The following is a 144,179-nucleotide window of genomic DNA, read 5'->3' as shown; positions in this document are numbered from 1 at the left end:
TGATAAAAAGCGACTTGAACCTACACCCCTATTTAATTCAATGTAATGAATTGGATTACATCCGAATATAACTCTATATCAGATTTCAAATAGTGGTTTTAATCCAAAACACTTTTGAATATGTAAATCTAAATCGATATCAGAAACAAAGCTTAAGTTTAGACAAAAGGTTTGAACAAATTCATTTGATTTTTGCCATATTATTAAGAACCCAAAGAATTTAGATTAGTGAATATGAGTTTATTTAGTGAGATTTGACAAAAAAATTATATATTCAACCTGAATATGGATTTTATATAATGATTCTAGGTTTTGATATGACTCCAAATCCAAACAAGATGCTTCAATTTATGGAGTCAAAATTGTTTCTAATCCAAATCCAACGTCTGACCATTGTTTGGGATTTGTTTTACCTAATTACAAATGAATATCAAACAACATGAAAGAGAGAAGTGAATGTTTTTTGGTAACTACCCACTAGCGGTGAATGCCTTTTGGTAACTACTCACCGGAATCCCTTCAAAGTAAGGGTTATAAATACCTCCTCTAAGAAAAGAGAGGAAAGAGGGTAAAAGTGAGGATGTGTAACCTCTTAATCCCAACCTAAATTCACTATTCTCCACATTCGTTCTCCCAAGCATCCTTAAAAAAAATTTGTAGTTCAACTCAAATAATTGTCTCTAACCCCTGATACTCTCCTCCCAAACACAGCGTAATTTGTAATTTACTCTCAGACATGAAAACATAGACTATCGCTATGCATTTTAGAAACTTCGAGCCTATGGAAGTTTGATGCTCCCATTAAATTCTTCGTGCTAAATCATGGATTGTTCCTGATTCGGCTGAACTCCATGGAGGAGACAACTCGGATCCTTCACGGTAGGCCGTGGAAGGGCAGGACACTCTTTAGTTGTGCATCAATGGACCCTTAGCATGGATTGATCATGCATATATTTTAGGGATATTTCAGATAAAAATATGCATAATTTCATGAGAAAATGATTTAAAAACCCAATTTTATGTTAGTTTCGAGTAAAAGTGTTAAAATGATTTAAAAATAGAAATTGCTTGAAAATTAGTGTTGTTTTTCAATTTAATGAATATTTTAATGTTTGTCATTAATGTAGCATTGTGAGTTTCTAAAAATAAAATAAAAATTAGTGTTAAAATAGAGTTAGTCTAGTTTTGTTTAAAAACAAAAGTCAAAATGAGGCATTTTGTAAATAACTTTTTAGAAAGTATTTTTTTTAGAATTTCAAATATTTCAAAATGACCATCCGATGGCTTTAAAAAATCAACAAAGGGATTTTTTCAAATTGTCTTTCCACTTTGCCAGAACCCTCTCTTCTTCCCCTTCCTCTCCACCTCTCCTTACCTCTTCTTCCCCTTCTCCCTATTTCTCTCTTCTTCCCTTTTTCCGGTGGAGCTAATCAATCCGGTGATGGCTTGAGGATGGAAGGCCACCTCTCCTCTAACCCCTAAAGTTACGGTAAGTTCTTCTTCTTCCTCTTATTCTCTTCTCCTTTCTTCTTCTCCTCTTTTCTTCTCTTTTAGTCTCTTTCAATTTGTATTATAGGAATAGTTAATTTGATTTTCTGTTTAATATAGTGTAGTTTTCTGTTTTGATTCATTGTTTAGTTTCAATTTTTTTTACTTCTGGATTTTCCAGTTAAAAATTACATTTCCTATTTTGAAATTTCTGTTTTGCATTTTCTTTTATCATTTCTTAATTTTGTTTTTTTCTTTTATGTCATAGTTAAATAGTTCATTTCAGATATTAGTTAATATAGTTTGCAATTCAGTCATGGAAATTTAAAAAAAAACAAAAAAAAAATAGCTTAAAAGATTCATCTGTGATAATCTGATCTGAATGTCGTTTTAATCTGATAATATGATTTGAATTTTATTTTAATCTGATTTGAAGTTGTCGATAGTCTGATTTGAAATTTTGGTTTACCGTGATCTGAATCTGTCGCCGAATTTCATATATTTTCGCAAGTATTAGAGCATCCAGATCATCTGGATCTGGATCGATTCTTGTTCATGTTTTTTTTGGTTCACCTGAATCTAGATCATCTGCAAGACACCAAAAATTACAATGATAAATGTGAATCTTGATCTGCCATAATATCTATTCGGCAGATTCATTCCGGTGGATTTCAATTTGAGAATCCGGAAAATTCACAGTCCAGTGAATATATCTGATGCGGTGTTCATTTTTGGTGGATTTTGATCTGACGTTGTGCCTGTTTTTCCGGTGAACGATTCTGTTGAGTGGAATTCCAGTGAGAATCAATGATGCTGATATTTTCAATCAACGATTAGAATCGTGAATAGTTACCATTTTCGGTGATTACTGTTCATCACATCTCTGATTAAATTGATAGTTGCTTCAAGTTTTGATTAATTTCTGTTGCAATTTCGGTTGAATTCTAGTGTATCTGTCTAACTCCGACGTGTATTTGAATTGCTGAAATCCCTCTTTCTCTATCGTGAGGACGAATCAGCTCCTCTGCAGGAGTGTCTCCAGCTCGGGTTTCTTGCTTCAGTATAATTGTGATTTTTTTTTTTTGTGAATCCTCTATCACGAGTTGTGTTTGAATCCGGTTAATGTTGATCTGAATCACAACATCTTCCGGTGAATGCTCTGTTTAATTCAAGTGAATGTTGTTGCTTACTGTTTCTGACAAATTTTTTCTGGTTGTGCTTTTCACTGATCTCTGGTGAAAATTCGATTTCTGGCAATGATTGTTTCCAAAGCAAATCGATATCCATCAGAAATTTGAATCCGACATCTGAATTATGAACAGCTGAATCGTGAACAATTGGATCCATTGGCAATCTGGGTTGTATTTTTTTCCTTTCCTAATTCATCGACAATCTCGCCGTGCTCGTTATTGTTTCCGACTAAATTTCATCTGAGCCATGTTTTTTTACTGAAATCAGGCAATCTGAGCTGTGCTTTTTACTGTTTTTCGGTGAAATTTAATCTGAGCTCCAGATTTTTACTGATATTAACTGGATCAGATTTGAGTTTTGCTGAATGTTAATTGGATTTCTACTGTTCATTTTATTGTGTACTGTTGAATGTAATTGAATGTTAACTGTGTGTTAATCATGGAATTTCACTAATTTTTTTATTGTTTTGAGTGATAGAGTTAGTTGTTTAGTCAAGTGACTAGTTAGATGTTAGTCTATCAAATTGTTAGGGATTAGTAGAATAATTTTGTTTGAAGCAGTTAAGTAACATGTAATTGTTAGATTAGCTGATTAGTTAAGTAAGTGGTTAGTTCATTAACTGTTAGATATTAGTTAATTGAGTAGTATTAGTTGTGAGTTAATGAAATTGTTAGTTAATTAGGTTGTTAATTAGTAATTAGTTAGTCAAATTTAATTAGAATTCATTTTCAAGTGTAATAAGTCATTTAGATTTCTTGCATAATTTCCTTCATATTTTAGCATTTAGTTAGTTTAGTATAATTTCTACTTTTATCTCGTGTACTGCTCGTGTTCTTTTGACTTGTGCAGGATAGCACAGAAGTGGATCTCAAGCGCACACGTGACACGAAGTACGAAGATAGAAGATTTTTTTTCTTTTATTTTAGAATTTAGGCATTTAATTGGGTTTGTAAATATTGCCTTTTACGCCCTCTGCGAAGGGTATTCATTTGTTGTAATAGTTAGTTGTTCTTATTTTTCTAGCATATTTTATATTTTACATTTTGGCAATAAAGAATAGTTTAGATTTGTGTACTTGAATACGAAATATTCTCGTTCTCTGAGTTCGACCCGGTCTCATCCACTAGTGAGAACCGGTTTTTATTATTTGATGTCTAGTTTTCACATGTTCTTCATTTAAAAATCTTTTTAAAACTACAACATATTTCAAAATAGACCTCATGCATATAAAACACCAAGCTTCTAATCATGTGCCTCTTTGGACCTGCTTGTCGAGTTTCTGTCTAATGCTAAACAAAAGATGTTTTCAAGAGAATCTCAGTGTTCTTATAGGGACAATTTCTTGAAGTATGTTATTTATCTATGAATAGAGAATCAAGTTCTGTCCAAGACTTACTACTTCCCAAACAAATCCTCCTGTACGTGAGATTTTCATCTCATACGGCTTTGCCATTCCCTCCTGCTTTGGGTTGTTCTGTGCAAGTTGTGGCTCTAGTCGGTTCCTTGTTTGTTTTCAAGATTGGCTCATCAAAGAAAAGGTGAGTGAAACTGGAACGCACCGAACCAGTCAAACCGGTTTGCATCGCTTGAACATGACTCATTTGTGATTGATTCGGCAGAACTTGAACCATTGAAGTATCCAGTGAATTTAAGCTAGGTGCAAGACAACTCCGTGAAGGTTGAAACCCATCCCGTGGAACAACATATCTGTGATGCTCAGATGGTTGAACCATTCTCCCTCTTCGATAGAGAATACATTTTAGCTGAAACAAAGGAAAATCGGCCAATAGTCTCACCGACCAGCAGCCATCCCAGCCACTCTGAGGGTTATGCAGAAGCAGGGTAACTGCTCCCCACTACGATCGATTCTAGTGGTGGCCCACGTAGCACCCCAATTGAAGAGTGTGGACCAGTCAAGGTTAAACAGCGTCTAGGTTGGAGTTTAGGGCCCACCAAAGTTGACCTCCCCTCCCACATCAGATGGAACATCGACTCTCCCAGTTAATCGGGGGACTACAATAGAGTTTACATGTGCTACCAAGGAACCAATAATGTGTTGTCAGTATCGGTATCGGTCTGAATTGTTGGGCTGTCGATTCAGTTGTATCAACTCATACCGATATTCAGCTGTATCGGCCGATACAGATATTGTATCAGCTAAAAAATAATAAAAAACTATTTCATGTCAATCATAAAGTGACACATGTTAAAACAATTTAAAAATAATATTAAATAATATTTTTTAATATTTTTTATATTTATTAAAAATGAGTTGAATCTGTCTTGAATGCATCAAAATTCTGTCGATATGATATGTATCTACAGATACAGGCCAATACGCATCGATACTGATTAACATTGCAACAAACGCTATGAACCTGCCCCCTGACGACGCTGTTTCCTCGACCATGTCCCTTTCCAATGAACCGGCCAAAGCTCGCTAACGATACAAAGCCTAATTATGACAAAATACAAGAATACCCCTATAAAGAATGAAATGTACATGTTCAAAGTAAGAGGGGTAGCACACAAAATAGTCATACATATATTACATCAATCTTAACAAGAACCACCACTTGAGCTCACCAGTAATCTCTGCAAGAGCACAGGCCATCCATGAAATGATGAAACCTACTGGCATCTCGAACGATGATTTCCCTCCTAACGATCTTAGAAATGCATTTGATAGCAAGATGGCAATCATGGCAAACACAGAGGTTCTTCATAACCCTGATTGGAGAATCAACCAGCACATTTAGAAGCCCAAACACAATTGCAAGCTTCTCACTGTGGTGTGCCAGGCAGAATTCCTTCTCTTCAATGTCCATATCATGCAAAACTGAACTTGTATCAGGCACATACCCAGATGCCTTCATCTCAACCATTAAATTCTTCATACATTCATCAATCTCCCTCCATTGAGGATTCGTTCTATCCCCCATACAAAACCGATAAACTTGGTTCTTCATTTCCAGCCAACTTATTCCAGGCTCTTTCTTCACATTTGATTCCCTCATGGCATTCCTAACTTTGGTAACATCCTCCCATCTATTTTCAGCTGCATGAATGTTTGAAAGCAAAACATATGGAGCAGAATCTTGAGGATCCAACTGAAGAACAACCTCTGCAACCCGTTTTCCGACCTCTGTATTCCTATGAATCTTATATGCAGATAATAAAGTCTTCCAAATGACTGTATCAGCTTTTACAGGCATCGATCGAATCAATGTCTCAGACTCATCCAAATCACTCGATCGGCCAAGAAGATCAACCATACAAGTGTAGTGTTCCAATTTTGGCACCAACCCATACTTCTCCTTCATCAATTTAAAGTACTCCTGCGCTTCCACCTTTAGTCCACTGTGGCTACGGTCATAGAGGAGATTGAAGAAAGTTACGGCATTCGGCTTCATCCCTTCCTTCTCCATCTTATTAAACAGCTCAATTGCATCTATTCCACGTCCATGGAATCCAAATGCAGCAATCATCGAGCTCCACAGAACCACATCAGCATCCACAAACCCATAAAACGATTTGATCGAATCGTCCAAACACCCACATTTTGAATACATGTTGACTAGTGAACTTCTCACCGATACAACCAAATTTGCACCAACCTTGATCACGTGGGCATGAACCTGCCGTCCTTGCCCAAGTGTTGCAAGCTCAGAACAAGAACTGATAACACTCAATAAGGTGACACAGTCAGGTTTGAACCCTTTACCCCTCATCCAATTGTTGTGTTCCAACACTTTCTCAGCATACCCACTCTGTGCTCGTCCTGCTATGACTGTGTTGCAGAAAACAACATTCTGCACAGGCATCTCTTCAACAACCAACTCTCCCCCATAAACATATCCGTGTTTGATGTACATATTGGCGAGCAATCTCCCAACGCAAACATCCCATTGAAATATGGATTTAATCAAAACAACATGAATCTGCTCCCCCTGCCTCAGCTCTAGCAGTTCAGCGCACCCTTTAGGAACGCTTCCATGAGTGAGCTGATCAGACATGATACCCATCTTCAGCATTGTCACAAAAAGCCATAACGCTTCTTCTTGATGCTCATACTTCACCAGCCCGGTGACCATCACGTTCCAAGATGCCGAATTTCTCTCAGGCATTTCATTGAAAACTTCTTGTGCAAGATCCAAGTTGTCGTTCTGCACGTACGCACCTAACATTATATTGAAAGACATGATATTTGGACGAGGCATAACATCGAACAATTCGCACGCCTGTTGTATTCCACCGCATTTGGAGTACATATTGAGAAGATGATTGCTGAGAAATCGATCGGAGGAGAGGCCCCTCGTGATTATAAGGGAGTGCAATTGCATTCCCTCCGAGAGGGACTGATTGGGCACGCACCTTTGAAGGAGGTGAGAAACCAACCTCGGGTCTGCCCAAAGCTCAATGAATTCTTCTCTACTCTTGATGGATTTGGGGGGGGTTCGAGTGGAGAGGGAGCGACCAAGGAGGGTGTTAGGATTCTTGCATTTGGAGAGAAGGCTCCGCACCATCAAAGGAAGTTTACCGGCCACTGCCAAATAAGAGAAACACAGAGAGAGGTTGTTGGAATTATGTGGCCATAAGTACAAAAGTATATAAAAGTTGAAAGGACATGACTGTTGAGGAAAATCAACGTAACAGTCAAAAGACACAGGTGAATGGTTGTGTCTTCTAAGTCTGTGCTTGATTAACGTTCGATTTGCAGTTTGCACAGTCGTGTCTGCACCAAATCCTCATTTTGCACAATTATCAAACAGAGAAATTAGCGAAGAGCTAAGTTAATTAACCTTTTTTAGGCATTATGCCAAACAGGACCGTCCACTGTAGCTTTCTTTTTACTGCCTCCTTTACGCATTTTGAATAACATATAGTATGCAGGTTTTCCTGAACACGGTGTATCTCATCTTTGAGGCTTGTTTTAGAACCCTCATAAGCAAACATGTAGTGTGCAGAAAGGACTCTGCACACTAAACCCTCGATGAGAATAAAGGAGAGGGGATATACCTATTGGAAAGAAGCCCTGTTTTCTGACTTTGATAATCAGAAAACCCCGTCGACTGTTTAAGAGAGAGAGAAAGAGATAGAGAACGCACAATATGGAAAGAGAGGAAAGAGCATCGTGGTGGTTGGTGTCGTCAGTCACCACAATTTCATTGCTCAAATCCCTCTTAGTTTTGGTACCAACAAGCAAAATCTACACTATAAATTTTGCTCTGCACATAAGAGGAAGAGAGTGAGCAAACAAAAGGAAAAGGAAAAAAGCATCTATAAGCAAAGACTCTTGGGCGGATGTAAGAGAGAGATTTTTCATTTAACATAAAGATTAGGCTTTTCCGGCAAGAATCTGACTAGAGACAGCCCGAATCTGCATCATATACTCGTCGTGATATTACACTATTTGAAGTTGTGTCGGTGTTGCCATAAGACCGGCTGTTTTCGTCAGTGTGATAAGTGGTTCCAACGATGACTCAGTAAAATCACAGGAGAGCCGCCGGCCGAGTTCCACCATTATCGGGTAGCCAAGCCGGAGAAGGAAAAAGGAAGAAGAAGGGTCGAGAAGAGAGAGACCCTTTTTCGTTCTTTTCGTTTAAAACTTCAAAGAGGTCCTTTTTGTGACAATCTCAGTAATAAACTATGATAATTACATCTCAGTGATTAATATTCTAATTATTTCATAAAAGGCTTTGTCATTATAAAGCGGGGTTTTCTTTTTCTAAAAATTCCAGAAAGATATCAGAAATAGCAGAACAAGTGTCTTATTTATTAAAATAGCAGAACAGGTTTCAGCTTACCTGATTTACAGAGCAATCCAATAGCCCTTTCTTAGAAATACAGAAAAGAGGTCGGATTGTTCTCAAAGCCTCAAAAAGGAGAATTCTTTTTTATTGAATAACATGTTTAATCATTACAATTGCATGCTACTACTTGCTATTGTGATGAATCTCATGTTTAAACTTGTTTATTATTATTTGTTACATATTTTTTTATATTTACATGGAGAACGCACCCGGATCATAGGCCTAGCCGCGCTGGCTTTGTCTGCCGTACTTATGGTCATTGTTCTAACAACCTAAAATTTTGTGGAATTACTCCTTGTCCCCAAGTTTGGGTGAGATGACACCCACGGGATTTGAAGCTAGATGGCCTGCCTAGCAGCCTAAGCCCCATCTCACTACCGCAAACCCCTTTGGGCTATTTGACACCATCAAGTGTGATGGAATAGAAAAATAAAACTCTCAAAGAGCATATCAAATTGATTTTTATTAAATGACTTGGGTTTTGTCTTAAGACATAATACATGATTTTGATACGTGATATTTTACTTTGCATATATTAATAAATAGATATACCCGAGAAAAGATGGAGCTGAATTTAGTTTAGCTTTGGTATAAAGATAGTCATCTATAAATAATGATAAATAATCATCACAAATCACGTTTCCTATCATTTTTTAAAGGCTTTGTACGTAAGTGTTGTGGTCAATGAGTGATTATTAAATTAATATGATGATTGATTTTAAGCAATGAGGCATGTTTGAAATTTTAAAATATGTTTATTTCATTTAATGTTTTAATTGATACACAATGGATCCATGGATTTTTAAAACTTTAATTTCTTACCTATATATAAGTGAAGATGTGTTTTACAAGGACAAAAGCACTATTTGCAGAAAATGAAAAGGTCATGAAAAAGTCATAAGAGACCCGACTAATTTATACATATTAACTGATAAAATTCACCATGATGAGACTGAAAATATAATTCTTGAGATGTTATGTTGAGAAATTCTTGGTAAATTTAAGGGAGGGAGGGAGGGAGGGGTAGTGTGCCCTTTAAAAAGAGAAGAAAGTCAAGTCTTTTGGAATTTAGACATTTCAAAGTAGTAGAACAACAAGTTTGCCATTAAAAAAAAAAAAAGGAACTGTGAGAGAGAGGTGTGTAATATAAAAGTAACTGGATAAGTACACCCATCCCGATGTCTCAAACAAATATTGGTGGACCCATGGGTTTGGGTTGGGTCCAAAATATAGACTCAGTGAAAACGGGTCATGTCTTGGGTATTGTAAATGAACACCCAAACTCAATCTGATTATGTAGCCAAACCCAAATGGTTTGCCGTATTTTAAAACCGATCTGACCTGAACCTGACCCCATTATGTATCCATACCTGCTTAGTACTCGACCCAACTATATAGCTTAACCGACTTGTAGCTAAACCTGCTTCATACTCAATCCATCTGATAATTTGTACTATATATTCAATTAAACATTTATAGATCTTGATAAATTTACAATTAATATGCATTGCATTTTTTTTATACAACAACGCCTTCATCCCAAACAATTGGGGTCGGCGATATGAACCAAAAAGAAAATCATTTTGTGTCCTCCACATGAATTCTTCTCCTCCAATCATTTCTATCCAATGTCATGTCCTCGGTGAGGTTCAAAGCATTCATATCTTTTCTTATCATCTCCATCCAAGTCTTCTTAGGCCTACCCCGACCTCTTTTGGCTAATATATTTTTCCATTTCTCCATCCTTCTAACCGGAGCATCATTAGGCCTTCGCCGAATATGCCCAAACCATCATAAATGATTCTCACTCATCTTATTTTCAATGGATGCAACACCTACCTTCTTACGTATTTTCTCGTTCTGAATCTTATCTTTTAGTGTCTTTTCACACATACATCGAAGCATACGCATCTCAGTTACACTCTTTTTTTTTAATATGATGTCTCTTGGCAGCCCAACATTCTGTACCATATAGTAAAGCGGGTCTAATTGTCCCCTTCAACCGCAATGGCATTCTACGATCGCACAACACTCCAGTTGCACTTTTCCATTTCATCCACCCAACCTTAATCTTATGATTTACATCTCCATCAATTTCTCCATTCTTTTGAATGATAGATCCCAAATATTTGAAACAATCATCCACCAGTATTTCTTGCTCACCAAGCTTCACTACACTCTCCTCACTACTTCGTTGCTTACTAAACCGACATTCCATATATTCTGTCTTACTCTTACTCAACGTAAAACCTCTTGCTTCCAAAGTTTGCCTCCATAATTCTAACTTAGCATTAACCCCAACTCTAGACTCATCAATGAAAACAATATCATCAGCAAATAACATATACCACAACACATTTTCTTCAATTGATCTCGTAAGTTCATCTATCACTATAGCAAAAAAGAAAAGGGCTTAATGCAGATCCTTGATGCAACCCAACCGTTATAGGAAAATTGTTTGTCACCCCTCCACAAGTGCGGACATTGGTTACTACTCCTTCGTACATATCTTTAATTATATTAATGTACTTGAGAGAGATACCTTTCTGCATCATTGTCCACCAGAGAACATCCCTAGGTACTCTATCGTATGTCTTCTCCAAATCAATAAAAACCATATGCAAATCTTTGTTTCTCTCTCTATATCTCTCAATAAGTTGTCTAAGAAGATGTATAGATTCCATAGTTGATCTTCTAGGCATAAAACCAAATTGATTCTCCGATATCATGGCAACCTTCCTCAACCTATACTCAATCACCCTCTCTCAAAGTTTCATAGTATGACTCATGAGTTTTATGACACGATAGTTTGTGCAATCTTGTATATCACCCTTATTCTTATAGAGAGGCACCAAAGTACTCTTCCTCCACTCATTAGGCATCTTATTTGTAGGACAAATCTTGTTAAAAAGATTTGCCAACCATACTAAATCTTTCTCACTCAAGCATTTCCAAGCCTCGATAGGTATACCATCCGGGCCAACTGCCTTTTTGGATTGCATTTTCTTCCAAGCCTCTGCAATTTCTTGCTTTTGAATCTTGCGCATGAAGTCACGATTCATCTCATGAAAAGAAATGGAGAAGTCTTCAAGATCCTGGGCATGCCTTCCATTAAATAGCTTATCAAAATAATATTTTCATCTCTCCTTAATCTCCTCATCTTTAACTAAAACCCTTTGCATTTCATCTTTGATACATCTAGTCATACCCAGATCCCTCGATTTTATATCTCTCATCTTTGCAAGCCTATAAATATCCTTTTCGCCCACCTTAGTATCCAACTTGTCATAGACCTCCTTATATACCTTATCCCTCGTGTTTCGAATTACTTTTTTAGCTTCCTTCTTTGCTACTATATACTTCTCCAAATTCTCATTATCACGACTCTTAGATTTCTATAACACTCTCTTTTAACCTTAATGGCTAATTTAACATCTTCATTCCACCATAATGTATTCTTACCTAGCGGTGCACCGCCTTTAGACTCACCCAAAACCTCATTCACCACCTTTCGCATGCAACCCGTTATCTTATTCCACATTGATTCTGCATCCTTCTCGAGACACCAATTAGCTTCCTTAGCTACTTGTTCTACAAACATTCCTTGTTTAGTTCCTTTCAGTGCCCACCACTTAATTTTAAGATCTATCATATGTCTATCCTTTTTGTGGTATTTTCTAATTTTAAGATCTAAAATTAAGACTCTATGATGTGTAGCTACACTTTCTCCCGATATAACCTTACAATCGATGCAACAACCCCTATCTCTCTTTCTGAGTAGAAAAAAATCTATCTGACTCTTATTAACCCCACTTTTAAATGTTACTAGGTGAGACTCCCTCTTCCTAAACCACGTGTTGGCTAAGATCAAATCATAGGACAAACCAAAATCTAGAATCCTTTAATTCATTTATTCATACTTCCTATTGCCCTTTTGTCAACTTATCAGATTGTAGTTAATCCCAAAATAATACTGGAAAACTCATTGAATTTGATACATTTTGAATATGATATATTATTGGTTTTTTGTTTCAACGTAAAATGTTTGTTAATACCCAACCCCAAAAAAATGGGTCGATTAAAGGCTCAACCCAGTTATACCCAAACCCATTAGCCCATATGGGTCCACAGCTTCTAGTTATACCAGAACCCAAACCCAAACTTGAATTAGATTGGATCGGGTTTGGATCTTTTAGACTTGATTTAAAAATGGATCTGATAAAAAGCAACCTGAACCTACACCCCTATTTAATTCAATGTAATTTAATTTAAAAAATTATATGTTTTCAATATACGTAACACATTCTATTTTTGAATAAAAATCAACCAATGCCAAATAAATTCATATTTCCATTCTTTGGACACATAACAAACCTGTCATTTAGAAAAAACTTATAAAGAGCCAAATTTGTAGCCTCAACTGCCCTTGCTTATGCTTTTATAAGATTTAAGTTAGTTGGTAAGCTTTTGATTTTTTTTTTTACTCAAAGAAACCGCACCAGGACCAGAGAGCTAGCCGCACTGGCTCAGCCTACTATACTAATAAGCTTTTGATTTGTTATCATACAATTTTAATAAATAGCTGATTTCATTAGCCCATATGGGTCCACTGTTTCTACTTATACCGGAACCCAAACCCAAACTTGAATTAAATTGGATCAGGTTTGGATCTTTTAGACCTGATTCAAAATCTGATCTGATAAAAAGCGACCTGAACCTACACCCCTATTTAATTCAATGTAATTTAATTTAAAAAATTGCATGGTTTCAATGTAAGTAATACATTCTATTTTTGGAAAAAAAATCAACCAAAGACAAACAAATTTATCTTTCAACACATAACAAACCTGTCATTTAGAGAAAACTTATAAAGAGCCAAATTTGTAGCCTCAACAGACCTTGTTCATGCTTTTATAAGATTTAGGTTAGTTAATATGCTTTTGATTTTTTTTTTACTCAAAGAAACTGCCCCAGGAGCAGAGACCTGGCGGCGCTGGCTCAGCCTACCATACTAATAAGCTTTTAATTTGTTAGCATACAATTTTAATAATTATCTGATTTCATTATTTTGTTATTTGCAAATAATTATAAGTCTAGAATACCAATCTTATGAAGACCTCAACTGAAACCCAAACCGAGAATACGGAAACCTGTTAATTCATATGGGTCTACTTTTTTCAGACATACCCAGATCTGAACCTGAACCAAAATGGGTCTATTAAAAACTCAAACCGAATATACCCAACCTGATACATACCCGAACCTGTTAACCCAAAGTTTATAGGTGTACCCGAACCCGTTAACCCAATGTTTATAGGTGTACCCAAACCCAAATGAGATTGGGTCGGGTCTTAATATTAAACCCGATTCAAAATTGAGTCTGATAAGACCCAAGCCGAACCCGACCGGTTACACCCCTAGTTTTCAGCAGGACTGGCTCTGGATCGGGCTGGCCCAATGTCCTCGAAGATTGGCTTAAAAGAAAGCAACTGTATTAATAATTCAAGAACCTTGCTCAAGGGCCCAAAGGAACAGGTCATGACATCACCTGAGACCAAAGGCAACTTTGATTGTTTTGTGTCTCAGGTGATAAAAATAGAGGGGCCAAAACTGAATGGCTGTAAGGGGGGATCACCAATAATCTAATTTGGAGAATCTCTGCCATCCAAAAAAAAAAAACTACAAACTCCGATAATCGATCACGGTGACTTCATCTTCCGGGGCATCAAGATCTTGGTAACTGCATCAAAGAGAAGAGAAATGGGTTAATACTCTTTTTCTTTTCTGTTTTGATAGGCAAGCTGGGGTTAGTCCGACCCCCACCCGTTAAAAAACCATACCATTGGGATTTGAACTTGCAAAGTCCCAACACAAGGTGAAGTGCACTCACTGGTACTACCAGACAACCGGAGCCACCGTTGGTGGGTTATACTCTTTCTGTTTAAAAGATCATAAAATTACCAACGGGGCTCCGCTTCTGGTAGGAGCAGTTGGTGCACGTCACCTTGTGTTGGGACGTTGCAACTTAGAATCCCAATGGTATAGTTGTATAACTGGCAGGGGTCTGCCTAACCCCAGCTTTTTCCGTCAAAAAAAAAAAGATAAAATTTTCCAAGACTGAGAAGCCAATCGATCAAAGCGGGAAAGTTTAACACCAAACTAGAAGGAACAGGTAATTTTTCTGCATTAAAGGCACCCTACTCACCTCCTGATGCGTCGAGGATCCTGCCTGAAAGCTGGAGGGACAGAAATAATGGGAGCTGGACCAACAGCAGAGGGCCCTGGACGCCCCTTCCTAGCTCGTGGACCACCATTTCCTTCGTAAGGACCTGGACCACTTTGATCTCGCAACATCCGCATAGCAACATCGGGTGGGGCAGGAACAAACGGACCAAGGGGTCTGCAAAAGTGTCCCATACATATACATTAGATTGGCATGACAAACAAACTTTGGATACTCCTCACAAACAGAATTGCAAAAGTAGAAACAGCAAGCATACCCAGCACCCGGTACTGGCATTAAGATAGATGGTGGGGGCGGCATATCAGAATTAAAGGGCGGTGCACCACGCATCCCAGGGCTTCCGTAAGCATCATACCGTGGAGAATCAGGATTTCCCCCTTCTGGTCCACCAGACCGATAATCACGAGATGGCGAGTTCTCAGCTCTGTCATACCTTTCTCTTCCACTAACCCTATCAGCCCTGTCATGTTCCTTCCGACTGCCACGATCATCTCTTGGACGGGCCATCCCATCTGAACCAGGCTTCCGTCTTTGTGGCTTGTCTTTCTGCAAAAGCAGGGACATACAGGCAAAACAAAATCATAACTTGCAAAGGAGAGCTGAAAGTGTTTATTGCAATAAATTGAATGAAATCCACAAGCAAAATATACAAAGAACAAAAATGGAGAGTAGAAGCACAAGTTGAAAAAATTTACATGTTAAAGTTCCTAGGTCAGAACAAAACAAATTAACATCAGTAGATGATCGAAGTGTTGATTTCAAGTAAATTAATCATGCTAAACACATCTGCACAGTCATAATTTCAAAGAACACCGAACATTCAATAAAATAATTTATTTAGCACCGTGCCATATTTAGCATAGCACGGATGTATTACCCATATATATATACACACACACACTTTTTACCACAAAAGCAATGTACAAATGCATGAAAAAACTAAATAGTATGGAATAAAATGAAGTAATACAATCCACACCTTAATGTCATTAGTTACTAATACAAGGTGCTAAAGCATTATTTTAGCATGTGTTTCTCACAAAACATGTCACCAAGTTCCATTACAATCTTCCTATATGACTCATTAAAGATGAAAATCAGTGATCAATTGTTTGCAATATTCAATTAATTGTATTCCTTTATACCTTTTTGTATCCTATCTCAGGCAAGAGGAAAATGTCAATTGTAAAATTTCTAGATATATTCACCACGATCAAAGACTTGGAACTAGAATACGGAAGTTCAACACTCAAGGTTCATTAAGAAGTCTACAAATCCATCAAACATTGGAATTTGGAAAGGCACATGTATGACAATGGTGAGCTACTGAGCTGGCATATTCACAAGATGAGGCCACCAATGCCAGGTAAGTGCAAAAATGCATAAGGCTGAGAACTGCCCTTTTTCAGAAGCAACAAAGGATCATCGTTGATTACTTTGATCAGAACATGCATGTGCACAAACTGCCAATATCCATATTATATGGACATGAAAAATGTGCTAAAAGTGTAAAGTATGTCAAATTGTGAACAACAAGATAATATTCATCATAAGTCCTACCAGTGCAGGTTGTTGAAGAACAGGTGCGCCACCAGGTGCATCTGGATCACTGCAATGCCAAACACAATCACCCTTCAGTCTCCTAAAACTTGGCAATGGATCTTTATTCTTTACAGATAACACTACATGAGGTAAAACAGCAACTTACTTCATGTAGTTCTGAAAATAGAGATCCTCTCGAACTTTAGAAGTGAGTTCCATTGCAAGCTCAGGGTGCTTCAATTTTAGATGCTTGTGCACAAACTCTGCAGCATGGAAGAGTTTGGTGCAGCCTTTGGCTCCACATCCATATTTCCACCCATATTTCTCATCTCTGATTTTTCTGATCAAAGGATCCAAGGCTTCGATAGTAGCAGCATCAATCTTATCTTTTGCTGTCATTATTTCCAATGGATCCTGCCCTTGTAATCTTCCTTGCCAGAAAGTGTCAAGCTTCTTTTCCCACTCTATCCCTGATGATGCATTTGTTCCATTATAGCTTTTACTCTCTGCTCTTACATGTCGCAGGCCCTTAGGCTCACTAGTTTCAGTCATACCATAGTAATCCAAACTGTGGACTCTCCACAGATAAGTAAGAAGGGTATCCAATAGCTCGACACCTTCTAAGCCCTTGACTGTTGATAGACCACGTATAATTACAATAGGTCCCATGGATCCACCATGAGATTTTTCAACCTCCAGCTTGTCCTGATCCACGCTACTAAGGACATTGTCTTTGATTCCTTTTTCAGCATCGAGCTTCCGTACAAGTGACTGTGATTGTTCAACATCAGCTTGAATTCTTCTTGGTTCAGCACTAACTGGATGTGCCTTCGGGGCAGCTGAAAGAAGCTCATTTTCTTTGACAGAACCTCTACCATGGCGCCTTCTTTTGCCAGTGGCATCTGCTTCATCTTCTGAATTTGGCTCACTTGCAGGTCCAGATTTATTTGATAAAGCAGTGACACCTGGACCACTGATACAATAACAACAGAATGTCAGAAAAGGTAGGAATGCAGTAATTCACCTGAAAACTGAAAAACCCAGCAACAAATTAGATGTCTTACATGTCCGCTGTTCCACTCGTCAAATCCAACAAAAAATCCTTTGCAATAACCCTTGCACTTTCATTTCTCCTGATAACAAAAGATGAAACACTTTCAGAACTAGACCATGCTAAAAAAAATTGACACATTTTGTCATACCGCAGACATTGTTCCTAAAACAAAGCAGTGCAAGAATATAAGAAGAAAAGCTGACCTTTCAATAACAGTGAGTAAGTTTGTTGGATGATATTTGTCTCTCAACCTACATTTTGACAAAACAATAAACATAAGAATGCAGAATGCATACAACGAACAAAATGCTACTCCGGTGCATGAAGAAGTACCATTCTTCATCCTTGTGAGCATCAAAAAATGAGCCCTTTTGAGTTGAGATATACTCTGACCGGTATTCTTCATACCTAGTTGATGACAATAAATCTTTAAATCAATATTGTTATAGCAGAATTAGAAAATAATCATAATAATAATAACAAAGGTTATTGCAGTATTCCATATAAGCAAAATGTAATAAACGGCTCAATACCTCCTCTCTGCTTCAGCAGGTAGGATATCATCTTCAAGCTCTTGGATGAACTGCTTATAAGACATCAAACCTTCCCTGATAATGGCATTAAATTAACATCACATGCTATAGAAACAAATTTGCAATCCAAAATGCATAAAAAGACCTATCTCTACTAAGTGAACCAGCATAAATACGATCTTGACCTTTCCCAATAGACAATAAGGGGAACAAGATCCTATCAATACATCATCAAGCTACCAAGCATAACCAACCTAATAAATCTGAAGAACATGAAAACACAGGGCTTCAGATATGAGGGGAAAAGGGAAAAAAAACTCATCTTCAATCACAAAAAAATATTACAAAAAGAAACTTTACCTCACACTAAACAAGCTCTAAAGAAGCACAACAGATTCTTCTTAGAAATTGTATCATGTATTGCTTGCCTTATTGTAATTCTCAATCCATAAACCATTAAAGCATGTTCCATGTGGTACACAAGCCAAACTTCATTACTAATTTTAAACATACAAGAAGCACAATGAATTCAATAATGGCTGCATGCAACATAGAAACCATATGCAGAGATTCCATCAGTCAACTGAATTATAAGTGGAAAACGAGCAACAGATACTATGCCAGGTGGAAATTTAACTTAAACTGGCTGATAATGTGTTTGGTGGATCATATGCTACAGTGAGATTCAGACGGTATTTTTTGGCATTCCTATAATAACCGAAAAACCTCCTCAAGTCACTAGTGTTTGACTGCCAAGACAGACTTTCATGTGAGCTGCCAGCCTTTTCCCTTCATGTTGCTAAAACTCATGAGCTGGTATTTGGAAATTGGCAGCAAAAGGTCATCTTTCCAACAAATGCCACAGTTTTTAGAATTAGCAATCATAAAAGAGTAGTGAATATATTCTCATCTATGTTACCGCGGCATGTCATTTTAGCTGTCATACCCATGGCGACACGGGTACAGGTACCAGGTGCAGTGCAGGTACGCTTGGTACCTGAACCTCAGGAAAAAAACAAAAAACAACCCCCCCCAACCTCCTCGAAACCATCAACTCTCTCTGGTCTCGCTCTCCCCCCTCTCTCTCTCATCTTCCCCCTCTTTGTCTCCCTCTCTCTCGATTCCCCTCTCTGTCTCCCTCTCTCTTGTCTTCCCCGACAGAGAGGGGAATCAAGAGAAAGAGGGAGACAAAGGGGGAACACGATAGCCAAAGGGGGGAAGCGAGACCAGGGAAAGAGAGAGAGAGAGGGAGGGGGAAAACGAGAGCCAAAGATAGGGGGGAGAGCGAGAGAGTACCTCCCCTCTTCTTCTTCTTCGTTGCGCTGCAACAAACAAAGAGCTTAGTTGTCAAAAGTTGTGCCTAGGCTCCGCCTAGGTTGGATAGGCGTAGGGACATCACCTAGGCTTATGGGTCTAAGCTGTAGGGCCTTTTTTTATCTAGGTTGTGCCTAGGCTGTCCCCACCTAAGCCGTAGGGACATAGTTGTCATGTTTTTTTTAAGTTTTTTTGTCTCTTTTATTTCTTTTTTTCTTTTTCTTCCTCCCGCCCCAAAAGCTTTCTTTTTTTATTCTCTCCTTTAATCCCTCCACTTAGTTGTCAAAGGGAGAGCCTAGGCGGCCTTGGCGAGGTAGTCGCTCGGTCTGATGCGCAATTGCACACACATATATGTTTTCTGAATAAATGTATATAATTATATATATTAACATATCATAAACATATATTATAAATTTACAATATTATGTGTTTATATTATATATAATTATATATATACGCATATTTGTACTTAATTCATATATAATCTATAAGCGTAGGAGTTATCTATTTGACTGCTTTTATGTAATATAATTGTTTTACAGTGTTTGACAACATGTTATTATTTGTCTATTGCTTATTGTTGATTGATTTTATGTTGTATACATGTTTGTTATTAATGTTAGTAGTTTGTTTACATATTTTGTATTTTTTTTAAATTTTTTATTTGAGATACCGCCTAGACCTCACCTAGTCTTTTTCGCGGTTCACCGCCTAGGCTCCGACTAGCGCCTTTGACAACTAAGACAGAGAGAGAGAAGGAAAACTGGAGAGAGAAGGGGGGAAGGGTCACGCTTTTCCCTTTTTTATAACTTGGTTAAACCAAGTTGGTTTCGTTGACCCAGTTTGGACAAATTCAAACCTGGTCAACGAAGCTAAAAAAGATCTTTAAAAAACAACTCTCTCTCTCTCTCTCTCTCTCTCTCTCTCTCTCTCTCTCTCTCTCTCTCTCTCTCTCTCTCTATATATATATATATATATATATATATAGAGAGAGAGAGAGAGAGAGAGAGAGAGAATCATGTCCATGTACCCTCATTTTTTGAAATTGCCGTGGTGTACCCTCCGTACCCAGGTGACATGGATTCTCATATGGTTCTAGTAACACTGCCTAATAATTTTCTTAGTTTTTATATCATTAATAAAGTGCATTGTGTTGGTTTAACAAGTGTTATAACTTATAATAGTATGTCCAGCAGCTCCAGCATATAAGATACCTACACAACAAGCCTAGAAAGTGCATCCTGTTCTAGGGTGAAAACAAACTCAATACATAGGCCTTACTATGATGACCAGGCCTAAGTCTATAAGCCCAGTGTACCAAGCCTGGGCCCGAGCAATTAGAAAAAGACATAGTTATGTTGCAATTTATTTTTAGTAACCTTTATCCCACAATGCAGAGTAAAATATACTCATCCTCTATAATTCAAGAGATCCTACCCTCATGTACCTGGTTTTCTGTGCACCTGGCAACATGCAACCTGCAACCCATGAACCAAAGGCCCAGCCTACCACAATGTGGTCTGACAGACTTTATGGGCCAGACCAATTCAAGGTTAGGTTATGCCTGTCAGGGCCATTTACTTAACAGGATGGACCATTGAGAACCTCTGCCCAGCCTGCCCAATACCCTGTCTGCTTGCAACATAGAAATGGGCAATTTAACTTAGGCATGGCCAATTATTCTTAAAGATGGGACATGTATGTAGACATGGGAAAGATATTAATGATCTAATACTGAGCCATTTATAGAAGATAAGTAAAAGCTAGTACTACACCTATGAAAAGGCATTCAACGAGCTTTGTAATTAATCTCAGGTTTAGATCATCAAGTGAGATACTAAAATCAGAGAAGGAACAGAGTTGCAAATCAGCTCGGAATACAGATAACCTGTCAGGCCCATAACTGAAATACCTAAAGCCTAAACATGCCTCAATACCCAGCTTAAGACCATCAAAAAACAAGCCCCAACTAAAAAGGGCCCAAGTACTAAAACAGTTGGAGATCCCCTGTTGAGCAATATTTTTTTATGCATTCCTATCCTGGAACAATGCTAGCCATCAGAACATGCTGAATCTTCCAGACACCACATTAAATTTTATGGAAGATTCGAAGTGTTGGCATTATGATTATAAATTAGACTGGTCATATGTTCAGGGATTTGGGAGAATTCACTGTGAATCAGAAACCAAAAAACAAAAAATAGAAGTTATGATAGGCGCTGATGGGTTGAAGCCAGAAATCCTAAGATAGACAAATTCCAATGAAGACACTATGATTTTTAGACAAGAAAAGTCAATTACAGAAAACCATATAGTTCAAAGGCAAATGGACCAACAACATGCTTAAAATTGTTGATTTTCTTGAAATTTGAATAATACACTGAGAGCTGAAAAAAAAAGGAAAACAAAAATGAGAAAAGAAAAAAGATACTCATAGAGGGTCAAACAAGAACATGCAATAGTTTATCAAAATGTGGAAACGTTAAAATTCTCAATGATGTCCTGAGATGTCCAAAGATGAATATAAAATTTGTGCAGGCAGTCCTGAATCTGAAAGAAAACACACATAACCAGACATGCAAATTGTGAAGATTGAACTGGATCCAGGTGATGATGCATTGGATCCACAACACACCAGCCCACACGTTGAGATGGGCCCACATGCTATGAAGGAAAGTTCCAATATCAAGAATTGTTATCTTGGTGATTGCACAAGACAAGGAAACCTTGGTCACAAGACAACAAATGAGAAGGAAGGAAAAGAAAATTATTCAATAAAAAAGAATGAAAGAAAGCTTCACTCATCCTACAAGACTATTAATAGAAATATTTTCAATTATCCTTGTAATCAAGAGCAGTCTAACCTAAGTAGGAAACTCTTGTATCCAGCAAGTTTGCAAAATTCTATACATGTTGAAAACTTGAAATTATAAACAAGGGAGGACAAATCCTCTCTATCGTGTGATTGAGAGAGAGAGGTTCTATAGTGGACGTAGAACACGTTGAACCAAACCACACTAAATCATGTGCATTTGTGTGTGTGATTTGCATTTTTTCACAAATTAACTATAATTCTGAAAGAAAACACATACATAACCAGGGCACAAGTCAGCCCCAAGGGGTTTGGTGCAATGGAGGGGGCCGTGGGCACTAGACAGGTGTTTAGGGTTCCATTCCCATGAGTGTCAAACCCTTACATTAATGAGGGCAAGGGATAAGCCATTGCTCAGCCAAATCCAGGTGACTCCCTCGGGGCAAGGGGTGTGACACAGGTTTACACCATCGGGAAAGCAACCATAAGTACGGTAGGCTTAGCCAGCACGACTAGGTCTCTGATGCTGAGGGTGGTTTCCCCCATCCTTCATGGACAAAAAAAACAGGGCACAAGTCAAGTTTATGAATGCCTCAAGTGAAGTTTTCATCCAAGCATGAAATTAACTATAATTCAGAGCACCCAGTGAATTTGACAAAAATAAAGACTATGATACAAAAGATATAGTCTAAGAAATGAAACAGATAAAGAAATATTATGATGAGAATGGGAGAAAAATGTTGCAAGTTGGACCAGCACATATTATGCATTACATTGGAGAACAAGGGAATCCAAACCTCTGTGTAGCACCCATAATGTTTGAGCCATCACCAAAGTGTGAATCAGACCCATCTACATAAAAGTAATTCAAAATAAAAAAATGTTTACATCAACAACAAAAACCATTATCAACATTACCAGCTCAAGAAAATCAACCCATGTATTTGCAAATTTTGGATACAGCAATCCAATTTGAACAATCATCAACATGGTTAAATATTGGTTATACTATCTTGATAACCTGATCGATCTGCATGCCGTCCATGAGCCCTTTCATCATGATACCTGGGTCTTCCTCCCACTGCACCTCTATCATAACCTCCCATATAATCATAGCCAAACCTGCAATGAAATTCAAGATATAAATTTGTGAAAAAGGAAAAAAGGAGTATGCCATGATATGTATCCTTGATGCTGGATACAAAACACAGTCACTGTCCCATCCATTACAATAACAACCAGAAGGCAGAATTCACCATTCACTGAAAGTAGTGTACAGTTTATTCAAAAAATAGCAAAAAACACAGTTCTTAAACAGTGCTTAGAATGCATGAAGTGACTAAGCAAGTTGATCTAGCCATAGAAGAATTTGATTATTGCAGTTTTTAGCTGCTGCATTCAAAACCTCTTGCCACCACAAGATTCTTTAAATAGGGATAGGCCATTTAAGTTGACATGAAAAGGCAATTCTGAGTACAGCACCATCATGTGAAAACTATTCCATAGATAGGCGATAATTAGGTGATGATAAAGAAAACATTAGTGGACACCTTAGTAAAAGAATCTTCTCTAAACTTTCAAAGAATTAGGTTACAATGACAGCCATGGAAAACTATCCCGTCTTTACAGGTAAACCAACATCTACCAATTACACATACCCCTATGCATCAGAAGTTGGCGAACACTCTACTTCCCTCAAAAAGAGTATAATACCATTTTTTCCTGTGATGTCCTGTCCTTCAACTTGTTTGGTCCATGCAATTTGATGAAAACACCCCAAGCTAACTCAGAAAAAAATAATAAAAAAAGTAAAACATCCCAAGCCAGTTATGTGAAACCCTCCATAAGTACAAGCAGCGTCTTCGATCATTATAGTTCACAAATTGTATAAGCCATCACTCGAACAAGGCCTTTGCACTAAAACTGGCAAAAATGTTTTCTTTCTTCTTCTGGTTATTCCAAGTAACCAGGTCACTGCTAGCAATAAAACTAGCAGCAAGACCATGAATACCTATATAAAAGTAACAATTTGTACAGCCTATACATAGAAATTTAGATAGATGGAAGTAGAAACTTGTCAACAAAGCACCGATCCTTGTCTCTACGTCAATTCATTTCCCTACATATAATGACATCCTTTCATCTACATTATTTCCTATTTACTTCTTTATTTTTCTCTTGACAGGAGACATGGGTATGCCAAATGCCTACTTAGGTGCAGATAGACCATTGCCAAGGATTACTCTATTTCTTGCAACTTGTTTGTCTTTTCTTCTCAGGATGTTTGTTGTTTCTTTGGCAATTCTTAAATTATCGGTCCCTGCATTTCCATTTCCTAAGCCTTTTAACTTACCACAAAGAAACTATGCATCACTAAAAATGAACTCAATAGTAGCATTTACAATTGTAACTCGACATATAACCTGAAGATAACCCATTTTCTCTTTTTTTTTTCTCAACAGTTTGCTCCTCCACAAGAAAAAGGCTATCGTTCTAATTGGATCCTCATAGAACAAGTGCAATGCTTCAAAGTGCTTATTCCTCTGTGCTGCCAGAATTTTTTTTTAGTCAGTGGGAGACAAAGATGAATGGTGGATACCAACAGGATTGGAAACTGCATGTTGCAGAATCTTAAGCTATTTTTTAAAGTGTAAGCCATCACATATTTCAATCAAATGCTTCGATTCAATTGGGCTAGAGATAACATCAGTAGGTTCGTCCACAAACCACGTCAAACATGGAACGCGTTATTATTAAAAAAAAGTAAAATGGGGGTGGCATAATTCCACTGCCTAGTTTTATATCTTATACGTTTCTAACTTGCAAAAACAGGATCAATAAACAAAAGGAAATCAGAGGAACATCACTTCCGACCTATCCGCCTGCGCAATTAATCTATAGAGGCATTGATTGCCATGAAATCATGAATAAATAATCAATCAAACAGAAGAATTCGATAAAAATCTTACCTCCGGTCATCGGCACCAAAACCTCCCCTAGGGCTACTCCGACGATGATCGTATCCATCATCCCTCCGCGTGCGCTTAAACGGCGGAGAGGAATGGCGAGAAGGAGAGTGCCACCGCTCCCGTGAGGGGTACGGCGGAGAGCTGGGACTGCTGCGCCGCCTGTACTCCCGCTCCCGGTCCCTCGTCGAGGCACCGGCAGCCGCCGACGGCGACCGGCACCGCTCGTAGTGATCGCCTCGCCTGTTAGGGAGGCGGTCGTCCCGCTCATCCCTTCTCTCCCTGGAGTCCCTATCCCTCTTCCTCGGCGGCTCTTCCGAAGTTTTCTCCCTCCGCTTCGGCTGCTGCTCCCGCGACTGATCTAGGGTTTCCGGAGGCATATCCATTACCTCCGCCATTGAAGCAACTTCTACAGAATATCTGGACGCGCAGCAACAGTTTACAAATCCGGTAATAAGACGAAAATCGGAGATCGAAAGGAGAGAAATCGATGAGGGGAATGAAGCCTAAAGCCCGACGTTGCGGGTGCCCTACTTCGGTCGAAATGATAAGAACGCTTCCTTCGCTAGGGTTTCGGATGCCTTCCCTCCTCTTCTTCTTCTTCTTCTTCTTCTTCTCTCTCTCTCTCTCTGAGAGGGCGAAGGCGCCGAAGCGAACGAGTGATCACTGATCGCTCGAGCACACACCCAAAATGACATAAATGGTCTTTTAGGTTCGGGTCGGATGTAGAGAGTATTGAATCTGATACAAACGGATCTGAACTAATCGGAATTCGGATACGGGTTTGGAGAAGCCATTTGAATTTTGGATGCACTTTTACATGTATTTGGGTTAGGGGTATCAATGGGTCGGGTTTACCCAGACCCAACCCGTACCAAACTCTATAAGGTGAGGGTTTCTTTTGTAGTGGGTCCATTAGATCTAGGTCCGGACTCAGTACCAACATCTCAAATCAGGTCTAGGTCTGGTTCTACCTGGGTCCAAACCAAACCCACCCATTGACACCCCTAATTTGGATTAAGATAGACGAATTTGGATTCAGGATTAGCTTCATATGTAAAACCCTACAAATGAACCTGATCCATTTAACTGATCGGAGTTGGAAACTTTAATCGAATCCGGGAAATGGTAATTGGGTGGTGGGATATGCCAACCAAACATGATCAGTGAGTTGACATTCCTACCAGGGATGTAAACGGGCCGAACTCCGGTCCAATCTAGGCATTATAGAGTCTAACCTAATTGAATTCATATTCAAATTTGGAGTCTGATTGAATCAGATAAAATGAATCTGGATTTGATTAGCTTAAAACCCGATATTTATACTTAGTTGGATTCAAGGTTTGATGCATAACTCAATGTTGAACATGAATCTGATTGTTAATCTGATCCCAAATTTCGCTACCAAAACTGACTAATCAGATTCTAATTCATGTCAAATATCTGGTTACATCCGACCCATTGACATCCCTAATCCCTACTCCATTAAATCCTATACGTAGGATGGTATCCGTCTCCAGATTTTGTAGTTATGCTGCAAATGGTGTTAGAGTACCTTTTCCACAAATACATTGGGGCCCAATTATCGGTGTGTATTGGCCAATACTCATCGTATGGGTTGAAAATTGATACATCTTCACCCTTTAATAGGTTATTTTTAATAAGTGCAAAAAAACACTAAACAATAAATGTATTTTCATTACTGTAAAATTAATTTTAATTGTTTTAACATGTGTCATGTTATGATTGACATTTAATATTTTTTTATTATGAAAAATGGTCATATTGTATGACAAAAAAGACACGTTTTTTGAAATGCCTTAAAATTTTCAAATATGTTTGTTGTCCAAAATCATAAATATTGTTAATTTTATTATATTTTTAGCCCTTGCACCTATCATTTTCGGTGTGAATTTTCTTCATATGTGATGTTTTGAGGTTCGAGTTTAAACAAAATATATAGTTTTTTTATTTGCAGTTATTACATTTTTTATACAAAGTAACTCAGGTATTTGTGTAATTTGTCGATTCGAGTTTGAAAAAAATCACATATTTTTATGTGCATTTCTGAATTTTTTTATATAAAGTAACTTAAGTATTTTTGAGGTTCAAGCTTAAAAATAATAATAATATTTTTTTATGTAAAGTTATTACATATTTTATACGAAGTAACTCAGGTATTTGTGTTGTTTATCAGTTCAAGTTTTAAAAAATCACATATATTTTATGCAAAGAAACTTAGGTATTTGTGATGTTTGTAGGTTCGAGTTTATAAGAAAGTTCAACAAACAAATCTGGATTAAGTATTTTCATAAGAATCTTCAATGCCCTAGGAGGACACGCACAAGGAGATAAGGCCGGTCGATTGACTTTAGCTATTCAATGCCCTAACCAAAAGTAGGGTTGAGCCTCTTGCAACTTTACAATTTCATTTACGAAATATTTTATAATTTATGAAGTTTTTATGGAGCTTCCCTTGGCCTATAAAAAGAGGCTCTCATTGTTACCATAAAACAATAAATAGAAATGATTGGAATGTTTGTCGCTCACTCTAGTTAAATGTCACTTGTATTCCAGTTTGTTAAGAGGATGAAGGGCAAGCCCCCGTACGTTGGAGTGAAGACCGGTAGTCAAATACTACGAGTGATGCCCTTGTGACGTGTTTGTTGCCAACTTTGAGCTTGCGTCGATAAGTTTAGGAGAAGTTAAACTTGCGTTGTCCTGTGACCCTTCTCATACACAATCTGATTTTCACAATGTATTAGAGTGGATGCTCCCCTAATTTTTAGAGCAAGTTGGTTTAAACCGCATAGACGATACTCTCCCTCTTTTTGCCCGAGAGTTATTAGCAATTGTTGTGATCAATCAACGTATACAAGTTAGTTTTTTTTTAGTAGTAATACAACAGAAACAAAAGGTTGCGCTTAAAGAATCGTCTTTGACAAATTTTCTCCATTTTCTCATGAGGCGATATATGGTACATGCATATTATATTTGAATGAGTACACTTATGAAAGAACAAACAAACGAACTTGCAAACTTCACACTTACATCACTTGCCATCCAAGCGTCTTCGTCAAAATCAAATTCTTTTTTCTCTGTGTTAGTCTCTTGCATATCCTATACCTCGGGCATAACAACTAGCGTTGAGGGTGAGGCTTTGTAGGGTTGACGTCTGCGATGTCTCTATTTTCCTTGAATTGTCTTTATACTCATTGCGAACTACCTAAGATATATATACAACACATATGACATTTGAGTTCATTAATAAATACTCCATAAATATAAAGAAACAAAATTTATTAAAGAAAAAACTAACGAATACAAGTGACACAACAAACTAAAGAATAAACATATGATTTAATGTGCTTTTGCCTATTGTGGCCAAGCTCACCATATATACTACACTTGTATGGCACATCCTTGTTTGTTATCCATATTTTATTCTTAGAGCACCCTAGTTTAGGACCCACGTTTGGTGATAATAGGGGAATAGGTTTCGGATAAGCGACGTGTGGCACATCATCCACCATCAGCATGAATGAATAGTTATTATATGCAACGTGGCACGAGTCAACAATGTACCACTTGTCGCAATATTCATCTGGTTGTTTGCTTTTGTACAAAATGCACGTGATCGCATGTTTGCACAGAATCCCGCTAACTTCTCACTCTCTATAACTGCACTCTTGACTCTCGAGATTAACATCGTAACCAATATCTCGATCGCGGGCTTCATATTGACGCTTGAGGCAATGCACTACTTGCACATGTACTTTTTGTGCATCTTTCTTACCTTTCTCAAGCTTTTCTTTTACGTTGAGCACCACAATAATTTCTGACATGTTTTACCCATCAATCCTTCTTTGCTCATAAAGTTTCTCAACATGAGATAAAACTTTTTTTATAAGAAGAATCAGGGGCTTGTCACATATTATGAGAATATACGCATTGAAGCTCTCCGCTATATTATAGGTTAAGCAATTATACCTCTTAGTTGAAAACTCATGGTTAGCCCAATGTTTGTTTGCAACATCTTTTATGACATATGTGTATATGTCTTTACGTTGGTTGTTGATCTTGTCAAGAAAGTATGTACATTAAGCTGTCATGGTTGCTCTGGCTCCCCTCCACCAAAGTGGTACAAGTGATTGACCAAAAATAATTTTAAAGTTGTTCGTGAACTGCTTCATGCAATATTCAACATGACAATTAGGTCATACGAGGTGGACAACATATTGCAGCCCAAGGTACCTATATGAGATGACTTTCAACCGTTGTTTAGCTCTAGGGTTCTCAACATTGTAGCGATCCAATTGTCGTTTTACCTGTGACAAAAACCATGCCCATAAATCCTTCAACTATCTATCGACAACTGCAAATGCAAATCAAAAATATCTAACTGTAAGGATCAATATTATGTGCCAACAATAATATACTATGTTTTTTTCTTTTTAAGAAGGTGTCGTCTAGCAGAAGAACTGTACAATATCCTTTAATAAACTTATCAATGTATGGACAAAAAGATAGGAGCATATACATAAGTCGATTTCAAGTATCGGTCTCAATGACCACCCTCGATCCTCAGTTAATCATCTTTAAGTGATGGCAATATGCGGGAAGCAACCGAAAGAAGTTTTCAAATGAACCATATATCTCCACTTTACCTACTTTCCATCTACGCCATGCTTGTTTATAACTAAGTTCCACACCTTCCTTGCAACTTATGCCATTCATGTTTTCTCTCGGAGTCATCTTCGAATTATTGTGTAACCGTCTGTGAATAACACATGAAACTCACTTGGAAGACACATTTTTTGCTACTATATTGCCCAATGATCCATCACATGTATGCTCGTTTTGATACTTATTCACTTAAAGGAATGGTGCTCCTCGCACCTTTGTAATGTGGATTCTCCAGGTGCAACAATCTTATTCTTCAGGTTCTTTTGTGTGCATACAATATTTACTCTATTGTTGTAGCTCTTCTTGAATTTTATTTTATAGTTGTTATTGATCACATGATCTTTCAGAAATTTATGACAATGATCGATATCATTAAACCTTTTGCCGATAGCAACCTTAGATCGTTGAACTTTGTTAATGGCCACTAAAATTATTCGCAATTGTCAAGTCTTTCCTTACGTAGTTGTTCATACAACTGAGATACCTCGACATCAAAAATTGTCAATTGCTCTTCCACGAAAGAGAACCCATCCATAGAGAACCTAATAAACCCTATACATTAAAGTACAAACCTAAAATATTTATAAAACCCAACAAATGCTCGCAAAATCCACACAACATACCAACATTTGAGCTTTTGAGAGGTCATATGTGCATTATTGTTGAGATACAAATCACTAGGTGCCCAAGTGGCTCCACATCCTTTTTAGTGATCATTTTATACACCCTTAATTGTTCATGAAAGTTCTTCGTTGTTTGCAGGTTCAACATTTATATTCTTAATCGATTCGAGCAACTGCATGTTGTTCACTTGTATAACATTACTATTGCTTATTATTTGAGATAATTGCATGTTTGGTTCATCAACATCATTAATTGCTTGCGACAATTTGATGTTCAGTAATATATTAACCTCAATAGATTGTTCTATATCTCTTTCAATTGCTTATTGTTGTACTATGCGAACCAGTAAGTAAACACCATCACTAAATGACATCCATTCTATATCATTGTCATAAAAAATATCTACCCAACTTGGTTCATCAACTATGAACAACAAATATGTATACTGAAGGCTGATTAACTCTTATCTCAATCTTGTTGTTCGAGACAACCTAACTACTAATTCATTAAAGCTAATGTTTTTGGGGATCATTAAAGATCTACAACTACAATAATTAGCAACACGATAATGCACTTTAAGAGATACTGAAGTTATCTTAACTGCCTATACCAATTGCATAGAATATATAATGTCTATTGAGAACACAATACATACAACAACCACTCTGCAAAGCCAACTATTCCCATTGACACCTTGTGCATGACCAACACAAGCCCTATTATACATATATAGAAAAATAAGAAATTTTATAATAATAGACAAGCATCTTCAAAGAAGTAAAAATATTAATTTTTTATGCGATAAAGCAGCTTCAAAGAAAATACATATCTTCAAAACAAACATATTATATTATTTCAGAAAAAAACCCTAAACTATATGTGCGGCGAGGATTTTGGGGTCCACAGGTTGAAGATTACAAAGAACTCACTTTTTAATCTAACAAGAGTCCATGAAAGAATGTCATACCATCATCGAAATCACAAGAAAAGTCGATAAACTCAAAAATTATGTGAAGGGAATTTTTGGGACCACAAAAAACCCTAGATTTTGTTCTTAAAAAGAAGCAAAATTTTTGAGATGTTGGTGCCAGGTAGAAAATAACCATTAGCAAAAATAACTCGGATCAATACCCGGTACCAGCATCTTAAACGTAAAAAAGGGCACGCAATTTAAATTTTAAAGGACATTCGTAGATTTTTATGTGACATTATATTTTTTTATGTGAAGTAACTCAAGTATTTGCGTAGTTTCTCAGTTTGAGTTAAAATAAAATTTCATAGTTTTTTAATGCGAATTTAAGATTTTTTTATGCAAAGTAACTCAGGTATTTGCGATGTTTAGAGGTTTGAGTTTAAAAGATAGTTTGCTTGCATATATTTTATATGACGTTACTACAATTTTATGCGATGTAACTCAAGTATTTGAGAGGTTTGTTGGTTCGAGTTAAAAAAATTCTAGATTTTTTATGCAATGTTATTACATTTTTTATACGAGGTAACTAAATTATTTGCAATGTTTGTCATATGGAGTTAAAAAAAAAACTGCAAATTTTTTATGTGAGGTAACTCAAGTATTTGCAATGTTTATTGGTTCAAGTTAAAAAAGATCATAATTTTTATGCGACATTATTATATTTTTTATGCGAGGTAACTCAAGTATTTACGAAGTTTGTCTATTTGAGTTAAAAAAAATCATTGTTTTTTTATGCAACATTATTATATTTTTTATGCGAGGTAACTCAATTATTTATGATGTTTGTCGGTTCGAGTAAAAAAAATCATAGATTTTTTATGCGATGTTATTATATTTTTTATGCGAAGTAACTCAAGTATTTGCAATGTTTGTTGATTTGAGTTATTTTTTTTTTTACAGTTTTTTTTATGAGAATTTAGGAATTTTTATTCAAAGTAACTCAAGTATTTAAGATGTTTGTCGGTTTTACTGATTTTATGCGAATTTGATAATTTTTTAATACACGATAACTTAGGTATTTGCGAGGGTGGAGTTTCTAGTGGAGATAGAGAAAATTCGCCTATAGAGGAAATTCACATCGAAGATGATAGGTGCGAAGGCTAAAAAGGTCATAAAAATAATAATAAATTTTTTATTTTGGATAACAGACGAATTCGACAAATTTGAAGGTATTTAAGGAAATATGTCATTTTTGTCGTATAATATGGATATTTTTCTTTTCTATTATTTTATGACCCATAAGGAATGATTTACTTAAGTATGGGTATCGGCTGATACAAGTGAATCAGTGGCCCAACAATTCAGGGTCGATACCCATACTGACAACATTGCTTCAAACAAATTTTTTGGATATGTTGGCTAAGAGTTGATCAAAACAAGGCTCGGGGCCTTTCACTATGCTTCTTTTGGTCAGAAGTAGGGGTGTCAACGGGTCAATTTGGTTCGGACCCAGTGGAAGCAGACTTTGACCCAATTTTTTGGTCGAACCAAGGTCTAATTGGGTCCACTATAAGAAAAATCATACCCGAACCCGATAAAAATTACATAAACTAGGTCCAGACCATACCTGGTAAAATAAAATTTTTATCATTTTTAGATTGAAAAATTTATGAGTCTTAATGGAAACTCAATTGGGGCCCGAATCTGATATAAAATTTCATAAACCATACCAGGATCCATGTATTAATCGAAACATTCGGGTCTTCTTATTTATCACCATACCCCGGATCCTATAAGGTTTGGTCGTGGTAGTGTTCAAGTAAGTCAGACCCGTTGACACCCCTAGCTAAAAGACATCCTTTTTTATAGTGTCATTTATATGTACAAATCGTCATCTTCTATCATGATTTCAAAACCCAATCCATTTGCATCTCTAGCATGATTTCATATCACATGAGATAGAATCACAAACCAAACCCGACTCCATCCATTAATGGGATATTTATAAATCCAACCTTTGTTGAATTGAATCTATGTTGGTAGGCCTAGACCCGAACTTTACCAGGTCTAGTCGGTAAGGCCGGACCCATCCACAGCTCAGTCTGGTTCTTATTAAAGAGCCATTCGGGACTGAGTTGGGCATACCAACCTGACCCGAAACCTTAATCCAGAAAAGGGAAATGGTATCCTCACTAGATGTGTCAACGAGCCTGGTTTACCCAGACCTGACCCGAAAGAAACCCTATATGGTTCGAGTATGATGATAAATAATAAGACTCGATTAAGACCCGGGTTCAGACCCAAAGGTCCGATTAATACATTGACCCGAGTATAGTTTGTGAAATTTTATGCCAGATTCGGACCTGACCGAAGTTTCGATTAAGACCCACAAATTTTCAATGTAAAGATGATAAAAAATATGGTTTTACCGGATATGGTTTCTGGTTTGGTTCATGTAGTTCTTATCATATCCGGGTATAGTTTTTCTGATAGTAGACCCGATTAAACTCGAGTCCGGACATGATACTATACCCGTAAATCTGATCCAAGTCTGGCTGCACCTGTGTCCGAACCAAACCCGACTTCTTGACACCCCTAATCCTCATTCCCACCGCGTTAGACCCCGGCGCCTATAAAAGTCGAAGTCAGAGAGAGAGAGAGAGAGAGAGAGAGAGAAGGTCGAGAATGGCCAGCAAGCCTTCTCCTTCCAAATCCCCGAAGAAGGCCAACCTTAACGATCCTCACGCCATCAAGCACCTCCTCGATGAAACCGTCTCGGAGGTATCCTAATCGCGTCGTCTTTTTTTGTTTTTTGTTTTTCGTCAAAGTTTCGTTTTCTAGGGTTTTATTTACGTGCCAGTAGATCGTCATTTTCCTTTCAATCCCTTTACCGATCAAGATTTCTCTTTGCGAGATTTATGGTTTGGTGTGATTCTGTGGTTCTACAGATCATCTAGGGCGCGATTTTGCGCTAAATTTAGGGTTAAACTAAGAAATTCCGGTTTGGAATATTTGTAGATCGTGACGGGCCAAGGGTACGCCGAGGACGTGACCCTCAGCAACATCAGGTTGTTCATCGGCGTGATCATCATAGCCATTGCCCTCGCCGCACAGTTCTACCCCAAAAAGTTCCCCGCCAATCGAGATTTTCTCATCGTTTGCATCGTATTATATCCTTTTTCTGTTGTTGTTGTTGTCCTCTTTTTTCGTTTTTTCCCTATTGTGTACATTTAGCGATAGATCGGTTGAAAATTAGGTGTTGTTGTGCTTGACTCTGGCAAGTATGTGATCTTCAACGGGCTGTTGCAGCTGATCATTTACACCAAGGAGAAAAACGCGATTCTTTTTACTTATCCACCTGCGGTAAGTGTTTCGTTTTGTTTTATGTAAGAGTGCTTTTGTTATCTGCAATCTGTATTGTATGTGACCGGTGAATTGTTGCACCATGTACTGTCCTTTCATGTTTTGGAAATGGATGGTTCTGATGCCTTTAATTTTTTGTGGTTATATGTACGTGAGGGTGCTATTTTTTTTTGTTTTTATTTTAATTTTTTTACTTAATGGTTGTGCGATATTAGCGTGGCCTCTTAGACTTCTCGGTTCAATCAGCGAATAGGGACTGATAGCTTGCTTGGTTGTTTGGGAATGGACAAGTAACTTTACATTTCATCCCCAACAGATATATTGAGTGAACGGTGCCAGTCTGCACACTTATACTGTCATCAGTATTACTGGGAGATGAGATCGTTGCTACAGATGTGCGGGAAATCCTATTAAATACAAGGAGTTTGTCTCTCTTCTATCTTGCTTGTTTTTTGGTCCGCAGATGCTGGAGTTTGGCTCTCTTGAGAGACCAGATCCATTTTGGTTAGTGTGTAGACTCATAATTGTTCTTCATGAGAGAGTTATTTGGAATATTATGAAGTTTCTTGTCTGTAATATGCACATGGTAATCACACATATCTTAAAATATTTAGAAACTAAAACTTATTAAGAAAAATCCAAAAGGTAACAGCAAAACGTTCTTCAAAAATACGTGCACAATGTACAAGAGCGAAAGCATGTCACTGTGTTGTTTTGTGGCCCCTAGACACCGGACCCATTTTGATGTGCCTCTGTGACATAGGTCACAAGACAAGTACTCGGTGACCGATCAGTACTTAGCACAATTACCACCTCTGCCTCTAAATAGAGATACCTGGGAGGTAATTGGTTGATGGGGCTTCTTTCTGGTGGAACCCTTTTCTATGTGAGAATTGAGTTACTGGGCTGCTTGTTTCCTAGGCAAAGTTTTGTGCTGATGTTTATGAAGGTAATGGAGGAATTGGCTAGAGGTAAGGACTTTACATTTTTCATCGTTTTTGCCTTTTTGTGCTGCCATCAGTCAAGGAGTTCATGTCAGTTTACTATCTTTTCCCATTATTCCATGTAGAGACATCATGTTGCGGGTCTTATTTGTCATGAAAATGTGAGGCTGGATAATGATGAATTTGTTTTAATATAGAAGTCAAAATAGTGAATGGTAACAGCTAGGCCCTTTTTGAATGACATATTTGAAAAGTTAGTTTTGTGTAAAAATGATTGTCATAACTTACATTTGTTAAACAACTCATTCTAGCATGATTATTGTATTGGTGTTTGGATGACAGTTTACTTTTTTTTTTAAAATTAAATAACCTCTCTCTCTCTCTCTCTTTCATCCTTGGCTATCACAGTTTATTGCCATCATGATCAGTATATACCTTTGTGATAATGATCATAATCAATGTGAACATCATAAATTATGCCACAGTCATCATCGTCAATGCCTTCATGACCTTGCTAATGATGGACACCATCATCACTATTTTTATCACCGTCACAATCATTACTACTATTTATTCTTTGTATCATTATTGTCAATACCATTTTCTCTTATCATACCATCACAAGCATCCTCTACTGTTTCTTTTTTATCCCCGTAGCAATTACCATGATCTTAATTTTCATCATCTCCTACTCTTCATCACCACTACCATTGTCTTCATTGTTATTATTTCTATCATCTCTTTCTCCTCTTTTTTTTTTTTACCGCCACCATTACCTTCACTGTTTTGATCATCATATCATTGTGATAATGATGATGACCATCATCAAACACATATGAAAATCACAATTTTTACCACCATGATTATTAGTCAACACCATTGCTGCTATTAGTGCTACTTGTGTCATCAATTCAACACCATCAATCATCATTTAGCATCACAACTAGGTCCATTACCACCACCTCCACAACCACTTCTCAAATTCTTTTTATCAACTGTAAAAACAAGCCATTTTGTTTTCCGACATTCAGCCTGACCCATAAGATCTAATTGGTAGGTGTGGGATTGGATGGGGAAGCTTTTTGATTGGTTTTGGTGGGTTTGTGATAGCTAACTGCCCTGGGGATGATATTGGTAGGCTTGGAGCATCTGAATTATGTAAGCATAGACTATAGTCACCAAAAGTTTCTTAGAACCTTGTAAATCTCTTTATAAGAATCTCTCTTTGAAAGTATTAATCTATATACTTTTTTAAAATTTATGGTCTCGAATTGCTTCTTTTATATTTACTTGTGTACTTTTTAAAAAAAAATGTTGATTATATTACATTTCAACTTTCAACTTTTATTTATTACTAAATGTTTTCAGTCATAATAAATTAATAATTTTGAATTGCTTCTCAAGAATGTGCATTTTAAGATGATGTGTATGCTTTATTGCTTAGGTTTGCCTTGCCTTCATGTTCTAGTTTTGTAAAACTCTTGTATTGTACCACGCACGACCATGTCATCTTCCATATACCCGTCTTTGTGTCTATGGGGCAGTGTATAGGTTATTGATGCATAACAGATTATGTGATAGTTGTATGAGCAATTGAAAGAGCTTGTCTTAGTGGTGGCTTTGACTTGTAACAAACGTGAGAACTTATTTCTGTCCATTTGTCTAAGGTCTATGACTTTTAGTAGGAGATAAAAGTGATATTGGGTTATTCGTGTTTGAAGCAGAAACCGGAAGATATTGGTTTTGTGGCTGTTTGAGATTAGACATGTCTTCTACTACTTGATTAATGGTCTATATATTGTTTCCTTTGTTCCTGTTTGTAGTTTTCAGCTTGGTTGCAGGTTGTTGATATTGGGATTTATTATTTTTGGAAAAAGTCTCTAGCTATTTTAGTACTGAGTAGCTCAAAGACAGATTCATCTAAGATTTATTTACTGTATTTATAATAAAGGTCAAAAAGAGCTTGGTGTATTGTCCTAGTTTGTGTATGCATCTTTCTTGTAACCTCACGGTTGTCAACCTTTCAGAATATTTCTTAGCATGGAACTCCATGGTGTAATAATTGTGTTCAACTTCACAATAACGTTAATGAAGTGAAGCTCAATCATAATAGTGGATAAAGAAGACAGTGGAAAGCTTGGAAAAGTTTTTGTGCATGATTATGAAACCCAAATGGAGGGTGTTAAAGAAAGGCCCTTGATTTTCTTTTTGGCTTCGTGAGATGTCTATTAAGACAATATTGATAGAAGATAAAACTTAGCATGTAGAGGACCGATGCAGCATAAAAAAAGGCACTAGCTCACAGATCTTGGCATCCCAATAGTATTGTCTCAGAACAAAAGAAAACCGGGTACATGAGGGTAGGATCAATACAAGCCTAGGAGAGGGGCTTAATGCAATCATGGAGAAGGGACTGAATGTAAGTCTGAATATTGTATATAAAATAAAGCTGGTTGGCGAGCTTCAGATGGAGAATAACAAAGAACTGTCTGCACCTATCAACAGATTAATAACGGATGTTTATGTTGGCATGGCACAATTGTCAGACAAAATAAAAAATATTCAACAAACTATTATGAGTATTGCAGAAGACATAAAGGAGTTGGTAGATAGCCACTTCAAGAATATACAAATGGCACAATTAAACGCAAGCCTGGAGCAGGGGTTGATTGTTAGCCTGAGGCAGGAGCTCAATGCAAGCTTGGATCAAGGGTTCATTGCAAGCTTAAAACAGGAGCTCAATGCAAGAGGAGGAGGGGCACAATGCAAGACTGGACTGGGAGTGCAACTCAGCATAGAAGAACACACACAATAACAACATGATGCTCTTTGTAAGTTGCTTGTAGGGAACAATCTTAATGCCTTTGAAGGTAAACTCTTTGTTTTTGCAGTCAAGGTTAAGACAATCATGCAATATAAGAAGATTGAAGAGAGGAATGTCTAAGACCTCATAGGTCAGGTTTTAAATTTAAATCCAGATATCGAACTGAACATTGGGGCAACAATCAAGAAAATAAGAAAAGGTTTTGATGTAATAAACTGTCAAGGGATCCTACCCTCATGTACCTGGTTTTCTTTTGTTCTGAAGCTCGCCAACCAGCTTTGTTCTTATTATAAATTGGACTGGTCATATGTTCAGGGATTTGGGAGAATTAACCGTGAATTAGAAACCAAAGAACAAAAAACCAATTACATGAGAAAACAACTTCAGATCCATGTTTTGCACCTTTTGCATCCATGCCCAGGAGATGCATCCAACAAGTCCAGGACATGTAGTTTTGCATCTCAATCAAAAAATCCAAATCTGATGGATAATCAGATCCAGTTGCATGTAAATATATCCCATCGGCTAATCGAATCCAAAATTGGCATTACCTTTTTCCATCCAACTCTGAATCTGAATCCCCATCTAATTTGGCTAGATCCAATTAGTTGGATTCAGTAATGCGTAGATTGGAACCAAGTCCAACCCCTTTATATTCCTAGCAGCAATGATGTTCTTAAAAAAGATTGTGTTTTGTTTCCAACGCAATTTCAGATGTATGAAGAATTGAAACATGGACTACTGTGTGACCACAAATAGCTTGGACATCAACGTCCTTATCTCATTAAATAGTAACAGTGTCATGAGCTCAGGTATCCTTCACAAAGATGGGAAATTTTGCAATAAATGCAATCCGATTGGCTCCAAAAGTGAAACAAGATTGCAGTTGAATAGGAGGATAGTACTAAAAGACATATTTTCTTTGAGGATAGCTTTACTAATTTGGGTCTTTTTTATGAAAAATAAATAAAAAAACAACAATCCAACTTGGCCATTGGGTGTTACTTTCTCAGTAGATCAGCCAACCTTATCACGACGAGTGAACCCTCAAAGAGTTACCAATATTTCTCAACATGTCCTAGAGATGAATCTGAATCTGCTATGAAAACTTCTTGAAAATGCAAGTTACGGTTTTGTTCAAAGTTTGTGCAGCTATTCATTCCCAAGAAATCTATTTCTCAAAAAAGCCAACCTCGAGAGGACCCCACACCAGGATTTGCTATGCTGTTTATTGCATCAAAACCTTCTTGTATTTTTTTATTGTTGCCCCAATGCTCCGTTCATTGTTTTTATTTAAATTTAAAACCAGACTTATGAGATCTTCAACATTCTTCTCTACAATTTTTTATATATTGCACGATCATTTGAACCTTGGTTGCAGAAGCAAAGAGTTCACCTTCCAAGGTGCTAGGGTTATTCCCTAGAGGCAACTCATAAAGCGCATCATATTGTTGTGTGTGTGTTCTGTGCTGGTTTGTATCCCTACTCCTGGTCTTGCACTGTACCCCTCCTCCAAACTTGCATTAAGCTCCTGCTTCTGTCTTGAAGGTTGTTGATATTATGATTTATTATTTTTTGAAAGGTCTCTATCTATTTTAGTACTGAGTAGCTCAAAGACAGATTCATCTGAGATTTATTTACTGTATTTATAATAAAGGCTGAAAAGGGCATGGTGTCTTGCCCTAGTTTGTGTATCCATCTTTGTTGTAACCTCGAGGTCATCAACCTTTCAGAATAATTCTTAGCATGGAAGACCAATGTGTAATAGTTTTGTTGAGCTTCACACTGATGGTAAGGAAAGTGAAGCTTCCATTCTTAAGTTCAATCACAACAGTGGATAAAGAAAGATTGTGGAAGGCTTGGAAAAGTTTTTGTGCATGATTATGAAACCCAGATGTAGGGTGTTGAAGGAAGGCAATTGATAATCCTTTTGGCTTCATGAAATGTATGTTAAAACAATATTAATAAAAGGCAAAACCTAGCATGTATGGGGCCGATTCAACATAAGCACTGGCTGACAGATCCAGGCATTCCAATAATACTGTTTCAGAACAGAAACATCTTAATTTCCCTGAAGTTTACTTGTATGAGAAGAAAAGTCAGACTGTGATATGTTCCATGGAATCCCTTGTGTTTCACTGCCCCATTGATATCCTTCTTGCTCATCCTTCCTACATAGAAATCTTGTGGCTGCTATTTTCCATCAGAATTTGGGGAGAGAATGAAACTTGAGTAGCAGTGTTTTTTTTATTTGCTCTGGCTCATTAATACAAATGATATAAATCCACGTGCGTTTCTTCTAGAAACTGCAAATTCCAGAGATGTACTTGTTTAGAAAGTGAATATTGATACCGAAAGTGCAACAAAAGAGTTGCTGAGAAAAAGTGCACAATTCTAGCGACTACTATGGATTTTCAGCCTCTTTTTGATATCATATTTAAACAACAGATGACCTTGAGATTCTGTTCTGTTCATTAACATTGATTATGCTTTTTTTCTGTACTTGGGATGTTTTGATGTGTTTGGCATTCCAATAACTCGGTGCATTATATGCAAAATTAATTTTAAGGCAATGGTCATGTTTTTCATGCCTAATTTTATGCTCAGGGATCTTTCAACAGCACCGGCTTAGTAATCTCCTCCAAGTTGCCAAGATTTTCTGATATGTATACATTGACAGTAGCCAGTTCAGATCCCAAATCTGTTTCTGCTCATGCCTCGGTCCATCTCACCAAGAGTGTGACTCAATGGTATGCCTTTTCTCCTCCTTGCGTGTGCTTCTGCGCTCACGTGTGTCGTCACTGAATCGGTGAGACGTGTCGCAGGTTCACCAGAGACGGGGTTCTAGTGGAAGGCTACTTCTGGAAAGATGTGGTGGATCTGATTAATGATTACACAAACGATGGTCGAAAGACCAAGTGATTTCAAGCATCCAGAAGACCGCTCTTACCTGATTTATAGCTTCATTTTTATGGGTGCCAAAATGATGACCGGCTTTGTGGAACCTTTTCTTATTTTTAGGAGTACATTTTGCTAGGTAGAGAAGAAAAAGATCTTGGGGGTCCACTTCATTTTTTTTTTCTGGATGTAGATTTTATTGGATAGACTTTTAAGGCTAGCTAAGCATATTTTCCTTCCAGATGTTACACTTCTCTTTCTGCTAAGATTATCAGTTTGCTTTGCCTCCCCTATCATGCATAGGTGCGCTTCTGTTTGGATGTGAGGTTCGTTTTAAATGGGTATAGGTAAGAACAGGTCGTGGTGTTCACTGATGCGGGTTTCTTAGCAATTTGGATTTAACTTCTAGTTCTCTCTGTGTGTGTGTGTGTGTGTGTGTGTGGCACACATGCACCTGTTTGATTGTGTTTTGTTATCCTTTTTGTTCTTATTTTCTTATCCTGTTCATCAAATAAAAGCTAGTGATAAGGGAGATCTTGTTGTTGCATCAATGTGTTGCTCTAAGATATGCTGGCTTAGATGAGGAATGTGGGAGTGGTAACATTATGCAGATTCTAGATGCAGAATGTTTTTTTTTTTCATTTAATAGATTATCGACTGGTGTGGCAAGTGCTAAAATCAGCATCTTCTTATGGATAACCCGGTTGTCTCAGGGCTCTCTGCTTTTAAGTGTTTTCCCTATTGATGTAGCAGCTTCCTTCTATGTTGTTTCTCCCTGGGAAGCAGATCAGGTGATGCTGAAAATGAGCGTTTTTGCTCATGCTGACATCGTGGCCATCCGATTTGCATTTTAAAAAGCTCAAAAGTCAACAAAACCACGTGGCATTCATCCAAAATGCAAACAAACGGCCACGATGTCCGCATGAGCAAAAACGCTCATTTTCAGCATGACCTGATCTGCTTCCTTCTCCCTGTGGTTCAAAGATGCTGAGTTAGGCCACTGTTGAGAGATCATGTCTTCTACGGTTAGTGTGACAACTCTGGGTGATGAAGTTATTGGGGATGTTAAGATCTTTTTTTACTCGGAGAAACTGCTCCAGGTGCAGAGACCTAGCTGCGCTGGCGCAGCCTGCCGTACTTACGGTCTCTGTCATTGTCAACCTAAAACTCCGAGGGGTATTCCCTTGACCCCAGGGAGTTGCCAAGCTTCGGCTTACAGGGGGGTGATGCTCATGGGATTTGAACCTAGACTGCCCATCGTCTAGGCCCCCATCCCACTAGGGGTCTGGGAATGTTACGATGTTGCTGGTGCATATGTACAAAATACTCACAAATATCTAAGGTATCTGGAAATCATTGTTATAACAAAATTCTTCTATATGCAAATTAATGGGGTTGCACTAAAACCTTATGTTTTTAGGATTTTTTTTTTCTTTCGCTGATGTCACACACCGCTTTCCTTTCCAACGATAAGGAAAAGTGATGCAAAATGAAAAATGTGTAAGGATTTTCCGACCCTTCCAAATGAAAGAGGTTTTTACAGAGTTTTTTTTTAAAAGTACAATTTTTGATAGGAAACATTCTTCCATAAAATATTTTCTACCAAGAGAACTTATTTTTACACTCCATCACCACTTGCCTCACCTCCAGCAAATTTTTTCATATTTTGTCAGTTTGTTTTTCTCATGCTACACAAACAAGTGAGAAATTTTCTTTTAAAAACTTCTTATAGGCAAAACTTTCTTTCCTTGTAAGAGTTTTTCTTACTTCCAAACTAGCCCTAAGAGAATTTTTTGCCACGAAAAAAGTGGGAGAACAAACATATACTACTAAATATGGAAAGATGAGCGTATCCATGACTTGTAAGGGGTATCGGTAGATTCTTTGTACTGTTCTGGGTTGGTCTAACCCCAGTTTGCCTATAAAATAAGGAAAAGAAAAGGGATCTTTTATTCAATAATTTTCAAGCTTGCTCCTTAATATCAATAGCCATCCGATTAGATTCTGACAACCAAACATATGATGACATCACTATTCACAAAAATGGATACGAAGAACAATAATAATATAAGAATATTTCATTGCTTATTAACAAACTTTGTTTCTTGCCTATAAAAAGAAACTTTGTTTCTTGGCAAAAAGATTTCATTCATGTCAATAAAAGAAATTATAGAATCGTACCGGAAATTATGATAATCCCATCAGCAGAATCCAGAGGTTCATAATATTAACTTCAATACAAGAAGTATGCTGTACACATACGCATTCTTCACATAACTTCTGATAACATGAGACTGAAAGCCAACATGTACAGGAACTTGCTATCAGACTTGCCATGGACATGAAATAATATACATAATAACCAAATTTACAATCCACAGCTACTAATACAATTATTTCATTTAATGTACAGAAATGCATCTACTGATCCATCCTCCTGCTCAATAACCCACTTCACAGCCCTATCTTGATGATCCTCTGCAACTTTGAGCACATCTCTGCTAGTTTTTTTTACCACCGATAACTTAAATTTTGAGTTGAGGCACTTTTTTAATATCAATTAGCCAAGAGTAGACAAGTCTGTGTAGAAGAAACATGATACTTCAAAAAGACCAATGAAAGCAGTTGATTTATTATTCGGTCTGTGGCTTGAGAAACAGTAGTGACCTGATCTTGAGAAATGGCACTTGGAAGTCAGAGCACGATAGTTTGCTAGTCATAGTACTGCCTCTAGCATCAAAAGTTTAACGGAAGGCTGGAGTGCTGGATCGGCGAAACAAAGTGCAGATCATAAAATCATGCTACTACTGTTATCCAGAGTCAGTAGGCGGAGGAAGAAGATTCTGATTGCTGCCTTTTACGAACAATGCCAATTCTGCAGGGGAAACGACCAACTTTAACCACTGTTCTAGTTCTTCACCTTCCACCTTTTCATTTTCTGCTTACATCAGAAAATATCATAAGATTAGAATGCAACAACGCTGAACTCAAAGTCATACACATACTTTCATTGTATTTAGCTCATAATAACTCTGTTAAAATAAACATTCCAGCAGTTAACCATTGCAGGAACAATTCCATAAACAGATAAATATCAATGTTGTGCAAGAGACGGAGCTTCAACTACAGCAATTAAATTTTATATCAATTCACAAAGCAGAAATATTAACCCATTGACGATCATAATAAGAGCCTCCCAAGCATGTGACAGCGTGACTCTCTTAAAAGCTTTGAATTAGATGCAAGTGTTAACATATAAAGCTGGAAACATGGTCGTATCCATGTCTACTCACGCACTCGTACACATAAATTCACAAAATGAATGGGATGCGCCAGGAGGTTGATCCAGAGCAAAATAGACTAAGCAATAACATGTCAGATACGGTACAATAATTAAATAAAATAACAGGTAGCAAAACCTGGTACTTAATTAACAAAAATGAGAAAAGAATGCTCCTAAAACAGTAACATGGTAATGGTACAGTATTTGGCAAGATATTAAAATGTTAATACCAGGAAAGGAGGCTAAAGCAGACTCTGCCAATGGAAGAAATATTTAACAAACAGTGAAAAAGGATGGAGGTTCCACCACTACAAAGGATAAGACCAAGATTTTAAGTGATGCTTTGATTAAAAATGAGCTACTAATTGGAGTATACAGTAAAGCCGAAGAGATGATTAAAAGACGGAGGCAAGAGAATCCACACATGCAGATATTACACATGGTGTCTGTAGCATCTCTGGCAAAGAGAAGCCTTCGAATTGTGGGTGCAATGTGTAAGACCGCCTATAGAAGGCTCTTATTGGCTCAAGCTGCTTCGTCAATATATTATAAATCAATATGGATTAGAAAGATATTGCCGATTTCACCCTCTCACCAAAAATGAAAGGATGATATTTCTTTTCATAAAAAATGGTTGTAATTATGTTGAAGTAAATACACAACTTATTATCACAAGAAATTGCCTTGCCGAGATATAGCCAAGACTGAGATGAAAACAGAATTTAGAAAGCACTTAAACCAAGGAAAGTTTGGCTTTGATCTTATGTATAGCATACACCTATAAGAGGTTTGGGTTTTAGAGCTGATAAATGTAGTTAAACCACTTTGCAACTTGAGGCACCAAAACATTGTGGGAATCACACTGCTTCAGTTAAGCATAACTGCATAAACCATATCGACTTGGGACCTGTAGCATGATGTTCAGGAACAACTGCTATGAAGTATGTGCATGGTATAGGTTATAAATCTGCATTCTGGAAGATGTTTTGTTTTGTCACTGGAAGATTAATGGAAAAGGCAGAACTTGAACGACATCCAAGATGAGCAGCTTAAGCATCAAGATTGATCAAAGAATTGCTACAAAAGTATATTCAAAATTCAATTAAAAAGTCAATTTTTTTTTTACCTTCTAATTAGGGCACGGAGCCCCTCAAATAAGCAGCGTGCATCAAGACTTGAATTCATTAAACAATTGCTTCAAAAGTACCGAAAATTTAAAGACAGCTTTTTTACCTTCAAGTTGGGCACCAAGCCCCTCCACAACAGTAGGATTAGCACGCACAACAGAGAGTGCAACCTCCAGTGCAGATTGCAAAAGTGCTTTCACTTCTTTTTGAACAAGATCTACCAAATGTCCCTGCAAAGTTCAACCTCTAGATTAGCCTTGTCAGATTGAATGCCCGAACAATGCATATACAGGATGCTGTAGCAATTGAACCTGATCCCTTGTCCAAGGAGCAGCTCCTCCAGCATCATCAAGGCCACCACCAGATAACGTTGCCAGTGAAACTGGACCTATTGTCTGGTTTAGACCATATTCTGCTACTGCTTTATATGCCATGTCTGTTGCCCGTTTTATGTCATCAAGTGCACCTGTGGAGACACGACCCGAGTAAGCAACTTCTTCTGCTGCACGACCTCCAAGAAGAATAACTAAGCGGCCACGTAGCTCATCAATGAAGAGCAAGTAACGGTCTTCACTGGGAGGAGTGTAAGTGAAACCTAATGCCCCCCCTGATCTAGGCAATATGCTCAATTTCTGATAACAAATAAGCAGTGAAAGCAAACAAAGTCTCAGATTTTGAAAACAAAAGTTCAATAGAGAAATGAGTGGGGAATGAAAACAGAAAACAGTATGATTTTGGAGAAGCTGAATCAGAGAGAGAAAAATATCAAAACAGATTTCTATGAAAACATACTGGTACTTGTTGCTTACCTCTACACGAGGCTGTCCTGGGAGCAGATTTGCAACAGCGGTACCCACAACAGCGTGGCCAGCTTCATGTCTTGCAACAACACCTTTCTCATTTCCTTGCAATTTTGCATGTTTCTTCTCTATTCCCTTTAAAAAATCAATTCACAATGAGCCTATTTATACAAAAGGAAAGTTACATTCAAGTGAAATACACTAAGATATCAAAATTGAAATGCTGAAGTCTGGAAGTTTTTGTTTGTCATATCCTACAACTCTGCATAACATGTTTGAGACATGCCTAGTTGTATGGGTTCATCCTTGAGATGTACAAACAAGTCAAGAAATGTTTCTGATATTCAATTGCATTTGCACTTTAAAGTCCATTCCAATTAACTTCAATCGTGAACTGGCCAACATCATCAGCGTCAACTAGTTATAAAGCCATCAATACCTTCTGATTTATTATACAATGATAGTGAACAGGGATAAACACTAAATAAAAGATCCAGATATAAAACAGCCTAGATGTTTGAATATATTTATATTGCAATGACAAAACTGATCTTACAAAATGTGACCTCCGTGGTTAACCTGAGACACTGGTTAGGAATACGGAGAATTGAAAATTATGAAATACTTTTCCTGTTGGAGTATATTATCCCATTAAGGGTGAATCAGCACAAAATCCAAAAATAATAATAATCACAAAAGAATTGCAGAAGAAAAGATGAACTAAGTTAATACAAAACTGCAGTGTGCCATAACTGATGAGAAATAATAAAATGAAAAATAACTTACAGCTATTGAACGTTCTACAGCTTTAATGAAATCTATTTTCTCCACAACAACTTTATTTAGTCGTCCAGCCAATAAGGCAGCCTCATTGACCAAGTTTGCAAGATCTGCCCTGCAAGAAGGCCAAATTTTGCAAAGTTTAAAATCCTACTAGGCATATTTCCTTCAAAAGGAAGAACAACAATTAAAAATCAAAATAGAACCACAGACCCAGTGAAGCCAGTGGTTGCCACAGCAATTTCACTTAAATCGACATCATCACCCAAAGGAAGTTCATTTTTACTAACATGAACTTTTAAAATGGTCTCTCTGCCAAATTTGTCAGGAGTTTCCACCTAGACAAGAGTGGATGTTATAAGAAACAGTTCACAATGCAGAGAGGTAAGTACACAGAAAATATTTCATGAGTGAACAAGCTACAAAAAATACCAAAACCACACGGTCAAATCTTCCAGGACGTCGAAGGGCAGGGTCCAAGACATCAGATCGATTTGTTGCTCCAAGAACAATAACAGCAGAGTTGCTATCAAATCCATCCATTTCCTGAATGCATCAACACAAAGACATTATTTGAAGAATCAACTGTTTGTTTAATGTAGTGCCAAAATTGAAGTTTTTCAATTGATTCTCACTGTTAACAATTGGTTCAATGTTTGCTCGCGCTCATCATTACTAACAATACGGAATCGACCATCGCGACTCTTAGCCACTGCATCAATCTGCAGAAAGATATAAAGTAAATAAATCCTCAACAAGGGAATTTCCCATTAAAAGAAATTAACTGCTGGAGGTCAGTTGCTACCTCATCTATGAAAATAATTGATGGTGCCTCTTTCTTTGCTCTTGCGAAAAGATCTCTCACACGAGATGCACCCATGCCAACATACAGTTCTACAAATTCACTTGCAGAACAACTGAAAAAGGGAACTTCAGCTTCACCAGCTACAGCTTTTGCCAGTAAAGTCTTACCTGTTCCAGGGAGGCCTACCTGCAATGGTAATTACGTGTATCCTAAAGAATTCCCAAAAAATTGTGGAGATGCATCGAGTCAAATTGAACTAGGCCTCTTCCCCCCCCCCCCCCCCTAGGATGAAAGGATACTCACCAACAGAACCCCACGAGGAGGTCGGGCACCTAACCGTGTATACCTGTCTGGATTCCTCAAGAATTCCTGGCAACATCAGTTTAAGAAACTGGTTTCAGCTGCCAGAGTCAACTTCACACTATAAATTATTAGCAATAAATGAACAAAAAAGCCACATTCACAAGTCGAAAAAAAGGAGACTGAAGGAGAGAACTTGCAAAGGATGCAGGAGTACTCAGGGGTGAGATTTTTAGCTGAACAAACCATAGTTTTAAAACTCAGTGACTTGTCACTCGGCTCGTCCTTGGTTGACTCGTGACTTGGCCTGGTCGCGTTAACTTTATATTTTATATACAATATGTAAGTATATGTATATACTATGTATATTTTATAGTATGTTACCAATATATTGTATATAATATGCATTATATGATATTTTTTATAATGTATTTAATGTATAATTTTATTAATATATGTATAATCATATATTTATATTATATTTCATATAATATATGTAATTATATACAAACTATAATATATATGTATAAATATGTATGACTCGGCCGAGTCATGGGCTGACTTGGACAGGTCAGGACAAAACTTGGATGACTTGGCCGACTTTTGTAAATTTCTGGGTCATTCACTGGGTTGACCCAGTAAATGACCAGGTCAACTGAGTTGACTCGGCAAGTTTTTAAACCATGGAGCAAACACTTCTCATGCACAGTTTCCCTCCAAAGTCTTATGACCAAACCCCCCCAAATCACCTATCGTTTCACTATATTTTGATTTTTCACAGCATTATAATTTTAGGCCTAGAATATTATCACGCCTACCACAATCTCCTCAAGTTCCTCCTTTGCTTCATCAACTCCAGCAACATCCGCAAATGTGACCACATCCCCTTGGTCAGACACTTTTGCTCCACCAGAACCCCCAGCTTTACGAATTCTTAACTGGCCAGCTGTCTGCTACAAGAGTGCAGATTCTGCATTAGAAAACTACATTTTGCAAAATTACCTTTTAAATTGCAAAGAAATTATTAGGATTTCCATAAATACCTGAGAAAAGTTCATTGGGAAACGGCGAAGGAGGCCTGCAAGTAAAGCAACATAGAAAACAGCAATCTGCAAAGCAAAGACAAAATTTAGAATGCAGAAAACACATGAATTTTTGTGAAAGGCTTAAGACTCAAGGCAAGTAAAGATAGTTCGTGAACTTCAAAAGCTATTCATGGACAGCAGGTAATGCTTATGAATGTGGTCTTCCATAAGACACCCTAAAACTATAAAAGCTACCAAAAAAAATGTGAAAAAAGTTACCAGTTATCACATGAGCATTCTTGCAAGAAGCATAGGACAACTGAAATCAGGAAGTTGGGATTGTATGAATAACAACAAGTTCAACATGAAATATAAACGGAGGAGATAACGATTTCCACACTCAATTTGTTCCTTCAACCATGACTCTTCACTTCAAACAACCAATTGTGTGACTCTCTATGTTAGTTGCTTATAGTGAGAGTGTTGCGTTCTAGGTGGGCCTAGGTTAGATTTAGGGCTTAGGTGGGTTTGATTAGGTCTAGGTTTAGTCAAAGTCAAAATCGGGTAAGCAGAGTAGGCTGGTTCCTATGTCACACGGACTCGGCTCCAAGGTCGCCGCACCCGCGTCGACACGCACCGACACGGGTGCGGCTCGGACTCGGTCAACCCGACCCTGGGTGTGGTCAACGCACCCAGGGTCATTTTGGTCCATTTTTTGGAAATTTTTTTTTTTTTTTGAATTTTTTTTTATTTTCTGGGCTACAGCTGTAAGGAAAAAAACCCATCACAACTAAAAAACCTGTACACTTTCAAGTTTTAAGTACAGAATGGGCACAACTCAAGTTTTTGTGGTTTTTTCCTGTATGAAGAAAGTGAATTATTACAGTGTATGAAGAAAGTGCCCAAAAGTGAATTATTCCTGTATGAAGAAAGTGTACAGAATGCCTTCACAACTCATCACCTGTCCCCTAATGGGCACAACTTTGACCGAGTCTTATATATATATATATATATATATTTTTTTTAATATATATATAGCCGAGTCCCCGTGTCCAAAATTTTTGAAATTGCGCCGCACCCGTGTCGCACCCGCACCCGCACCCGCACCCGCACCCATGTGACATAGGCTGGTTCTAACAGGTTTCGGTAGAAAAATTGGCATGCCCAAATGATGTTGAGAAAAAATCTCAAATTTGGAGAGAATATTCTAGACACCTTAGGGAAAGTATGGACCAATTTTTAGTGTCAGACGAGATAAGAACATGTTGGTACGGTTTCTGGAATGGGATGGACAAACAGGACAAGGTCAGACTGGATTTCGGGATCAGACGCACCCTGTTTGTAAAATTGATATCTCAGAACTAAGATATGATAAAATCACGATTTTTGGAGGGTTCAAACTATATATCCTAAAGAAGCTTGGGGTCCAAATTTAAGACTCAGGGGGTTCACGGTTTGGGTTGGGTGATTTTTGAAAGTTAGGCTAATTTCAGGGTTTATCAATTATCAGGTCTAGGGAGGATTGGGTCACGCAGGCTCAGGTAAGGATTACGGTCCAAATTTGAAAGAAATTGATCGAGGGTTTCTTAGGTTACATAAGGACGTGTGTTAGGGTCTGATATAGGTTCTAGGGCTCAGAGATATCAAGCTGGGTAGTGAAAGAGGCTGGTGAGGTGGAAAGGGCTAAACTACGTGTTTTCCAGAATCGATAGAGTGTAATTTTGGTGTTTCGGGTCTTGAACAACTTAGGCATCTTTAGGGAAGGTTATAAACTAGTCATAAGATATGATAGAAGTTCAAAGTGTGGTATAAATACATGAGATACATTCGTAAGAAAGGCTAATCAACAGAACCACGATCGAAATGACTTCTGCGTAGAATTCTATGGTAGAAATCGCTCTACAATGAAGATACAAGTACGAGAAGGGCTGGGGCTCTTGGAAAGGTTAAAGGACCAATCTAGAAAGACCTGACTTCACGTGAATCACAGAAAAAGAGAGAGAAAAGTGCGGGATGAGAGAGAGAAGGAGAGAAAAAGAGACATCTAGAAAGAAAGTAGCATCTAGAGGGAGAGTGTGAGAGAAATCAATTCATCAATCAATCCATAATTCAAAAGGGTTCTCCAAACCAGGGTTACCAGAAGCGTTTTAAGACTCGGGGAAGCGCAAAATGTGGCGCTTCCGAAACACGCTCATAAGCGCCAATTTTTTAAGGGGAAGACCACTTTCCCTAAATGGGAAGCTCGCTTCCCCCTCATTTCCTATTTTTTCCTATTTTCTTTCTGTTTTTTATTTTTCGCTTTCCCTCGCTTCCTGGCACGCTTCTGGTTCGCTTCTCTTCTCGCTTTCGAGATGATTTCTGGTTCACCTCTAAGTTGTTTCGCACTTTCCACTTCTTAAAATTTTAGAAGTGCCTCACTTTCTGCTTCTGCTTCTCGAATTACTTTCTGCTCTCACTTTCCCGACTGGCAACTATGCTCGAGACCTTTATTTATATAATGAAGGTTTGGAGTAAAATCCTAATCCAACAACTAATCCATAAGCCATAAAAAAGTATTACTGTGAAACAAGAACTAGACTAGAGAGAGGATTCTAGAGTCCTATCTCTAACATGACTCAACACAAGACTAAAGTCATAAAATCATAAAAGACAATTAAGCAAGCCTAATTGAACTCTAGACATGCATGAGAAGTGAGAAACATTTTAGATGAGGGAGGATGCCCCCATTGTGGGCCCCACTGGCTTGCTTTCCTTTCTTATGGTGTCGACACATGTCACATGTTAGAAATACCATATCAACTCCAGAAAGTATGTATGACGTTGACACTTGTCTCGTGTAGGAACCACTCCTGATCCACCACCTAAGCTGCTGTATCAGAATGTGTGTCTCCCAACTGAGGTGCTGGATTTGGATCCGCTCTTAGGTCTGGAGCTTTAATTGGATTTGAGTTAAGAACAATTGTTGGACCTTGATCCATCCAGACCCGACCCACTTCTTTAAAATTAAATGGATCAAATACTAACATCCAAACCCAATGATCCATTACATCCCCTTCATTAGAGCCAAAAATTGAAACATTAAATCTAACTAAAATCCAAAGAACGCCAAAGTAAATTGGGGCCGATTCACATTCACAATAATTTTAATCAACACGAAGGAGATCCAAGGCTACACCTCACACACCATAGAATAGTTTCTTTGAAGGTTTGAAACCATTCCAATAGAAGAGGCATAATAATAATTTGCAGAAGAAACAAAATCAGCAAAATTGATCTTTTTTCTTCTCCATGATTTTCCCCTTAACCAATTATTTGAATTCCTCTTACAAATTTCCATTAAAAGTTTCTCCAATATAAAAGTTTGTAAACTTTGTCAACGAAATACTCACCATTGACATCAAAATTTGTTACCCTTATCATTGATCATGAAGTTCTTTAAGGCATATGCTATTTAACCGTGCTTTGCTATGACAGAAATTCCCAACTTCAGACCAACAGTGAGCAGTTTAGCAGCTTCGCCAAACAACTGACATTGAATCCAGACTAACAGGCATAAACTTTAAAAGCAGAAACAAATATTTTTTTGGGTCTATCTATCATGCATTTCATTATTAAGCAGAGATCAGATTAAGAACAATAGCTGCGCAGCAAACAAAAAAAGAGAATTCAATCAAGCCAAGAAAACTAAGAAAACTCAACATACCAACAAGATTAAAATAAGGCTGAATTAAGACCTTATCAATTTCGTTTGAAACCGATAGCATAGCCGCAATTTCGTTTGGAACACAAAAAAATCACGACCTTATCAATCAATAACGTTATAAAAACCGCTACAAAAGCCCTCACCATTGCAGAATTCAGGAATCCACCCGATCGCTTATCAGGCGAGCCGAATTCCACCTCGTTCTCCAGCATCTTGTCGTACGGCGTTTTGATGTCAGTAGGCCGAGTGGTCGTGTACACGATGCGCTTCGTCGGCGATACCATCTTAACCAACGCCTCAGTGTCCCTGACCCTGCTATCGACGTCTCCCTCCGGGGTTGCTACTTCAGACTTCAAACGGAACATGATATGCGCACCGTCCACCTCCACCTTCTGCACCTGGTTATTGTTGATCCTGCTAAGGAATTCACTGAACGGGACGGTCATATACGACGTTGGAACCCGCGGCTCCGACCCCGGGAGAGGGATCCCGAGACGGAGCAACCTCATAATGAACATGACGATCCCCAACTGCAAGAGAAAGATACCGATCTCCTGCGCCTGAATCAACGGCCGCCACTCCCATCTCCTTCTCCGCCACCACCCGCTCCGCCCCTGCTTTTCCCGCTGCGATGAAGTCACCGGTTTTTTTATGCCGCCGTCGCCCTTGCCGTCGCTGCTGCCGCCGGAGGCCGGAGCCTTCTTCAACCCGAGCTTCCCGTCGTTCTTCTCGCCAGCAGCGGCGGTTTTCGAGTCGCCGTCCTTCTCGCACGGCCCACCGTTCGCACGGGCGCTCATCCCGCCCCTCCATCTTGGGCCCTTCAGGAGCCCGCCCCAGACGTCGAAGCCGTCTCCAGCCCTGGAAACTCTAAGGGAAACCGGGGAGGACAAGCACCCGAAATTCCGCAGGAAACTCGCCGGAATCTGAATTCTCCGCGCCGGAGGGAGGGTCCTCGACCGGTTGAGCCCCGAGGAAAACCCTAATTTCCTGAATTGCTTCGCCCAAGAGCTCGGATTCGCGGATTGCACGGATCCGATGGTCGACATTAATCGGAGAAACTCGGGTTTTTCTCCGAAAACGAACAAATTAAATAACTATAAATCGAAATAAATAGAAAAAAAAAAGGAGAAGGAGAGGAGGAGGAAGATGAAGAAGCGAGACGACTCGGGTTTGTCCGTTTCTGTGTGGACTGGTTCGGATTTATCGTTTGGAGGTCGACGTCGGCTTTATCCGTTAATACTTGGCAACTCCGTGAGCAACGAAATGACGAAAATAGCCCCCTTTGTTTTTTCGGTATTGCCATTGGTATTAGTAATGGTTGGTGTGAAAATGGCGATAAAAAAACGTTAAAATAATGAATACCTGAATTAAAATGTTTTGAATTTAAAAAGAGGGTTATTTTGAGGATTGTGGTTGTTGTGAAATGGGGAAAAAGAAAACATTAGAATAAGTAAAAAGTGAATTAAAATGTTTTAGAATTTTTAAATCTCTCTCTCTCTCTCTCTATCTATATATATATATATACGTTTGTTAGAAGGGATTGTACCTACAATGTAATTGTTTTAACACAATCTAACCTGATTGATGTGTTCAACGTGCTCGATTTAGTAGGAATCGACTCTTGAATTATATTTTTTCAAAAAAACTTTATGGCCAATGTTTTTTTTATCTTCAAAAAAACCTTTATATAGGTTGTTTTCCTGCAGCACAAAATTCATAGGTTCCAATAAACAAAACCTATAGATCACATCTATGGTGTAAGATGTGAGACAAAAAAAACAAGGGGGCTTGCACATACAAATGACTGTAGCAAACTTAGACCTTATATATCTATATAAATACATATAGAGAATATAGAGAGTAATGGGTAGCTGTATATATAAATACATATAGAGAGTAATGGGTAGCTGTTAAAATGATAGGTTCTAAATAATTTTTTCAGGGTTTTTTCGTTTTATTTTTAAATTCTGACCATACAGATGTGATCCATGAAATTGATTTTATAGGAATCAACTCCCGGCAAATGAGTGCTTTTTCATAAGGTTCAAAAAATAAACAGTCCAAAATCTTTGTAAAATTTTAGGCTCTAAATATCATTTTTGTCATCGAAAATACATGATCCAAGTGTGGATTTCTCGGAAATAGACCATGCCCAACACATTTATGGGGTTGGAACTACAAAAAACACACCAAAAGGGTAGAAAAACCTATTTAGCACATATCAATTTTGCACCTACTCATCTCTCTCTCTCTCTCTATATATATATATATATATATATATATATATCACAAATCTAGATCTCAAGAAATTATCAGCAAGAAAATATCTTGAGGTATTTTGAATAAAAATCGAGTTTTCTAAAATAAATCAGAATTATATTTGTGTGAATAATATAAAAAAACTTTAGGGAAAGTGCTTCTTTTACATTGATATTGGGTTAAAATTGCAATATTCTCAAAATATGTTATGTTTGAAAAATATCATGTCATCCCACCCGGGTAGGAGGTGCGGATAGTTTTTATTGTTCTTTTTCTTTTCATTTTGTTTTGTGAAATTTGATCTTGCAGATGTGATCTAAGCGGCTTTCTTGTAGGAACCAACTTTTATTATCACATCTGAGCAAGCTTTTATAAAGCTTCAATAATCAATGGCTCAAAAGTTTTATAAATTTTAAAGATCATATATCACATTTTTCATTGGAAAAACACAATCCAACAGTACATTCTTAGCAATTGAATCATCCTAAACACACCTGTGAGGTCTGCACTGCAAAACTTAGCAATATTGAAAATCAGAAATATTCACACTGTAGGGATGATAGGAGAAACCAATTCCTCTTGATCCTAAAGTTGAAAGTTGTGTCATCCATATCCACACCTATGATTACTTACTTGAAAGTTGTGTCATCCATATCCACACCTATGATTACTTACTTGAATCATTCCTTTATGCACACCAAAGTTTAAATAGACCTTTTAATTTTTAATGTCACATCATATTTTATTTCCTGTATACATTTAACAATGTTATCCTTAATTCCCAAAACAAACTCTATATCTAGCTAAGCGTGAGAACCTTTATTATGCTGAGGAAGGGATTGGGTCAAAGGTGCTTATAACAACACTGTCAAGGGTTATCTGGATGTAGATAATCTATGAGATAAATGAAACAACATCCAATCACCATGAGTTTTTTTTGTTGGTCCAACTTGTCCAAGACCTATGTGGATACGAGTCACTGGTTCCCTCCCTCCCATGTTAAAAACATAAGCACCACCTAGCGGTGTCAACTGGTTGGGTTTGGTTCAGACCCAGGTGGAACCAGACTTGGATCAGATTTTTGGGTATGGTATGGGGTCCAGACTCAGGTCTAATAGAGTCTACTACAAGAAAAACTATACCCGAACCCGACAAAAACTACATGAACCAAACCCGGTAAAACCATATTTTTTATTATTTTTACATTGAAAATTTGTGGGTCTTAATCGAGACTCAGGTCAGGTCCAGGTCTGGTATAAAATTTCACAAACTATACTCGGGTTCATGTATTAATCGGACCTTCAGGTCAGAACCCAGGTCTTCTTCAAGTCGGGTCTGGGTTAACCAAGCCCATTGACACCCCTATCCCCACCAAACCAGTTGGTTCCCATGTGTCAAACATGCAATGGCACACCTGCAGAGAACAGTCAGTCCACACTCAGGTGCATGCATCCTGTGAATCAAACACACCTTATTGAACCTATGTAAATGGTTCATCACAAACATGGACAACTCTACAAAGTTTTATGTTGTCCATACGAAACATAAACAACTAGATCATGGTTGTTTGGGTGTTGTTCATGGCAGGGATGGCAGTGGACGGGGGAACGGGGCTCCCCCCGCCTCACCCCGTTTGGACCGAGGACAAAGGACATGAAACGGGAATGGAGGTTAAAATCAAAACCCGTGTGCAGATGGACTTACGCTTTCCCCTGCCCCCGTCCCCATCCCCGATCCTTCTTTAGGTATGACAGTGGACAATTTGGACTGGGGATGGAGAACATGAAATGGGGATGGAGAAGTTGTCCCCCGCCCGGCTCGAATGCCATCCCTAGGCATGAATGAAGATGTCATATCAAGTGCAATCACATTGCACAATTTAAGTGTTTAAGTCTTTCTATCTTTAAAATAAGCGTTAGTGGGGCCCAAAAAAAGACAAAGAGCATATACAATCATACTAAAGTGTGCAATGTGGTTGCACTTGATCTATCATTGTGGATGAATGACATCCAAGTAGGGATGGCAGTGGGGTGGGGCAGGGGACAAGGTCTCCACCCCCGCCCGGCCTCAAGATTAGAACCTCCATCCCCGACGGGGATGGATTTTAACCTCCACCCCCGCCTTCATCCCCGTTTCATGTCCTCCATCCCCGGTTCAAATGGGGATGAGGCGGGCGGGGCAGGGATATTGCAGGGAAAAGTGATGGGGGACAGGTCGGAGCGGGGATGAGGCGGGGAAAAGTGTATGTCCATCCCCGAACGGGGATGGATTTTAACCTTCGTCCCCGCCTCCATCCCCGTTTCATACCCTTCATCCCCGGTCCAAATGGGGCGAGGCGGGGCTCCGCTTTCCCCCGGTCCACTGCCATTGCTACATCCAAGACACCCTTGACAGTTTGTTGGTAGGGGCACCCTTGACCCGCGTTAGAGATCATGAAGACTACCGTATGAATAAGGGCGCTACAAGAGGACCCTATGATAAAACCAATGAAGACTCCCACTGAATAATCAGCAAGACCATCTCAGCTTGGAGTCTTACCATCTTGAAGAGTCCTGCAAGAAAAAGGAGAAAAATCAATAAGACTCTAGAATTATCAGAGGTGATAATCATGTATATCTCCTACGAAAAGTGAGACTCTACTATGTACTTAAAGGAGGAGTAGTCTCCTTCAACAACAGTTGGTCGTGTCACCTCCAGGTTACATACTCTGGATTAGGAATTTACTTTTCATATTGGGTTATGAACTTCAAAGGTTTGATCTTTGATCCATCAATGTAACCTTGCAAATCATATGAAATTAACAAAGGCAAGCCCATAGATCATAGTTATCAGTCATGAGTTTGGTGCTCAAGAAATACTGAAATCGTATCATGATGAGAGACTTGAACACAAAATCTATGTTAGTGGCTTTGGCTCTGATACCATTTAAAGATATCAGACTTGCCAAACCATACAAAAAATAAAAATTTAACGTGGTTCGATCACAAGGATCTACAATCATGATTTGGATCTTCTTTCAATCTCTAAAAAATCAAGCATTCAAGAGATAAAGGGCCACTATTATTTATAGAGCAAGGTTACATGTTTTGAACAAGAGCCATCCTCCCTCCTTTTAGGTACATAGCAAAGTCTCACTTCTTGTAAAAGATATACACGATTAGCACTTATAATTTTAGAGTCTTCTTAATTTTTCTGCTTCTTTCTTGCATGACTCTCCAAGGTGGTAGGACTCTTAGCTGAGATGGTGGACTTGCTCATACTGTAAGAGTCTTCATCGATTTCATCATGAGGTCTGAGGGAATTCATTGCATGCTTTTTACTGCCAACTCATTTTTTGTGAGTTATAACCAAAGTTTCATGGTTTGCCATTCTTGATGTTGACTTTAGTCTTTCTTAAGGCTTAAAGATTGACATTAGTAGAATAAAATTCACATATACACGCATGTATAATTACCAATATTAATTTAGTTAAACTTTTCAAAACACCCAAAGTAGCAGCCTTTTAAAATTAATATTGTACTTTTTAAAGACACATTAGGTCTTTTGTTTATTGAGCCAAACACAAGCTTCAATATGAAGACAAAACTTTTTTGGGTTTCTTGTCATAAAGTAATTGACTGTTTATTATAGTGATTGCTTTTGATGATGATTTACTTATTTTGATTAGTTGAACACTCGTTGATTAGTTGAAATGAGGTTAGGGTTTAGTTTTAGTTTTTTAGTTGACGATGATTTGCTTATCTAATGTTTTTTAGTTTTACTTAAATAAAATATATATTTTTAATATCAAAAAAGTATTTCCTATGCCATCAGTGTGTCCTATGTTTCATTTTTTTTTCAACTTTTGAGTCAAATCCGCGTCACTTGTCTTCATGTCTTTGTGATATAGATCCATGGCGACTGGAGTGATCCAATTTTATCAATCTCACAAGTTCTATATGCCGTTTATATACAATATAGACAAGAGTTTTTTTATATATATATATTTACACAAAGAAGCCACGCCAAGATTAGAAACCTAATTGCATTGGCTTTGCCTGTCGTACTTACAATCATTGTAAAGTCCACATTTTTATGAAAATAGTAAGTGGTTATCTCAATATTTTTTTGAATATTTGATTGACAGTTAATTATCGATGAGATTTTTTTTATCAAGTTATTTAAGATTTACAAGCTTTTAAACATCTTTGGATTTGGATCTCGATGGGGCATCCATGAGGATCGATCCCCATGAAATTCAGTTCAAAATGTGCATATGGGATGCCCAGAATCCTCTGGATCTCCTAGTTAAATGAGTTTGGATCCATAGAAGAGATATAAATTATTAAAAACATTGGGTCTAGATTTGGATCAGCATGGATAAATCGATTCTAAGCATGCTAAATTATAAATATGCAGTATATATATATAACTAGTCATAGATCCATATTAAGGATCTTATAATTGGACTGGATCCACTGGACGGACCCAATCCACTTTAACGTAGAAATAAATAGATACATAAATATATATAAGTATATTTATATATTTAAAAGTGTATATATAGGAATATAAATAAGTATATATAGCTATTTGAATCCAAGATCCAAATAAGGCCCAAGGTGGGTCACATTTAAAAATAACATAAGGGTTGGGTCCATTTGGACCCAACTCAACTAATAAAACCATACTATTTTAATGTTTAAAACATCATGAATTGGAGTTGGATATGAAATGTACCCAACCAAATCCATAAGTATGCTTTGAAATTAGACATTAGAATAAGGGTTGGGTTTGCACATATATATATATATATATATATATATATATATATATATATATATATATATATATATATATATATAATTGATTGAGTTAGATCCAAATAGATCCCACCCAATCTAACCAAAACCCCAATCAAAAGTTTTTGTTTAAAAGTGTTTAAACACTTTGTATTGAGGTTGGATTCAAATGGATCAAACCCAAATCCAAAACGTATTCACCCCACTACTAGTCAATGGCTAATCCCCCCCCCCCCCCCCCCCCCGCACACACACACACACATTGTTTCTTTTTCAATCATGACCCTCTCTCTCTCTCTCTCTCTCTTGGCTCATTTTTTTTTGTGAGCCACCATCGTCGGTGGTGCTCCCTGCCACCTCCTCCCCCATCTACCTGCACTTCTCTCTCCACTAAGTGCTCAACCTCGATCAAGCACCAGATGAGGCCACTTCCTCCCCTGCTTCTTCTCTCCTGTGTTCCTTCTTCTTCTCTTACTCTTTCGGCACCCAGTGCCACCTACTACAGTCGAAGCTCCTCTTCCTCTCTAGCTCATGGCGGTGCATCCAGCAGTGCCATTTTCTTGCTTACTTTCTTGTATTTTTTGGCAAACCACGATAACAACAGTTATCGTGCTTTCCTCCCCCTTCTGCCAGAAATAAGTTAGGCTAGAGTCCTGTCTGTGTTGCCTTCTTCTTCCTCTATTTTTTGGTGAACCAATGATTGCAACAACTGCTACTGCTGCTCCCAACCATGCCACCATACATCCAACGTGCTCCTTGGTCGGTGAGACCGAGCTCAACTTGAGCCCTCCTATCGACCTCCTCTAAACTTGGGGGTTGGTCGGAGGCCAACTGACCCCCTCTACTGCTTGTTGAAGCTTGGCTCAGGCCCCAGCTGAGTCGTGCTCCCTTGACTGTTTTTGTAAAACCTGTAAAATTTTGATAATTATCAAAATAAATAAATGTTAAAATTCTTTAAAATAAATACGATAATATGATATGGATTTGATCCAAATGGATCTCAAATCTGAACAGGATCAAATAGATCCAGTATTTGGATTCAGATACAACGAACGAGTTTGGATTCTGGATGGATCCAGAACCTAATTAGAATCCGATTGGATCTTAATGGATCCAAATATGGTCGAATTGCAATCAAGATCTGAAAATCTAGTTAGAGAGTTCAGAAGATCTAAAATATAATTCTATTCAACTCATATTTGAGATTCATCAAAAATCAATTCGTATATAAATAAATTAACAAAGACCAATAATGCAACAGGAGGTGAAGTGGTGTTATGGCAAGAGGTATTGCCTAGTTATGAGGCAATCTAAGTTCGAATCTCATTGATCACATACACAAATTTTAGCAAGAGGACGTGGCTTTTTGTCAAAAATGCCTAACGTCCATAAAGATTTAAGTAAATTAAGTAGGATATAAATTGCAATGAAATAGAAAGTAGTGCACTGGTGGGGTTTGTTGCCCCTTAAGGAGAGCTCAGACTCAAATCCCTTGGTGCGCCAGGGCGACTTTTGCTAAAACCAACATTTTTAAATTAGGTTTTTGAAATTCAAAATGAGCCATAAATTAGGTATTTAAGAGAGCATTAAAACCAAACAGTGCGATTTTTTTTAGAAGGAAGGCTGGGTGGGTAGCCAAGGTTGTAAACCCAACCGTCTGGAATGGAAAAGGCCATTCCATGGGTTTTTTCAAAATAGGAAGTTCTATTCCATAATGGGCCTCCCATGAGTTTTAATAGAATGGGAGTTTCAAGACCTCAATAATGAGGTGGGTTACAAAGGGAAAGAAAAAAAAATGGAAGCCAAGGTAGGGTTTACAAAAAACTAGTTTATTTGGGGGAATCCTTCCCTTTCTCTCTCAATTTCCCCTCTCAGTCGTGTGACCCTCTTCCTCCCTTCTCCTTCATGTTTTTTTTCCTCACCTCCATTATTTTCGGTGAAGAGCTTGCATGAGACTATCCAACGCACGTGAGAAGAATACGCACGTTTCCCTCCGGACTTCATATCTTCAACAAGGTAAGGGCATTCTACTTTATGTGTATGCCCTGTGACATGGAGCACATGTATCCGACAAACCATCTGTATATATGTATGAAAATACATATATCCAGTTGTGTGATTTAGGCATGGAAAATGTGAGATCTAGTAGGTACTCTGACTTAATGTGTGTGTATGATTGTAGGTCGTGCATATCAAATTTTTGTTCATGCTATAAGTTTCTGAAATTCAGTATTTTTAATCAGCCATGTTTATTGTTTTTGCCATATTGTGAATTTCCGAAACTTGCATTTCGATCAACCATATTATCTTTTGACATAAAAATAGAATTTGTGTTTATCGATGTTTCCTCTATTGTGAAAATTTGGAATCTTTATTTGAACTGCTATGACAATGATTGTTATAAAACATTTATTCAGTGGTTACCTATTTTTCTCATATGGTAGGTTGTGATTTTCATTTTGTCAGCTCATATTATTGCCTGGAAAAAAATAATTAAATTGGTAAGTTCCTTGAGAATGATAGGCGATATCATTCTTCAGAGGAATATGCATGCACTTAGAAACGATTTATGTGTGTAAACATAGGCGTTCTGGTGAAAGGAAATTTCCATATGGTTTGGACACCTATGTGAATGTCAAAGGAAAAAGAAAAAGAAAAAGAAAAGAGAAACCAGATTTACTTGAAATGTTTTTTTCATTGAGAGTGTAAGACGAGTTTTTCAGAATCTGGATTTTCTGTGAAATGGTCCAACCAGTGTTGGTTGGGTCACACAGAAAAGGTGTAAACATCCGATTATTTGTTTTTAGCATAATCGATTTATGAAATGGGTTTATATAGAAACAGAAAAAAAATGTCATAATTTGTGAATGGAGGCTAATTCTGAATTGGTTTCAAATGCCTATTTGCAATAAGCAAGTTAGGCCAATGTATTTTATATATAAAAAAATGATACATGTGTCAAAGATTTGAAATTTGTGATTTAAGTAATTGTTTATGAAAAGTGTCATGACAAAATTCGGTAAATTAAAACCTATATGCCGTGTTAATCTAGTAAGCCAGTTTGATTTAAAAAAAAAATAAAGGTTTGATTTATGTTTTGAATATATTATAAGTCCTAATAAAAATCAACATCATTAGTCTTGCTTATGTGTTTTTAAATATGTGGGTTTAGAAAATAAAACTATAAACTAAACTAAAATACTTATGGATGACCGACTGAGCTTGTCAACACCCAGTCAGCTGCCTGTACCATGACACCGCCACTGTCACACCTTGTCGCTCACAAGAGACTCGTGTTGCTATGCTAAACAGTGGCAACATTGACTGAACACTACGTGGGTGTTGCTGATGGTAGGCACTGCGAGAGCACCGTGTGTGCACAAGATTGGTAGGTATTGTCAGTGCAGGTCTCCTTAGGGTGAGATGTTGTAGGTTTAAAAACCTAGTGGTATAGTTAATAATAGGTGGGGGATCGCCTAACCCCCGTGTACCTTTCAATAAAAGAAAAAGAAAAAGAAAAAGAAAGAAAGAAAGTAAAAACTTACCTATAAATGTTCGGTTTGCCGATGCCATAGTCGACACTCCCTACTCATAGTGGAAAAAATGTGACTAGTCGACTGAGGCTATTTTGCCATGAATTCAGGTGGTTCGGTATAGTCTTTGTTGATGCAGTTGCAAGGCTTTTAGAGGCTTTCCTATGCCTAGTTGTAGCTACAACGGAATTGATACATGTCAATGGCTTGTTGCAACCCGACTGTAGTCGCAAGAGTATAGGTAAATGTACGTATATATATTAAATCCTTTTTAGAGAGACCAAGGTTTGATGCAACCTTTTAAATGGTAAATGCTTGAATTCACAAAACCACAATTTTATACATATTATCGTTTTATTCGATAATTTAAAGATATATAGAAATTCAGATGTTTTTGACTATCATCGTTTACACATATACACTTTTGCAAAAGTTGCATATTTCACCATTCATTCTCCTAAAATGAATGTTTCTCTCATTTCTGAGTTTGTGAAATATAGAAAAATGACATTTTCACATGTTACTTTCCCTTGAAATAATATATGTATTACATTGGAAGTTCACTACGATGCACATACTCACAGTAGGTCTGAAACTCACTAAGGTAGAGATACTTTGGTTATGACACACCTCACTGCAGTGCACATGTTTAAACAACCTAATGATTTTATTATCTACTTAAGAAAAGAATGTTACGTATTGATGAATATAACAAATGAATGAGATAGCAATGATGTAATCATATTGTATATGGTTTTGTATGTGGCCTATTGTTAAATGCATGTATTTGTTATAACTGCTCATTTGAGGAAAACTACAGTAGCATGGTGGTACAATATTGAAGCTATACATACAAAACTCTTGTGGTGCCATGTGGGCACTTATGATGCGAATCAATTGCATGGTGTTTGCATGCAAATGATTATTTTCATGTCCATTATCAATTTGTATATGCATGTTTTGCAACAATTAGCTAAATAAAGGGCATATGACATGCCATGATCAGGTTAAAGCTTAAAACTGAGCTTGCAGCTTCACAAAATTCTTATAGTGCCATACGAGCACTTATGAAATGTTAAAATTGGGATATGCCATGTGGTAGTATAACGAGTGGGGTACGATATGTATACCCTAGCTCAGAAATAAAAGCTAAGATAATGCACATACAAGTACTTGACTCGGGTTCAAATCATAATTATGAAAAACTATATTGGTGCCTATTGCATGCTAAGTTGAGAGATGTGCATGAACTGAGGTCACCCCGAGTGTGGGTTGGTTTTTTTGTAAATCTCTTATAGTGCAATGACTCACACTAGAAAATAAACAAAATATAATATATGCACATATAACTTAAATATGAGATTCTGGGTATACTTGAAAGACGATATATGTTACTAGTTTTCTCGGGATTCTGGGTATACCTGACAATGGTATATGTTACCAATTTTCCAAGGTTCTGGGTATACCTGAAAGACAGTGTATGTTACCAGACTCATGGTCTACCTTAGAGAGGGTAGATGGTACAAGCTCCGTGGGACAATTTTGTTTTGTCAGAGCGAGACGTCTCACCCGGTACCCAGTCCTTAGAGTTAGGGGGTCAGGACTACCAATGCGTCCTAGGTGGTAGATCGAAGTCTTCTGCAAAAGTTACAGGGTGCATCCTAAGTCTACTCCTAGCCACTAGGGAGTACTATCTCGATCACAGACCGTCCCCTTTGGATATTCGTACGGCTAGTCATACAGGGAATTAATTGAAAAGGCATAACAAACCCCCATGTGGTCTCGGTCCGCTACAATGTCGAATGCCTGTGCATACCCACAAGGTAATTAACAAGAGAAAATATAAAGTTAGTACACTTCTGAAAGTCTTTGAGTATTCGCATAATGCTTGATGTTGCAATTGTTAGAATATGATTATGGTTCACTCATGCGATGCATAACTTATAAATGTTTTCCTTTACATGTAAAAATGCGCTAATCTAAATGTGATTTATTCATATGATGTATCATTCATTGATATCTTTCTTTTATGTAATGGATCATGAAATGCTTGAATTTAGTGAACTGTACATTCAACACTGGTTTAAATGTTTGTTATTTCTTATATAAATGTGCAACACATATACTTATACACATGACACTGAGCACACTCATCTAGATAATATGCTTCTTACTCAGATGGGGTAGTCTGACCCCTTCTGAATTAATATTTCCAGGCAAAAGATAAAGAGGGGCAATTGCGGTCGTCGCTGCGGACAGTGCTATGAGACCATATCTTCTGCGGATGTCTTGAGGAGTTCTGACTTTAATAAATTCATTAAGTTTGTAATTTATGACTTATAGAGGCAAGAGTTTAATTCTCCTAATGACATTGAGTCTGGGCTATCACTTGTAACCCGCCCAAATATTGACTGCTAAATTAATAAAACATTTCTGCAGTGGTTTTAAAAAAAAATTTATTCCAAAATTTTCAAGTTAAATATTTGGGGCGTTACAGTCTTTCCTTGTTTTCTTGGTGAGTCAATTCGGCTCAACCGAACTAAGCTTGACTAAACCGAGCCCAATTTTGTTAAGCCCCCAGCCAAGTCATTTTGCCTTGAGTTGAATCAAGTCAAAGCTTGGTTTAAATTTAATCGAGGCTAACTCGGTTCAATTCAAGCTGACTTTGGCTCGATTCAAAACTCCAACTAGGCTCGGCTCGGTTACACCAAGTCGAGCCAGCTCAATTCGTCTCTACCAAGTGGAGCCCAACTCAGTTTATTTCTAATCGAGCGACCTTAGTTCAAAACTAACTGAGTCAAGCTCGGTTCGATATCATCCGAGCCAATTCGGTTCGTTCTTAATCGAGCCAACTTGGTTTAACAAAAATCGAGTTCGGCTCGGCTCAACCTAACTGAGTCTGTCTTGGTTCTGCCTAATCAAGCCCAACTCGGTCCTGTCAACTCAAACTTGGTTCGGGTTTGACCCTGATGCTGCCATAGTTGCCACCTCTATTAAAAAGATATATTTTAACCACCTTCTCTTGCCGGAGTTTCGCAAACCTGCTTGAGTGCTACAAACACGCACATTCTCATATATCTGACATAAATATATAGGCACGAGCAAGCTGTCACCTATGTTCAGATTCATCGAAGGATCATACATTTTTTGAAGTAGAAAAAATACATGCGATAACTATATTTGTACGAACATGATATATGTATTATGTATATATAAATATGCATATATATACATACATACATACATACATATATATATGTATGATTTATTTATGTACAATTTTTTGTGCGATTGAATATTTAAATTATGCACATATTTATTTACGATGGCATTTATTCACACACTGCTTTATTTAAATTATGTGTGCGTGCATATATTTATGTATGCAGTTTTGTATACACTTGTTTTATTTAAATTACACGCGCATTGATTTATGATGGCATTTATGTACACACTACTTTATTTAAATTACGCATGCATCTATTTACGTACGTTTGCTTTATTTAAATTATGTGCACATTTATTTATAATGACATTTATGCAGACACTACTTTATTTCAATTACACACTCATCTACTTATGTACGCAGTTTTACGTACACTTGCTTTATTAAATTATACATGATTCACTTATATACACACTTTAGTGTGTGTACACATGCTTTAATTTACTTTTCAAAAGCTTGTGTGCGCGATTCTATGTCTACATGCATCAGATATTTCAAATGCCAGACTTTACAAAACATTAACCCTACATGGTTCAAACTTTAAAAATTCAAAAAGAATAAGTTTGATATTTCATAAATGCGCAACTGAGTCTATTTTTGAATAAGCAAACGAGGGACTTCGATTACGTGAACTTCAATCGTATATATATCAAGTTTCCCAAACTACATCTTGGAACAACTTACATTCACCTCAACTTGAGGTTCAAGAAATCTTTTTTGACAACGATGGCTTCCTAAGAATTCCTATGTTGATTTTCAAATACAAAAGTGCATTCTTTTCGAAAATTGGGTTGATTATCATCGTTGTTGTATTATAAGACATGCAAAACATGCCCGTACACTGTTGAATGAGTCGAAGTTTATGGCAAAGCTCGCTGTGCAATAATACACCATACTATAAACGAGTTGAGGTTTATAGCAAACCTCGAGGTGCAACAATGCTCTGTATTACGTAAAATCATATGCATGCAAAAATCTGAGATCACCTTCAGAGTCAAGATGCACGATTGATTTCAAGATCAAAGCATAGTGAATGAGTTATAATAATAATAAATATGAGAACTTACCCAGAAATACCTACCTGAGTGAAGCATATATAAATATGGTAAATTTTCTTAATAATAAAGGACCTAATAACCCATTCACACACAATGCCTATTCGAAGAGGATAACAGGTACATGCACCAATAAACAAGTTGTTAATAACTATGCTCCATGAATAACAATGACTCAGCGTCATCAGTTATTAGAGTTAGGAGACATGTCTACAAATTATTGTTTTAAGTGTTTAATCTCATAACTTCTGTAGAAGTTTGGATGCATCCTCATTTATCGTAGCCTCTAAGAAATTCTTTCTCGATAGTTATATCATTAACTTTAGAGCAGATTCAACTAATCATTAAAGGTATCAACTTATATGAAATAACAAACCCCCAAATGATCTCAGTCTGTCTCTATAAATTCATCCTGTGAGTACCTATAAGTAGGGTAATATCAAAACAAATTTCTCATATTCACAGTGTTAATCAAAATGAAAACAATGTCATGCTTATAAATTTGCAGATCGTTCATCCGCATATGTTTGATATTATTGATTGTGAGTAATATATAGGATAAGAATTACTGTTTGTCATACATATACTAGTTCTGTACAACTATGCAATATTGTTGTACCTATCAGGTTTTCATGAGTCTAAACATTTTTATGGGATTTAGGTAATGAGTAAACAACTGTTACAGGCGATGACGTGATGACACAACAATGTTAATAATCTACAATATTTGTTTATTTACTCTTAAGCACATTTTGGTGTTTTGTATATGGACTTTTTGTATAAAATTATTTTAATTTAAATTTTTGGTTTGAATCGTTATGAGTTTGAATAATTGCATGAAAATGCAAACCCAAATCCGAGACATTTAGGGACCCAATTCATTTATTAAATATTTTGCTTATAACCCGCTTAGGATTTGCTAACTTGATATTTTCGAACAAATATTCTGCTGTAATGTTGTTTTAACTTTGAAAAATAATTAATTACAAAATTTTAATTTTTTTTCTAAATTATAAAAGTTAAAACTTTTGCGGCGTTACAATCACTGTCATGACAACATAAAACTCTATGAGCTTACTCCTTGCCCCTGGGAAAACAAGGGCTTTAAAAAATATATAAACAATTGACCATGGAGTTCCTGCTTGGGGCTGTCTGTGGATTAGATACAATCAGATGCGAACCTGAATGTAAAATACGATCCACACATTTGAATCTTAATTGGTTCAAAGTCAAGTTCAATCATGCAAGGTTGAATTTGGATCCAAAATACTGGATCTTGTTAGAAAAAGGATTAGAAATATACAAATGCAATTAGATTGGACCTTGATATGTATTCAAAATAATAGATCCAACCTAACATACCAATCTGAATATGAACGGAATCCAAAATTATACGAGTATCCAAGACCAACAACCCCAGTGCACGTTCAAATGTTATTTTAAGGAATCCAATTAAAGGTGTCAACAAGTCCGGTATGATCCTTTCTGAACCCGGGATCTGGTAGGGTTAGGGTTTGGTAACGAAGGAAGGGGTCCAATTTACTATTTGGATCTGAACATGAGGTCTGGTTAGCATATGGACCTGGATATGGTTTGTGAAATATCATACCAAACCAAGGTCCGATTGAAGTTCTGATCAAGACCCACATTTTTTTCAAGGTAAAAAATGTTAAAAATAGTAATTTTCTGGACATGAATAGGGTATGGTTTGTACAATCCTTATCGGACCTGAGCATGTTTTTTCTTATAAAAGATCCGGTTGGACCTGGGTCCAGACTTTAAACTTGTGCCAGCAGCTCATAGTCGGTCTGAGTCCAGGCCCACCCACTTCTACAAGAGGTCAGACTTTGATTGGCAATCGTAGTTCTGATTAAAATCCACAAATTTTTCAAGGTGAAAAACATAAAAGTTAGCATTTTACTGGACATGAACGGGTCTGGTTTGCATAATCCTTATAAGATCTGGGTATGGTTTTTCCATAAAAGATCCGATCGGACCGGGGTCTAGACTTATACCAGCAGCTCATAGTCGGATTTGGGTCCAAGTCCACCAACTTCTGTTGGAGGTCTGACCCAATTTCAATCTAAAACGTGTTAGAATCGGTTAGGATATTCAATTATATCCGATCCGTTGTCTATGTAGGGGTGTCAATGGGTCGGGTTTGAGCTGGACCTCAACTGTACCGAACCCTATAGGGTCAGGGTTTGGTGATAAATAAGAAGTCCCAATTAGAATCTGAGTCGGACCCAAAGGGTCCAATTAATATATGGAGCCCGGTATGGTTTGGAAAATTTCGTACCAGACCCAAGTTTGACCCATGTTCCGTTAAGATCCATAAATTTTCAAAGTAAAAATGATAAAAAATTATTATTTTACCGGGTATGGTGATTAAACCAGAATCCAGACTCGGTACCATCATCTCAAATCGGGTTTGGGTCTGGTTCCACCTGAGTTCGAACCAAAACCGACCTGTTGTCACCCTTATATCTATGTCACAAAGGAGGACACGTGACACACATTCGACGCACTTCAATTTTTTTTTTAAAACAGGACACATGATTTTTGAAAGATTTTATTCAATAAAAATTGTTTTCTTATTAAAATAATTCTTTAAAACCTTACAAAAACACTGAAATATTAGCGGTATGTGTTGGTGTCCGTGTCTGCGTGTTGAGCGTGCCGATCGTGTCATAAGAGACACGATATTAATGACGTGTCCCTGTGACGAAATAGTTTACCGTCCCCTCCTTCCTACGTTGGTGGAAGAAAGCATAGCGTTATCCGTTCTACGCCGCTCATCTCGCCCAGACATTCCAGCTGTTGATCATCGGCATCGAAACGTGTCACCCTGATAGGTACGGGGCACGCTCCTGTCCCCCACCGTCAATCTGCCGTCCAATCGCCATCTGCTTACGTCGACGCGAGGGTGACGTGGACGGACGCGAGCGGACTTTAAGATGTGGCTCATAAAATGGAGAGGGGTCCGGTCGGTCCTATCTATATACAGCGCCCCCTGGCTGAGCTTCCCTCGTGCGATCTCTGGGGGGTTCTGAAGGAGGCGTTAGGGTTTATCTGCGAAATCGGAGTGCTCTCCGTCCCGGTGTCAGATTTTAGGGTTTCTGTATCGGTTTCCTCGTCGTCGTCTTCTCGGTTCTCTTGGTGCTGGCTTGGATCTCCGCTAGCTTCGCGTGTGAGTGTACCGTCTGAATTTTGTGGCCGATCTTGGGATTCTTTGGTGAATTAGGGATGGGGCCATCTGGGAAAGAAGATAGTGCAAGGTCCGATGGTTCTGATGGTTCCGATCGCGAGAATAAGATCCCGGAACGGCGAAATCTTTCTACCGATGTATCTTTGTGGAATTCAAATGGTGAGTCGGACTGCAGTAACTGCCGATCTTCGGGAAGTTCGTCTTCTGAACTGAGTGTAAACCTGAATTTGGGATCTGTTGGGGCGCGGGATGAGCCTTTGATCAATGCCGAGGTTCAGGATGGTCGGATTCTGGGAAATTCTTCTACTGGCTCTCTTGGTGAAGAGGATTGTGGATCCGGAGATTCAGCTTCTAGTTCTTATGCAATTCCAGATAATTCATCATCACCAGATTCTGCTTTGAACTCGAGAACAGCTTCCTGCCTTTCTTCTACGGTATCTTCTGTTGAGAGAAGTGGTTCAAGTGCAGGTTTATGTAGAGATCTTGGACTTTCAGAGAGGCTTGCGAGTATTCTTTGTAATCCTAGTGAAGGAGATTTGTTGTTCCGGCAGGACAGCAGTGGAAACAAAATACTACAGTGGCTCCAAGCTTTGGATCAGCAGACGATAGGTGGTTGCCGAGCAGACGAGAGGTTGAAGCCTTTGTTTAAGCTGAACGTTTCCGGCGGTGTGGTGGAGGATCACCTCCTCGCTCATCTTAGACAGGTCTGTCAACTTCCTGTTTGTGTCTATGATTTTGCTTGTTATGCTGCACTAAACGTCTTAGAAATACCTTCCATGTTTGGAAGGTGCTGTATATGGATTTTGGTTATCTTTACCTTATAGCTTGTCTGCAATTTTTCTTGGCCATAATATAACCGATGATAGGGTCTTTCTTTAAGTGTTCTGTGCATAAACGTATGGTAGATGCTTGTATAAATGAGAGACCGTGGAGTGAAATAGTTGGTAACAAATTGTCCCTGTCTTTTTTTTTTCCCACGTTAGGCCCAAGTTCAGCGAAATGTGTTACAGTGGGCATGTAAATATCGATATGGGTGTGGATTGTGTCACAGACTGGCTGATCCTGAGGTGATATTTGAATACTGATAGGCTTGGGTCGATTTTTAGCATTTACTCAGTGGATGGTAATTCATACCTATGAACTACATTCACTTGGTGTTGTGGATTGAATTTAGGTGTTGGTGTGGAGCTTGAACCACATATCATGACGACTAAGCAATTTGTGTGCATTAGTTGACATATTCTGGTTGATCAAGCTTGAAAAGAAGGGCAGTGCTACTGATATACACCAAAGGACGGATCATGAAAATTGGAGAAAGTCTTTGTTCAGAGTATCCGTGTCAAGAATTCTTGGGGCTTTATGTCTTGAATCGAAACTAGACATGGTTTCGACTGTTCATTACACATGACAGTTTAAGTTTAGTGTAGATGATTAAGAATTTTCATAATGCAATGCATGACATCTGGATGCAACCATGAAAATAGAAATAGTTATTTCTGCATGAACGGAATTTCGGACCATGTGACATGGGGCTTGACTAGTGCTTCTTGGCCATACCCTCTGAGTTTGGAACGTGCACTTACTGTTTTCCTCTATGGTTTAATAAATATCTATACATCATCTAGTGACATCAATTGTTTAATTTCAAGTAGTTATTTCTGGAGGCTTTACAAGAGATGCTTAAGGCCTTTTCTCTGCACAAATGTGGTTTTCCCATAACACAATATCGAGATTCATTTGTGTACTCATTTTAGTGTCAGCATCTAATCCAGAATCAAATTAGTATTTTGCAAATGAATTCCTCATTTGTCTTGTCACTATGTGAAGCTTACTCACATGGATTACCTCGAACAATGTCTGGTCAAAATGGTGGATTTACCTTAGTGTCTTGAGATCTTAAGAGGGCAAAAATATTTTATCTAAGTTTCTTTGCCGTGGTCTCAGGGAAGCCATCTGTAAGTTGCAAAATCTTGCAGATTTTGGAAGTGCGCATGTTTGTTTCAATCTTGTAGAAATTCTTCTTCAACATGTTAGCCAGTTGGTTAGTATCAGCAATATTTACCAGATTATGTTTCTGCATGAAAATTAATGTAGTTAAGATAACAGTTTGGGTTCATTGACATATGAAAGAAACCACTTGGTGCTGTTTTATGATGTTGTTGGGAAAATATGCTCTAATCTTAGCAATACCCATAGCTCTGATAACAACACTCATAGGCAACATGAGTGTATCATGTGGGCAGGAATAATCACCAAATACTGCATCTCCTTTGGTAAAGGTACTACTGCTATGTGCATCAAATAGGCATGGTACATGTTTCCAGTTGTCCATTATGTCTCTGCATTGCATATGCAGTGAATAATGAAATGGGTTGGGATAACCATGATTGTTAAGCATTTCGCATATTGCTTTCCAGGCAATTTCTTCTTTTCTAGTTAGCCAATATTATGTTATTATTGTCTAACATCTTGTCTTTGCAATTTACAACAGCATTTTAAGGCTGCAGAAGTGGGTATGTTGGCACGGTGCTTGTGTGTTCCTCTTGCATCCATTCGTGCTGGAAAAGTTGTCAAGCAAGGGCCTCTTTTGTGCCCAACTGCTAGAAGGTACTTTACTTTCTACAGATGTTTATTGTTTATTGGTGGTGATGAGGGGCATGTTTGCTTGGCCCTCAATGTGAATCAGAATCTCGCAATTGCGAGGTTCCAATTCACACAAGATTTGCACACTCCAAGCAAAATGTGTGTAAATGAATCAAATTCAATTCATATACACATAAGGTGTGTGATTTCAATTCACGTTTGTGACCCTGTGAATTGGAATCACATTCACAGTTGCATCATTTACACATTTCAAAGGGGAAGCAAACATGCCCGAGATTTTCTGTGGCAGTTTCAATTGCACTTTACATCTGCTTAGTTATGGAGACCTTCAGTGTCCATATTGATGAACATGCATTCCTTTTTGTTCTTTTCCTTTTTCTTCTCCTTTTTGCATGAATTTGACGTTTTTCTCCTACACATGCTGTTTTTTGCCAGCACATGTTAGGCTATTTATGCTTTTATTCCATGTGATTTTTTTGGCTGTTCTGTTCTGTTATTTTTGGTCAGATCCATTGTAAAAAGGCATTTTCTGTTTCTATTGCCAATTGTGGATTGGTATATATTGTTGTGAAACTTAATCCTGTGATTTAATTGATGTCAAGGTTGTTGAATTGTATATCTGTTTTTCTCGAATTCAATGATCTGTAGATAGTAGATGCCATCAATCATATTTCTTTAGAGAGGACTTTTAGACTGAAGGTCTATGGTATACCTTTTGAAATTGATTTTTTGCAAGTGTGGTGGTACATAAACCATTGAAATAGTTACACAAACTGATTTTATTGCTCATTTTCACCAGTATTGTGATGAACACATTAGTATTGAGGATTATTGACAAACTGTTGATGTAAAAAATTGTAAATAAATCTGTACGTACTTAAATGTTTCATGTAGAAAACGTCTAGAAATTTGGATCAGGAAATGATTGGTCAAGCCTATCACTTCTTATCATTCCCTTTGGTAATACTAGTTGGTTTTCATTCCTGAAAATGAAGCTCTATGAAAGAAAAGTATATAATGAAACCTTGTTGTAGATGTTATTTAACAAGATCAATTATATCATGCTAAAATGTATACAAATGTTGCATATCATATGATAATGGTAGAGTTGGTTCCCTGGAGTTGAAAGATCGACTTGTTTATTGATACTGATATCCAGTGCTTGATTTTCCTTCTTGTGATCTGGAGTTGAAAGATCAACGATACACCCGACGCGATACGAGTGTGTATCGTATCGCAAAACACAAAAGTAACATACATATCATTCCGTATTTTATGATACGGTATGATATGTACAACCATGGTAAATTGTTTAATAGTTGAGAAAATGGACCTGGCCCCTAATGACCTCATGCGACTATGTGAGGGGCTGCGGGCTGGATATGTAGCTTCTCTTTGTAGGGGATAAAAGGATTACAATAGTTGTATAATCTTAATCCAAACCAGTGATTCCTATTCTAGTGTACATTTTTATCTTAATTCAAACAATCTAAGGTTATTCCAAATGTACATTTCATTAAATAAACTGCATAAGAATGTATCTCAAGAAAGCTATGGAGACAGAACTGGTCCAAGTCCCAACAGGAAAAACAATGTTCCGCTGTGGGCTTTGCCCATTCAACGGGTCATACTGATGTCCCTTCAATGTAGGTCATTGTGTATTACATAGATGCCAACAAGTGCAGTCAACTGATAAAGCTACACTACAGATGTACCTGAGGCTGTTCATTCGATGTAAATATTTGCTTCATGATCCTATGTTTTATATTAGATAAAGATCATGTAACTTGTAATTACTGGTTGTCAATGCTGATGTTCTTCCTAATCTCCCAGCTAAAATACGACGCACTTCATTCATCATTGGTACTGCATACACGTTAATGTGATTCATGTGCTTTCCAGCCATAGTTCGGTTATCAAGTCTCATTTATTTGATTGGTTACCTGGAAATTTGACATATAGTATTTTAAGTTCGGCTTGTTGCAGATGACATCTTTGAAGTACTTGTGTGCTAACTCAGTAGTTATTATTATTTTGTTAAATAACAACTTCCTGAAATTTGTCTGACTGGTGAGTTCTTTCCTTTGTAGTTGTAGGCTTGTGTAGCATAAATTTACTTCTCATTTTAAATTATTAAGAATTATAGCAATATTTGGTGGGGTGAAGAGCCGACTCTGGAATTATGAAGCCAGTTCCTTGATCACCTGAGTGTTGTTCAATGATTTTTCTTAGTTTCTGGTAGTATATCCTTCGTTGCTTTTTATTGTAAATTATGTATATCTCATGAGTGATATGCACATAAGTGCTTTTGCAATTGAAGTGTCAAATGCTGGTTTCCTGCGTAATGTGCCCTTTCTAGATTGGAACTGTGTGCCCCAATTTGAGTTTATCGCTAAATTCAACGTGGCTGGATAGTATGTCCTGTATCCAACATTTTTATACTATAAGTTGCAGGATTATATTCTTCAGCTTATTAGTGGTGGCACTGTTCATATCTCCAAATAAAGCTATTTTTCATTTGTAGGTATGGGCGTCTGTGATGTCTGTTATGATCTGTGAGTTAAGGGAAAGCAAAGGTAGTTTCTTTCAAGTCTCTGTAGTTCATGGTTTTATTGTTACTGTCCATCCCATATTTCTGGTGCCATTTACTGTTATCGTTTTCCTTCCTTACCCCCTATTTTTGGCAGTTCATAACTCTACATTGTATCCCATGTATTTAATGAAGGCAGCAGTATGTTTGGTGTGGTTTCGTGCCATCAATGTAGATAAAAGAATTACAGCTTATGTTTAAACTTTAAATTGTACTGATGTACTTCCTAGTTCGACAAGTTCTTTTCTTATGCACTATATAATGCAGTTGACTTGTTTTATATAATTATGCTGTTTATTTTCTATGATTGTGGTTGTTAGTATACAGTTTTTAGAATGGATCAGTGCTCTTGAGATCCTACCTAATCCATAATGAATGTTGCAATTACTGTTATGACTTTGTTGCAGGCAGTCTAATCTAAGATTTATGCTATTGTTTTTTGTTGTATCTCAATAATGTTGACGTCTTATTTTTCTGGTGGTCACAGATGATAATAACCTAGAAGTCATATCTTTGTTTTTCTTTGTCCTGGTTGAAAGACGGTTGGGATTATTCAATAGATGTACTAGGATCAAAATGCTATATTTCAGTGGTGGAGAAATTTAGAAGCTTTGAGCCCCCTTCTGGGATTTTGGTAAGATGTATCTTAATTGGTCACTAATTCTGACCATCACCTATAAGGCTATGCAATTCCATCTTCATCGTTGTCTGTGCCATGAAGAAAATAGTTCACCTGATTGGAAAACATACACCTGTCAGTACATTAACGTTGTGCACACCACTCCCCTTTAGTTCGGACCCAGGTGGAACCAGACTTGGACCAGATTTTCAGGTATGGTATCTGGTCCAGACCTGAGTCTAATCAGGTCTACTATAAGAGAAACCATACATGCACCCGATAAGAACTACATGAACCAGACCCGAACCATACCCGGTAAAATAATATTTTTTTATCATTTTTACATTAAAACATTATGGGTCTTAATCGGAACTCGGGTTGTCTAGTATAAAATTTCACAAACTATACCCGGATCCATGTATTAATCATACTTTCGGGTCCAAACCCGGGTCTTAATCATGTCTTCTTATTTGTCATCATTCCCAGACCCTATAGGTTTTGGTCGGGGTCGGATCTGGGTAAACCAGAACCGTTGACACCCCTACTCCCATTGTCCATCACTTTGCAGGGGTGTGATTCACCTGCATCATCAACTCTGCCACTACCCAAAATCTAAGAGAGGCAAAAAATTGCACTGTTTCATCGAAAGCTGTGTTATTTTCCACACGTGCAAGTGCATGCATATGCCCCTTTCAGTAGAATAGATCTATAAGGAGCATAGAAGCGGAGAGTCTGAAATGGTTTGGGAAGAAGCTATGTCTGTGTATGAAAATGAGTTAACTTCATAGTGCATCACTGTCAAAGCAAATTTAAATTGAAAGCCAAATAAAAGTAGGTGATTCAGGTTCATTGAAAGTTTTCAATGAACCAATAATGTTCTTCCAACTTCTGAACCAATCCTTTTTGGCTGACATAGCACTTTAATTGTCTCTCCAAACCTATGTCACATGGGTGCCGGTGCCGGTAAGGGTGCGACACAGGTATGGGTGCGGAGCAATTTAAAAAATTGTGGACACGGGGACACGGCTATATATATATATCATATATATATATATATAACAATAATAAGATTGTAAATTGGACACGGGGACCTCGATACTGTCTTGGATCCGGGTCTGGATCTGGACCCGACCTGAGTTCAAATTAATTTTCAGAAATGGACAAAAATAGACTTGGTCAAATTTGACCAAGTCCAAAATGTGGGCGGATTCAGCCCGGTGCATTGACTGAGTCCGACACTTAGTTGACCGTATCCGAAACCGCACCCGTGTCTGCACCTGTGTCGAGGCAGGCGTGTCGATGCGGATGCGTCGACCTTTTAGCTGAGTCCGTGTGACTTAGCTCCAAACAAAAGTTCAAATAATTATCTGAAAGGACTTTTTTTTCCTTTGGCCATAGAGGCACATTCTTTTAGAGGTATTAGACATGGTCAACATCATGTTGCTAATTTGATCTTTTTTAACCTTGATCCTTTAATTTGTGGTTACTTGTCTTTTAAAACTGTATTTTATTATATGCATTTTAATATCAGCTTAAATGTGTTGTTTAAGTTTCATTAAACTTAATATATTTTTTTTTTCAAGAATTTGCACCTTAAGATGATATTCATGCTTTCTTACATTAGATTAAGAATTTTGAATGCACACACCCAAAAAGCAGAAAGCAACCAAAACTGTAAGTTTGTTGTGGATATGAAACAAGAGAGTCGATGGGTATGACAGAATGATCCACTATTATTTACATTCCTTGATAAAAGTTAGAACTGGGACAGAAATGACAACAATTGCATATTTTTTTAATTGAAGTCTTTTTCCCAGAACATTTGGAAAAATGAAAAAGAAGGCAATACTTTAATGTTGAAATGTGCTGCTTGTATTTTAAGTGGGTTATCTATAAATTGTGAAGGCCCTTGGTTAAATGTTTAGACGTGAATGTGTTCTGATTGACACATCGCCAGTTGTAGTCCCTTTTTTCATAGATTTCCTGTAGTTTTGTATTCCAGGTTGATGCCATGATGAACTTTTTAACGCTTGTAAATATGGTGTACCAGTGGCATATAGAGATCTTAAATAGTAATACATAGAGCTCATAAACATTTTAGCTTCAGCAATAACCTAAACTGTTTATCTTCATTGATTGATGTATCATATATTAAAATATCAGTCTACTGGTAGTAGAGAACGGATAAAAACATCTGTCTTAAGCGCTATACTGCAGGTTGAGAATTGCATATAATAATGTTGTTTCAAGTCGTGTAAGTTACATACTGAGTGTCCAGTTCACATACTTCATCCTTGAGTTCTCTACTTTCCTGACATGTAGTAGAAGAGTGTGTTTATTTGAAAGAGTTTATAGTGATGCGGTTGCTGTGTGTTCTTATCAGATACACAGTGGTTGCATAGCATAAACTTTCTTTTCTTCCTGAAACTCATCTTTTTTTTTGTCCATATTGTAAAATGTTCTTTATACCTGCTACCATCATTACATGTTCTTTTACTTTGGGATAAATCGTTGATAGTTACGGCTGTTTCTCATAATCGAACTTGTGCATGAATTTCTAGTCTTTCTTTTCATAGGCACGTTCATCAGTCTTCAACTTTATCCAAGTAAAACTTATCATGTTTGTAGTTGATTTGTAAGCGGTTGTTGTTTCTTTTCTGCAGGGGACATTTGAAGCTAACACTCTTGCCTTCATCCGATTTTCGTCTTTCATTTTTTGGAGATGATGGTTGTGAAGAGAGGCTGGCGTTATTCAGTTCATATGACGAAAGCTTCTCGATAACAATTGAAGGAATCCCAGCTGACACTTCCAGCAGATCATTTTTTATTAAGGTTCCCGATAAAGCCATCTCATATTACTGGCTATCAGAGAAATCCATGGCCACTGGGACTGAGCTCCTTGAGAAGGTTTGTTCCTATGATCTTGCTTTTTACTTTGTGACTGAAAAAGGAGTTGGCTATCTTTTAATTTTTTCTGTTCTTTTTATGTGTTTTCTTTGGATGGCAGATGAAGGATCTACTACAGAGGAAACCTTCTTTATCTCAGCTGACTGGGATCAGTGAGTCGCGATTGGACTCCCTTGGTGGATATCTTCGTTCTTATCTTCTCCGTTCCACAGCCACCTCACATGCAACTCTAAGTACAAGTTCCTCAGCCCCACTGGTATCAGATTCTTCGTGCCAAGTTGGGACTACACCCCCATCTGCAAAGCACCCATCACGTTCTAGACCCACTGTCTCTCAAACTTCAAAGGTGCACTCACTCTATCAAGGGAGTTTAAGTCCTAGAACAAACACATTCAAGGAAGGATTCTCCAGGACCCTATCCTCATCCAGAATTGGGTGTTCTTTTAGGGATAAGGCAAGGCGATGTGGGGAGGCCCAGTGTAGCCTCTTGGGGAATGATGCTCAGCTAGCATCTTCTACTCCTGCATTAGGCTATATCCACCCTCTTGCATCTAATATTGATGGTGAAAATGATAGACAAAGGGACAGCCTGGAAACCACGATAACTTGCAGCAGCCAATGCTTGCCTGTACTGAACCCGGTATCTGATTCATTATGCTCATCCATGATCTCTGTCGTAAACCCATTGTTGCCTCGTCGGCTTTCTTTGCCTGAGGTTCGGCCCTTTAACTCATCTCCCTACTATTGTTGGTGTCCTCCGTTTACATCTACCCTTCAGTACACTGGAGCACCTCCACATTTACCATCATCCGTCATTGATCCTTCTGCACTACTACCACCTTTGTCATCCATTTTATCTTCTGGGAACCCGAACATGCTTTTGCCATCAAGTGACCCATTTGACATAGGCAGCAAGCTGGAATTCCCAGAGTTCCTTTCGGACCCACTGGTTCGGATGCCACTTCCTGTTTCCCCATTCATTCCCGTGCCAAGTTCTCGGCAGATACCTGCGTTTACATCATTCATTTCCGACCCCATTGTGCATATTCCAGTTATCGATGTCTGCTCTTCAGGCCAGGTCTACCTTGTAAGTGCGGGGCCATCAATATCAACCACCATTTCTCCGTTGCTTCCCACCCTTGTCAATAATAAGCTCATTCCAGATGCTGAATCGGAGGTGGAGAAGGGCGCTAGGGAAACTCTCAGGATGCTCATTAGTTCATCACAGACCGTGCCAGAGTTCTTGACAGACATGGATAAAAACCTTCTATGCATTCATGTAAGGGACAATATATATATATATATATATATATATATATATATATATTTTAGTATTTAATTATCACATTATACTCTTGCTATCTAACTTTTAGATTGGACAGGACAAGAAGCAGGGGGCATTGGTTTGTGGAAGCCGGGGACTCTACAGTGGTTGTGGTGATGTTGATGCTTTGCCAGCATGTGGTGCCCCTGCAAGATTTGGTGGTTTACATCCAGAAGCATCTCGCAGTAGTAGCGATGGGAGTGGGAACAATGGCTCAAGAAAGTGCGCTGACAATGGGCTTCAAGATGAAACTGAGCGTTGCAATACTGAAACGTTGCAATAACGATGATGAACCCACAGCCTCAGAGTCAGAATGGAGGAAGATTCAGATGAAGAATTGTTGTACTCCATTGTCGTTGTAGGTAACAAATCAGTGTTTGGTATAATTGAAAAAACAATTCAGTGATCCTGATACCGGTGCTGCAATCTGTTTGGCAGTTCTGGAATGCCGTCCATTTTGTCGAAATTCCCCAGATTTTGATGTCATTGCAATTTGTTGTAAAAGAAACTCTGTATATTTTTGTAAGCTGATACGATGTCACGAGTGTTATTGGGGTAGTTTTCCAAGGTGATGGACTAGAAGTTTGTCCAAGTTGTTGAGTGACTTGAATGTATGCTTATTGTGCCTACCGAGCTTGGATAGAGGTTTTCAGATTGTTTTTTCAAAAATCTGACCCTACGGATGTGTTTTGCCTGATCAATTTGCTCTAAAATCATACTTGGATCATATTTTTTTAAGAAAAAAAATGATTTTTTTAAGAAAAAAAATGATTTTTTTAAGTATTGAATATTTTTAAAAATGGTAGACCATTGATTTTTTGAATCTTATAAAAAACCAACTTGGTGTTGGAATCATGAATCTATCCAAAAGTGTATTCCCACAAAAATCCGCCCTGGTCAAATTTTAAATAAAACAGAAACAATCTTTTCAAACCTTGATAGGCACGCTGTTGCTGCAAAAAGGCCCAAGACACCTGCCTACCACTCTTTCTCTCATATATATATAGGGTAGGTGCTTGAAGAACATGCTTGATTGGTTTTTTGATGCTTTTACTAAGAATCCATACCTGGATCATGTGTTTTAAATGAAAAATGATGTTTGGAGCCTAAAAAATTTACAAAGATTTTGCATTGTTGATCTTTCAAACCTTATAAAAACCCATTCATGTGTCGGAACACTTCAAGAGCAAATCTTTATAAAATCAAATACATAGATCACATTTGTATGGTCAAAATTTAAAAATAAAATGAAAAAAAAGGGCTGAAAACCCCATCAAGCTTGTTCCTCGAGCACCTAGCGTTTAAGCATCTAGTCACTATATATATATATATATATGCTAAATGAGTTTTTCAGGTTTTTGTTGTTTTACTTTTAAATTTCAATCGTACAAATGTGATCTATATACTTTATTTTATAGAGATCATTCTGACACATGAGTGTGCTTTTATAACGTCCAAAAAATCAATTATCCATAATCTTGATCAAATTTTAAGGCCTACAATATCATTTTTTTTATCGAAAACACATGAACCAAATGTGAAAGTATTGACCAACACTGGGGTGGGGTGGGGTGAATAGTGCTTTTAAAATTCGTCTTTGGAATTTGAAAGATTTTGAATTCTGCAAAGCAATCACATACAAAGAACTTGGTTTGGTCCTCTAGACCTACATCCAGTCTTCAAGCAAAACCCGTTTGAGATTTTCACTGTGTCACCACAAGATCAAACAGACCAAAACCGGTCTCACTTTCAGCAACAACCCTGCTGAAAGCAAACTTCTCCTTTAAATCAAGGAAACTCTGTCCTTTTACCGAAAAATTGAAATAAACAACTTAAATTTAGCCTATAAGCCTTTCTTATGAATGTAAATGAAATAAAATAGGTTTGCAGAGGCTTCTAAGGCTTCAAAAATACTCAACTCATGATTTTATTGGCTCACAAAAGAAATTGGAGTGAAGAACTTGAGTGAAAAGACTTAGTGAGTGAGAAAATGAATGCTTGAAAGAATAGGAGTGAAAAACACAAAATTCGATGTTTCAATTCAATTTTTTTTTATGTGTAATACAAGTGAGATATACAATCAAAGTAATGCTCTTACAATAATCTAAGAATTTAAAGAGATTTATACTTGCACGAAATCTTCAATCAATTCTTTAATATAGAACTTGTAAACTTCTTCAATTCTTTTCTTCTTTCTTTATTGCTATAGCTGAAATCTAGTTGTTTATAATCAAAATATCGTACTTGAATTATCGTGTACAACTTCCTTGTCTTAACAATCTTCCTCTTTTTTATGATGACAAACTAGTTACAAATAAAACATTGATAAACAAATAAAATAATTTACTCCCCTTATCAATATGCTGTCAAAACATAAAAAGTTTCATATCAAATAACATATATCACATATGCATATTGTTCTCCATGTATCACACATTGTTTACATGCATATTGTTCTTCCCCTTTGTCATGATAAAAAATAGTAGACGGAGTAATAGTATCAAAAAGATACATGCAGATACAAGTTCAAAAATATTACAAACAAAAAAATGTTATCATAACAATCAAAGTTCAAGAAAAGTGTTGCTTTAACATCTCCTTGAGTTCAGCTATATCAGACTGAATAGATGAAAGTTGTTGACTAACATCCTCACAAAATGTGAAACAAAAATTTTCAAGTAAAACAAAAATTTCAAAAAAAATTATAAGTCTAATAATGAGCAAATACCAAGTTTTCTTCTAATTCTCATAAAATCTTCATTTTTGAGTGGTTTAGTAAAAATGTCAGCATGTTATGCATTTGTGGGTATAATATTCAAAAAAATATCACCTTTTAAAATATGATCTCGTAAAAAATGATGTCTCACCTCATTATGCTTAGTTTGTGAGTGCTGAACAAGATTTTTCAAAAGATTTATAGCACTAGTGTTATCTCAATAAATAGTTGTTGTGGAGTAATTCAAACCAAAATCTCTTAAGGTTTGCTTCATCCATAATACTTGTGTACATGCTAAACTAGTTGCTATATATTCTGCTTCAGTTGTTGAGAGTGATACCGAATTTTGTTTTTTACTAAACCAAGAGACTAATGAATGTCCTAAAAAGTGACAAGTTCTACTAGCACTCTTACGATCAGATTTGCTTTCAGCAAAATCTGCATCAATATATGAAACTAAATCGAAGGAAGATGACTTCGGGTAAAACAATCCAAAGTCTGAAGTATCTTTCAAGTATCAAAGAATTTATTTTACAACAATTAAGTGTGATTCTTTTGGATTAGCTTGAAATCTAGCACACATACATGCACTAAACATTATATTAGGCCGACTAGCAGTTAAATATAATAGAGATTTGATCATACCTCTATAGAGCTTAGTATTTACAGTTTTACCGTTTTCATCTCTGTCAATAAAGGTAGTTGTGCTCATAGGATTTATTCTTGATTTAGATGAGTCAATGCCAAATCTTTTAAGAAGTTCTTTTGTATACTTGGCATGGTTGATGAAGATTCCTTCTTCAGTTTACTTTATTTGAAGTCCAAGAAAGTAGTTCAATTCGCCCATCAAACTCATTTCAAACTCTTCCTGCATAGCTTTAGCAAAATCTTTGCAAAGAAAATCATTAATAGAATCAAATATTATACCATCAACATAAATTTACACAATAAGAACATCTGAATTTAGATTTTTAATAAATAGAGTGGAGTCTACCCGATCGATGGAAAAACCAGATAGTTCTTGAAAACTTTATAGTCTCTCATACCATGCTCTTGGTGCTTGTTTGAGTCCATACAAAGCTCTTTTTAATTTGTAGACTCTTTTTGGGTATTTCTCATCTTTAAAGCCTAGTGGTTGTTCTACATAAACTTCTTCATTGATGTATCTATTCAAAAATGCACTCTCAACATCAATTTGGTACAACTTAAAATTTATGTAGCTAGCAAAAACAAACATCATTTGAATTGACTCCAATCAAGCCACATGAGCAAAGGTTTCATCAAAATCTATGCCTTCCTCTTGGTTATAGCCTTGTGCTACTAGCCTTGCTTTTTTTTTGAATGACTTCGTCATTCTCGTCCAACTTGTTCTGGAAGACCCATCTCTTTTAAATTACAAGATGCTCCTTTGGTCTATCAACTAGATCCCATACATCGTTCTGAGTGAACTGGTTAAGTTCTTAAGACGTGGCCAAAAGCCAAAATTCATCATCACAAGCTTCATTGACATTCTTTGGTTCTAATTTTGATATGAAAGCAATATTTGTAATATATTCTTCCAACTGGCTTCTAGTTTGAACACCACTCTTTATTTCTTCAATAATCTGCTCATGTGGATGATTACGAAGTTCTTTTCAAACCGGTGGAAGATTTTTAGAAATGTTTTCTTGTAAAGTGCTTTCTATCAAAGGTTCTCTTTGAGGTATGACTTATTCTCCTTCGCTTAGAGGTACAACCCGCTCACCATTCTCATCAAATACAATATATAAAGACTCTTTAATGCAACAAGTTCTTTTATTAAAAACACTGTAAGCTTTGCTTCTAGAAGAATATCAAAGAAATATTTCTTCATCTAATTTTGAATCAAACTTCTTAAGATTATCTTTGACATTTAACAAGAAGCATTTGCTACCAAAAGTTTTGAAATATGAGATCTTTGATATACAATCATAATACAATTCAAAACAGGTTTTATGTAAAAATAGTCGAATTAGAACATGATTTAAAACATAACATGCTGTATTTACTGCTTCAGCCCATAAGTATTTTGGTAAATTTTTATCTTGAAGCATAGTTTTAGCATATTCTTGCAATGTTCTATTCTTTCTTTCAACAACTCCATTTTGGGAAGCTGCTCTAGAAAAAACAAAGTTGTGAGATATTTCATGTAAATCACAGAACATTAGAAACGATTCATTTTCAAATTCTCCTTCATGATCACTATGAATAGTAATAATAGAGGTAGATTTTTCATTTGTAATTCTTCTACAAAGTTTAAAAAATTCAAAAAAAATATCATTTTTGTTTTTCAAAAAAACACTTAATTAAAACAAGAATAATCATCTACTATGACAAAAACATATTTACTACCATTCAAACTTTGAATTCTTAACGGTCCAAAAAGATCTAAATGTAAAAGTTTAAGATGACGCTTTGTTGAAATTATATCTTTTGCTTTGAAAGAACTCTTGATTTGTTTACCCATTTGGCAGGCATCACATAAGTGATTCTTTTTATATGATATTCTAAGTAGGCCTCTAACAAGATCTTTCTTGGATAACTTAGAAATTAATTTGAAGTTAACATGTCCAAGTCTCTTGTGCATAACTATTGAATTTCATTTGAAGCAATAAGACATTTTTCATTAAGGGTGGGTAACTCATCAAGATAAAGTTCATACACATTGTTCTTTCTCTTTTTCTTCAAACATGATCTTTTTATAACAAGAATCAGAAATCAAACATAAATTATGTTAAAAAGAAATGAGAAAACCTTTGTCACATAATTGACTAATAGATAATAAATTATGCATTAATCCATATACTAAAAGAATATTTTCTATCAAAGAAAATTTTGGATTACCAATATTACCAATACCGATTACTTTTCCCTTACTATTGTCACCAAAGATGACAGTTCCTCCATCCTTACTTTAAAGGGTGAAAAATAACACTGGTCTTCCAGTCATATGTTTGGAACAACCGCTGTTCAAGATCCACTTGCTCCTTATTTTGTGTACCTACAACAAAATTGAAACACAAAATATTTGGCCCTTTTTTATTTTCGGGTCCATAAGAGTTAGTCTTAGGAACCCAAATCCATTTGTATATTGGTTTCCTTTGAAAATAATCACTCTTTGTTTCATAAAATATTTTAGCATTTCTAGAATTATAGAAAGAAGCATGATAAGATGGATAAACATGTTTAGGCTTATATGCATTGGAAGTACCATGATGATGTATGTTTCTACCATGATATGCCTGACTAGAAAACTGAGTTCTTTAAACCAATGATTTTGAGTTTTGACTTTGATGATTCTTTACTACATAGTTTGGTCTATTTTGAGTATCAAAAAAACTATATCCCAATCCAATTTTGTTAACCAAGCATCTTTGAGAACCAATAAGTTTTTCTTGATTTTCTTGACCATTAGTGAACTTAGTCACTATAGATAAAAGATCATTTGATTTTTCTTTCAAACTAGATATCTCTTCTTGTAAAGTATTGATTCTAATGCCAATTTCTTTTATCTTAGATGCTTGAGAAAAGTTTTTCTTCTTGAGATCTTTCATCTCTTGAAGTAACACTTTATTTTTAGAGTCAAGAGTCAAATTTTCTACTTCCAACTCTTTTTTTTTAGAATTTAGACTCTTAAATTTAGCATATAATTCATTAAAAGCTTCTAATAACTCATGATAATCAAATTGACTTATCAATTCTTTTTGTGTTACAAAACACATGTTGGCGACTTCTTTATTTGATTCTTCGTCGGAAGAAGAGTCACTTTCATTCAAATTTGCTTGAAATGCCTTTTTCTTCTTTAATTGGTCCTTAGGCTTGACTTTGAGAAGATGGCAATCTCTTTTGATATATCCAGCCTTTTTTGCAGTTAAAACACTTAACTTTATCAGAGTTTGATGGTTCAGTTTTCTTCACCTTTCTTTGAAATCTTTCTTTTTTGATGAATCTTTTGAATTGCCTAGTGATAAGAGCAATATCTTCATCCTCATCTGAATCTATAAAATCTGAAGTGATCTTAAATGCAAGAGATTTTTTCTTTAGTTTTCTTCTTGTTTATCTTAAAGTTGAACTTTATATGCCATCAAATTACCAACCAAGTCTTCAAGAGAATAGGTGTTCAAATCATTGGCTTCTTCTATTGCTGTAGTCTTTTTCTCCCATTCTGGAGTTAAGCACCTCAAGACTTTTCTAACAAAATCCACTTATGAACAATCTTTCCCAAGGGATTTGAGTGTATTTGCAATGTCAGTCATTCTTGTTATTATTTCAGAAATTGACTCATTTTGCTTCATTTTAAATAATTCAAATTTATTAACTAAAGAAGCAATTTTAGATTCCTTGACCTTTGATATACCCTCATCAGTCACAAGAAAAGTATGTCAAATTTCATTTGCAGAGAAACATTGAGAGATTCAATTGAACTCTATCTTGTCAACGGCACAATATAGAGCATTCATAGCCTTGGCATTGAGTGGAGCAGTTTTCTTTGCTTTATCAGTCTATATACTGAAATCTGTTGATGGTGCTTGATACTTTTTAAAAATGACACTCCAAATTTCAAGATCTATGGGTTGTAGGAATATTATCGTTCTTACTTTTCAGTATCCATAGTTTGTTTCGTAAAAGAGAGGAGGACGAACTGAGGATCATCCTTCTTTGTGCTGAGAAAACGATGTTGTTGCTAGATGATGGTAAAATCAAAAGATAACAAAATTTGCTCTGATACCAAATGAAAGTACTGTAGAATCGATGCAACTAGCACTAAGGGTGGTGGTGGTGAATAATATTTTTAAACTTTATTTTTGGAATTTGAAAGATTTTGAATTCTGCAAAGCAATCACACACAAAGAACACAAAGATTTTATCCTGGTTTGGTCCTCCAGACCTACATTCAGTCCTCAAGCAAAACCCGTTTAAGATTTTCACTATCAAACTTGTGTCACTACAAGATCAAACAGACCAAAATTGATCCCACTTTCAGCAATAACCCTACTGAAAGCGAACTTCTCCTTTAAAACAAAGAGACTCTATCATTTTATAGAAAAATTGAAATAAACAACTTACAATCAGCCTATGAGACTTTCTTATAAATGCAAAGGAAGTGAAATAAGTTTATAGAGGCTTCTAAGGCTTCAAAAATACTCAACTCACAATTTTACTGACTTACAAAATATAATGGAGTGAAGAACTTGAGTGATAAAAGAATGCTTGAAAGAATAGGAGTGAAAAACACAGAATTCAATGTTTCAATTTATTTATTTTAGGTGTAATGCAAGTGAGATATGCAATCAAAGTAAGACTCTTACAAGAATCTAAAAATTTAAAAAGATTTACACTTGCACGGAATCTTCAATCAATTCTTCAATGTAGAACTTGTAAACTTCTTCAACTCTTTTCTTCTTTCTTTATTCCCATAGCTGAAATCCAATTGTTTCAGTTGTTCATCATCAAAATATCATACTTGAATTATCATGTACAACTTTCTTGTCTTAACAAAATGTAGATTCATCGTAAATTGACCATGCCCAACACATTTATGGAGTCAAAATTAGGAAAAAACACTGAAAGAGCATAAAAACCCATTTAACATGTTTCATTTAGTATATTTCAATTAGATTTTACCCATTGCTATATATATTGCATTCCTTAGTCCTCATTTTTAGTTAGGTTTTGTTAGGTGTCTTCAAAAAATTATAGTTTTAAGTATTTTTTCTCATGTCTATATGATCTATAGGTTTTGTTTAATGGGAACCCGCTTTTGGATTGTTGAAATCTTACTTGTATACAAGTTTTCTGATGATCCAAAGTCAATGACTATGACGGTACCAATTTTTTCTATACTCATAAAATCATTTTTTTCATTGAAACAATGTGATCTAAAAGTCGATTCCCACTAAATCAACCATGCTAAATACATTTAACGGTTCAGATATATCATAAAACACTTAAAACCTATAAAGCAAAATGCCACAAAAAGAGAAATGAGGCCTTCTCGTATATATATAGGGTAACTAAAATATGTTTACAAACCAAATATGTTTATTGGTATGAACCAACATTTTCATAGGCTATTTTTACTCTTTTTCAAAAATTTCACCATAGGGATGTGATTTAGATGCTTGGTTCTATAGAAATAGACTCTTGGATCATCCAATTATGATGTATAATAATGATCTTTTAAGGTTGGAAATCAAAGACTTAAATTTTTTATAAAAATTCAAGCATAAAAAATAATATTTTTTGATCTTATTATGATGATCTAGCAATTGATTCCTAGCAAATGGACCACGTCGAATGCATCTTCAGGGTTATATTTGAAAAAAAAACTATGAAAATCTTGATTCATGCCAACAAACATATTTGGTTGGTAAACATATTCCAGATTCCCTATATATATATATATATATATATATATATATATATATATATATATATATATATAGCTGGTCAGCTCTTACGTAGCTACCAGTGCAAACACAATGGCCGTCCATCACAGCCTTGATGGACGACAAAAAAAAAGCGAAAAAGATGCTAAAACACATTTTTTGTGTGTGTTTACACCCATTAGTGATGGTAAAAATACTGTTACTAAAAGCCCAATCAGTATTTTGACGGTCGCTAAAGGCTCTAAAACGCAAAAAAGCACATTTTAGCATATTTTTTGTATTTTTTGGCCGTCCATCAGCAAAATCCCAGAGGTAGATGTGCACCTAAGGGGAGAGAGAGAGAGAGAGAGAGAGAGAGAGAGAGAGAGAGAGAGAGAGAGAGAGATGGGTACATGCTAAATCAAACATGCTAAATGAGTTTTTATGCTCTTTTGGTGTTTTTTGCTGTTTCCATCCCATAAATGTGTTGGGCATGATCGATTTTTGAAGAATCCACACCTGGATCATGTGTTTTCGATGAAAAAAGTTCGGAGCCTAAAAAAATTTACAAAGATTTTGGACGGTTGATTTTTCAAATGTTATAAAGACCCACCCATGTGTCAGACTGGAACACTTCTAGAACTGATCCCTATAAAATCAAGTGAATAAATCACATCTGTACGGTCCGAATTTAAAAATAAACACAAAAAAACCTTAACACTCATTTATCTCATATATATGGTTTTGTGCCTTAATACTATACCATATGGTGGTACACACTCTTCTCTTGTTTGCATGGATCTGACCACCAAATGTTAAATCTAATTGTACATATGTGCTTAGCATCACTTATTTGTTATGTTAGAAGGTTTTATCATATCTAATACACTAAGATTTTATTTTTGATTTGGTGAAAAATAATGGCTCAAAATCCATGATGATAACGGTGGTTTAAAAAACAGTATAAAACATCATGTTTGAATCAACTAAACATGATCCAAAAGATAAGACTTTGGTTTTGGAGCTTAAATCTATGTAAATCAAGTGTGTATCACAGGAAGTTATGGTGGTATGGTACCCCAATATAAGCACCATGATGCCATATTAACTTGGTTAACACAGGCTACTTGAACTATGTTTATGAGGCTTATCCAAAAAACTATGCTTATGACAGTGTTAAGCTTGCTTAGTTTTTAATTTCAATCCCTGAGTATTTTGTTTATTGGGCAAAAACAAAAAGGGTAACATTTTAATGATTTTTTTTTAAATGCTCCTAAATTTTTGACAACAATTAAGAACACACTTCAGTTTTTGATATCGTCAAATGGACACTTTAATTTATGCTAAATTTAAAACCCAATTCTATCAATTTAACTTGCCGAAGTTGAGATAATTGGATAAAGTTATTGATTCACCCTCAAAAACACTATTTTTTTTGAAAAGTTTTGGTGATAATAAATTATCACATCTAAGTTTTGACGGACTCCCACCGCTGATCGTGCGCGCGATCATGGTGATTTTTTTTGCTGAAATGGCTTTTAGCTGCGGTTGTCACTGCTACTAATGGCCTTACAGTTACTGAGAGGCCTTTAGCATCAGTAAAGACCGCCGTTAAAAGCTCTTTCAGTGAAACAAAAAACACATGATTTGTGCATCTGACGTTGTTCGATGTTTAGGCCATCCAACACTACTCCCTTCCTTCTTTTTTTTCATGATTTTACATTATATTCATCTGTTGTGTGTGTGTGTGCGCGCACACGCAATAGGAAACTAGAATCATCAAACACTAGATCTCTTATCCTCAATGAGATTGTAGAATCTCAAATTCTAGATCACCTCTGAACTGAGACATGAGAAATCAAGCTTCCCATAATTGGAAAGAGTGTGCTCTTGGCTAATAGGCTAGAAAACTAGTGATGTAAATAGGTCGGATTTGGTTCATATGTAGCCCATACTAAATGTGACTAGTCGGATTCAGAGTCGGATTTGGATTCGAATGGAGAAAGGTTAGCACCGAATCTGACTAATTACATGTATTCGGATTTGGATATCCGTTGGAATCAAATATCCATCAGATTCAGTTCTAAAATCCTAAACTGAATTCAACTCCAATCAAACTGATTCGATTCCCTTTACTGAATCCAACTAATTAGAGTCAGATTAAGGCACCAGACATGGGGAAACCGGGAGAGGGGTTCAATCTTTGCATTAGTTTCCAGTCATAGCAATATACTAGTCATTTTTATGCAGTGGCGCCTAATGGTTAGCATGCAGCTCCACTACTGCTGACCATCCATCCCAATATTTCTCGAGATAGGGACTGCACTCATCTTTAGAAATGCCAAGATGGATGGCCGTTAAGCAGGTCGCTGCAGGCCCACCATGCAGCCACGCTGCATATAATGTGAAGTCTTTTGGTATTTGATGTTGGTAGGCAGGAAATTGGGTTAGTTCTAAAAGTTACATAATGATAGTATCTTACTACCTTATTCATCTTAGGCATAAGTTGGAAAGAAGGATTCATCACAAGAATAGATTCCCTCTATCCCCATCATTTTTTTATCTTGCCCATTGTGTTCTCATGGATAACCTGATCCTTAATCAACTAAAAAAAAGTCTAATGCAACATCTTATCGTGTTGCCATGATTAGGGCTGCACAACTAACCCAGCTAGCTCGAGCTCGAGCTCGACCCGTTTAAGTTTGGCTCAAACTTGTCTAAGAAAATAAAATAATCGAGCTTAAGCCGGATATGAAGCTTGTTTCATATAAACAACCTTGAACAAGCAATCGAGTTTGGTTAAGCTCTTTTAGCTCAATTAAGCTCGATATATGTAGTTATATGAGGCATGAGTATTTATATAAGTATATATTTTTTATTTTTTTATTTTTACTCGAAGTGACCTCCCTAGGTGGAGAGACCTAGCCGCTCTGGCTCAGCTTGCAATACTAATGGTTTCTGTCCATGTCGGCGTAAAACTCCGAAGGCTTAATCCTCAACCCCATTGAGTAGCCAAGGTAGCACCCATGAGATTTGAACCTAGACTGCCTGTCAAACTGTTTAGGCCTCATCCCACTTTGCAAAACCCCTTGGGTCTTAAATATTGGTACCTTAATGGTGTTAACTAAAAAAAAAACAATAAAAATATTGGTACCTCAATGGTGGAGATGTTTGGCCTTTTCCTTGGTGGAGGTGAGTTTGAATCCCACTATGTCATATTCTTTTCAATTTTTTTTAAAAGAAAGTTGTTCAACTCTAGCCGAGTTAAGCTTAGCTCAAACACAACTTGAGCTGGTTATGCACAAAGAGTGCTCAAGCTCAACTAAAACTTGTATCGAGCTTGAACTCTGCTGGTATGTGACCTTGGCTATGATGAAGAAAAAAACTGTGACATTTGGGGATGACAGTGGAAAGGGGCGGGGTGGGGGACAAGGTCTCCACTCCTGCCCCTTAAAATTCTGGCCTCCATTCCCGCCTCCATCCCTTCACGGGTTTTGATTTTAACCTTCATTTTCTCCTTCATCCTCGTTTCATGTCCTCCATCCCCGGTCTAAACAGAGTGGGCCCTGTTTCTCCTCGGTCCACATGGAGATCGGGGACTAGGCGGGGCAGAGAAAAGTGTAAGTCCATCCCAGCTTCCATCCTTACACGGGTTTTGATTTTAACCTCCATCCCTGGTCCATTGCCATCACTAGTGACATTAATAAAAAAGGATTTTTGGGTTATTGATTTTTCACATGATATCCATGTGACAAATATTGGGGTACTTGAGGACATGGGATGTGGCTTCATGCATGTACATGATTTTTTTTTGTATTTTTAATCAATAAAAATAATTTTTAATAATTTAATATAAAAATATTTTTATTAAAATATTATTAAAAACAATAAAATTTTTTAAAAAATAATGGCCACACAAATTAGTGTAGCGTGTCCTCGAGGTGCGTGTGGGCAAAATGGCAAGCCCCTTCGATTGTCATGATTTATATAACTCTTTGACATAATTTAAAATGCATATAACATTTGAATTTTTTCGCAAAATGAAACACTAAGTTTTGTCTATGCTGATCAATTTATAATTTTGAAATTAACTAGGTAAATGAAAAGATTTGAACCCTGCATTTAAATTTTACTCGGCGTAGAGACTTAGCTGTGCTGACTCAGCCTGCCGTACTTACGGTATTTGTCCATGTCATTGTAAAACCCCAGGGACTTACCCCTCGGCCTTAAAGAGTCACCAAGCTTTGGCTTACACAAGGGGTGACACCTATGGGATTCAAACTAAGGGTGGACAACCGGCCCAACATCGATGGGTCAAGCCGACCTGCCCGCAGGTTTGGGCCATGATTTTAGGCCCGGGCGTGGGCCGGGCTCAGGCCGGCACAATGGGCCTGAGTTATTTATTATTTTTTTAATAACATAAATTGTATAAAAATTAACTATTACAAAGTAACTTGAATAACTATTATTATTTACCTAATTAATTGTATGAAAACCTGCTTTTTGTTAATTATTACTAATTATCTAATTAGTTGTACTAATTAAAGAATTAGTTGCATGAAAACTTGCTATTCTATCGTTGACCCATAATTTCAGTCAAGCATTTATGCATTTTAAGATTGGGCCACACCAGACCTAGCCAGCTTCACATTGGCCCGTTGGGCTGGGCCATGGGCTTCTCTTCAAACTTGAACCCATTAAAAACCGGGCCAAAAACCCAGCCCATTAGTAAATGGGCCGGCCCGATCGGCCTGGTCCATTAGAGGGCCAGGCTGGCCCGATGACCGCCCCTAATTTGAATCTAGACTGCCCATCAAACGGTCTAGGCCCCCATCCCAAATCCCTTGGGTGCCTGACATGAAATGACCATGGTTTGAAACACAAGACAACATACTTAGCCGCAAGTTCAAACTATCTAGTGGACAAGAAAGACATCAAGGGTTTTACCAACCAGAGGCAAGTAAACTAATGGTTGGTGATTGGGGTGTTTTTCTTTGGCTTAAACCAATCCTTTAAAAAAAAATGTCAATTTTTTTTTTTTGATATTTACACTTAGAAACTGCCTCTAAGATCAAAGACCCAACCCTCTAGCTCTGTCAGCTTCCATTGGCTTACCTCTTGCCTCCAAAAAAATACCTTATGCTCCGGCTTGTGGACACCCATGAAATTTGAACATACACATTTTGCCTAGCCGCTTAGGCCCCATCCCCCCTTTGGGGCAACTGTCAAACAATTATGATGCACTTTTGGTCTTATATATACACCCAAGTTTGTCAAACAATTTGAATGCACTTTTGGTCTTATATATATAGGCCCAAGTTGTTGATTTGATATGTTTCTTCCTCACCTTTTAGTTTTAATTTTGCTGCTTTCACTTATCCCTAACATGTGTTGATATTTGGATTATCATCCTACTCATACTTAGGGGTGTCAACGGGTTGGGTTTGGTTCAGACCCAAGTAGAACCAGACTTGGATCCAATTTTCGAGTATGGTATCGAGTCTACTATAAAAAAAATCATACCCAGACCGGATAAGAATTACATGAATCACACTCGGTAAAACCATATATTTTTTTTATCATTTTTACATTGAAAAATTATGGGTCTTAATAAAAAATCAGGTTGGGTCCAGGCAAAAATAAAAAATGGTGTGATAGTTGGGGGTTCGGGGCAGCGCCCCCGATTTATTTATTTTTGAGATAAAATAAAAAATGGCTACAATTATTAATAAAAATCTATTTCATATGGACAAATCAAACTATTTGCTGCAGTCAGGGCTGGGCTAAAAAAATGGATAAAAATCTATTTCATATGGAATCAGGGCTGGGCTAGGACTGGGCTTTTAAAAAAAATATTTTTTTTAACTGTTTCGGGAGGCACCCCCTCCCCCCCCCCCCACAGCTCCGCCTTTGGGTCCAGATCTGGTATACAATTTTACAAACTACACCTGGGTCCATGTATTAATCCAAACTTCGGGTTTGGACTTGAGTCTTCTTATTTGTCACCATACCCAGACCCTATAGAGTTTGGTTTGGGTCGGGTCAAGTTGACACCCTACCCATACTACAACTAATTGGCTCATCTTATGAAAAGGGGAATTCAAAATTTGAAAAAAAAAGTAATTCATAAACTTTTAAAGGTCCTACTAAAAATATGACTATAAATATGATGCCAAAACTCTGTATGAGTATCCTCAATTGACTATAATAAAGTTTAGGTTCACTTTTCAAAAATTTCAAAACATAAGTAAATTTTTAAATCATGCTGAAGATTTTATAATAAAAAAAGTGACAAGGGATCAAATGCCAAGCTTCTTTATTCTCAAACCAATCTTTGCCATTTTTGAAGCAGGGAAAATTTGACAAAATTTTACCAAGCAAATACAAATTTTCTTTATCATAGGAAATTTTTTAAAATGTTTCTTTTTATAATAAGGAACCCCTCGCATAAGCAATAAACCCCCCCCCCCCCCAGTAGGGCCCACGACCATCTTGCCTTACGTGGCCCACCTTTGAAAGATAGAGAAACACTTGTGCACCAGTAGGGTTTGATCCGATGCCTTCGTCTTAGTGGGGCAAATATAGTATTTTAAATTAGGGTGGGAACTTACACAAGTGAAAAAAAAAACTACTAACAAACTATACTAACAATACAACAACAACAACTACGCCTTCATCCCAAAACAATTGGGGTCGGCGATATGAACCAAAAAAGAAAATCATTCTGGGTCTTCCACATGAATCCTTCTCCTCCAATCATTTCTATCCAATGCCATGTTCTCAGTGAGGTTCAAAGCATTCATATCCTTTCCTATCACCTCCATCCATGTCTTTCTAGGCCTACCCCGACCACTTTTAACTAATATATTTTCCCATTTCTCCATCCTTCTAACTGGAGCATCATTAGGCCTTCGCCGAATATGTCCAAACCACCGCAAACGATTGGACATTGGGTGATTCTGGTTCTATCTCCGCTTGGTCCCAATTTCCATTCCCCCTTCCTTTCTTAATAAGGAGGTGAGGTTTGGGGTCGGAGGGACGGGGCAGAGCGCTCCATTGTTCACTGCATCTTTCTAGTACAAGTCTATCTTTTTCGTGGTTTCGGTTTTGTTTTAGTATGGTCCAGATCGTCGGAGCCCGGAGCCTAGCACCTTTTCATAGAGAGTGTTGCCTACGAGCGAAGTGGACTACGAAAGCTGCGAAGCGAGTTTGCGAGACCAGTAGTGGCGAGCGAAGTGGACTACGCGAGCTGCGAAGCGAGGATCTTCAAGACTACCACTTCTGCTACGACGCCTACAAGTGCTTTTCTTTCCTGTCTTGTCTGTTCACGCCCCTTTTTTTGAGAGTTCCGTCTGTGAAAACGGACAACCAATGTTCTTTTTCCTTTCAATGTCTTTGAACTTTCAAGTCATCCCTTTCCTTTCTTTTTGTCTGTGAAATAGTTGCATATAACATGTCAGAACAGGAGCAACGAAAAGGAACCTTATGTAAGGTCATAAGGTCATAAGGTCAGACCCCTTTTTTTAGTCTTTGTTGACACTAAAAAATCACGACCTCTTTTAACTATACTAACAATATGTTTTTAAAAAACTAAATCAAAACCCTCATCTTATAAATTATGTATTTATGTTAATTGATAAAAAAACACTAACATTCTAACAAAAACAAATCACACTTCATGCCTAATGGTAATTAGATAAAACATAAAAAACCCTAAAACCATAAACTAAACATTTATATCATTAAAAAAAATCAAAACCTTAATTACTATAAATATTATAAATTATTTGATTATGCTATTTGATGAAAAAACCCTAATTTTCTAACCAAAATCACATCACGAATATTCATGGCTAATAATAATTAAAAAACACAAAAGCCCTAAAATCATAAACTAAACATTTATGTCATTCTAAAAAAATTCAAAACATAACCATAATTCAAATATCATAAATTATACATTCATGACGGATTAATAAAAACCTCTAATATTCTAACCTCCTCCAACCCGGTCAACAGTTGTCGGTTTGGTCAATTTGATGGACTGGGCCGGCCTGTTGGGATCCCTATCTTTGTGTGGCATTGTGATGTAAATCAGGGGGCTGATTCTCGAAGAAATCTAACCAAACTAGGAATTATCTAGGAAAAACATGAAATAAATAAGAAAACAGCAAGGAATTGAAGAAAATTATTGAAAAATAAAAACAAAATTGTAAAAAATTAACTCAAAGCAGAAAATGAATCAAATAAATCAGAAATTAATAAATTTCAGGAATCCAACTCTAATCTCTTAAACCCTTAAAATTTTCCTCTATTTATAGATAAGAAATATCGAATCTTCATAGACTCAACTTTCAATATTGAATAAGCCTACACAAGACAAATTTTAAAATCTATTTAACTTCTTGTTGAATATGAATTTATTATTTGAACTCAATATCCAAATACAAACTAGACAAAATCTAAATGTAAAAATGTATTCTAAAGGACCCTTGGGAACCCGGTTCTTTTGCTCTGCTCTTGCATCAAATTGGTTTTTGACACATGAAGTAATTTGTAAAAAAGTAAACCCCGGTCTGAGGGTATCCGGTATCTTCTAAAAATAAGGGGCGCCTAAGAGTTTAATAACATTTTAAGGGGGTTATAGAAAATTTCCTTCCTTTATTTTTCTGCGATCAGGGACGGAAGGATGTTCGGTGGTTCCTATCGTTTAGGGACATGTGACGGTGAGGAAGCATCCATCGACCCCTCCGTCGTCGTCGATTTTGATTTTGTTCTTGGTATGATGTGACTCATCGCCGTTGATTTCTCCTTTTTTTTTTTAGTTTTTTGGGTATTTTTCATGTGTGCTTAACGGTGACCGTCGGATGTAGGAATTTAAGGGCGATCGGCAGGGATAGTGAAGGCCGGAGATCCGCGAGATGCGGTGGAGCGACGGGAGATCCGGCGGTTTTGAGGGCGGGCTCGGCCGGCAGAGGACGTTGAGGTGGCCGATGGAGGATCGGTGCTCGTGGTGCTCTCCGGCGCAGGAGTGAACTCTCGCCGTTTGGTACGACGCCGGGAGAGAGCGTTTCCGGCGGGTTGAGACCGAGAAGCGGCGGAGTTTTCGTGGCGTTTTTCTTGCTTCGTAGTGCTGCTGGACTTCGTGAGAGTCGGAGACGATCGGTGTTCGAGCTCCCTGGCGGACAAACGACCGAGCTTGCTCGTCGGAGAAGGTGCGAGCCGGCGGTGTTTGTACTTTGAGTGTGAACTCTGGTTCTTTTAGAAGGGGCGACATGAGCGAGATTGCTCGTCGGTGATCGTCGGAGCTCCGGAAGGTTTGAGGATTCCTCTAGTAACGGAAGTGGTAAGCTTTCGTGTTCCTTTCCGTTTCTTTTGGGCTATGAATCGTCCGATGCTCGAACGATTTTAAATTGTATAGTCGGCAGTTCTAGATCTGTAATTTGTTGGGTTTTTTTTTGTTCCTCTAGTTTTTTTTTTTAACATTCTAGACAAAAAGAGTCCGGGAAAACGCGAAATTTGCACTTTGCAGCCCTTTACTATCTGGTTGCGACACGGGAGAAGAGGAGGTTCAGAGGATGAATGAACGGAATTTGAGCCGCGCGGACGCGGCTCTGGAGTGTGTGATGGCCTATCTGGACGATCCTCGCGACCGGAGTGCGGTATCTCTGGTCTGCAAGAATTGGTATAGCGTCGAGGCTCTGACGAGGAAGCACGTTACCATCGCTATGTGCTACTCGACTACGCCAGCTCGCCTGCGCAACCGGTACAAGAATTTGGAGTCCCTGAAGATCAAGGGGAAGCCTCGAGCGGCGATGTTCAGTTTGATACCCGAGTTTTGGGGCGGATACGCCGGACCTTGGATTAGAGAGGTCTCGGATTCCTTTTACTGCATGAAATTTCTCCATTTCAGAAGGATGATCGTCACCGACGGTGATCTCGGGGTGCTGGTTGGAGCCCGCGGGCATATGCTTCAGGCTCTCAAGCTCGACAAATGCTCGGGGTTTTCCACGGACGGGCTCATACAAATCGCTCGTTCTTGCAGGTAATTGTAATATCATGTCTTTAAGATTTTGGCCATCTACCCTACCTCATTTTTAGGAATGTAATGCAGATTAAATTCCGAAAAATAGATCATGCCTAATTCTTATCGTCATTTTAAGGGATAAGATAAGTTGAAAAAGTCTCTCTCTCTCTCTCTCTAGCTCGCTGCAGTTCAACATTTTCATTTTTGAAAGTAAAAAAAAAAAATGGTTCCTGTGTTATTTGAAGAACACCACAAATTAATTCTCATAGATTGACTACTAGGTAAAATACTATTTTTTTTCTAAATACAACTGCCTTCCTAATTTGATCTGGATCCTCTTTTTCTTCTTTGAGAATGTGGAAATTTGTCTTTCATGTAGAAAGAGTTAAGTACAGTGTTCAGAGTATTGTAGGTGACGAGCGGTGACCCTGCATAGCAAAACGGAGAATTAGGAAAAAAGAAAGACACCGAACAAAGCCAGAAGTAATAGAGGCTGTAAGTAGCTAGGACGCTCCCAACCTAACCGCACCTATCCAGGAGCAATCCTGTCCCTCCCAAACCACCCTTGCGCAATTCTGAATATCTGCTAGGATTTTGCAACATGCAGAGTAAGGATGCTAGGGTTGGTACCCTTAAAGATTCTGCTGTTTCTTTCGAGCCACACTAGTCACCATGCGGATTGCACCCTCGACCACTCTTTTGAATCACTGTGAACACCCAACTGCAGGTCCAGCCAAGCTAGTCTGAAGAGTCTTTCAAAGAATTTGTCGTTCTGGATCCTCTGTTAGGAGGATGGTTTTGGCTAGCATATATCTACAGGGAACGAGGAAGAGGAAGAAGAGAGTGGGAAAGAAGGAGAACAAGGAGAAGAAGAGGAGAAGAAGGAATGGATATTTATGTTCATAGAAACTATGTGTTGAAACTTGCATATATTTTTTGATTTTGATCAAATTTACAATTGAAACCATAATGTTTCTAGTAGGTTTTAGAAGGTGACATCTTGTGACTACTGCTAAATCCTCCACTTCTGCAAGTTTATCTTGTCATGAGTCCCTGAAGTACTGTTGCTCATTAAGTAGACCGAGATAAAATTGTATAAATACTTTTATGCTTGATGATTATTTTCTGTTTTCTTTTTAATATTCTCTATGTTCAGACAATGTCCAATAGAAAGTGCTTCTGTTTGGAAATCATGCTGCTGGTGAGGGACCTGACTATAAGATCTCTATAGGCAAATGACGGATGATGCATTGGCTGTTAATGTTATCTGTATTCTGCCTTTCAGATCTCTAAGGATCTTATTCTTGGAAGAGAGTTGCATTTCTGATACACACAATGGTTGGATCCGTGAACTTGCACTGAACAACTCAGTTTTGGAGGTTCTGAACTTTTACACGACATATCTAAATTTCAGCATACAAGATCTGCAACTGCTGGCTAGGAACTGTCAATCATTAGTCTCTTTGAAGGTTAGTGATTGTGAAAATTTGGATCTTGATAATTTCTTTCGGATTGCTACAATGTTAGAAGAGTTTGGGGGTCCTTTTAGAAATCAACTTGGGGAAGTTAATACGAATGAGAAGGTGCATTTTCCTCCTAAGCTATCTGTTTTGGGTCTTCTTTTCACGAGCAAGAATGACATTCCAGTTATATTTCCTTGTGCTTCATCACTGAAGAAGTTGAATCTACTGTTCACACTTCTTGATACAGAGGACCATTGTCAGCTGATTCAACAGTGTCCCAATTTAGAAGTTCTTGAGGTATGGATTCTGGAGAAATTTTATTTTATTTCCTTTGTACTGGTGTTTCCTTGAGGGTTTTTTCTCTTCTTTGACTTTTGCAGGTGAGCAATTTGATTGGGAACAGAGGATTAGAGATTGTAGCTCTACATTGTAAAAAATTACATCGGCTTAGAATTGAGTGTGTGGATGACGAACAAGGTCTAGAGGATGAACAAGGAATGATTTCTCAAAGAGGTGTATCTGCAGTTGCTCGAGGTTGCCCGGAACTAGAACATCTAGCTGTGTATGTATCTGACATAAGCAATGAAGCATTAGAATGCATTGGGACATACAGCAAAAATCTGTGTGATTTTCGTCTTGTTTTGCTTGATACAAAAAAGCAACTGGGTCTCCCACTTGATAATGGTGTTCGAGCGTTATTGAGAGGTTGCCAGAAGATTAGGAGATTTGCACTTTACCTACGACCTGGGGCCTTAACAGATGTTGGTCTAGGATATATTGGAAAGTACAGCACTAATGTCAGGTGGATGCTGTTGGGTTATGTGGGTGAAACAGATAGTGGACTCATGGAATTCTCTAGAGGTTGTCCAAGTCTTCTGAAGCTTGAGATGAGGGGCTGTTTCTTCAGCGTGCGTGCATTAGCTCTTGCTGTTGTGCAGTTAGTGTCTTTGAGGTATATCTGGGTTCAGGGTTGTAAAGCATCAAATCTATGTGAAGATCTTCTGCTCATGGATCGTCTATTCTGGAACATTGAAATTATATCTCCTGGGCGAGCTGTTGATGAGTTTGGAAGTCCTGCAGGAGATGGTGTTGAGCAGCCAGCTCAGCTATTGGCATACTATTCGCTTGCTGGGAGAAGAACAGACTCTGATGAAACAGTTATTACTGTGTCTCCATCATTCTCCTGATCTCCATCACTACATCTCATGTTAATTCATTTCAGCACTTGCAGTAAAGGTACACCATCTTCCCTTGATTTCATGGGATCTTTCATATCTACAGGCGCAAAAAAGTTCACCTTCAATAATAGCTGTTGGTTCCTTGCATGGATGTATAAGCTATTCTCATTGAAAAATAACTTTAATCATGCATTGTCCTGTTGTTGACCCTGATGTTAGGCGATGATAGAGAGACATAATGCCCTTGCCCCTTCTTACATGCAAACTTAAGTCCGTGAGAATTAGGGGTGTCAACGGGTTGGGTTTGGTTGAGACCGGTAGAATCAGACTTGGTCTAGATTTTCAGGTATGGTATCGGGTCTGAACTCAAGTCTAATCGGGTCCATTATAAGAGAAATCATACCCGAACCCGAACCATACGGGGTAAAATAATAATTTTTATTATTTTTACATTGAAAAATTATGGGTCTTAATCAAAACTGGGGTCTGGTATAAAATTTCATAAATTATACCCGATCTATGTATTAATCAGACCTTCAGGTCTGAACCCCAGTCTTAATCAAGGCTTCTTATTTGTCATCATACCTGGACCCACGTTTACACTGAGAATGAAACCTTAACCACCATCGACCTATCTGCCTTGCCTCTCATGCATGTTTCAATAATTAAAATTAGGTAAAGGTATTAAACATCACTGAAGTCATTATTGCCACTATAGTCTAAAAGTCATTGTCTTGCACAGCTGGTTATGTTGGCTCATTCAAGGCATTTGAGGGTTTGATACTGTGACGTGCGTGTTCCTTTGTCTTAAGGCTGAAATGACAGGCTTTTTAGCCGGCCGCCGGGGGTTGGGAGCATGTGACAAATGTCGCAATATTTATGAAAAAATCATGAAAATATTTTGAGACAAAGTTTTAAAACGATAACTTTTTGTAATATTTTTATAATATCATGATTTTTCATAAAGCATAAATTGTTGTTTTAAACATGATATTTATGTTTTTAATGGCTATTTATTGTGAAAACATCACATGTTATTTCTTAATATATTTTGTTTGTATTTCTTCATAAAAATCATTTTTAATTTATTTATTATAGTCAATATTTTGCAAAAGAACATGAGTTCAGTTAAAAAAATTCCTCTCTCAAGTTTTTGGCTGCTGATATTGTGCCGTTTTAAACTTTTGTCACTATGGGTGGGAGAGAAGGTGGTCAAGACAGTTTTGGCCTGGTTGGTAGGAGTTGTCAGTGCACATATCCGTGTGGTGGGACGTTGCAGGTTCAAAACCCAGTGGTACATGGAATAGCTGGTGGGGATCTGCCTAACCCCAACCTTGCCTTTAAAAAAAAAAAATTAACTAAGAAAGCCATTGTAGTCATCTTTATTGTTAAAGCCATCACTTTGGATAAGAGTTGGCTGAGACCAATGAAAACTGAGGTTGTTTTCATTATCCTCATTAGTAGTGTCCTTCCTACTCATGCAGCAAACCTACATGGGTGCCATATGAATCATCATTATCAAATTATTAAGCTAACTGTTCAATTTTTTTTGTAAGGCAAGCTGGGGTTAGGCAGACCCCACCATTTATTAATCAACCGTAGCATTGGGCTACAGACAAGTGGAGCCCCCGGTTGGTCTAATTGTTCTGCTTTATTAGACTAACTGAAACAAGCTTTTTTAGCCAGATCAGATGCATAGTGACAAACGTTTTTTATGGGCAATTTCTCTCGTTTTTCAAAAACTCGTGAGAAATTGAAAAAATTCCATAAATCTAGTATTTTTTTTGGCAAAATCTCAGCAATAAAAAAAATAAATTTTAAAATAAAAAAATTATTTTTATAAGAAAATATTAATAAAATGTATTTAAAAATAAAAATACACTTTTTTTTTTGCAATAAATAGCCGTTTAAAACATAAATATCACGTTTAAATCATGATTTTTATGTTTTTTCCATAAATCTTGAGATATTTTGAAAATCTTGCAAGAAATTGTCGTTTTAAACTTTCAGGCAATTTCTCACTATATTATCACGAGATTTTCGTAAATCTTGCTATATTTGTCACACTGATCAGATGCAATGCCAAAGCAAAAGTTATTGCAAAATTTTAGCAAGATATTAAAGGGGCATTTGTTACCCTCTCACTCAAGGGAGGCCTTTTTTCTTTGAAAGAGCCACTTTGGAGGGAAAGTAATTTTCCAAAGAAAAATAGTAAGAATCCATATGGACAAAAAAAGAGAGAAGATTTTTGCATTTAATATGTTCGTCCCACTATAATATTTCTCATATACACGTTTGTTTCGTAGAAAAGATGTCATATTTCCAATTAAAAAGACTTTCTTAAGAAAAGACAGGAAACAAAAAGTGTGGATAGGGTGCAATATGATTGCACAAAAATTTGTGCATCAAGCACCTGATTGCCCCCTATAACTGGCAGGCCCTGTCCCCAAGATGGAGGGTGATCAGGTGCTTAATGCACAAATATTTGTGCAATCATATTGCACCTGATCTTTTCACCGAAACAAATGCCCACTAAAGAATTTTGGTATTCTTATTTTTTTGCTGAGATAAATATATATATCCGCAAAAGAAATAGTATTAAATCTTAATATTGATAAAATTGCAACAACGATTTTTGCACCAACTGGAATACTTGTAAAGTATCATAGATACACATATTCTTTTAAAGCACTATGATTAATCCCCCAACAAGCACTAGGTATCCCAGACCATGCGCTTGCCTTGATCCAAGGTAGGTGTTGGGACTCTTTAAAGGATCACAAGTACACCTGGAACAATTCTGGCACTTTCAGCCAGAAGCTATTCATGATACATGAATCATCAAGGACTGGACGTTACACAAGATGCGTCTTGCTAGTACTGGACAAGGAGTTCAACACCCTAAAAAATCCTGGAGTTTCTCTCCTTCCATACTACCCGCATACCGCGATCAACCGGGATCTCCAAACAAAAATCCACCTTTTAGATTGGTGCGGCTGATGGTGAGCCCAACAGTAGGCCTCTTGCAAAGGCCGAGCCAAACACAATTTGCAATGCCTCAAAAATTTCAACTTAAGATATGTGAAAAAATTCAACCAATTTTTTTTTTTTTGAAATAGAGATAGTACAACATATATAGTTGGGTTTAAAAAGTTGGACAATTCTAATGGGTTATAGAAATAAAATAATTGAATTAGGCTGAACCCAATTTTCATCAGAATCAGATCCATCCCTACTCACATAATAAGAAACAACAGTTTTCATTCCAAAATGTACATCAATTCTCAACTAAAAATACAAGCTTGTCAAATTAATTAAAATATCTCAAATAGATTGAGACACCCAAAATTTATCCTAGGACCACCAAGACAATTAGAAAAGATGGTTTCACATCACACCCTCACACTGCTTCCTCAATCATCACCCGTTTCCTATGAAATGAGGTCAAAATCTTGCGAGCAAGTAAAAAGATCTACATTCATATGTATAATGAATATTACCAAAGCATCTATTATGGATGTCATATCATGTTATCATGGTTTTACAGTCTAACAATTTTGTGATCAGTAAGAATGCATAATAAAAGTAATTATTCAAAGTAACTAACAATGTTTATCATAATATGGAAATCAAATAAATATGATAATCATTGAAATTATCTAACATGGATATAAAAATTACTGAGGTCATATAGTTAGCATTGTTAGAATAATTTTGTTTTTCTTGATTACACTTTCGGGTATGCTAGTGAGTTGTCATCATGTCTGCTAGAGTATGCTACGATGTTTATTATGTCATTGATATATGTTTTTGCCATAGTACCTACAGACCGGATAAACCTATCTAAGCATGTGGTACGTGATCGAAAGAATCTCTGCAAGAATAACTAGATTGCAATATATACTACTGCAGTAGCTGAGGTATACCAGTTTTGGGCAATCCCGACCTCCCTAACTTCGAGTGATTGGAGGTCCAAGGACACCATTGCTCTTGAATTCAAGTTGGTATGACATACAAGTGAAACCTACATGCAACATTGTCACTCAAGGCTCTACTATTCCACCCTCTCCAAGGTGGACCAATATTGTGAATGAGTTATTGGGCTGGTCTTATCTTTCTTAAGGTGATTGGTAATCTATGCTCTCGTTTCACGAGACAAATAGCCTCAACAACTTTAATACCCCCCTCAGGATAGTATACATGTCATGCCATAATTTGCATCCAACTCATTCACGTGCTCTGGAGCCTTTAGCCCATAGGAACACTTCACATGTGGAGGCGATAACAGAAATCTTTAGTGTGCAGATGTATGCATGGGAAGTGAGACTTCCTCTCAAAATTTAGGGGTTCACATCCTACCTACCTGAGCTCATAAGATAACATGTCCAGCTATGCATTGCAACATTCATTTATATGACAAAAAAGATTCACACACACATAGTGAATGATGTTCATTAGGTCCATCGAACCTTATACCTTATGACTAACATACATCATTTCCTGACATAGCATAAAACATAATCATGTTTGCAGTTAATTTCATGAAGTACATCAATGGATTGTATATTTCTTCAATATGCTATGCATTTCATTCATGTATCAGTCTCATGGCCAATTCGTATAGCATTCAAAAACATACTACATGACAATTATGGTATTCTATAACATTTCATGGCATCATCAAAGAACATCATCATATCATGCTTTTCAGATCGAGACATGTATCATGTTCTCATGTCATTCATTTATGATGTGTAAATTTTGTGACAAATACATCCATGCATATATTTCTTCATATGCATCTTACCTCATATGTATACATATGCATTTTGGCATAAACATGCTCACTTAGATATTTCATAAAATGAATGTGAATAAATTAATTTTTGTCATATGCATCTCGTTTTATTATGAATGCATGAACATATGCTCTCACACACATAGGCATGTTTTACTTATTCATTGCATCAAAATTGATAATGCATGAGTTATTCCATCATATGCCATTTCACAATTTATTATTTTGAATGCATGGATAATACATATATTTAGTTACTTGAACCCACATGCATGTTAAATATGTACTTATACCTTAGTAAATAAGCATTTTATTCATAGCTCACATAGACTTAAAGTCATATTTCATATCAAGTTGCTTTCACACACATATATATGATTTCTTCTAAATTTCTCTTACTCTTTTTTTTCATAGGATATATATATTGATTGGCTAGTGGGTCTGCCCTAGCTAACATAGACCTGGTCTGGTTCAGATCAACATGTGTGGATTGGGTTCAAACTTGGACTGAACCAAACCCTCGGTTCAGGCTGGTCTGACCCAACTAAGCGCAGACTAGGCCTAAATTGAGTGGATTGATTCAGGTCAATCTGGTTTGACTACTGCTTGACCAGGTCTGGACTGAGCTTGGTTCAGACCTAGTCAGATCTGCTTGGTGCATACCAGGTCTGAACTGTGTACACAGTTCAATCCGGTCTGTCCAGCAAGGGTAAATCCCTTAGTGCTATGCATTTTTTTCCTTTTTCAAAAATGCTTTCAACATGAAAATCTTTATACACATTTTCTTTTGAAAGCTTTATTATAAGACAACAATATGAATAATGGTTTTAACCATGGGTTTTCGAAAATGATAAGTCATATAACAAGGATTTTAAACTATAGAGGTGCTTCAACATGATAAATCATATGAATCATTCAAGTTTTTAACCATGAATGAGTTTTAAAAATGATAAGACAGGATGAATCATTCATAGATCAAGTTTCTAACCGTGAACAAGTTTAAAAAATGATAAGACATGATGAATCATTTATGAATGAAGTTTCTAACCATGAATGAGTTTTGAAAAATGATAAGACATGATGAATCATTTATGAATCAAGTCTCAAAGAGTTTTACAAACGATAAATCATCTATGGATCAAGTTCTAACCATGAATGAGTTTCAAAAGCATAATGCACAAACAAAGTTTTTAACCATGAATAGGTTTAAAAAATGATAACATGTATTACATGAACAAGGTTTCTAACTGTAAATGTGTTGCAAAAATACAATGTATGATAAGACATAATGTGATGGCAGAGTCGACACTAAAGTCAATCCACAATCTGAGATCCAAATGGATCTCCACGAGTGAAAGCTAAAAAGATGACAATTAAGTTCGAATAGGACTCAATCAAACAATGATTTGAGGTAGCAGATCTCTGTTTCGTCAGAAATGATCAACACAAAAAATATGCGCAACAAACACGTGTTTTCATCCAAGGTAAAACCACAGAAATCAGATATGGATTATCTAATTTACGAAAGGATCTCTAGACCAGTCGGACTGGTCATCGACAGGTTGACTGGAAAACAATCAGTCATCTTTGAGAGAGTTTTCGAGCTCTTAGACGAAAGAGTTTGGGAAAACTCCGAACGGAAAATCTGTAGCTTAGTCTGTATATTTTTCAGAGAACTAAAATTTGTGAATTTTGATTTAGTAAATCAATTTTTATGTCTATTTGAATTTGGTGTATTTTCTATTCTAATGGCTTCAAATTGCAGAACAAGAAAATAACATGCAACTAACGAAGGCAATTTTTTTGAGCAACCAACAAATCGATTCAGTAAAACTTCTTAATAAGAATAATCTTAAGCAGAATGACTACTTTTTAGAAACTCAATCAGATCACCAAAGTACGTAAGATTGGATAAAATGTGTCATGAAGATCAGACACTTATTGCAAACAAAACACAATTTCATATTCAAATAAATAGGATTATAGTAGAGATTGTTAGCTATTTTAGGCTATTAACGGATTTGATTCAGGAAAAATCATAAACATAAAAGATGTAGATTAGAGAGTTATCTTTCCAACAAGATATGATTTGCAATTTTTCATTCAGTAATAAAAAATATATGTTGAAAATACGGAATAGTAACAGAGATATGTTGCACAGGACAAGACTCGAGTCTTGTGCGATTGACAAGGATTTTCATAGGAAAATAAAGATGATTCACAAAAAACTGTAAACTACAAAGTTGTAGGGTAAGATCTTATTTTCAACAAACCAAAGATCACATGATTTGTCCAAGTATTTAAGGAGTTACAACCTAAACACTGAGACTGTGTCAAAGAGACCATAGTGCAAAAATGCATTTCTTTCGCAGAAACGAGATTCAATCAAAAGGCAAACATGCATCACCAAAAAATGAGATTTGGAATAATAGAATTTCAAGAACAATTTCACTAATATTCTGAAAAATAATCTCAGAAACTTTAACAAGCAATCTATCATATGAAGACCAACAACTATGCAATACACGAAATAACCAAAGACAACAAGTTGGAAGATGTTATCTTATTTGCAACAACAAGATCAATGAAGAAGATGGACAACAACTTTCACCAAACAAGAAACACCACCACCACTTGGATGCTCTCTAGATAGAATCTCAGATTGCGCATAATCCCTTTCCTCACCCACGAACTCTCACAAGAACCTTCTTCCAAACTCACAATGAACCTTCCTTCTCACCAAAAGTCACTTTTTCTCTCTTCCTCCTCCAATTTCAAATTTCCTTGAATAAAAAAGCAAGCTGACTGAACGTCCCCTCCCTTGGGCTCTTAAACTTCAAGAATGAAGTGTCATAAAGAGAGGGAGGGCCTTTCCAAGGTCCTCCTCCATTCCAATGTTGGACTTAACTAAAATTAGCACAGGAGCTTTAAGGCACATCCAACAACTAATTTGACTTTTGAGTCAAATTTAAAATTTGAAATATGACCATGGGCGTTCACTCTAAGTGGCGCCACCCATGGTGGTCCAAAAGTAGTTTGGATCTTGGGCAAGATCCAAACGACGTTTAAAGATCTGAACCTGTAGAGAAAATGCATTAAAAATTAAAATACAGAGAAAAAAAACTGCCCTTAAATCCAATACACCTTCTAGTACCACAAAAAGATTCTACAGGGCATTAGAACTATCTGGATTCGTAGAATTCAACACCTAAAAAATAATAAAAAATAACAAATAACGATTAACTAAAATAAGGGAAAAAATGTTTCAAAATGATTCCAAGTTTGTTATCATAGAATCAACCTATCCAAAAGCAAGAATCGACGGACATAGGCTAAGCCGAGGATCCACTTGAACCAGAGATGTCTTGAAAGCGAGTGGATCACCTCGAGTAATGATGCCCTTATCGGGTTTGGAGAGTTGGATTTGGATCCAACTCAGCTTTAGTGCTCTGCTTATATTGATGCTTTGCAACAAAGAACAACATATGAACCATATTTCTAGCATGAAACATGGGTCGAAATGATGAAACACTATTAATGTTGGTGGACATCATTCTTGACCATGGATTTATATTAAAAATGCACTTAACATAAGAGAAATCATATTGTATGTATATTCGTGGTTTCATCCATGAAAATCTTTGTTCATAGCTACATGCATTACAAAAATGCATATTTGTATGGATTGGAAAGGAGAATAGCTTAAGATAAAATTTGAAATACAAAAGAGTGAGATATTAACTTACTCTTTAGTTGAGGTGTTGCTTTGACTTTATGAAATGAGTTCCTCTACCACAAAGTTGTGTAGAATGAAATCCCTCTATAATACCCCACACTACACTTGAGTGAAAAAAGATGAGAGAGACTTCAAAAGAAACGTTGGGTGAGAAGGAATGAGAGAGCGAGAGCCAAGAAATGCCTTTCTTCTACTTTTTGAGAGGTATTTATAGGTAAAATTTGGAAACAAGTGAGATGTGTGGTTGAACATACAAAAAGGGAGATGGAGGGTTGAGATAGAGTCTAACCCTCATCTCCAAAAAATATCTTTCTAGGTTGACTCTTGCCCTCTCAAGTCACATGTGATTTTTCACACAAATGTTTAGCTACTGCATGGCCTTATTCCATGCCTTACCGTCTTTGTTTTTCTTAGAAAAGGTAGATATCATTCTTTTGGATCCCATGTGAGGAGCATCCTTGGTTCTCACTCCTCACACATTTCCCAAGGTTGGTTCTCTAGGCAAAATCATCCTCCGGTTAGCTTAATTGGTTCTATTTCAACTAAGTTAAACCAACATAGTTATTTTAAAATAATTTATTTAAAAGTATTCATTTTATTTGTTATTATTATTTTTTAAAACCCCTAATTAAGAATTTCTATATTAGATCTCCAATTGGATCCGATCCACATCAAAGCTTACTTAATTTATTCAATACTTAATACTTGACTTTATAAATCATAGTTTTGCTTAATGCATCTGTGTACTAAATTTTCATCAAATATTAATTTACTATCATAAAAAATTTTGGATTTTTTTACTGGTTGGCTAATTTTTATTTTTATCATTATTACTATTGTTTTTTTCTCAATTATTAATCAAACAGTAATTGTCACAATACTTAGGAAAAATTCATAACTTAGATATTTCCCAAATTCATCACACCTACAGACTGTATAGACTATATTGAACATGTGAAATGATTTTTTCTCATATGAATCAGTCAGAGTTTAAATGTCTGAATTTTTGTGGGTCTTACACAATTAGATCATAAAACTGTCATTGTGAAAAAGTCCTTAAAGAACGTGCATGACCAAAGAAAGTGATGCCGATCTGACGCAGGCGGTACACAAATACTAAATAGTAAACACTTACCATATGCTGCCCTCTCTTGCATGGATTATCATGAGTTAAGATCTGATTCATGGACACCAACCATAAATATTCAAGCATTCAAAAATTACATTTTTTGGAAAATACATGATCCAATGGTTGATTCCTGCAAATTCACCATGCCAAGCACATCAAGATGGTTGGATTTGCAAAAAAAAGTGCTGGAAATGCCCATATTTCTAGTTCTCATATTCTAGTGAATATATATATATATATATATATATATATATATATATATAGAGAGAGAGAGAGAGAGAGAGAGAGAGAGAGAGAGAGAGACCACATGCCCATGTCCATTTCTATCATGATAAAAATGCATATATCTTTTTTTTTTGGATTGGCAAAAAAAGTGCATATATCACAAATTCACATTGGGACGTGATTTTTATTTAAACATAATTAATCATATTTTAAAAAATGTTACGATTATGTGTAACATGGATGCAATATTTCCCAAAACATCGCCATATTTGTCACTATAGTAAAAAATTATGTTTAGGAGAGCCGCATTTCTCCTCCATTTCTTTTTTAATTTTCTGAAAAAAGGCATTGATCGAATATATGGCTATTAATTGTGGAAGATGGAAAATCTTTTGTCATATTGTTTGCATCTAAGATCTTGGAATGTAGGGTTTCAATTCCCAGCAAACCGAACAAATTATGGATTAGTTCTGAGATGATTCTTGTAAGTTTGCAACTTTTCTGTAAAAACATTGTGACATATGCTAAGATTAAGGGTTTCAACGGATCAGATTTGGTTTGGACCCAGGTGAAACCAGACTTGAACCAGATTTTTGGGATGGTATCGGGTCTAGACTCAAGTCTAATCGGGTCTATTATAAGAGAAACCATGTGGACCTGATAAGAACTACATGAACCAGACCCAGTAAAATATTATTTTTTATCATCTTTACATTGAAAATTGTGGGTCTTAATCGGAACTCAGGTTGGGCCCGGGTCTGGTATAAAATTTCACAAAATATACCTGGGTCTTAATGGGGTCTTCTTATTTGTCACCATACCCAAACCCTATAGGGTTTGGTCCGGGTGAACCCGACCCATTGACACCCCTAGCTAAGATGAATGCCCAAGGCGGCACCAGTAAACCAGGAGTAACTATTGAATGTTGCCATGCTGAAGGCATGTCATGAGAAACTCACAGGTGTGCATCCTTTGCCGCAAGGCCAAAGCTGGGTGTACTTCTTGTCAATGAGACTTGTTGTTTTTACACCAATGAGCCCTGAGTGAGTGAAGTGTTATTCCTCAGTTGTCAAAACAAAGTTAAGATGAATGTATCCCAACTTATACTCTCTTTAACTAACTGGGTATCATCTTGTAGCACTCGACAAATGACTTGGCTGTGCAAGCCAACTGATATATATTGACAAGATTATATGCAGCGTTGCTGCATGGTGGGCATGTAGCGACCTGCCTGACAACCATCCATCTTGACAATCCTTGAGATTGGTGTGTTGTTCATATCGAGAAATGTTGAGATGGATGGTGAGCAGTAAGAGAGCTGCATAGAAAAGGGCCTCGATTGACGAGACCCGATGTTTACATCACTTTTTGCACTTGTGACATCACTTTCCCTTGCCCTTGTGACCACTGTTGGGCTACATGTGCAATTTTGATAAGTGGAATGGTTGGAAAACTTTTCTTTGCCCTTGTGATCATTGTTGGGTTACATGTGCAACTTTGATAAGTGGAATGGTTGGAAAACTTTTCTTAGACTGTTGCATAGATTTGGCTCCAAATCATTGTTGCCAGGGCAAGAAGGGAGCTAGAGAGAAGCGATGTTTGAAGTGGGAAGCATAAAGGAAAGCAAGTAAAAAAGCAAAAATAGAAACAATTGAAATAAAGCCCCAAGGGGTTTGGTGCAGTGAAGGTAGTCAGGGTTCTAGTCCCATGAGTGTCAAACTCCTTGAATTAATGAGGGCCCCAAGGGGTTTGGTGCAGTGAAGGTAGTCAGGGTTCTTGTCCCATGAGTGTCAAACCCCTTGAATTAATGAGGGCAAGAGATAGACCCTTGCTCAGCTGGATTCCTGAGGGCAAGGGGTGTGCCACGTGTTTACACCATCAGGAAAGCGACCATAAGTACGGCAGACTTAGTCAGCGTGACTAGGTCTCTCACCCGAGGGTCCGCGACCTTCGTGAAAAAGACCAATGGAATAATTTTAAAAGCATAATTTAAAAAAGAAGTGGTGTACTGCATCACACTTTTTATGTGGATGTAATTATCATGATCTATATCCTTATAAAGGGATATGGTTCATCAACCTATTTTCAGCCCTAAATTAATCTGTTCCCAAATACCCCTTTTTCTTGTTTTTTTTTGGGTTCATTAACCCTTCATAAATAACTGATTAAAAAAAAATTATATATGCCCACTTACCTGCAAGCTTTGATTTATGGCCTGTTTAATCTTTGGTTTATTCTTAAAAGGTTGGCAATTCAGTGGCCTTTGCTTATTTTGAAAAATAAATAAATAAAGATAAGGATCATCCCTTGTGCAACTCTCAAAACGGAAAGTGTAAAGACTGTTGGACTAGTTGAGCCACTGGTTTCTTGGTTTGGAATCCTGCCATGAAAAAGTTGAGTCTATATAAGAATTCACTGCATCTTTTCTCCTTTACCTTTGTCTTCTCTTGATTCCTTTGGTAGCATTCTCTTGTCTGCAATGGGAAACCCCCAAAAAGAAAAAAAGTATCTCTTGATTCAGATTTGCAGAGCCGCTTGAATCTGTTGGGTGTTTAAAAATTATGTTTCATATATAATCCTTTTCCCAGCTTCCTTGTATGGAGTCTATTTTCTAGGGGGACATAGGGCTGCAAACGGGTGGGATATTCGATCCGAGCCTGACATGTTATTTCTGGATATGGATTCTTTAAATAAAATCCGAGTGTTCATTTGCATCAGATTCAGATCTGTTCAATCCGATTACTTTCGAATTCGGGTCGGATTCTGATCAGCATTCTAAATCCGATCCGGAATTGACCTCAATGAAAATCCATTCCTGTTGCATTTTTTACATGTAAATAGTTTGCTTTTTCAGGATCCAGTTTTACCACATGTATTTCAGATTCGGATTCAACCTTACCTCCTTGGATCTGATTCGGATCTGGATCTAGATTTGGATCTACATACACATTTTGGATTCTGGTTAGGATCTTGTAAGATCCAACCTGAATCGGGCCCATTTGCATCACCAAGGGGACATGACAGGACACGTGGATACGTCAAGCCACATTTAAAAGTTATTTTATAAATTTTTATTATTTTTTAATGACAGTTTTGAATACTAAATATATTCATATGTATTAAAATATCAAAAAAATATTTTATAAATTGAATATTGAACAATAATGTCTCTGTGTCATAGTTAAAAAAATTGCAACCTTGTGTCTTGTCCGTGTCCATGTGACAGATCTTATGGTGTCTAAGTCGCGTAATGGGGAAGGAAAAGAGCAAGAGTTGAAAGAACTAATGCAGCTAATGAGCCATATATGTTGCCTTTATTCATCACTTAAGAATAAAGGGGCCCAAGGTGCTTTTACTATGCAACTTTCAAGAAAGTTGAAAAAAACAAAGGTTGCCAATTTTTGTCATTTATCATGAAAAGTTGTAGGAGGAACAGTGGATTTCCATTTGAATGCTTCCTTCCATTGTAATTAAGTGGGGGACACATCAAATGGTTGGTGACTCTAGTTGGTGCTCATCTCTGTAATAGTAGTAGTAGATACAGTGTCATCACCATGACCACCAGAACATATTGAACACCACCACCAATAGCAACGGAGAGGTGGTAGCTGCTAACAACTTTTCTAGTTAACCGTCAGCTAACTGAGCTTTTGACTAGTTTTTACATGTTTTCCTTAAATCTGACTGTACAAATGTGTTCTACATACTTGATTTTATAGGAACCTACTCCTGGATCATCTGATTTGCATGACGAATCCGAATGACCACATCAGAGGGGACAAAACATTGGTGAAAAGAATTATGGTTTTACATATGCTTATGAAAGAGAAGTGAAATGGATTAGTTGCAGTCTTATGAGAGAGAATTTTGTCTCAGGCCAAGGGAATTGCTTGTTTAATGTCATTATGAATGTAATATATATACGTATTTATGTGTTTTCTGTGCATAGAGAAAATTTAAAAGGTAACTAATGGATAGAAAAATGGTGCTTGCATCATACATTTATGGGACAAAACTGATGCAAGAGCGGAGCAGTGAACCCGGGTCTGTAAATGGCCTAATTGGATCCATTTTCATTTTAGATTTCTTTCTCGATATTTTGGTTCTTGTGTTTGGATCACTGTATCAGATCCACAATTTTATGATAGATCTTATCTTTTGAGAGAGTTTGTTTTATGAGAATCTCAGTTAATTTATTTGTTTAAATTTTCAGTTATTTTTGAATTTTTTCATTTTTTTACCTTTTTCAGCTTTTCTTAGATAGTTGGTAGAGATAATTGTAGTTTGGTAGTTTTCTTTGTAAATTCGGACAGATTTACATGAAAGACTATAGAGGGTGACCAAATAAAACGACTCAGAAAAACTTCAATCAGTCAGCAGAGAAGGAAACTTAACGTTATTTGGTGTCGGTGCTTAGTTAAGCTTTAAACACAACCGACCTGTTCCAACAGCCACTGACCACTGTGGGCAATTTTTAAACAAAATGGACATAAATTGATTATGAGTTTGAGCAAAAGAAAACGAAATTTCATGAGTGTTATTACATTAAAGCTAAACTTACCATCTACTAATTAGAGGTAGGAGCTGGATTCAAGTTAACAAGCAATCGAAAAACAAGAATGTGTGTTTTCAGAAATGATTATCGCACCATAAAGCCGAAAAAACATGCATGAATAATCAGTATGCACAGTATTATGAAGATAGAAAATAAGATCTGATTCTTCTTAATGACCAGATACTTTATCCTTGATGATTCTTACAAGGAAGCTTTGTTGTGCAGATACCGTGCAATTTAAAAAATTCTCAAGGTAAGCCTTGGCATAATACTGGATTTTGAAGGTAAGCCCAACTCAGAAGTTGGTTTTAAAAGAACATCCGAATCAGAACTCGGATTCTACAAGGAAAGATGGAAAATTCGAGTCGAAACTCGAGCTTTCAAAAGAAAACTAGGAAGTTTGGTTTTTAAGAAAAGAAAATTCGGGCCGAAACCCAAATCTTCAAAGAAAAACTAGACCAAATTAGATTTTGAAGGAAAGAAAATTCGAGTCAAAACTCAAATATTCAAAGGAAAGCTGGAAGGTTCGAGTCGGGGCTCGAATCTCAAAGAAAAACTGGAAAGTTCAGATTTTGAAGAAAAGGAAACTAGAGTTAAAACTCAAATCTTAGGTTAGAATCTATGCAAGATGTCATCAGGGAAAGAGAATCAATAAAACATATACATGAATGGGATGACCAAATTCTTTTATGAAAAAATCTAAATTGTTGGTATATAAACCAGGGAAAATTTTGAAAAGTTGAATTGAAGGCTCACTGTTTCTGTTAGGCTAGAGTTTACAAATTTATTTTCACCCTGTTGAAGCACTACTGATCTTCTGTCAAAGCATTTAGTATTAATCAGTGAAAGTTCCATCATTAAGGAACTTAAGAGGTCAAGCTGACGTGGCCCTAGAGAATCAGTACAAAAACAGAAAAGGAAGAAAACCATGAAGAATGAAAAAACTGATACAAATAACTGAACATAGATAAGGCCGCCGAACGACTTTCACACACATGATTGTGCAGAAAGCAGGAAATTTCAGGTGTATTGCAACTGATGCATTTAAACAAAGCCATCGATCGAGCTATGCAACATATTTTCACTGTAAAATCCTATTCTGGAGAAGCAAACTGCCTTTGTTTTGCACAAGTTTAGAAGAGTTTCTGCTGATACTAATCTTCATGAAGATTCATGCAAGAAGCTTCTGCACAATAGAAGAAAAACATTAGGCTGTTTCATCTTTCAAACTTTTTTTTTCAGGTTTCCTTCAATGTGGACCTTAAATTGCAGAGGATCAGCATTTCTATGCTTAATTGAGATATATCTTATTAAAAAAAATTGTTGAATTAGCAGAGAAGCCTAATAATTGTCCCAGCTTCTCATGTTTCTTCTGAAGTACACTATCACATCAAAACATATGGTAGAATTTCCATAGAAAAACTTCAGACAAACCTCACTTAATTTTTACTATTATAACGTCTCCCCTATCTGAAACCCATGGGGCTGACATTGGGGAACTTGACTTTTGAACTACAACACAATGTCACCATACTTCCAAGCTTCAATATTTGAAAGCTATAGCACAGTTCCCATCAACTTTCACATTGACAAGAAAAAAGAGTTCTAGACATCGACACAAGTTTTGTTTCACTAGATGAATTACCTTTTGCAAGAATTTCCGTGGGATTACCCGCGATAGCTGTGAATTAAAGGTTGCATTTGAAACCCAGAATTTTGCACTTCCACATGAGATTCATGAAGCATATTCCTCTGCCAATGTTGTCTGTTGAAGTTGTCTGCATAGGTACTGACTGCAAAAGAAGGAATTGAGAATTCCACTTGTGAAACTGTGGAGTTTACACTGATATCTCCTTCACCAGTCTGACATGGATTGAACAATAAATAGAACATGTTAGGAGTGCTAGGCATGCTACCTGAGCAGGAAGACCTGGAGATCGAGCGAGTGGAGTTAGTTCTTTATTTGTCACATTAACAGTGGTGATATCATGTATGCTAGATCTTCTTTTATCTTTGCTCCCGGAGCTTAGCCGGATGAAATATTTCTGAGCATGGCTGGCCACCTGAGTAGGAGTTTTTGTGACGACTAAATTCCTGGAGATATTTCTCCAGTCCCCTTTTCCATACTTCTCTAGGCCCAACAGAAACAGCCTGTAATAGTAGGAAACGAAAAGAATTGTCAATTAGATGTAAACTTGTAAGTTATCTACAGATTCTATTTTTTGCAGAAATATTCTAATGATTCTGCCTTTGTAAACTGAAATATATTAGCTGTTCAATTGGATACATCAAACCACAGTTAAATTTCAATAGGATTGATTAAAGAAATCCTATGATCTTTGCAGGATCAATAAAATCAACATATTTCAGGCCTTTCATAAAGGTCCAACCAATTCTTCATGATCACCAGTATTCTCATATAGAATATTTTTTCTATATTACACGAAAGAATTGGAGAAATCAATTTAACAAGATCTTTTGAGTTATTTTGAACTACAGTAAGATCAGAAATGCTTTGAATTTTGAAGCAAAAGTGAAAGGTTAGTATATGGGCATACTGAGGGAATGATATTAAACTGTAATATTAATATATGATCATATAACTACATAGAAATATACAGATTTAGCCAATTAAATATCTGAAGCAGGGTTTCATCTACTCTGCAACTAAATAAAGAAGAAAGCTTTATGGAAAGTATACTTATGCTCTTCTTCAGTCAAAGGGACACCCCTCTTCCTCTCCTGGTCACAACCCCTTCCGCCACCCCTCTTTGAGCAATTACCAAACTGCTTGAACACGTTGAACCCGTGCTCTTCTCCCGATTCTATCTTCACCGTGAACGGCGGAGAATTATAGCTCGGAATCGCAACCAATCCGGCTTCAATTCTATTGACATCCGCTTCAAGATCTTGGTAATGTTTATACACATCCGAAGTCGTCTTCTCGGGGATCATGGCCACTACTTTCTGCCACCTATCTGGTGTTTTGCTATCATACAGTGCCAAAGCCTTCTCAAAGATCTTGTTCTCTGCCAGAGTCCAGAGTGGACTATGGCCATAAGTGGGACTAAAACCAAGGCCTTTCTCATACCTTTTCATCTGCTCATAAAGCACCAGGTTTCCACCCATGATGTGTTCTTTGGAAGAAAATAAAACTTCAGCCATCTAGTGAACCAGAACCAACAGAATTATCAGTTTTTCTGGAGTAAGGAAAGATGAAGTAATGTCCAAAGCACAGGGAAGGAAGTCTAGGAATCCAAAAGCAGAGTGGCAATTCCGAATAAGAATAGCTCCTTTTACAAATCAATCACTTTGACGAATCTTTTTTCTTTTATTTTTCCAAACAAACAAGAAAAGGAAGCAACCTTCTTTTGTTGTGGTAAACTTGAAATGAGGGAGGGATCTTCCCCACTAATTGTATACAGAACCAGCTTTCAGGTCTGAAGATACCCACAAAATCAAATAGCAAAATGAAGAAAGAAAGAAAACCAACAAGAAGAAAAGCTGTGGTTTTCCAGAATCCAATGACTACAATAAGATAAATCCAAGAAACAAAAACTTGGAAACCAGGGGGAAGAGTCCAGAAGGAAGCAGAGCTGACTCAAAAGATGATGTTTTTTTTGTTGCTTATTTTTTAATATATGCAAAAGGGAGCTGAGATCAAGGTGGGTGCTTATGCTTTTGCTGCCAATCAGAAGGCTAGAAGAGAGCTAGTGAGAGAATGAAAGGAGAACAAAGTGGGGGATTCCAATTGGGTTAAGTTTGCTTCAAAATGTAGGAGCCATCCATTGCAACCCAATTATCACCAATTGGGTTCTTAGACTAGGCTAATTAAGTCCCAATTGGATTGCTGCTGCTAGTGTATGAAGATGCAACCCCAATGGAACGCACAAGTTGCTCAATGTCCAAACTCTTAAACCAAACTCTTGGCAACTAAAAACTAGGTTCTACACCTAAGAGCTGGGTCACATAATAGTGCCTGGAACAAGAAGGCTAAGCTATCAATGTTAACGTTGTCTCACACTTTATAGTTCCTAGAGTGGGAAGCTGGGGTGCGAGAAGCGAGTTTCTTTTTTATAGGTGAGCTGGGGTTAGGCAGACCCCTACCCTCATTGAGTGTGTTAAAATAAAATGCATAGATCATAACTACCGAAAGATTCTTGCTACATGGGGAAGCTCGCTTCGAAAGCAGAAAGCCTTTCGCTTCCTTGAAATAAAGGGAAGCTTCATAAACCTGTTTCCTTCCCTTGCCTTCCAAATTGGCTTTTCCTTGCTTTCTTAGCATTTCCTCTAGCTTTTTATTGCTTTCCACTCCTTTTTTTCTTCACTTCCTGCATTTTTCATATTAAAAAAAAAAGAATTTATAACAAGCTTGCAATTTGATTATATATCGCTTTGCATTCGTTTTCATGTCGTTTCTTATCTACTTCAGCTTTCGCTCCATATTGCATTTTATGTGTTTCCTTTTTGTTTCTCATGTGCTTGCTTCCTGCTTCCTGCTTTATACTACTTTTCAACATTTACTTTCCTGCTTCTGTTTCACCCATCAATTCTCGTATTTATTTTGTTTTCTGGTAACTATGACTGAGCCAGCACGGCTAGGTCGCTGCGCCTGGAGTGGTTTGTTCGAGTAAAAAAAAACTATGACTTAGATGCATATAAAGTATTAAGTGGTTGAGTAAGCAAGAAACAATGACATAAACAGGTAGAAAATGATGTCAATACATAGTCAGAACCTGTATTTTTTAACTAATATGAATTTTAAGCATTTTGATACATACTATTATATGCAGAATTTACTACAAAAGCATACATTTTCACAAAAAGGTTGTACAATGTTTTCCTTACCAGGAAGATTTTTACAATACGATGGAAATTTATTTCATATTTTGAATAAGAGAGTTTTTTTTTTAACTTTTAGGAAGTGAATTTCTCATAAAGTTTTTGAAGTGCAAAAGAATAGTGCAGTTTTTTTTGTTTTGAAGAAGGCTTCTGTGGTTTTAAGAAGCCTCCCATATCTTTTGTTTTGAGCGACTTGAGTGAAGGTGATACGGAACTCTTTGGTTCAACCATACAATTGGTCTAACTAAAACCCAGCAGGCGATAGAGTAAACCATGTTCACAAGTATCACTGATACTTTGAAAATTGCGATATTTTCAAACTCTGATGCTATATGAAAAAAATGATATTTTTAAAATATTGTCTATTTAGAAAATATCTTATTTTAACTTATGCGATAAAAATAAATTTTATAGTGTTTTTTGTAGTATACACAAATATTTTCTTAAAAGGGACCCAAGGGGTTTGGCGTAGTGGGATGGGGCCTAAACTGTTTGACAGACAGTCTAGGTTCAAATCCCATAGGCCTCACCTGCCTGCCTAAGCTGAAGCTTGATGACTCCCTAGGGTGGGGTCAGCCTTTGGGTGGGGGGGGGATCCACCTAGCCATTATGCCCAAGTGGGTCCCACTCTCAATTTTGCAAACAGTGTTTGCACAGCCCCCGAGATAAGTGTGTAAATGGATTGAGAAAATGACGAGTGTGGCCCTTGACTTTCACCGGAATTGGCCGACAAATTCAGATCCGAAATATTCCTAGAGTTGAAATTCCCAAAGGTTCCTGGTACACTGTTCCATTTGGACTTGGTTCAGGTCCATTACTAAATCTAGACCATAGTGGTCCCCACAGCCACAAATCCGGTTCTCCGGAAAAATATCGGCGAGGAAAACTCTTGGCATATTGCAACGCAAGGGCTCCGCTCATCTAGTAAGGGCAACCAAGTTGACCAGAGGTAACATGTTTAAAATCCACATGTGGCATCCTTTACTGCAAGGTCGAAGTTGGGTGTACTCTCCATTAGGGGTGGCAATCGGGTCGGGTCGGCGGGTCGAATTAACGGGTTGGCGGGTCAGAATACCTCAACATGAACATGACCCGTTTATTAAACGGGTCGGATGTGGCAAACACGAACATGACCCATTTATTAAATGGGTAACCCGACATAACACGATTAACCCGTTTAATAAATGAGTCGGTTCAACACGACACGACACGGTGACCCGTTTATTAAACGGGTCGACCTGATAACATAGACATGATAACCGACCCGAGTAACCCGAATAACCTGTCTAAGACTCTAACCCGAATAACACAATTAGAAACACACAAAAAAAATACATATTATACTTTTTTTTTTGCAAATCTCAATATGGAATTCAAGCATATAAACGGGTTGCGGGTTGACGTGTTCGTGTAAACGGGTTGACCCGCCCGCCTAACCCGTTTATTAAATAGGTCAAACGGGTTGGCATACCCCTAACACGAACACGACCCGTTTAATAAACGAGTTAGGCAGGTCAACCCGTTTACGACACGAACCCGTTTAAGCCAAACCCTAACCCGGCTAAGAAGAGGGTTGGCGGGTCCCATCAGATTTTGCCACCCCTACTCTCCATTGGGCAAGGGAAACCTCAAGGGTTTTACCAACCAGATGTCAGCCAATGTGCAGTCTAAGATTTTGTAGGGGAGGAGGTTGAATTATCCAAAAAAAAATTTGTATTTTGAAAAATCTATTTTTTCATGAGAAAATCTTGAAAAATTATTAGTATATAAGAAAATATAATATTGTTGTAAAATGTATACATGGGAAGACCAATAATGTATAAATAAATAGAGAAAAAGATCTTTTTTAATCATATTAATATCATGATAAACATGTAATACTTTGAAACAGGCAATATATTGAAAATATCACAAATTTTAATAGAACATCAGCTTTGAAAAATGTCATGACAAAATTGCGATATTCCTAAAATATCAGTGACAAAATTGCAATATTCCTTAAATATCAGTGACAAAATTGCAATATTCCTTAAATATCAGCATTATTTGTAACTGCTGTGGTCCCATGTCTTGGGATCCAAGAAACCCTCCAGCCTGTCATGTGAGCTGCACCAACACCCTTCTAAGGGTCCACACTCTCTTGTTTAGGGGAGTGAGCGCCACTGTGTAAGCGCCTGTTTGGATTTGTGGAACTGAGTGGAATTGGAATCCAATTGCATCAAATTTTCTATATTTCCCAAGTTGTGGATGAAGGAATTGGATTCTCATTACATCCAATTCCAACTCCAGTCACTTTCATAGAGATGTGTTGTTTCCCTCTCCAATGGGAGTCCAAAATTTCATATAGAGTCCATGCCAATGGAGTTACAACCTCTGTAACAAATATCGCGAGATTTATAAAAAATCTCGCAAGAAATTGCCTGAAATTTAAAATGGCAATTTTCACAAGATTTTCAAACCGTGACAAATATTGCAATATTTATGTTTTTAGCAGATATTTATGGTGAAAACCCTTGAGATTTTTACTTTTAAATGTGTTTTATTTATATTTTCTTATAAAAATTGTTTTTATATTTTTAAATTTATTTTTTATTTTAAGTTTTTTCCGAAAAATGAAAGATTTTATGAAAATTTTCAAAATCTCCCCGAGTTTTTAACTGCCGATATTTTGCCATTTTAAACTTTTGTCACTATGGTTACAACTCAGAAGAATACCATATTTCCTACCTAAAAGCTGCGATACTACTCAGCCAAGTTGCACTAGAACAGACTAAAGTAATTGTGGGCCGCTGTACAAGGAACAGAATTGCCTTATTTTGGGCACTTTGGACTTGTAATATAATATGACAGACCCATATAAAGAGATACTGGGGGTCCAGGAATCATCATTCAGGGGGTACAGCACACTGAACTAGAGGTGTCAATGGATCGGGTTTGATTTGGACCCAGATAGAATCAGACCCAGGCCTGATTTGAAATGATGGTACCGGATCTGGATCTGGGTTCAATCAGACTCACCATAAGAAAAACCACACCCGGATTCTATAAGGATTACATAAACCAGATCCAAACCATACCTGGTAAAATAATAATTTTTTTCTTTTTCACAATGAAAAATTGCGCATCCTAGTGGGAACTTGGGTCGGGCCTGGGTCAGGTATGAAATTTCACAAACCATACCTGGCTCCATATGTTAATTGGACCCTTCGGGTCTGACCTGGATTCTAGTCATACCTTTTCATTTATTACCAAACCCTGACCCTATCGGGTTTGCTAGGGGTCGGGTCCTGGTCAAACCCGACCCATTGACACCCCTACGCTGAACCATGTTTTTGGTCCACATTACACAATCCTCATTTAAGTTGTGGTGCCACAATAGGCTATGAATATACTAACAAGATTTTGCTGGCTATTTTTGAATTTCTGTTTTTTTCATGGCTATTTAAATACTGAAACTTGAGCAAGGGGCAATGATATAGTAGTGATGGACCAATTATCCTATCATGGTACATGCGATCTCCACCGTCGATCTGGGGGTGTAGTATGTGTAAACCATGCTGTCAAATTTTGAATATATAGAATCTGATGAGAAGGTGAATTAAAACGCCTATATAAATATAAAAGGTTGGTAGATGACACTAATTTTCTGGTGGTTGATTCTCATGATTCTGTGATACATGCATCATATTATAAAACTTCAATTATAAAATATCTCAAAAAAGGGTGCAGGGGCTGAGCCAGAAATCCAAGTTAGGGTGGTGCGCTCACACACACATATAATCGCTAGAATATGAGAACTGAAAATATGAGAACCGTTTTATGAATTTTTTGTTCTTTTCTCTTGAATCTAACAGTGCAGATGTGATTTACATGCTTGGATTTTATAAGAACCCGTTCTTGAATCATCATATTTTGATGCAAAAACATGATTTTTTTAAGGTTTTAAAATCAATGGCTCATAATCTTCATAAATATTCAAGCATTCAAAAATGGTCAGGTGCCCTTTTCCCTTTTTTCCTGGTTTATTTAATGCATGGCCTTTTCGATGTCATCTACCAACCGAAAAAAATGGCCGAGTCCAGATCGGGTGCATTACATGGCACAAAATTTGTGCATTAAGCACCTGATCACCCTCCATCAGGCCTTGGCCCCCGCAACTGACAGGCCTTGTCCTCAAGATGGAGGGTGATCAGGTGCGCAAGGCACAAATATTTGTACAATCATATTGCACCTGATCTTTTCAGCCGGGTAACCACCAGGCAGCATTGGACATGCTAGCGATGCTGGTCGGAAAATGGTCAGATTCTTTTTTTCTTTTTTTTGTTTTATTTTATGTCCAATAGATTTTCAGCCATTATCAGCAAGAAAATTGCTGGATTGGCTCTCTTTATTTTTCTTTTTCCTTTTTAAGTTTTTCTATTTAAAATTTAAAAAAAATCAAGTTTTTGGTCAACCAAAAACTTGTTTTTTAGGCAAAACCTAGGTTTTGCCCTCTGTCATGCAAAGTGGGCCGTACAAAGCTGCTGCTGTCTATCTTAGTTGAATAAGCACAATAAGATAAAAGCTAAAGATATTCTCTTGATTTCTGAAAGGACGGTTTTCATGTGGGAGTAAAACTTACCTGCGCAGCTACAATTAAGGAGTCAATAAAGTTGTCCTGGGTGTGCATATATGGTCGAATCCAACAAAGTCTGAGCAATGTATAGGCCCAGATTAGATTGGGTCCATCTCACTGTGATGAATGATCAGTAAATTTGACTCAACCCAAGTCAAACAGCAGGAAATGGGCTGTAGTTGGATTCACCAGATTCTACTGAAGGGCCAAGGCTGGATATCAGCCTGAGCCAGCATGATGTCCCTGGACCATAGACAGGGGTGTCAACGGGTTTGGTTCAGACCCATGTGAAATCAGAGATGATGGTACCGGTCCAGACCCCGGTTTAATTGGACCCACCATAAGAGAAACCATACCTGGATCCTATAAGGATTACATGAACCAGACCCAGTAAAATAATATTTTTTTTATCATTTTTACATTGAAAAATTGGGGATCTTAATCACAACTCAGGTCGGGCCCGAGTCTGGTATGAAATTTCACAAACCATACTCAGCTTCATATATTAATCAGACCCTTCAGGTCTTACCTGAATTCTAATTGGACCATCTTATTTATCACCAAACCCTAACCCTATAGAGTTTGGTACGAGTGAAACCCGACCCATTGACACCCCTCATCATAGTTACCAGAAACGCCATTTTATGGAGGAAGTGTGCTGGAAACTTGCTCTCATTTCACATCTCTTCAGTTTTTAACTTGTTTCCCCTTGATTCCTCCTTGTTTTTTGTGTTTTTTCATGTTATTATTATTATTTTTTTGCTTTTCCCTCCTCACTTTCTTCCCACCCATTCCCCCTCATTTCCTTCATGTTTATTTTTATTGATTTTTGCACACTTTCACAATTGCTTTCAAAATGAATCTTGTTTCCAACTTCATACTATCTTTTAACACTCATTCCGCTTCATGGATTGCTTCCCATATCCATTTCACTTCCTGGTTACTATGGGATGGGTGGTAAAGGAGGACTGGCTTGTGCCAGAGATTTTTGACCTTTACCCCCACAAACCTAGATCAACCCATATTCAGGCTTGATGTTGACCTTTACATACAGGACCAACCAAACACAAACTTGATTTGATCAAACATCAATGGCTCTTGCTCGCCATATGGCCCATCCCGAGTTGAATGCTAAGTACAAGTCCGTCTGACCCTTAGCTTACTTCAGGTTTGACATCTTGAGTAATAAAGAAAAGAGCCTGATATACCAGACCAAAGCGAATATTTTGCTCGGTCCAAGTCGAACTCCAAGTCCTCAATTTTGCAGAGCCTGCATCTCAAGACCACTTAAGCTCAGTTTGAGAGGGGGTGATGGAAAGGAGATGAGAGTAGAGAAAAAAATGAGCGATGAGAGTGGAGTTGTCAACTACATCATTGCAAGGATGCACTTTCGGGGGTGGGGGGAGGCTCCTCTTGTTTGGTAGGAGCAGCTAGTGTCACCTTGTGTTGGGACTTTGCAAGTTCGAATCCCAATGGTATATTGTATAACCGATAGGGGTCTGCCTAACCCAGCTAGGCTTTCACAAAACAAAAAAATTGGATGCAGTTAAAAAAAGGCCCTTCCCCACTCTCTTATCCAATCTCATCACCCTTCCCATCTCCGTTTCCAAACATTAATGAGGGTAAATGAGATAGATAGCATTTATTAACTCCCCATCAACAGCTCCTTGATGTTGTCAGTATCGACAGAAAATCTATATAACACTAACCTGAATCGACTGTTTTTAATAAATGTAAAAAAAGGTTTAAAATTTATTTTTAATATTATTTTAATGATTTACATGAATTTTTTTAATTATTTTTTAGCCGATTCAAAATGATTCACTTGAGAATCAGTATCGACGGATTCACCTGAATCATTGGCCAAACGATTCAGAGCAACATTGCCGACATTCTTGCTAACAGGAACATCAACACCCTCAAAACCATCTCAGCACGGTTACCTCTTACAGACTAAACCATTGTTCAAGATATTAATCCATTGATTATTATTTTTTTTGAAAGGCAAGCTGGGGTTAGGCAGATCCCCACCAGTTAACATTCAACGTACCACTGGGTTTTAAACCTGCAACGTCCCACCACAAGGAGACGTGCACTGATAGCTCCTACCAACCACGAAGAGCCCCCGTTGGTAATTAATCCATTTAATTACAAAAGACCATCCTGGATAGGGATGGCAGTGGACCAGGGGAAAGCGGCCCCCGCCCCGCCCCACCCCGTTTGGACCAGGGATGGAGGTGGGGACGAAGGTTAAAATCCATCCCCGCCCGGGGGTGGAGGCGGGGATGGACGTGCACTTTTCCCCACCCCGCCCCGCCTCATCCCCGTTTGAACCGGGGATGGAGGACATGAAACGGGGATGAAGGCGGGGGTGGAGGATAAAATCCATCCCCGCCGGGGAGGCGGGGCGGGGGTGGAGGATAAAATCTTGAGGCAGGGCGGGGGTGGAGACCTTGTCCCCCGCCCCACTGCCATCCCTAATCCTGGATTTTTTGAGCTCAGCCAGAGGAGATGAACTTGCAGATTTTTTTTTTGAAAGGCAAGCTGGAGTTAGGCAGACCCCTACCACTTAAACAACATACAATTGGGTTTTGGACTTGCAACTTCCTAACATATGGTGACGTGCACTGACAGCTCCTACCAAACATGAGGAGCCGCCCGTTGGTAGAACTTAGAAGGAATTACTTGCAAAGATAGCCATGATACAGATAAGGCTAGCAGATCGCGGTTGAAAAGTGTGCCATGAATTTTTGATTGAATTTGATGCAGTTGCAAAACTTGACACTCAAAGTGAGAGGAGCTGCTACTTGTGTTTCTACTTTCTAGATAAGAAGGCTAATGGATTTCACAGTTTAAGCATGCTTGTGCGAAGTAACAAAGCCTTCTTGTAACATACTGCATTCTCTCACACTGCCGAAAAAAGGAGAAAATATACAAACAGAAACTGTCTACCTGATGCATAAAAGCTGTTACATGCTGTTATTTGGATTCCTTGCAGTGAACATGTCGTGGAGAATTTGGATGCAGGTCTATGAAGAAGAACAGATTTGAGCGCACAGAAGAACAAGAAGGATGAGAGGGTGTTCTTTGAAATCGAGAAGCTCAAAATACTCACCAGACGGACCACAAATTCAGGCATGTGAATAAAAGTTAACCTGGTGCTTGTTTGCTTGCTGATAATCACCTTTATTAATGCTGTGGGCTTCTCAGCTATATTTGACTGGTATAAGGCCACGAACTCTGGAAAATATACTAGCCTCGGGTGCCCATTATTGTATGAACAAAGAATTCCCAATTGAAACTGCAAAAAAGGAGAAAGAGTGAGGGAAAAAGATTAATTTTACTGTATACATACCAAAGGAAAACCAATCACATGACAAAAAGCGATGTAGCATGACTTAATACACCCCAGATAGTTCTTGCACCTGAGGTTTGATATGACAAGCATAGTTTTCTTTTGCATCAGATGTGATCTTGGCAATATTTCTGTAATTGCCAGGAAATACACTCAAATAAGTAGTTTCTGATGCGGCAAAATAAATATATTGTTCCCGAGAGACTTTTTTGTTGATCACTACACAATATGAGCCCATTGAAATGCAAACCACAATCTAATAATGCGGCCAACATTAATGATTCACACCAATTTTCTGAGCAAAATTGAATGTACTGCTTTCCCTTTTCATAAACATGTGAAATATGTATGACTCATTAGTGTCTCCTCGAACGATTAGAGAGCTTTGCTAGCAATACATCAAAGGCATCCATCCAACAAATTTTCTTTTCTTTTCTTGGAGGAATGGCTCATAAATCCCTGTTATTCAGAACTCCCTTTGGTATAAGAAACAAAGTAACAAATTTACTATTATAGCTAAAAGTGAACAACAAAATTCAAATCTGACAGATCATGCAAAATGCAGATAATCCTAACAGTGATCTATGAACATGTTTAAGAATAAACTCGTACTAAACTAGTAGCCCTCTATCACCTACCTCTCCTTTCCTTTTTCTTTTTCCAAATTACACACACAGAAAAACAAGAATAATGTTGTTGTGGTGTCTTGAACTCAAGACCCGTCCAATTTGTAATTTTCCCCTTCTGTACCGGCCTTAGTTGTCATAGGCGTTAGGCGGAGCCTAGGCGGTATCCAAAATAAAAAAAATTAAAAAAAACATAATAAGAAACATGTACGCATCATACAATCAATCAATAATAAGCAATAGACAAATAAAATGTCATTGAACACTGTAAAACAATTATATTACATAACCTTAACCAGCTCAAACAAATTAAGAATAAATTAACAATTGAATAAAAAAACCATACAACTGACAATGTGAATAAACAATACACAAAAAATAAAATCATGTATACGAATTTTTTTAACAACAATAGACAAATAGTGTCTTGTTCTTCTCAACAATAGACATAAAACAAGCAATAGACAAATAATATGTTTTTCTTCTTATTCTTCTCAACAATAGACATAATACAAGCAATAGACAAATAATATGTCTTCTCTTTCTTCTTCTTCTCCTCCTCCTCCTCCTCCTCCTCGAAGAAGAAAACAAATGATATCTCTTAAAAATAAAAGAAAAAAGCTTAGGCGGTGATAGCCTAGGCGGCAATATAGGGCCCCACTGCTCAGACCTGGTCACCCAGGCGGTGGGGCTGTGCCTAAGCGCCTCCTTTGAGAACTAAGGTACCGGCCAGGGTTTTGTTCCCTTCGTTATATTTATAGCCATCTCCTTTTGAGTATTGGGGTATGAGAGTTTTGGGTGTATTGAGGATTAGGGTTTTGAGAGCTCTGTATCTCGCCTTTGTATTTCCTCACATTTTCTAGTGGATTTCTTATTCCCCCTTAGCCCGTGGACATAGGCCTGAGTGCCAAGCCACATAAATCTCATGTATTCTCTTGTTCTTTTCTTCTCTTTATCTTGTGGTTTGCTTTATTTTCGTTGTGGTTTGCATAACAAATGTCAACACTGTCAAAACGCCTTAAATGTGTCATAGAGGCAGAAAAATATAACGAATTATTTAAGAGCTCGTGGAGGCACTTTTGTAGGGCATTTCCCATAAACTACTAAGGTACTTGTTACATAAAAAACCAAAAAAAAATCATAAAATGATATATGATGTCATTGTATATAAAGATACTTATGCATTTTCGTCAAATTGTTAAAAAAAGAACTAATTTCATAATGGATGATGTTCCAAAACTCATATTTCTATGGTTAAGGAAAAGCCACCAGCCGTAGTAACCATGTCTTATGTGCAGATGAACTTTTTATTAATAAACATCTCACCACACTTAGAGATGATAGAAATCTTGAATGAGAAAGGAGAAATTAAGATCACATTGTCGCCCATAGAGAAATGAGCATGTCTCTAATTTCAACATATTTCAAGTCTCTCACCCTAGTGTATCTTTACTGGGTACTGCTCCATTGTAAAAAACAAGTGGCATACATGTGCATTGACAAAAAGAGTAGGAACGATAATAAGATGTGACAGTATCTATGTCAAAGAATATCCATTTCGTCTAAAATTTCAAAGTTAATGCTATTAATATCTTCATCAAAACTATTTGTCCTCATTCAAGGATGGCAATGGTGCTGAGTCTGCTGACCTACTCGTTTAATCTTTGATGACTTGAAACAGGAAGGTTCACCACCCAAATAGGCCAAACAAAGAGGTTTACACATGGAGCAAAATTGAAATTCATTTCTAGTTAGCAAACGTAAAGAATCTCACCACACCCCAACTAGTTTATATGAAATGAGTGGATCAAATGGAATCCAGAAATGCTTTCTACCCTTGATAAGTATTTTAGCAAAATGAGAATCTTTTTTTTGACAATTTAGAGAAAACTGACAGTATGTATAAGTAGATTTTGGAAATATTCTTAAATATATGACCAATCTCCAAATAATATCACATGACATACAATAAAATAGACTATTTAACGCATGACCCAAAAAATATGGTATATAACAAGCCAATAAAATATGCTGTCTATCTTTACCACTTAAACAGCGGCAGCAGATGTTCTTCCCTTGGTATTAAAATTAATTCATGTAAGGATTGAATGAGAAACATAAGAGATAATAACCTGGCTTGAACAATAGCCCTCTTGTTGATGTCAAATTGTTAACAACTATCCTCAAGAGAAAAAAAAAACTGTAAGCAACTGAATGGCATGCACGAACTAAAAAGAATTGCACATACCTCTAAATTCTTTGGATGAGAAGAGCTACATACTGATTTGCATTCTGAAGCCGATAACACAATCTCTGAATTAATCTTTTTGTGTAGGGCAAACTTGCATCTTCAAGAGTAGGTGTTGTAACCCAACTATCAACTCTCAGGCTGAAGCAGTTGTTGGTGAAGCTCACTCGATAATGAACCTGAGGCTCATATTCAGGATGACTTCCACCTAAAAGAATCATCTCATATTCTTAGCTCAAATCAACTACCATGCAGCGCTATAACATCGGCAGTACGGGCACCACAACAAAACAAATGCAGCAGCGAGCATGGCAATGGAAGGGCAGAGACTTGGGGATTGCTCAGGGCAATACTCATCAGTGCATTTAAGGCCCATGGAGGAAAAGCTTCAGCACACATAACATGTATCGTCTAGGTGCCGTACTTTCCCAGTCGATGCAAAGGAGCACAGTTCACATCCAAGCCATCCAGCAAGAGTCATCCTAAAGCATCTGGCTCATTCTTTCTCTTCATGGTTGAATAATGCCCTCACTAATATATTCCATGTGATTGCAGTTGGGGAGACACCCTTTTCCACGGCGTCTTCGAGCATCCCAACGGCCTCAGAAATTCTGCCACAACTGCAAAGTCCTTTGATAACTGTGTTGTATGAAACTATATCCGGTATGAGACCTTCCCTGAATATCTCATTCCACATCTCTGAGGCCCTCTCAAAGTCACCTACTTCATAAAATCCATTAAGAAGTATATTCAGAGTTACAAGTTTCCGTTTGCCGCTTTTTTTCTTCATCTCAGTGTAGAGTACCAGTGCTTCTTCTGCTTTCCCAGCTGAACACAGACCACGAATCACAATATTGTACATGACAACATCAGGTTCACAGCGCCCACTACGCGCTCGTTCCCACATCCTCAAGGCATCATCGACCTTCTGATCACGAAAAAGGCCATCCATTAATGCGCTATATGTAACTAGATCAGGTTTCCAACCTTTACTCAGCATTTCCTCAAGAAGATTAGAAGCCTCACTGAACCTTTGGACCTTACAGAAACCACTGATCAACGTATTATATGTCACAACAGAGGGTGTACAACCATGAACGATCATTTCACCGAATACCCGCATCGCATCTTCGTATCTGAATGCTCGACAGAAGCCATTGATCAGAGAATTATAGGTGTGAGTGTTTGGCTTACAACCTCGTCGTGCCATCCGATCGAAAATATGAACAGCTTCATCCAATGCTGTACATCCTTCCCCACACAAACGATTGATCATGGATGAATAAGCAACAACGTCGATTGCGTCTCCTCCCTCTTCCATCTCTTGTAAAACCTCTAATGCTCTGTTAACGTACCCAATTTCACACAACCCATGAATCAGAACGCCGCAAGTATTTGAATCAACATTGCAGAATCCATTCTCTTTCATCCCTCTCCATACCGATATCGCTTCATCTGCCTTGTTCCCTATACACAGACCTCCAATCCATGTATTATAACTAACAACATTCCGCATGTTCCCACCGTCCTCCATCAAATTCCAAACCTTCCGAGCCTCATCGAGCATACCCAATTTGCAGAACCCATCGAGTAACGAGTTATAGGTAACCAGATCGGCCTGAATTCCGCTTTCGACCATAGCTACATAAACCCGAGAAGCACCCTCCACATTCCCCTGATCACAGAGGCCATGAATAAGGGTAGCGAAGCTGAACGCGTCCGGCCGACAACCATCCCGAACCATCCGATGCCAAATCTCTACAGCTTCGCTGAACCTCCCGGCCTTGCACAATCCGTTCATCATCGAGTTGTAGCTAACGACGCTGGGTTTACAGGGCGACCCCTCCGCCACCAATTTCCCCCAAACCTCCATGGCCCTCTCCGCATTCCCCTTCTTGAAGAACCCATCCATCAAGACGTTGTAGCAGACGACATCGGGGTCGCATCCGTTCTCGGCCATCTCGGCGAACAATTCGGCTGCAGCATCGACGTTGTTGTTCTTGCAGAGAGCGCCGATGATCGTGCAGTAGCTGAATCGATCAGGCGGGAGGCCCTGGTCCGCCATAAACCCTAGCAAAGCCCTAGCCCTATCGAATCGCTTCCGCGCACAGAGCCCCTTGATCAGGACGTTGAAGGTCTCCAAATTGGGCTTGGTTTCCAGGGTTTTGAAGTACTCGAAGAAGGACTCGGCGTCGCCCCACCGGTTCGCCTGGACGAAGGCGTTGAGGAGGGCGTTGTGGGAGAGGACGCCGGGGCGGCAGCCGAAGAGGTCGCGACAGCGCCGGAAGACGTCGAGGGAGGCGTCGGGCATGCGGTTGCGCGCGTAGATGCCGATCACGAGGGAGGCGAGGGAGTCATGGCAGCGGCACCGCTGCGAGCGTATCACGGCGAGGACGCGGGCGAGGTCGGGGAACATCCGGCCGGCGCCAAGCCGGCCGACGACGAGGCGGAAGACGGCCGGGGTGTGGCGGAAGCCCGGGAGGGCGGTGGCGGCGTCGAAGAGGGCGAGTGCGGCCGAGGGGCTGCGCTCCGCCTCGAGGAGCCGGACCAGCTCCTTCGGAGTGAGGGTCTTCGGAAGGGAAGCCATCGGCGGAGGGACCCACCCCACTCCCCCTCTCTCTCCCCTCTCATGGCCGGAGCTTGGCCGAAAACCCTAGCTCTGTTTTTCCCGAAGAGGCACCGGCTCGCGCCATTCTCTTTTCCCGGTGGAGGGAGTGTCCGGCTCCGGTGGGTTCCTAAGGTAGAAGATCGATGTCGCAATTTTGAATCTACCACTCCCCCCTTTGATAGGGTTATGAACAACTAGATCGGACCGGGTAGGATTAGTATAATCGGATGCGGGTCTCTCTCTCAGTAGGGATGTAAATGAGTTGGATCTTGTGGGATCTAAACATAATCGGATTCAGAGTTGGATTTGGACTCAGACCAGTCGAAAATATACCAAACTAGGGATATAAACAGTTCGGACTCAGACTTTTGTCTCTCTTTGCTCCTTCCCTGCGTAGCCTGTTAAGTTGTGATGAACATAATAAGTTAGCCTAAAAATGTGAATAGTAAGAAGTGAATATAGTATCTTGTATATAGCCTTTTGTATTATATTATGGTTAAATAGAAAACTACAACAACTACAACTACAACTTCATCCCAAAACAATTGGGGTCAACTACGCCTTCATCCCAAAACAATTGGGGTCTGCGATATGAACCAACAAAGAAAGTCATTATGGGTCTTCCACATGAATCCTTCTCCTCCATTCATTTCTATCCAATGCCATGTCCTCGGTGAGGTTCAAAGCATTCATATCCTTTCTTATCACCTCCATCCATGTCTTCCTAGGCCTACCCCGACCTCTTTTAACTAATATATTTTTCCATTTCTCCATCCTTCTAACTTGAGCATCATTAGGCCTTCGTCGTAAATAGAAAACTACAAAAGTAAAAAAAAAGAAGTAAGAATTTACAAAATAAAAGAATGATACAACATTTGAATCCTAAGACGACTAATGAAGTTTTTATTGGTTATTCAAAAAGATCATGAGTTTTTAAGTTTTATTGTCTATTTCATAAACGTAAAAACACAGATAAAACAAGATTTCAAGCTTTTCATTTTTTTTTGAAAGCACACATTTCATAAAACTTTACAAGCATAAAAAAAAAATACATACAATTTCATATTTCTGAAACAAATTTCCCCGGCCACAAGTTGCCAAGGTTTTAACATCTTCGAGTAACTAGATTTTCAAAAAACAAAAAACAAAAAACAACTTCTAATAACTATGATCCCAACTAAATTCTAAGTATCAAATCACTTCTTTCTTTCTATCTTGTCAATGGGATCAAATTTACAATTTCCCTCGTTCGAGTCCCATCGGGTATGCAGGTGCCATTAACTGGTGGGTCAGGTGAGGGCTTGATGTCAGTGATCCCACCCGAGGTTTACCCGACGGGGGCAGGCCCCTAAGTGACCCGGTTATCGGCGAGGGTTGTCATAAAACAGGATCGATAAGTCACTATGCAACCATACTCTTATGATGATTTCATTCATGCATTAATTCTGCAGTCCACTGTCATCTGGCCCTTTCCTCTGCACCAAAAGAAAAAAGCAAAGGCAAAATAGTTCTCATTAGTTTGATCTTGTCATCAGGATTAGTTGCAATATTTGTTGTTGTTTTCATGAATAAATTCTTCTGACATGCACAATTGGGCAATTCTGTAAGTAAAAATGTCAAGAGAACATGTTAAACAGTAGGGGTGTCAGGTTAAGACCCAGGTCCGGATCCGAAGGTCCGATTAATACATGGATCCGATTTTAGTTTGTGAAATTTTACACTAGATGCGGGCTCAACCCGAGTTCCCATTAAGACCTGCAATTTTTCATGATAAAAAATATTATTTTACCGGTTATGGTCCAGGTCTGGTTCATATTTTTTTTATCAGGTCCGGGTATGATTTCTCTTATAATGGACCAACCCGATACCATACCCAAAATCGGGTCCAAGTCTGGTTCCACCTGAATCCAAACCAAACCCGACCCATTGACACTGCAATTAAACAGTAGATAAAAAGAAACTTAATGAAAAATTTACAAAAACATGCCTAGCTTTTGACCTATTTTACAAAAGCGATGAATATCTTCCTAGTTTTTTTTTTATTACATTCCTAGTTAAGAAACTAATTCTTAAAGCCATGACTTTTTCTAACTCAGCTAGATTTACTATGGTTAAACCATGGTTGAAAATGGTAAAAATTACCCCGTTACCCTTCTTGTCTCTCCCTGAATGGTGTTTGAAGTTTGAACCTTTCAGTTTTCATGGTTACCATCATCAATAGCGCCTCCATTGGGATGCTCTCTCTCTCTCTCTCTCTCTCTCTAACCCTAACTTTTAACCCATTTTCCTCTTTGCAAAGAGATGCATTTTAGACTACGTCATGGTGATCATCTCCATCATCCATCCTTTATCATACATCAAACATCATCATCATCATCATCATCATCATCATCATCATCATCATCCCATCTTTTTATTTCCAACCATTTTTCTTCTTAAAGGCAAGCTGGGGTTAGGCAGACCACTACCAGTTATACAAAGATACCAATTTGGATTTGAACTTGCAACGTCAGACCACTACCAGTTATACATACCATTGGGATTTGAACTTGCAACATCTCAACACAAGGTGACGTACACTAGCTGCTCCTACTGGAGCCCCCGTTGGTTCACTTGACTCAATCTTCATGAGCTTGTTAGTTTTGCAACCATAAATCTGCGCTCACCTCCTCCATCCCTGATTTGCGCTTCGGCCCACTTGCATGATTCCTTCAATGCTCAGGTGATGGGCATTGATTGAAAGCACAATCTAAGCTCTGCGGAGAAGGGGATGCGAGGAGTAGGGATGCACACAAGCCGGGCTCAAGCCCAGCTTAGGCGCAAAAAGCTCGGTTTGTTAAAAAAAGTATGTGTTCAAACTCGAGCTGAGCTTGAACATCCAATGTACAAAATCAGCTAGGCTTAAATTCAAGCCTAACCCTGCTCAGTGCGATCTGAGTAAATTTGTTTCAAACAAGTATAAATAGCAGGATTTGAACAACAGACCTCATGCACAAGTGAACAGAGGCCTAACCACTTGGGCGAAACCACTTTTTTGTGACTTTCAGGAAACAAAAATTATACATATCCTAATATTTGTCATTATACAACTACAAACCGAGCTTAATCAAACTTAATCAGGTTTTAATGGTTGATCAAACTCAACTAGTTTATGTTTAAACAGTTTATGTTTAAACAACCTGAGCTCTTGTTCAAGCTCGGCTTGTTTACTTACCCGAACAAGTCTGAGCCAAGTTTAATCAAGTCAAGCTCAAGCTCAAGCTCAAGCTCAAGCTAGCTCGGCTTGTTGTGCACCCCTATTGAGGAGGTTGTGACAGGGTAAAAGAAATTAGATTAACATCAGGTTTAGTGGGAGATGGTTAAAAGATATATAAGAAGGGCAATAGAGCAATTTTATCTTGTCAAAAAATCAGCTGAGTTAAAGAAAGCATATGTTTGGGAATTTGTTTCTTAACTATGCCAGCATTCATAAATTCCCAAAGGTTAGATGTGCTTTTGAAAATAGAACAAAAGTTAGGCATGTTTTTATAAAATTTTCAAAATTTTACTAAGGACCACATACTTTTTTTTCCCGGCTAGTCCATGGGCCCTTCCTCTACAACCGGAACATTGGAAGACCTCCGGTTGGTAAAACCTAGGGGTGACAACGGGTCAAGTTTGGTTCGAACCCAGGTGGAACCAGACTTGAACCAAATTTTTGGGTATGGTATCGAGTCCGAATCCAGGTTTAATCGGGTTCACTATAAGAAAAACCACACCCAGACTCGATAATAACTACATGAATCAAATCCAGACCATACCCGGTAAAACCATATTTTTATCATTTTTACATTGAAAAATGGAGGGTCTTAATCGAAACTTGGGTCTGGTATTTCACAAACTATACCCAGTTTCATGTATTAATGGGACCTTCGAGTCCAGACCCGGGTCTTAATCGGGTCTTTTTATTTATCACCATACCCAGAACCTTTGGTTCGGGTTCGATCCAGGTAAACCTGGCCCGTTGACACCCCTAGTAAAACCTTTGAGGTCCCCCTACACCCAGCTTCGACCATGCAGCAAGGGATGTTCCCCATGTGTTTCGAGCTTGGTTATCCCATGTTAAGTGATAAACCATGGTCGCCCCTAGCCAGGAAGACAGAGCCCTTATAGGCCTACTGAGAGTGCAATCAGTTGCAGATAAAGGCACCAATTTCTCTAAACATATGCTGCAAATTTCAATTTGCTGCCATTTTCAACATTCTATGCAATTAAATCCAGTAGATGTAGTCATGCAGAAAAGAGAAGGATTCTATTGTGTTTTCTGAGAAAGGAGAAGGATTCACGTTTACCAAGTGATTCCAGTGGAAGGGATGCTACCTTGAAAACATTTACAGTTGAAGATAAACCGTTCGCAATTTCCACATGAAGCATCCTTAAACAGACTGCAGGTTCTCTAGCCCAAGTGCTGCTGAAGGAAAAAGAACAGCTCTCATACAAAACCTATACCATCATCAATGGAGGATCAAATGTTAAATGCCGAATAAAAAGCATCAAAATGCATTAACCAGATCTTCTATAGCAACACCATCCAAGTAACAGTAGGAAGATTGAAGAGATAAGAGATACCCAATGAGACAACAAAACTTTAAAAATGTTATCACGGGATCCAGTACTACATACCATCGAACCCATATACTTCACCAGGTTCAGGTCCTCTGGCTGGTCGACGGGCATCTTGTTACCAGGTGCGGAGTTCAAATTTTAGAAAATTTATAATTGGAAACAAAAATGTCACCCACACACATTTTAAAAATCAGAAGCACTAAATTTGTTTTACAAATTTAATTTTGAATAGGTAAATTGAGACAAATAGTTTTATGCCAAAATGTTTTTTGGAAAATGCCAACAGAATGGGGACTTATTTTTATGCAAAAAAAACATAAATACCATTAATAGCATAAATAACAGGATCTTCACCATACCATCAATGGCAAGAGCAAAGAAGCTGTAGGTGTGAACTTTTTCCTACATAGAACCCAAACTGGATTTTACTACTAAAGAGTGATATGCCACATATATCGGAACCATAGTCTCCAAATCTAGCAATATTAGTTTTGAAATTTTTAAAAAAGATCATGTATTTTTAAAATCCTTGATATTTTTCTGAGAAAGTATACAAGATACAATAACAAGTGATGGGCATAATAGAAGGCAATCAAATTTCTGGTATAGAAATTCAGTCTTCCAAACAGAAACAAACTAACCAAGAGAAAAGCATGTGCTCATTTTTCAGTTGAGCCATTTAACCATGAGCTGTTGGTACAAAAGATCGATATTAATTACAAAGTCTCAACGACATTATATTCTATCCTTTCCTGTACTTATAACACAAATGGAAGTTTCAGTAAATGCAATCCCATACTTTCAGTTTAGATTTCCTTGCTGCAAGCCCTAACTTTTTTACTTAATTTTTTTAAAACCATCATTCCTGCACAAACATGATGTGAAATATGAAAAGAAGATAAAAGTGTCGCACATATAACTGAAAGCATGCTGTGTGTGAAAGGTGGAAGCATTTGAAAAAATAGAAACTGAGCAAGAATGTCCAATGCCGCTCAAACTTGATCCTGAATTTAAGGGATAATCTTCACATTTTCTCTGGGCATGATGTATTGGTATAAACCGATCAGAACTCCGAAAATGCACAAGATACCAATAACATCTATTTTCTTCTTGAGGGCAACTGTGATACTAGACATCCAGCCATAAAACAGTAGCAACTCACAAATGTACACCTAAAATGGCTTGAAGGTTGAAAGATCTAAAGTTATTGACAGAACAACTAACTTGACTCTGATGAGAATTTACTTTATCACAATGAAAAGGGAAATGCTCCTTACAAAGAACTATCAGAACGAAACTTGTATATAAGTTTTGACAGCTGACAATAAATAAGCAACCCAATGTATTAAAAAGACTACCAATACTTGTCCAAAGAAAGCCTCCAAAGATGGACAAATACTGGAGGCTTTTAATAAGAACCTACATACCGATCAAGTATGGGAATTTCTTTTAGAATTGGTGGAAATGCCCAGGCACATTATGTATGCGTACTACCACCGAGGTGGTATCCCATGTGGTAAGCAGGGTCATGTGTCAAGCTGAAGGCCCAGGATTGAATCCCTCTGCCACATGGGGTGGCTGTTGTTCTGGTAGGGGTCCGCCTAACCCCAGCTTGCCTTTCGAAAAAAAAAAATGTATGCGTACTAGTTAAACAGTTTATGGGATTAAAAAACACAAAAGAACCAAGTAAAAGCATGATCAACCAGGCAAACATCTTGTCTCAATGGAAAGCTTGTTTCATTCTCCAGAGCAATTTTGAATCTTTTTTGCAGTTCTACCAACACTGAAGTAGCTGCGTCTGACTACTATATGGTATAATTTCATTGCTGAAACGTCATTTACAACTTTTATCAACCACATTCTCACTTAAGATAACAGTATCATATCATTACACCATTTCAAATCTTTGCTGGCTCCTTGACACCAAACAGTGAAAAGTTAATTAGGGCAATAAGAAAGACACAGGTACAAACACTTTTTAATGTTTGCAATACATGAGAATAAACAAGTAATGAAAATACAACCGGATGAAAGAACATACATCGACTGAACCAATTCTTTCTTTTAGTCTCCTTTTTCTTTTTTTCTTGAATAATTAAATATTTTGCTTAATGGATAGATGAAGATAATAGCAATCAGTGAAAAAAAAAAGACAGAAACAAGCACCATAGGAACATATAACCAACCAAATACAGCTCAGAGCACAAACTAATTCCATCCAAGCTACAAACACTATGTTCTAGATATTAGCAAAAGGTAAACTTAAATCCCTAGCAATTCTTCCCAGTGGTAAATTTGCATTACCAAGATACACATTGTCAAGAATTGGATGATTAGAAGAATTAGCAAGCACCAAATTTCTCAAGGATGTAGCGATGTTAGCCAAGGTCAATTTTATTTACCATGATATTAACATGGAATATTGGAATATTTCTGGAAATATGGACATCCTTCCAAAACAAGAAGCTGCCTTAAACGTTAGAAGCATTGATCAACTTATCTCTAACCAGAAAAGCCTAAAGGTTCATCCACTGGTATATAATATGGCTACACAGATTAGTGGCAAGATCATGATCTGGATGAAAAACACCTCATATCCTCCTTGTTCCCAGTTCACCATTCAGGGGCCGATCCTTCGATTCCCACGCAACAGTTCAATATAGTCGCAGGACACTTCTAGCAAATGAATGTGTATTCTTTGATTTTCCGTTCCTGCTGCTTCTCAGCGGTGTCAAGTAGAATCTGAGAAGGCCATTATCAAGATGGCTGGGGGAGTAGCGATTGCTCCGACTCCGTTCCAAGACGGCCTCATCCCCTTTATTCTTCTTCTTCTGCGAGCTGCCCTTCGAGAATCTGTAACTCCCATTCGTCTCCCATCCATGATTTTGGCAGTCCACGAACGAACTCTGGCTCCGACAGTTCCTGGAATTCATACTGCTGTTACATCTAAAGTCCCTCTTGTTTAGTTCAGCAAACCGAGAATCATTGACCTCTCCATGGAGTTCCTGCCAAGACTCGGAGAACGAGCGCGGGATGCCAATGCTTCTGCAAACCCGGTCGTCTTCCTTCGCCCTCCCGTGGATGAACCCCCATATGCTCCACCTCCATGATTTCCTCATACGTTTGGAATCGCCCCTATTTTCTCCAAAGCTCCCGAAGAAATCATCCTTCAGAGAGTAATCGAAGAAGCTGGCGTTACCCTGAAAATCGTCGGAATTTGACAGAGACATCCTAGAAATGGCATTGCAGCTGATGGCCGGCATTTCCTCCCCCGTCGTTTTCCGGCTATGGGGGAGGTTCTTCCGGCGCCGCTGCGAGTAATAGTCCCTGGTCTGCGTAGACCCGCCGGGGATGATCACATCCTCAAGGACGGGGATCTGGTTGTCAACCTGGCCGACTGCATCATCCCCACCGGAGACTGCCGGCCGCGGGAAGACCTTCCCGATCATGTATCCGTCCCAAGAAGCCCTAGGCTCGTCCAAGGAGAACCGTGGCAGATCCCACGATTTCCGGACGGCGTCGAGCGATAGCCTCGCGTCAATGTCACACGACCTCCTCCCTGTCTCGGCGATCTCCGACGCCGCCACCGCCGTGGCGGCCGGTTTTTTGCTCCGCTGCTTCCTCCGCCAGTTCTGGATCCCCTTCGCGAAGACGGACGGGAGCCAGAAGCTTCTGGCGCCCTCCTTGAGCCTCTCCGACGGCTGCTTCTTGCTCGCAGACGACGCCGATGAAATCCAAGAGTCGAGATCTATGTGCGCCTTCATTGTCCTCACCTCGCCGCACTCCTCCGCCCGATCTCCCCCCTCAGAAGCCCTAACCTCCTCCACTGAAGCCCCAATCTCCCCCTCCCGTTCTCTACCTTCATCCCTTCCACTCTCTTCCTTCTCTTCCACCTCCTCCTCCTCCCGAGACTCGAACACCGTACGGAC

At 37.7% G+C, this 144,179-nt stretch overlaps 7 protein-coding genes and 1 pseudogene across 10 annotated transcripts in view; 3 read left to right on the top strand and 5 right to left on the bottom strand.

Annotated features, from left to right (window-relative positions):
* Positions 1-5,261: 5,261 nt before the first annotated feature.
* LOC149828153 (pentatricopeptide repeat-containing protein At2g41080 pseudogene) lies at positions 5,262-7,205 on the bottom strand (annotated as a pseudogene).
* Positions 7,206-13,715: 6,510 nt separating this feature from the next.
* On the bottom strand, positions 13,716-25,559 carry LOC149828152 (serrate RNA effector molecule-like). The gene is made up of 12 exons (XM_090016774.1): positions 24,961-25,559; positions 23,013-23,113; positions 22,789-22,843; positions 17,866-17,940; positions 17,666-17,740; positions 17,536-17,583; positions 17,343-17,411; positions 16,445-17,251; positions 16,297-16,345; positions 14,993-15,282; positions 14,698-14,892; positions 13,716-14,232 (listed from the first exon to the last, which is right to left on the bottom strand). The coding sequence occupies exons 1-12, from the start codon at positions 25,353-25,355 to the stop codon at positions 14,172-14,174; spliced, it is 2,220 nt and encodes a 739-aa protein (XP_089872900.1). The 5' UTR covers positions 25,356-25,559; the 3' UTR covers positions 13,716-14,171.
* An 8,263-nt stretch (positions 25,560-33,822) lies between these two features.
* LOC149828151 (signal peptidase complex subunit 2-like) lies at positions 33,823-41,741 on the top strand. Its single transcript, XM_090017414.1, has 5 exons — positions 33,823-33,961; positions 34,199-34,350; positions 34,462-34,543; positions 40,919-41,061; positions 41,137-41,741. Exons 1-5 carry the CDS (start codon positions 33,866-33,868, stop codon positions 41,231-41,233), a joined length of 570 nt encoding a protein of 189 aa, XP_089873540.1. The 5' UTR covers positions 33,823-33,865; the 3' UTR covers positions 41,234-41,741.
* A 1,591-nt stretch (positions 41,742-43,332) lies between these two features.
* Positions 43,333-54,228, bottom strand: LOC149828150 (ATP-dependent zinc metalloprotease FTSH 7, chloroplastic-like). Of its 2 annotated transcripts, none has more exons than XM_090017408.1 (13): positions 53,176-54,228; positions 49,348-49,413; positions 49,123-49,257; positions 48,308-48,373; positions 48,005-48,190; positions 47,835-47,921; positions 47,632-47,745; positions 47,413-47,537; positions 47,206-47,314; positions 46,429-46,554; positions 45,931-46,251; positions 45,726-45,849; positions 43,333-44,147 (listed from the first exon to the last, which is right to left on the bottom strand). In XM_090017408.1, the coding sequence occupies exons 1-13, from the start codon at positions 54,076-54,078 to the stop codon at positions 44,020-44,022; spliced, it is 2,490 nt and encodes an 829-aa protein (XP_089873534.1). In that variant the 5' UTR covers positions 54,079-54,228; the 3' UTR covers positions 43,333-44,019. The 2 variants fall into 2 exon arrangements, with proteins under 2 accessions (XP_089873534.1, XP_089873535.1); XM_090017409.1 differs by having other exon boundaries at positions 49,123-49,254.
* A 16,688-nt stretch (positions 54,229-70,916) lies between these two features.
* LOC149828149 (uncharacterized) lies at positions 70,917-81,730 on the top strand. The gene is made up of 5 exons (XM_090017407.1): positions 70,917-71,798; positions 73,586-73,701; positions 79,571-79,814; positions 79,915-81,093; positions 81,197-81,730. Exons 1-5 carry the CDS (start codon positions 71,133-71,135, stop codon positions 81,419-81,421), a joined length of 2,430 nt encoding a protein of 809 aa, XP_089873533.1. The 5' UTR covers positions 70,917-71,132; the 3' UTR covers positions 81,422-81,730.
* Positions 81,731-98,935: 17,205 nt separating this feature from the next.
* LOC149828148 (coronatine-insensitive protein homolog 1a-like) lies at positions 98,936-103,100 on the top strand. Of its 3 annotated transcripts, none has more exons than XM_090017413.1 (5): positions 98,936-99,020; positions 99,114-99,586; positions 99,773-100,285; positions 101,553-102,027; positions 102,111-103,100. In XM_090017413.1, exons 3-5 carry the CDS (start codon positions 99,819-99,821, stop codon positions 102,915-102,917), a joined length of 1,749 nt encoding a protein of 582 aa, XP_089873539.1. In that variant the 5' UTR covers positions 98,936-99,020; positions 99,114-99,586; positions 99,773-99,818; the 3' UTR covers positions 102,918-103,100. The 3 variants fall into 3 exon arrangements, with proteins under 3 accessions (XP_089873539.1, XP_089873538.1, XP_089873537.1); XM_090017412.1 differs by having other exon boundaries at positions 99,711-100,285; XM_090017411.1 differs by having other exon boundaries at positions 99,114-100,285.
* Positions 103,101-118,285: 15,185 nt separating this feature from the next.
* Positions 118,286-121,010, bottom strand: LOC149828147 (transcription factor DIVARICATA-like). Its single transcript, XM_090017410.1, has 4 exons — positions 120,053-121,010; positions 119,268-119,502; positions 118,997-119,144; positions 118,286-118,537 (listed from the first exon to the last, which is right to left on the bottom strand). The coding sequence occupies exons 1-3, from the start codon at positions 120,514-120,516 to the stop codon at positions 119,040-119,042; spliced, it is 804 nt and encodes a 267-aa protein (XP_089873536.1). The 5' UTR covers positions 120,517-121,010; the 3' UTR covers positions 118,286-118,537; positions 118,997-119,039.
* A 21,555-nt stretch (positions 121,011-142,565) lies between these two features.
* Positions 142,566-144,179, bottom strand: part of LOC149828146 (protein OCTOPUS-like) — a 2,190-nt gene continuing 576 nt past the window's right edge. The window contains exon 1 of the mRNA XM_090018119.1: positions 142,566-144,179. This exon is cut by the window's right edge and continues 576 nt beyond it. Coding sequence (XP_089874245.1) covers positions 142,905-144,179 — 1,275 coding nt within the window. The 3' untranslated portion in view covers positions 142,566-142,904.

The sequence above is a fragment of the Nuphar pumila genome, chromosome 9, assembly GCF_984573655.1.
Source record: "Nuphar pumila chromosome 9, dmNupPumi1.hap1.1, whole genome shotgun sequence".
NCBI lineage: Eukaryota > Viridiplantae > Streptophyta > Magnoliopsida > Nymphaeales > Nymphaeaceae > Nuphar > Nuphar pumila.
The sequence above is the reverse complement of the archived record's forward strand: the minus strand, read 5'-3'. Positions and strand labels throughout refer to the sequence as shown.

Bases quoted from the DNA above. Each gene is read 5' to 3' on its own strand.
- LOC149828150 (XM_090017408.1), bottom strand. From the start codon at position 54,078: ATGTCGACCATCGGATCCGTGCAATCCGCGAATCCGAGCTCTTGGGCG. The intron at 47,538-47,631 runs GTATTTTTTGTA...ACTCTTGTCTAG, and splicing joins GATTTGACCGTGTGGTTTTG to GTGGAAACTCCTGACAAATT. The intron at 46,555-47,205 runs GTAAGTTATTTT...GATTTTTTAAAG, and splicing joins CTGTAGAACGTTCAATAGCT to GGAATAGAGAAGAAACATGC.
- LOC149828149 (XM_090017407.1), top strand. From the start codon at position 71,133: ATGGGGCCATCTGGGAAAGAAGATAGTGCAAGGTCCGATGGTTCTGAT. The intron at 79,815-79,914 runs GTTTGTTCCTAT...TTTGGATGGCAG, and splicing joins GGACTGAGCTCCTTGAGAAG to ATGAAGGATCTACTACAGAG. The intron at 81,094-81,196 runs GTAAGGGACAAT...TAGATTGGACAG, and splicing joins AAAACCTTCTATGCATTCAT to GACAAGAAGCAGGGGGCATT.
- LOC149828148 (XM_090017413.1), top strand. From the start codon at position 99,819: ATGAATGAACGGAATTTGAGCCGCGCGGACGCGGCTCTGGAGTGTGTG. The intron at 100,286-101,552 runs GTAATTGTAATA...TCTGCCTTTCAG, and splicing joins CAAATCGCTCGTTCTTGCAG to ATCTCTAAGGATCTTATTCT. The intron at 102,028-102,110 runs GTATGGATTCTG...TGACTTTTGCAG, and splicing joins CCAATTTAGAAGTTCTTGAG to GTGAGCAATTTGATTGGGAA.
- LOC149828151 (XM_090017414.1), top strand. From the start codon at position 33,866: ATGGCCAGCAAGCCTTCTCCTTCCAAATCCCCGAAGAAGGCCAACCTT. The intron at 34,544-40,918 runs GTAAGTGTTTCG...TTTTATGCTCAG, and splicing joins TTTTTACTTATCCACCTGCG to GGATCTTTCAACAGCACCGG. The intron at 41,062-41,136 runs GTATGCCTTTTC...GACGTGTCGCAG, and splicing joins ACCAAGAGTGTGACTCAATG to GTTCACCAGAGACGGGGTTC.
- LOC149828152 (XM_090016774.1), bottom strand. From the start codon at position 25,355: ATGGCGGAGGTAATGGATATGCCTCCGGAAACCCTAGATCAGTCGCGG. The intron at 17,412-17,535 runs GTCAGCTTTTCT...TTTTGTTATCAG, and splicing joins TTACTCACTGTTATTGAAAG to GAGAAATGAAAGTGCAAGGG. The intron at 17,252-17,342 runs GTAAGACATCTA...TTATTGTATCAG, and splicing joins ACGAGTGGAACAGCGGACAT to TGGTCCAGGTGTCACTGCTT.
- LOC149828147 (XM_090017410.1), bottom strand. From the start codon at position 120,516: ATGGCTGAAGTTTTATTTTCTTCCAAAGAACACATCATGGGTGGAAAC. The intron at 119,503-120,052 runs GTATACTTTCCA...CTACTATTACAG, and splicing joins TTGACTGAAGAAGAGCATAA to GCTGTTTCTGTTGGGCCTAG. The intron at 119,145-119,267 runs GTAGCATGCCTA...CTTCTTTTGCAG, and splicing joins CTCCAGGTCTTCCTGCTCAG to TCAGTACCTATGCAGACAAC.